At 37.6% G+C, this 142344-nt stretch overlaps 10 protein-coding genes across 16 annotated transcripts in view; 4 read left to right on the forward strand and 6 right to left on the reverse strand.

Annotated features, from left to right (window-relative positions):
• The window catches only part of tmprss13b (transmembrane serine protease 13b), a 12776-nt gene extending 4196 nt beyond the window's left edge, over positions 1-8580 (forward strand). Inside the window, exons 2-13 of the mRNA XM_084414352.1 lie at positions 590-743; positions 866-976; positions 1167-1292; positions 1422-1548; positions 1856-1951; positions 4270-4313; positions 4411-4573; positions 4749-4918; positions 5084-5182; positions 5297-5439; positions 7804-7956; positions 8133-8580. Coding sequence (XP_084270478.1) covers positions 590-743; positions 866-976; positions 1167-1292; positions 1422-1548; positions 1856-1951; positions 4270-4313; positions 4411-4573; positions 4749-4918; positions 5084-5182; positions 5297-5439; positions 7804-7956; positions 8133-8147 — 1401 coding nt within the window. The 3' untranslated portion in view covers positions 8148-8580. The remainder of the gene's footprint in view (positions 1-589; positions 744-865; positions 977-1166; positions 1293-1421; positions 1549-1855; positions 1952-4269; positions 4314-4410; positions 4574-4748; positions 4919-5083; positions 5183-5296; positions 5440-7803; positions 7957-8132) is intronic.
• Positions 8581-11516: 2936 nt separating this feature from the next.
• Positions 11517-25587, forward strand: arhgap35b (Rho GTPase activating protein 35b). Its single transcript, XM_084413375.1, has 7 exons — positions 11517-12230; positions 19415-23382; positions 23554-23695; positions 24090-24167; positions 24423-24554; positions 24744-24849; positions 24941-25587. The coding sequence occupies exons 2-7, from the start codon at positions 19654-19656 to the stop codon at positions 25305-25307; spliced, it is 4554 nt and encodes a 1517-aa protein (XP_084269501.1). The 5' UTR covers positions 11517-12230; positions 19415-19653; the 3' UTR covers positions 25308-25587.
• Positions 25588-38128: 12541 nt separating this feature from the next.
• On the reverse strand, positions 38129-39859 carry ins (preproinsulin). Its single transcript, XM_084412797.1, has 3 exons — positions 39745-39859; positions 39430-39614; positions 38129-38401 (listed from the first exon to the last, which is right to left on the reverse strand). Exons 2-3 carry the CDS (start codon positions 39605-39607, stop codon positions 38253-38255), a joined length of 327 nt encoding a protein of 108 aa, XP_084268923.1. The 5' UTR covers positions 39608-39614; positions 39745-39859; the 3' UTR covers positions 38129-38252.
• Positions 39860-40643: 784 nt separating this feature from the next.
• panx1b (pannexin 1b) lies at positions 40644-47952 on the reverse strand. Of its 3 annotated transcripts, XM_084414481.1 has the most exons (8): positions 47697-47929; positions 45855-45991; positions 45531-45730; positions 43245-43450; positions 43061-43102; positions 42792-42991; positions 42503-42653; positions 40644-42061 (listed from the first exon to the last, which is right to left on the reverse strand). In XM_084414481.1, exons 1-8 carry the CDS (start codon positions 47875-47877, stop codon positions 41988-41990), a joined length of 1191 nt encoding a protein of 396 aa, XP_084270607.1. In that variant the 5' UTR covers positions 47878-47929; the 3' UTR covers positions 40644-41987. The 3 variants fall into 3 exon arrangements, with proteins under 3 accessions (XP_084270607.1, XP_084270606.1, XP_084270608.1); XM_084414480.1 differs by having other exon boundaries at positions 40645-42061; positions 42792-43102; positions 47697-47952; XM_084414482.1 differs by having other exon boundaries at positions 40646-42061; positions 42792-43102; positions 47767-47871.
• Positions 47953-49679: 1727 nt separating this feature from the next.
• On the reverse strand, positions 49680-51980 carry epd (ependymin). Its single transcript, XM_084414486.1, has 6 exons — positions 51620-51980; positions 51442-51476; positions 50532-50666; positions 50221-50407; positions 50046-50130; positions 49680-49881 (listed from the first exon to the last, which is right to left on the reverse strand). The coding sequence occupies exons 1-6, from the start codon at positions 51702-51704 to the stop codon at positions 49758-49760; spliced, it is 651 nt and encodes a 216-aa protein (XP_084270612.1). The 5' UTR covers positions 51705-51980; the 3' UTR covers positions 49680-49757.
• A 9051-nt stretch (positions 51981-61031) lies between these two features.
• On the forward strand, positions 61032-63483 carry LOC311293918 (uncharacterized protein). Its single transcript, XM_084414485.1, has 5 exons — positions 61032-61218; positions 61737-61901; positions 62035-62136; positions 62219-62434; positions 62993-63483. Exons 1-5 carry the CDS (start codon positions 61198-61200, stop codon positions 63401-63403), a joined length of 915 nt encoding a protein of 304 aa, XP_084270611.1. The 5' UTR covers positions 61032-61197; the 3' UTR covers positions 63404-63483.
• Positions 63484-63617: 134 nt separating this feature from the next.
• Positions 63618-89163, reverse strand: myo1ca (myosin Ic, paralog a). Of its 2 annotated transcripts, none has more exons than XM_084414484.1 (32): positions 88740-89163; positions 78850-79008; positions 78099-78214; positions 77363-77561; positions 77203-77283; positions 76755-76937; positions 76496-76594; positions 76283-76396; positions 74644-74715; positions 74388-74507; positions 74125-74207; positions 73832-73937; positions 72873-72953; positions 72686-72777; positions 72479-72573; positions 72327-72373; positions 72174-72254; positions 71986-72091; positions 71772-71889; positions 71577-71690; positions 70943-71019; positions 70728-70796; positions 70556-70640; positions 70279-70438; positions 69583-69666; positions 69405-69498; positions 68226-68284; positions 66618-66753; positions 66311-66381; positions 66121-66218; positions 65061-65160; positions 63618-64847 (listed from the first exon to the last, which is right to left on the reverse strand). In XM_084414484.1, the coding sequence occupies exons 2-32, from the start codon at positions 78973-78975 to the stop codon at positions 64827-64829; spliced, it is 3087 nt and encodes a 1028-aa protein (XP_084270610.1). In that variant the 5' UTR covers positions 78976-79008; positions 88740-89163; the 3' UTR covers positions 63618-64826. The 2 variants fall into 2 exon arrangements, with proteins under 2 accessions (XP_084270610.1, XP_084270609.1); XM_084414483.1 differs by lacking the exon at positions 88740-89163 and adding an exon at positions 83178-84011.
• Positions 89164-94438: 5275 nt separating this feature from the next.
• On the forward strand, positions 94439-96028 carry chrm1b (cholinergic receptor, muscarinic 1b; the record flags this gene model as incomplete). The annotated part of the gene is made up of 1 exon (XM_084414994.1): positions 94439-96028. The coding sequence occupies one exon, from the start codon at positions 94439-94441 to the stop codon at positions 95915-95917; it is 1479 nt and encodes a 492-aa protein (XP_084271120.1). The 3' UTR covers positions 95918-96028.
• Positions 96029-96672: 644 nt separating this feature from the next.
• On the reverse strand, positions 96673-112842 carry dpf2 (double PHD fingers 2). 4 transcript variants are annotated; one of them, XM_084414995.1, is made up of 12 exons: positions 112350-112444; positions 108336-108496; positions 107047-107154; positions 106652-106830; positions 106449-106541; positions 105261-105345; positions 104735-104776; positions 101401-101538; positions 100861-100992; positions 100660-100772; positions 99890-99971; positions 98562-99468 (listed from the first exon to the last, which is right to left on the reverse strand). In XM_084414995.1, exons 1-12 carry the CDS (start codon positions 112379-112381, stop codon positions 99386-99388), a joined length of 1248 nt encoding a protein of 415 aa, XP_084271121.1. In that variant the 5' UTR covers positions 112382-112444; the 3' UTR covers positions 98562-99385. The 4 variants fall into 4 exon arrangements, with proteins under 4 accessions (XP_084271123.1, XP_084271121.1, XP_084271124.1 ...); XM_084414998.1 differs by lacking the exon at positions 104735-104776 and adding an exon at positions 108579-108821 and having other exon boundaries at positions 112350-112407; XM_084414996.1 differs by lacking the exon at positions 112350-112444 and adding an exon at positions 108579-108728.
• Positions 112843-127455: 14613 nt separating this feature from the next.
• Positions 127456-136851, reverse strand: cdc42ep2 (CDC42 effector protein (Rho GTPase binding) 2). The gene is made up of 2 exons (XM_084414353.1): positions 136503-136851; positions 127456-131499 (listed from the first exon to the last, which is right to left on the reverse strand). The coding sequence occupies exon 2, from the start codon at positions 131164-131166 to the stop codon at positions 130420-130422; it is 747 nt and encodes a 248-aa protein (XP_084270479.1). The 5' UTR covers positions 131167-131499; positions 136503-136851; the 3' UTR covers positions 127456-130419.
• Between the last annotated feature and the right edge of the window lie 5493 nt (positions 136852-142344).

A 142344-nucleotide genomic window follows, 5' to 3' on the forward strand; every position in this document is an offset into this window, starting at 1 on the left:
AATGTTTGAATAATGTTCAAACATTATTTGTGTGTGTGTGCTTGCGTCACGCATGCACGCAAGCACACACACACACACACACACACACATTCTAATTTACTAGAAATGAGGATTAAAATGTTTGAATGATGTTCTAAAATTGATTTGATAGATAGAATATCTATCAGTGATTGATATTGATTTCAATGATAGAATGGTTCAAATGACCAATAATTTGGTAATTTGAACATAAAATTATCTTAAAATATGTAAACTATGTTAGTTTACATAAACTACATAATACATAAATTATGACAATATAATGTTGAATACATTTACTAAACATATGACAAATAATTACTCCGTGACTGTTTTAAGGTGAAATCTGTCCTTGTTCAAAAGAAAAGCAATCCCACCGCATAAAGCAGGGCCTTGAATATGAGACTTATCATAAATGTATAAACAATTTCTTTGAAATCGGATTGGCAGTAAAGTTGTTTACAGTGAATTTAACTGGATGACAGATGAGAGCGAACAGTGTTTACAGAGATATTTATTACCTTAAAGGCTCCTTTGTAAATATCTTGCATTCATATTTTTATGAATACAGACTGAGGCTCCACCCTCATATGACTCAGTGGTGAATCAGAACACGGCTCCACCTTCATATACGAGTCTTCAGACATTGTCGGCCAACCAAATCCAGCCATACCACATACCCCAGCCAATACCTCAAACACCTGCTCCTCGTGTAGCAGAGACAAGTAACACTTAATAACACACACTAACTATACACATATAGGTCTTAAAACATGGTCATTAAAAAATAACTTAAGCAATAAATAATCTTAGACTGTCAATAGCCATTTTTGTTTGCTTTTTGCAGTCCCGTCACAGAGAAGGCAAGTTCTCTGCAAGAGCAAAAGGTGTTGCTATGGAGGGTCTAGTGGTGCTACTGTTGTTGTAGTGCTGGTTATAGTTGCCATCTGGCTGGGAGGTAAGCATATAGTTAATGTATGTAGGCTATGTAGTCATATACACAGTTGTGCCCAGAACATCAAATACTGTAGTTTGGGTTGTGTGAATTGTATTCACATAAAAGCTTAAACATTTACATAACTACAGTAACATCCATGAAGAGTAAATTTTCACAAGTCTTTTAAACTCATTTTTCAACACCTGCACAGTCCGTTATGGGCCAACACTGTGGACTCTCTCCAAGAGCACGAAGGAGACAGACACATGCCCCCCTTCATCAGTTGACTGTGATGGGAAGAGAGACTGTTCTCAAGGCAGTGATGAATCTCGCTGTGGTCAGTGTCAATCACACAGAAATATATGTCAATAACAGAGTCACTTTTTAAAATCTCTTTTCATTTGGAAATCATATATGGTTGATATTCTGAAAGCAGCACACTGATTTGCCTTTAATCTTTCTATAGTGCGGTTTGGGACAGCAAATGAATTGCAGGTCATGACCTTTAATTCCAGGGTCTTCCTTCCAGTCTGCGCACAGGGCTGGAATAAAAACATAGCAGACCAAACCTGCCAACAGCTTGGCTTCAGACAGTAAGTATAACACACACACACACACACACAAGCACAGCACACATTACACAACATTGACAATTAAAAAAAAGGGTTTTCTACAAAGTCAGTTCAGATTCAGTTATATAATTTTTTTGATCAAAGATAGATTTTTTCCCCAAATCTCTATCACTGTATGTTCGTTTATTACATTTAACCTGGTTTTCACAATGAAAATAGCCATGGAAGCTGGCATGGCGTTGAATCACAAGCAAACAAGCATTAGACAATATTGAGGATCTATGTATGAATTTGTATTCATGTGTGTTTTGGTTTATGTGCTCCACAGGAGTCATGAAGATGGTTTCTTGCTAACCAACTCATCCTCCTTTCAAAGTATTAACAGTCAGTTTACAAACACCATCCAGGGGAGCGTTAATAGAAGGTAAAACATTATAAATAAATAAAAGAAACTGGCATAATTTACTGCTGAAAAAAACAATGTAAGCAGAAAAGTTCAAGCAGAAAAAAACTAGTATAACCTACAGAGAACAAAAACAACAAAAAAGAGAGATAAAGTTATGGCAATCAGTGGATGTGTAGCTAATATGCTAATGCTAAATACCTAATTCTGTGGCCTTACAAAACTCAATTACAAAATTTGAATTTGCCATTGGGTAAATGTAGTCAATAGGAAGCATTTGCTGTCGTTTCTTTAAATACTGTCAAATAAATTGTATATTGACATATTAATTATTAATAGCCTGGATGTCATGCCAGCCGAACTTAGCCCCGCCCACAACATTTGAGGTCGGGAAGTTTGGTCTGGACTTGATCCGTTGTGGAGCAACTATGCTCGAACCAATCAAATTGTCAGGGCGGGCTTTATACGATGATGGACAGATGATCAACAGTAATGTAATCATCCACATCACCAAAGCGCTTGGGTTGAATTCGTTTACAACAAAGATGACTGCCGCTGGAGAATTGAGAATGTGTAGATTCCGCCATCGCGTCTGTTATAGAAGATATCAACAGTGCATTCATTTTAAAAGAGGAACAGATAACCGCGATCAAGGCATTTGTCGATCGGAAAGATGACTGAAGAACATACGTCACTTACTCCATTGCTCTGATTGGTTGTAGGTTTATCCAGTGGGGCAGGGTTTCATAAAATATTGAAGCTTCCCCGGACGCGATATTTTTTTTCACAGGATGGTAGGGGAAGACTCATGAATATTCATTAGGGAAGTCATCCCTGATTGGTCTGATGACCTACCCCTAACCCCACCCCTAAACCTACCCGCCACTGGGGGTCTGATGACCTACCCCTAACCCCGCCCTAAACCTACCCGTCACTGGGGTTAAGACCAATCAGGGATGACTTCCCTAATGAATATTCATGAGTCTTCCCCTACCATCCTGTGAAAAAAAATATCGCTCCCCGGGCGCCGCCACTGATTAGCGAACCATCACCTGCTGTTAGCATTCCATTGACTCCCATTCATTTTGGCGTCACTTTGACAGCGAATAACTTTACATCTGAGGCGTTTAAAGACTCCATTTGTCCATTATTTATTTCTAAAGAAACACGAAAATGTATAAAAGGCTCCATTACCTTGTATCTTACGTTATGGCCCCGTAGATGCAGTTTTTGTAAAAATAGGCTAACGATTGCATCATAACCACGCGACTCTCTGTCGCACAGTAGAGAAATTACCGTACAGACAGGAGGAGAAGCTCGCGGGCAATCGGGGGGACGTGGAGGCAAAATGACAAAGTAATTAATCAGAATACTTAGCAAAAGTTTCTCCTGCTGCTAGCTCATGGACACCTCCTACTCACACTCTCCGTCTCTGCAAGTTTCGGAAGGGAATGATTCAGATTTCTCTTGGCACAGCTACTATAGAAGACAGACGGGTTGCTCACGTCACATCTACGTCGTCAAGCTCAGTTTGAGTCTGCGCAGTACGCTCGACCATCAGGAAGTGAGAGCTTCTAATTGACTTCACTTTTCTCCGTTGAAACCTATGGGGTCGCTGTGTCCAGTTTATATACCGTCTATGGGTCTATCCAATTGAGTGCAGAGGCATTTTCTTTCCTGGTTCTGTTGAAACACGCCCCTTAATCACAGCCCAATGTAGCAGTATCAGACTCATATTCTGACTTTGATCTGAGTATGACGACGTCAGGCTAAATTATTAAGGCAAAAAGGCTGTTTTTAAACAGCCCTGAAAAAGCAACAGATTATACCTGATCTCATGACAAAACATACATATTTTAAGAGCTGTAAATTTCATAGAAATTCACAAAATGTGATTTGTATGACAACGTACGTTTTTTTGGAGAAAAAAAGGTAATCATGGAGGTCCACCCCTAACCTAACTCTGAGTCGTAAGCAAATCATATGAAATCATATGGCAATGCATAATAATAAAAGTATAAAATGTATGGTAACACTTTATTTTACAGTGTCTTTGTTACATTACATGCAGTCACTAGAGTAATTACTATAATGCAACTTTACCGGTACATGCAACTAACCTAAACCACACCCTAACCCTATAGTACATGTAGTTAATTATTATTACTCAGTACTTCAATGTATAATTACACTGTAGCATGGATACCTTAAAATAAAGTGTAACCAAATTTATAATTCAGTGTAATTAGAAGCAGAAAGGTGTAAAGAAATAATAATAAAAAAAACAGAAAATACTCTTGGTCTCAATTGTGTGTGTAACAATGTTGTTTTAATTGTAGTACGTCCTGTCCTGGTCAGCAGACTGTGTCCCTGCACTGCAGCAGTGAGTACCTATACGTTGCTACATGTTATTGCCACATGATAATGCTATCTAAGTATAAACACTCTCTTCCTTTCCCTCCTGTTCTTTTTCTGTTCAGAATGTGGAAAGCCACCCGTCTCCACGAGAATCATTGGGGGAAGTGTGGCTGCTGACGGTCAGTGGCCCTGGCAGGCCAGCCTGCATTTCCAAGGGTATCACACATGTGGAGGAACTCTGTTGGCTCCAGACTTCATCATTACCGCTGCTCACTGCTTCCCCAAGTCAGTATACATTACATTAGATGGATGGATAGAAGATTTGATGACTAGTCTACATGTTGGAAACAACTGTAGCTTGTAATTATAATTAAGATTAATGAATACATTAGCAAACAATTTCCCAAAAACATGGATGGATGAACAGATGAATGAATTCGCTTTTTTCCCCTTTTCTTAGAGAAACACGCGACTCTCAGTTGCCTAGTAACTGGAAAGTGTATATTGGTTTGGTGTCCCAGCTCCGGCTTCCCAGCCCATATTATGTAAAGCAAATAATTTTACATGAGAATTATGACCCAGCGACAAAAAACAATGACATTGCCTTGCTAAAACTCAATAAACCTGCCAGTGAGTTTGAACACAGACACAAACACACACAAAGTCACATTTATTACTCAAGTATTATATGATGCACGTCATAGCTTAAATTATATAATTCTGTAGCTAAATTTCCATAAATATAAGTCAAGAGGCATTTATGACCACTGACATGTTTTGTACATACTGTTAAAGGTAATATACAGCCTATCTGCCTGCCTGTGTTTGGCCAGACATTTTCTCCTGGCCAGCAGTGCTGGACTACTGGTTTTGGAGTTACCCGGCAAGAGTCTGGTATGTATGTTTAATTTAATATGTTTAATGTTTAAATTATGTATGTATTTTTTGTTGTCTGAGTTTGCATGTAGGCTATTAATAATGCTGGCCTCTCTCCACATGTGCTCGCAGATAGAGGTTCCACTTCTTTGATGGAGGTCAAAGTAGACCTGATAGACTCATCTGTGTGTAACTCACCTACTGTTTATTACGGAAGTATCACAGAGAACATGCAGTGTGCAGGGGATCTTAGGGGAGGGAGAGACTCCTGCCAGGTTAGATACATTCTCATGTTCAGAAGCTTGCTGTCTTTGCATGCAAATACTGCCACCTTTCGGTAAAATATGATATTGCAGTTTGAACTTTGTACTGCTCAATGCATAATGCTTTAGTTAATGTGCAAGGGTGTAATTTAGTCGGGACGCTAGGGACCTACCAATATCCAGCAGCTACTGAATTGTCCCTAGCAATAATTTTGATTAAACAATTAAAATATATGTTATATGCATGCAACCACTGTTGTTGTAATTTTGGACGCATCTAAAATGGGTCATATACCATTGACTTACCTGAGAAGTCAAATACATTAGAAAACTGCATGCTCTCTTTCAAGGACGTGCATTTAATGCATGAAATGAGACCATACGGTAAGTGTTTAACCCTCATGTGGTGTTCATGTCATTTTTGACTGGAGAAGATTTTCTTTTTCCTGAAAATACTAGTTAATGTTATCGCATTGAACTGAGAAAATTGAACTTTTTTTTTTTTTTTTTTTTTTACTTTTTTTGTGTTGTTTTTTTCACCTTGTTACACTTATGGTGTTCCCGGTCAAAAATGACAGGCCTACACAAAATAGCTTATAAATCCCTCGTTATGCTATATTATCCCCAAAAATTGGATTCAATCTTTTTATCAACTTGTTTCCTTTCAATTAGGAACGGTTTTGTATTCAATTTTCAAACAGTTTAATTGTAGGAGTCATTTATCCGAGCTTATGCACCTCAGTTTTTGAGTGAAAAAAGCATTATTTGTTAATAATTTTGGCAATATTGAGAAAAATGCCTACTATCAAATAAATGAGGCCTATGAATAATCAGATGCAAATATAAATATAAAACCAGTCCTAATTGAAAGAGAACAAGTGGACAAAAAGATTGAATCCAAGATTGGGTGAAAATATGGTATAATGCGTGATTTATAAGCTATTTTTTATAGGCCGGTCATTTTTGACCGGGAACACCACAAGTGTGACTATGTGCCATATTTTTTACAAAACAAAAGTTTCAAAACAAAATTCCTGGTGAAATATTAGAGTAGACTAGTGTGATCAACAGTAGCCATTTTTTTTCATTTTTTTTTTTTCATATTTCCAAATTTACTCATAAATTATTTGTTTTTTACTCAAAAAATGAGATGCCTACTCTCAGATAAATGAGGCCCATGATTAATCAGATGCAAACAGAAATATAAAACCAGTCCTAATTGAAAGAGAACAAGTTGACAAAAAGATTGAATCCAAGATTGGGTGAAAATATGGTATAATGAGTGATTTATAAGCTTTTTTTTATGGGCCTGTCATTTTTGACCGGGAACACCACAGGTGTTATAGGGTTTTGAACACCACATGAGGGTTAAATATATGTGAACAGTTCAGCTGAATGATAAAGTTTAGCCTCTTTAACTTTAACTTATGTTGTTAAACGGAATGTATGAAGCAAATTGTTCGCTGAAATATAGCTATACACAAAATTAAAAACAAGACTAAGCGCCGTATATCTGTCAAACAGATGCGCGTGAAATTTGTTTCCATTACTTTAGCAATAGTAGACTAGTGTCATTTAGAGTGCTCAGACCCCAGAAAAACTTCTCAGGTTACACATGTAACCATGGTTTCCTGAGAAGGGGAACAAGACACTGCATCCTTCAATGGGCCACCTGCTTAAGGCCCAAAACTCTGGGGGAGGCAGCCATAAATTCACGAGAAATAAGGGACCATTAGGGGGAGGCAGCTTCAACCTCAATACATTTTAAAAGGCTCATGAAGGAGCTGCCTGCTTAAAGACCCCACTCATGGGGAAGGCAGCTACAACTTCAAGACCTAAGAGAGCTGCCTGCCTAAGGAACCCACATCAGGGGGAGGCAGCTTAAAGTACATTGTAATGATTCGTGAAGGGACTGCCTGCTTATAGGGACCCAGCATCTGGGGAGGCAGCCACAATTTCATGAAAGCATAAGGGAGCTGCCTACTTAAGGAACCTGCCATTAGAGGGAGGCAACTTCAACCCTATACATAGAAATGCTGTTGAAGGAGGTGCCTGCTAAACCCTCCTGTAGGGGGTGCAGTTTTCTACCATAACGCACCAACACATAAAGCCCTTCCACCGAACCTTCAGAATGGCAGGGCATGTGGTCTTAAACACACACTCCGCCATAACATCACTGGTCCAGTTTCATAAGCTGTGTGTTGAAAAAACCTTTGCTAACCTTCGTTCGTTAAAATATGAGGTCGGGGTCTCTCTAATGTCAACATTAAACCCATGCCCTTGATGTGCCCATCAAGAGTAAACCCTTGATGTTTAGTTAAAGCTTTTTTTAGTATAATTTCTTCTTCTTCCTCACTTTTCGATCTCTCTCTCCAGGGCGACAGTGGGGGTCCATTGGTGTGTAAAGCTGATGATCAGTGGTATCTCACAGGTATAACAAGTTGGGGAGATGGCTGTGGAAAGCAGAACCGTCCAGGGGTCTACACTAACGTAGGGAGACTTTTAATGTGGCTATATGGCAAGATGCAGGTAAAAACACACTGCTTTTGCATTTTTAAGTGCACACACACATATACATTAAAATACAGCTGATATTAAATGTAAATGAAGATACTGACACAAAACGGTGTGAATTTATCATGAGTTTTACATACTTTTATTTCTTTTTCTCTTTTTTTATCCTTGACTCTGTTTCCTCATTACAGCAAGAGCGACCATGACCTTCTGTGACCTTGAAGAACAAATAGGCTACTAACTCTATCTGCTGCGTACACATCACAGATCTGACAACATTTTGCACAGAATTAATTGTATTTACTGAAAGACGTTTTCTCATTATTTAAGGTGAAACTGTACACGTGACGTACTTCTGCAGTAAATATATATTTCTGTAACATTTTTAAAGTATTATTTAAATTGTGAAGATCCAAAGAGTTTTAATACTTTTGTATTAAAAGTATTTATTTTATTCTGGAGATATGAAAGTTCTTGATTAAAACATAGACTACATTACTGTTTTAGGAGCAAAATACAAGAACGTTTAAGCAATACAGTTCTATCTGGATGCATTGTATATTGTGTATTATGTTCTGAGGAGGTCATCAACTACTGTTTCCTAAGAATAAATACTACAAAACCATTTTTGAACCATTGAAAAACATTTACTGCCTTTTTAATTGTACAGACAGTGGAGCTGCATATTGAACAGAAGTGTCCTCCACTCTGAGAGTAAACTGCAGGCTGCAATGGTTTTATTTGAGCTTTTCAGCCAACATTTGCAGAAAATTAAAATGACTGACCTTGAAGACAAATTCTTTCCTCTCTGAAAAGGTGAAAGTTTGCAGGGTCTTTTAACATAGTCATAATCATTAACTTTACGAGACTTAGTCCCTTTTTATACTCTGATAGATTTATCTTCCAGCTTATTAAAGTGAAAGAGAGTAAACTCACACTTGCTGTATGTGCACAGAAGAGAGGAGCGACTGAAGAGTCACTATTTTCCACTTGCAATTATGTAAAAAACAAGAGATAACTGCTGAAGCAATCTGTTGGTTTTATAAATACACCCACTGGAAACTAAAGTAATTAGTTATGTATTTGTTCTACACTTTTTTATTTGTTCTTTAGAAAATTGCAGATTAATTTTTAACTACCCACTGAAATAGAACTAACAGATAAACGGACTGTTTGGAGTCCATAATTTTCATTTTCAAGAACATAATTTTCATAGTGTATTTTACAAAATATAAATAATAATTTAAATAAATCATTTAAAAGAATAAATGTACATAATTTTTTGGAGTTAACATCATGAATTTATCTTATTTATGTTTTTATTTATCTTATAGCAGATTATTTGGCCTTCAGAGATTGAATCGGTCTCTCATGGTCTGCCTCTTTCTCAGTGAGCTTCAGTGACCTTGTCAGCCTATTGCAAGGGCACATTCACCACTGCTCAGTGGTTAGATATTAAGAAATGGCCCAAAGGCTTGTGTTTATGTCTGTGTTTTGAGGTTTATAAGACAGGTCAGAGCAAAGGGTTTGAAGGTCACACTTGCGAAGCACACGCACTCTCTCTCTCTCTCCTCCCTGTTTTACTGATTTGCATTCGCTCCAGAGTTTAAGCTCCCTGTAAACACCCAAACTCCTCTCTCACTTATTCTCTCACAAGTTGTGGAATTATCAACTCTGAAACTTTGAGATCCTGCACCACTGCTAACTATGGGAGTGGGTAAGTTTGTTTTAACTTTATGCACTATTTTGATAATCAGTATTTATCAGAACTAACTTTTTTAGAGGTGTATATCACACAAATTAAAAGGATAGTTGACTCATAAATGAATAGTCTGTCATAGTTTACTCACAATCATGTCGGTCCAAACCTGCATGACTTTCTTTTTTCATCCATTTAAAATATTTAGACATCTATTAGAGAATGTAAGAATAATATTTGGCCTAAGTTAACATGATACACTTTGTGTGTTCTCTCTCAAGAAAAAACTGAGTATTCAGATGCTGATTTCACCTATGGTAAGAATGTCTGATGGTTACTTATACTATTTTAAATTAAATTGACAGAACTGTGGAATAATCTTACAACACATTTTAAAGTTGACTTATGTGAGTATGAATGTTGCAAATTAGTATCTCTATTATCATATCTCAAGGGAACAGTCCTGCTCACATCAGCCAGTCAACAAAAAAATGTTAGCTGAAATGTTTTGTTGTTTTACAACTTTTCATGCAAAGCTTTCTTTAGGATCACTTTTGAGGATATCATGTTTGTAACAATCTATGTGTGCGCTTATGCCAGATTATGAGTTAATCAGAAGAGGTGGGCTGATCTTTGCAGCTGTTTTGTTCTGTTTGGGCATGGCTATCATATTCAGTGAGTATGTCTAGATTTATGCAATCTACAGCATGTCCTCTCTGCATACATTATAATAAAGATTACCATCAAACATACCATCCTTGTATAGTCAAATGTTATCTTTTCTGGCAGGCAAAAAGCTCAACTGTGGAAACAAGTCATCTGCTAAGTAAGGCACACACAATATTCAAACTGTAAAAAGATACAATAAAAGATAAAACCCACACACATTGGGTTTTCATGTTTTATAGGGACATTCCATAGACTGTACAAACTATATATTCTATCCCCTAACCCAAACCCATCACAAACTTTCTGCATTTTTACATTTTCAAAAAAACTCACTGTTACAATTACAAGCTGTTTTCCTCATGGGGACCTAAAATGTCCCCACAAGGTCAAGGATTTTATTTATTGCCATCTTTGTAGGGACATTTTTCCCCCATAACGTAGTTTACCTGTGCCACTCTCTCTCTCTCTCTCTCTCTCAGATATATATATTTATATATTTGAAGACAATGGTGATCTTTGACCTCCTGTTCATTAACTTTCACTGAGAGAGCATGCACATGCAATAACATGTTTTACTTTTAACAAGCATATTTATAGCAAGCATTACGTAAATGAATTTTAAATGGCTTTTAAAATGTCATTGTCTTTTATTACCTCCTCACACACATTCATCTCAGAAACTCTGAATGAAAACACAAATTCACAACAAATGTGTAGGCCTATATTCAATAATCAAAATCACACACCTGATGTTTTTTTGTTTGCTTTGTTTTTTTCAGGTAATGGGACACCTCAATATATTCACCAAGGATGACTGACCCTTTAATGATGACTTTTGATCTCAACAACTTTTTAATGAATATTGTTACTTTCCATTGACAAGAGCCTATGTGCACAATTACAAAAATGACATAAAAAATTTGTGGTCTGATTTGTGGAAATCACGTTATAAATTTGCACATAAAGTAACATTAAATGATATGTAATAAAGTGAGTATCGCCGATCTTCAAAAACCTTGGTAACTGAGTGTGAATTTTGACCATGAGTATTTATTCACATTGTTTGAGATACTGCGTCACGCAGTTATTTTTAGAATTTTATATACGATCACAATAATCTGCAACAACATCAATCACTCTCTGTCCATGAAAGGATGCTGCTTCTCCTTTAGGTCGGGCCTGCCTCCGCGTGCGCGCGCTCGAGCTCGGCTCTTGTAATTGGCTCAGCGCTGTGCTGTTGTCCATGCGCCACTGGGCGAGTCTCGGCTGTCTCAGTAACCCTCTTTTATCCTCAAAAAAGGAGAGCGAAAGAGGGCAGACTCAGAGTTGGGTTCGGGTGGATGGACCGCCATTATTGGGAGCCTTGGACAACCACTTTCACCCACACGCACATATATATTTTAACATTTAAAGACATGCGTGGCCCATATTGCTCGAGATTTGGCCACGAAAAACTGGATGTTGTGTCTCAGTGTTAAGGGCCAGGCATCGTTGCATGCTGTCTGCACACGATGGCATTTTATGACCACAACAAAGGGCATTATAATTGACCGAAAGCAACGTGCTTAGGCCGGAGGAAGACATTAAAACAAGCCTTTTTCCCGCACGGAAACGACTGGCCTCCAAGAAAGGACATTTCTTTGTTTGGATATGTTTAGCCGTCGGTGGATTTTCCCAGCCCTTTCCATACTAACGCGAGATCAGTAAGTTGCGTCTGACAAAAATATCCCTTGGAAACTGCAAGTCTGTCAAGCCACAATCACAGAGCCCCCAATGAATTTAATGTCCTCGGCTTTTTGCGTAGTCTTTTGTTTTCCTTTCTTTCTGGTTTCTAACAACATTGGCCGAGCCGGTTGTAAGCCTTCTCCCGCTGGCCTGGAAGAGGATTGAGAAGGGAAAGGGAGGACAGAGAAAGGCACTGGTATGTATGTATTCTCCCCGGTATTTCATTAAAATCAATATTAGCGAGCAAAGTAACGTTAGTCTGTGTCGCCGCTGAAGAAGCCTATAAATCGAGTATCTTTAAATAAGGAGTAACGTCAGAGTCGTACCGAAGGGAAATTGTACGTTTAAATAAAAGTGATTGCTGTCTGTTGTGCAGGCAGCGACTTGGTTGCTTTGAAAACGGATTTATCTTGCACTCTTACAATCTCAAAATGTTATAAGTTGGCAGACTATTTTCTCACGTGATGTGCACCTTGTTAGTTGCTATGTAACGCTGGACAGAATCACAGAGCATTTAATTGTAGAACACGCTAACGGAACGTAACGAGTCGCACTAATTTATTATAACCGCATACCCTGTTTTATATAAGTTACGTGGGGAAAATGTTACAGACAAGTGAGTGTAATTTCTGTTGCAGACTGCAGTATCAAACAGACAGCTGAGCCGCTCGTAGGAAGGCAGTTCTGAACCATGACGCATTACGTAGCTGGTATTTCTTGCTTAGGCTATGCTAGGCCTATAGGCTTTAAGGATGAAATCCTTTATCAGTTGCTTTCTTTAGGGTTCAGAACTTCAGATGTGTATTTTGCTTGAAGAGTGGGCCGTGATGTCTTTATTTTTTCTATACACATACAGCCAAAACAGTGTTTGATGTATGTTAAAGCCTAACAACACAACACAGTGGGCTGCAGCCAGGGCTGGACTGGGAAATCTCACACTCATCCAGGCCATCCCATTCACCCACAACAGTTTTGGAACCATGGACAACCCTATTTTTTTGTATGGCCATCACATAAAAAAGGTTAAAATCCTTAGACTGGCCCCATGCAAAATAATGAAAGGTTCTCTCTTGAAATGCACTTCTTCACTTCCATTTTCCTTTTCCTTCTCTTAATTTCCCCTGATACCTTTCTTCCATGTGCGTACTTTCTTTCTGTCACTTCTTCACCAGCAGGTGTATTGTTATAAACAGAACCTTGTTGCAAAACAACCACCTCATTGTGTTTGAACATAATCTAAATAAATTTTATTTTGAACTCCATTTGAAGTCCAAGCATATTAAATTTGATTAAAAAATAATGTGAGAATTGTTTACAGCATTTGAACCACCACATATCACCATTTTCCTATGTTCCCAGGCTTACATACTCCATTTTCATGATAAATACAATACTTACTGTATGTGATCAGTATTGATTATTATTCTCTCTAATGTATAATTGTTTTAAATGATTAAATTAAATTTAACAAATATAATACAATTTTTTAGCTTGTCACTTTGGAGGAAAAACAACTTGATAAAGTGAGTGAGATCCTCTATTAGTTTAATTGTCTATTTTTACACATTTTATCTTTCAAATTTGATGTGGTCAACCTTAATACATCACTGTTGGAATTATATTTTTAAAATCACAATTTAAAATTGTCCAGTGGCCATTTAGAGTGTACATAATTATTGTGAAAGTAATTTGTTTCAAGGTGTAGTAAATTCTTTGGTAACGTTTTACAGATTGTTTCCTATCAAAATCCAGCACAAATAAAAGTAATATTGTAATTGGTTGAATGTGAGAGATAGGAAATCATCAATCCTTCCATTCTGTATAACCACTTGTCAACCTTGTTATTATTTTGTTCCCCCTGTTATTAATTTGTCTACCCTGTTAAGCAGATATTTTTTTTCAATTTCATAAAATCTTTTTTTTTTACAATAATTTTACATAATTCAGTGTCAATGAAACTTTTTTGGATTATCAATAATGACAATGTAGTACTTTAAAAACTAAGGCATATGTATCTGAAAACGAAAAATGTAAAATCATTTGTTTGTGAGAAAGTAATTACAATTCTTACATAATATATGTATTTTCTGATACTTTTTAACTGATATGCTTTTAAAGGGACAAAGGAACACGAGTTGTCTAAGAAACACAATGCCCATAAATTAAAATCATAAGTATTTTAAACTGTTGTCCTTAATAGTGTGGGCATTTTTGATCTTCCATTTCATTTATTTGGTTTAATAAGTGGTTACATTTATTTACCCAAGCTTGACCAAAATAATTTTTCTAATGTTTTACATCACCTTATCATGATTACACAAAAAAATATTTTAAAAACTGAGATTTTCTAAATTTGATAGTCCAAAAGTCACAGAATACCAGCAATGATCCGTTGTTGTTGTTTTTTATCTTAAAATGACTTGAATACCCCAAATGTAACTATATTTCATACAAATATAATAAAACAAATTTCCTAAATGCTTAAAATAGTACAATAATAACTACATCATGACAATCTTTATAAAAAAATCTGTTGTTGTCTGCCCTAGCTCCCTCCAAACACTATAAATCGATGTGAATATTTGTCTCCTAAATTATTACTGTAACTTTACAATAGATAATAATGATGTTCTTTAGCATACAGTATTTTGAAAGACTATAGTAATGGGGTGTTACTGCTAACATTTGCTAGCAGTTTAATGCTTAGCTAAGTTAACAAAGACAAAACTACAACTACAATATTTATAAAACTGACCTGCACTTGAAGCCCTGAACAGGTCAGTAATTTTGCTAAATTTCGCTGCTGCTTCTTGGAGACCTTTCCCTCTCTGCTCCACCAGGATTCAGAAACTGTCTAAATATGTTCACCATGGTCCATTTCTGTATATAATAAAGAGTATAATAACTATCGCGTCTTAGTAAGATATGTCAACATTTGAACCGCTGTAAAGGGTTATTATTACATTTGTATTAGCTATTTGAGCAAGTTGAAACTCAATACTTGAGGTTAAAAGTGTAATTCGACAATTTCTCTAAAAAAAAACCTGTCGTCGCTGGCACGCAATGAATTCTGGGGTAGGCAAGGCCGCAAAGGATCCATCTGTTGTATCCTTCATTTCACGGGAAACGAAGGACACATTTGGAGGAGCCTTCAAATTGGGACAGCCTTTGTTGTGCCACTTTATAGCTTGGTTTGGAAATATTTTAGTTGGCAGAATAGAACAAAAACAGTAAAAATTTACTACGTTGTCCAAAAATATTTAAATCAAATAATCAACTTATTGTTTATTGAACTATGGTATTAAATATCAAATTTGTAATCAAGCACTCTTGTTCTCAAGGAAAACTGAACTGGTGTATATGGTCCGCATCATGCAAAGCCTGCCTTATGCTGGTGACCAGCAATGCAGGATTTTTAATTATGTTACAAACACAAAATACTAGAACTCATACAAGGGCAATTATTATCTTTGGGGCATTTTTGTTAATTTTGGTGGCATTTCCAACCTTGCACTACCTCCGACTAGCTTGCTTATTGTTAAGCTTAATGGAGGGCTATTGCCTAATAAGCTGGCTGTATTGAGATGCTTTGAATAGAGGTTGACCGATTAATGGGAACTGATAACCGATTCCTGGAACTATCGGTAAAAAAACATACTGATAATTTTACCGTGTTGCGCCCGTTGATTGAGTGCCAGAGAAGGGTCTGTTGTCATTATGCAGTACGAGAGTGGCCTTTAGAGGCAAAATCACTGACGCCTCGTGGAGTTTGTTTTGACACGTGACACTGTACGCTGCACAGAGCTGGACACTTCAGATGCAGATTTAAAACAGACAACAAAATGGTATGTATACAGGATATATACAGGTATATGTTTTTAATTCAAGTAATTAATTTGTTGACTAGATGCTGCATTAGTGGAGAACAGCAGTATGTTTTTCGACAAAGCTGAGAGGATGCTAACATTAGTACCTCAAGTAAAACAATGTGATTAAAAATACACTCATGTCCGACCCAAATGTTTAGTCACGATTGTTACCATCTATTTGCATTAGTTTATATCCAGTTGGTCACTTTTTTGCATTCGTTAGCCAGCGAAGTTGCATATTTAAAGCTAGTGACGTGAGAAAGCAAATTGATATGTTTATGCATCTGACAGAAACATAAACAAATCAGAAACGCATAAAATTTCAGTTCTTTAAATTTCAAACATTGTTTTGAGGGTACACACACCGACAATGCCCAGCTACAACTAAGCCGTTCAAAATCCTCCCGTGCCACGTAGAGCGCCAGTCACAGAGTTTCCATTAAATTACATGATATTTGTCGTTGTTAATGTGCATATTGACTTCACCCTTGGCTGGAATATTGTGCATTTTTCAGCAAAATATTTGTCTTTACATGGCTTTAAAGGGGACCTATAATGCAAAATTCACTTTTGCATGGTATTCGAACAAAAATGTGTGTTGGCAGTGTGTGTACATTTTACACAACCACCCTATAATGATAAAATTTCACCCAGTGCTTTTTTTTTTTTATCCCCATAAATCATAAGCACTGTCTCAGAACAGGCTGTTCGCAGATTCTGGGCAAAGTGACATCACTTTGCACAGGCCTCTCCCATGACTGTTGACTTACACTGCCGTTTTAGCATAAACCCGCCCTGAGTGAGCTGTACACAGTCCGCCATTGTCTTGATGCCGGACCAGGTGTAGACAAGAATGTCTCCTAAGCGATTTAGGTGTTCTGTTGTTGGATGTAAGAATGAACACAGCAGTCGTTATTTACTCCCGATATCTGAGGGGATGCGCCCCCCAATCTACCTAAATGCATTTGTTTGCACAAATCATTTTACACCAGACTGCTTTGTGAACGAGGGTCTGTATAAAGCAGGCTTTGCTAAAAAGTTGTTACTTGAGGATGGATCTGTACCAACTGTTCTTGATCCAGCTTATAGTCTACGGAGACATCTAGGCCTACTGGTCACGGCAGTAATGGAAGGGAGAGCGCACACTTTATTACAGTTCATAGGAGTTGTTTTACGGATATAAAGTTTATCAGTTTATTAAGCACCCCTGAAAAGGTCTGTATATATTTGTTTACTGTTAGTTGTAGCAAGTGTGTTTTTGTGTAATTCGCTGTGTATGTTGATGATAATGCAAGAGAGAGAGAGAGAGATTATGGATAAGACTTTAATACGCACTAATTGTACTGTTTTATTCAGCTCTTGCGGTGACTTTCTGGAGTGAAAACTGACGCTTCATCTTTTGTGTTAAGTCCAATAAACTTCATAAAACTCATTGGTAAATTTTTGCCGTCTTATGGATGGGGTTCGGTACAACAGGCTTGTACTAATAGTGGATAAAAGCAAGATGACAAATACGCTATAACCACAATTACTATACCTGTTCTATCTCCATACAGCATATATTTTCTGCCATTATTACTATGGGTCGAAATGAACACCGCTACTGACAGTTTCTGTTCTGACATAATCATTGCTTGAGAGGAGAAAGGGACACACACAAAAACAGTGCATTTTTTCTCACCCCCCCCCCCCCCAAAAATGGCAATTTTAACATGCTGTAAAAAAGGATCTGTGGGGTATTTTGATCTAAGACTTCGCATACACACTCTGGGGACATCAGAGACTAATTTTACAGAGATTAATATTTATATATTTATTTCATTTATAAAGTACAGTACTTTTTCATGTGTCAGTACTGTTTTTTTTTTTTTTTTTTTTTGTAATAAAGTTCAGCATATTTTACTTGAGCTGCTATGTTTGGTTTCATTCAGTATCCAATTAAAAAACTATCAGTTGAATAATCTGTTATCGGCCAGTGTGGTCCAACCTAGTTATCGTTATCTGTAAAATCCGCTATCAGCCGACCTCTATTTTTTAATAGTGGTTTAATTTCACAGCGGTGACAAACAGTGTTGAAGTTTAGGGCAAACACGATCGTTACCTGTCTGTCACCAATAAAAGCAGGTCTGGGATATGTCGGTGCTGCTCGCCTGCTCTGCAGAGCGTGTGGTCTCACAGAATTATTAAGAATAAGTTATCGGGCATACGCTAAGAATTGAATAAGAATTGATGCAATGGGCCAAATTTAAACACTAAGCTATAAAATGTCTTGCAAAAGGGAGCTTGAGCACCACTTGGGGATCTAAATATTATACAACTTGATGATCCATATCTAGAACCTGAATATAGAAATTTGGAATGAACAACCACTTAATTTGAACCACGATAATTTGATCAATAAAACGTATCGATGGTCGATTGAGCAAGGTCATCATAAGAGTGTTGCCCAACACTATTTTGCAAAATTTTGGTGTCTGTTCAAGCACAAGGAGAATCAAAAGAGGACTCAATTTTGTTTTCACACACTGTCTAAAACGTAGCTCTCTGTGTGCGCACAGAAAACAGTGCAAAACATAGAAACATGGAAATTATAAACTTTCATTCAATGGTTAAACTTTGCAACTAATCTTCGAATGGGATGCACGTTGAACTGTAGGGCCTGGCCTGTATGTATCACGAATCAACAACGATCTGTTACACCTCTAATTGTTAGATATGACTCTGCTGTGAATATGTCTTCTATTTTAATTTAGATCCTCCCAATGCCATTACGCCAAAACTTTAAATATTGTTGATGATAATAGTGATTTCGACTCCTACTTTCTATTCCTGTGTTCCTCTGTCAATCTCTTGATTGGTATCAGACAAAACCCTCTTGACTGATTTTGAATACCAGACAAAACAGGTGTAAAAATACTGGTTCCAACATTCCTGGTGTGTTGGAAGGATTTAACTTTTTTGGCATTGAAACAATCTGACATTTCTCTAAAAATGTCTAGATTTTAAAATTATATTATGCACACTGATTTTAAGTGGTATTTTGGGAATTGTGCAACAATAGCAAATCGTTAACTAAACACAAATATACGGAACATCATATACTTCATGAAGCCAAGTTTAAGTAGATTGTGAATTATGATTGTAGAGTGATTTTGAATTAAACTGTTGCTAAAAACTAGTTTTTAGTATTCACATAATGTTGTGTAGGTTTGCTAGCATAGGAATAGATTAATATAAGAAGCAATCTGATGATCCATAATCAGAAATTGATTTGTAATTATCAAAAATTAGCATTATTGAAGAAACAATATACATACATGTAGATTGTTATGCACTTTAAGGAGTTTGTTGTTTAATGTAGGATTACAGGGTTACTGTTAATTTAGTATTTTAATATCTGTAAGAATGATTAAAGTAGCTTACATTTTCTTAAAATGTTCCTTTTAGGTAACCAAAGCACATGATTTTGCTGATAATTGGTTTGTTCTTTCTCTCTCCCTTTCTCATTTAGGTTAGCCCCAATTCCTTCTTCACTTCTCCATGCCCCCCTGCTTATCTCTCATTAGTCCCCTCTAATATGGCCAAAAATGCAAGCCACTTTCTTGACCTGAAAGGATGATTGAAACATCAGAACTAAAGCCTCAATTGTAAATCAAATACAGGGCCCTGCTTTCAACATTTTATGGACACATTTTAAAGAGTCTGCCTCTGCCAACCTTTGGGGAATGGCAAGATGAATGCCTGTGTACGATGATGATGGCTAAAAAGCAAGAATCCCGAATGCCTATCTACAACCTTGTTGTTGTTGGCCTGTCGGGAACGGAGAAAGAGAAAGGGCAATGTGGAGTTGGCAAATCCTGCCTTTGTAACCGTTTTGTCCGCCCTAGTGCTGACGACTTCCATCTTGATCACACTTCTGTGCTAAGTACCAGTGACTTTGGTGGCCGGGTTGTCAACAATGACCATTTCCTGTTTTGGGGAGAGGTGGGGAGAGTTTTGGAAGATGGTGCAGACTGCAGGATGCATGTGGTTGAGCAGACAGAATTCATTGATGACCAGACTTTCCAGCCCCATCGCAGCACAGCATTACAGCCCTACATCAAAAGAGCTGCCTCCACCAAACTGGCTTCTGCTGAAAAACTCATGTACTTCTGCACTGATCAATTGGGACTGGAGCAAGATTTTGAACAGAAGCAAATGCCCGAAGGCAAGTTGCAGGTGGATGGCTTTCTGCTTTGTGTTGATGTCAGTCGTGGTATGAACCGAAACTTTGATGATCAAATGAAATTTGTCACCAACTTGTACAATCACTTAAGCAAGACAAAAAAGCCTATTGTGCTGGTTCTCACTAAGTGTGATGAGGGTGTGGAGCGATATATCAAGGATTCTCATACATTTGCCATTACAAAAAAGAACTTGCAAGTTGTTGAGACTTCGGCACGGTCCAATGTCAATGTTGACTTGGCTTTCCTTACCTTGATACAGCTCATTGATAAGGGAAGAGGTAAGCCCAAGATCATACCTTACTTTGAGGCACTGAAACACCAGAGTCAACTGATTGCCTCTGCAAAAGACCGCTATGAGTGGTTGGTGAACCACATTGTGAAGAATCACAATGAAACTTGGCCCAACATCAGCCGACGAATGCAGACTTCACCTGAATACAAGGAGTATGTATTTTTAGAAGGTACAGGTAAAGCTAAGAAGCTATTTCAACAACACATTCACCGGCTAAAACAGGAGCATATTGAAAAGCGTCGTAAAGCATACTTGAGCGCTCTTCCACTCGCCTTAAGTAGCTTGGTGTCCGAGTTGGATGAAATTGAGCATTTGAGCTGGTCTGGGGTCCAAAAGGTCCTTGAGTCTAAAAAAGACTTTGATCATTGGTTTGTGGTACTGGACGATGCGCCATGGGAGGACACGCCACATCTTGATAACATGGAGGATGAGCGCATCCCCTTTGATGTGCTAGACACGACGGCTGCTGAAATAATCTTTGATGCACACCTTGAACACTTGCGCAATGAATGCAAGCGTGCCCAGATGCGTCATGAGTTCAAAGCAAAATTAGCATCTTCCCCTTTCGTTACCCCTGGCAAACCCTGGGAAGAGGCCCGAAGCTTCATCATGAACGAAGACTTCTACCAGTGGCTTGAAGAGCCAGAATATTTGGACATTTATAACCGGCACCAGAAAGCAATCATAGACAGGGCAAAAGAAGATTTTCAGGAGCTTTTGCTAGAGTACTCTGAACTCTTCTATGAACTTGAGCTTGATGCCAAACCTAGTAAAGAGAAAATGGGAGCAATTCAAGAAGTGTTAGGTGAAGAACAACGCTTCAAGGCACTTCAGAAATTGCAAGCTGAAAGGGATGCTTTAGTGCTGAAACACATCCATTTTGTGTATCATCCTACAAAGGAAACATGCCCGAACTGCCCACACTGTGTCGACCATAAAATTGAGCAAATACTTGTTTCGTGCTTCCCAAAACAATACCCTTCCTTTGGAAAGACCCATTTGATTGATGGAAAAGTTGATAGAATCAATCTTGTTATACTGGGAAAAGACGGACTTGCTAGAGAATTAGCCAATGAGATTCGAGCACTGTGTACCAATGATGATCATTATGTGCTTGAAGGTAGAATGTATGAACTTGTCCTTCGGCCAATTGAGGGCAATGTTAGACTTCCTGTTAATTCATTTCATACATCCACATTTACTCCTCATGGATGCCTGTGTTTATACAATTCAAAAGAGTCCTTGTCATATGTTGTAGAAAGTATTGAGAAGTTGCGAGAGTCCACGCTTGGCAGAAGGGACAACCATATGGCTCAGCTTCCCCTGTCACTCTTATTAGTAACCAAAAGAGGTGTTGGAGGACTGGGTGACATTGGTGGCGAGACTGCTCAAGCATTAATCTCACAGGGTCAGCAGGTAGCCGTAAAACTGCATTGTAACTACCTGGAACCTGCCTCCCCAGGCACTGGCTATGGGAGAAATGTGAATGAAAAGCAGATCAACCAGGTTTTAAAGGTTCTACTTGAAACAAGGAGGACTTCTACATTTCGTAGCTGTTCTCCACCTGCACCTCCGCTGCCTCCTTGTATTCGAGACTTACAGCAGGACCAGAGCCCAGAGGCTGAATTACGTATTGTCTTGTGCCTAATGTGTGGAGACTCCTACGACATTGATCAACTTCTTGCTCCATTCCTGCTTCCTCAGCATTGCAAGCCGACCTCTCCCCAAACAAGTGGCACTTCAGTGCTGCTAGAACAAACAATTGGTGGACACAAGCATACAATTGAATTGTCCCTACTGTCATACCACTCTTCTTTTGCCACACGTAAGAGTCGGCTGGTCCATGGCTACATCGCTGTATACTCTGCTAGCCGCAAGGCTTCTTTTGAAACCCTGTGTGCCTTTTTGTGTGAGGTTCAGGACATCATACCAGTACAGCTGCTTGCAGTGGGAGAAACCCGGACTGAGCTGCTGGACTCTGAATCTGTGCATGAGATGTTAGTCCAAGGTGAAGAACTGGCCCATGAACTTGAGGGACGGTTTTGCAGTATTGTCTGTGGCCCTGGTGGAGTTGTTGGAGGACTTCACAAACTAGACCTATTGGAACAATTTTTCACAGAGGTATTAGAAAAGAGAACCATTGTTGAGGCCAGTCATATGTATGAAAACATTGCAGAAGCCAGTAGCACAAATGAGAATGTGTATTCACCACACTGTGGCTCACCAAGCCCTGTCACAATGCTGTTAGATTCTGAGGAAGACATGGAAGCTTCCCCGCCTTACCATGATGGTACACTCACCTCTCATGGTGGATTCAAACTGCCTGACCTGGACTCAGGTGACACATTCTCTGTGATCTCTGACCTTAGCACATTTGAAAACAAGCTAAATAATAAAGTTCCTCCACAAGTGAGACCCAAGCCTAGTGTCACATTTGACCTTAGAAAACCAAATTTCAACCCGTATGTAGATGCAGTCAGCCATCGGCGTTCACTTACATCCAATGTGACATGGCCTCTAGGAGGAGATTACGATCCTTCAGACTATGCTGAGCCAATGGATGCTGTCTCTAAGCCACGCCCCAGCTACGAGGACAGCATATATTCTGTGCCACATGACAGCACACAGGGCAAAATTATTACCATCCGCAATTCCAATCGGATCCATTCTAATGGAGGAGGCAATGGTTCAGACAGTGAAGGGGATGGCAGCTCGTTGGAGAGACGTCGCAAATTTTCAGCAGCAAGGGTAAAGCCACGGCTCTACCGTGATCGTTCCAAACGTCTGGGGAAGTTCAGCAGTTTCCGCACTAGTTTTTCCATTGGTAGTGATGATGAGATTGGCACACTCACAAGGTCAAAAGACGATGATGTTTCAGCACTGAAGACAGACATACTCAATGAAGAAGGAGAAGATCCTAAAAAGAGGAACATACTGAAAAGTCTTCGCCGACCAGGCAAAGTAAGATTTATTTATTTATTTTGCATGGCTTTTTAAAGTATGCTCGTCTGTTTTTAACATTGTGATATTTAAATTAAATGTTTGTTTTTTTAGCTTGGGAAGCTTTTAAGGCTTCATTAAAGGAGTCTTGTATAATTGTGAAATAATCTGTATTTGTCTTTCTGTTTGTAGAAAACTAGACCAAAGCCTCGCCATTCTATCTCTAAGCCTTTGGAGAGTAACTACTTCGGGGTGCCTCTGGTGAATGTGGTTTCCCTTGAACGACCTATTCCGGTTTTCATTGACAAGTGTATTCGTTATATTGAAGCCACAGGTACAGTTGCTGTTTCACCAACCTACTCACCCCATAACAGTTGTGCTTAGGGAACCATATAAGCTTATCATTATCGCAGTGTCCAGTTAAAATTAGATGCTTAATGGGCTGTAGCTGTCATAAATCACACCACAGCATAGTATTGCTCGTAGTTTTACTGTGTTTCAGCTATGGCCTTATAATAAAGATTGTAGAACCATGTTAATGTGAATTTAAGAACTTTTTAGCTTTTTTAATAGCTGCGGTATTAGACCTGTATGAAGTAGTTTGTAAAATAATTTTGGACACTTAAAGTAGAGTGACTAGCACTTAATGTCTTAAAATGTTTAAGAGTCCATTTTGAGGGAAGATGACTTGCCTCGAAATTGTCTTGTTAATCAAATCTCTCTCTCAGGTTTGACAACAGAGGGTATCTACAGGGTAAGTGGGAATAAGGCAGAGATAGAGAGCACGCAGAGACAGTTTGAACAAGGTAAGTTTGGAAGGATTTCAATACTTCATAATTGTTGTGGGTTACAGTTTTGTTAGTGGATTTACGTGGTTTTAAGGCACGCATGGCTAAATATAGTGTGTATGTGTGCAGGTTAACAGCATGTGAAAGCTTTTAATAAATTCATTCTATTTGTAATATTCCACACTAAAAATGATTGATGGATAAGTTCTGCTCTTGATCTTCCTTTCTTTCTATACCTCACTCTATCACTCTCACTTTGTTAATTTGTCTTAGACCACAATCTGGACCTTGTGGAGAAGGACTTCACTGTGAACACAGTTGCTGGGGCAATGAAAAGTTTCTTCTCTGAGCTGCCTGAACCTCTGGTTCCTTATAGCTCTCAGGAAGAACTGGTGGAAGCTTTCAGTAAGATTTCACTTAGCATTCTTTAAATGCATTTGTGAAGAATATAATAATGTAAATGCATCCACTTGAATTCTAAACTATTAAAATGTTGCATGCAAGTGTAGCAAAATTGGGTGTTATGTCATCCATAACACAGTGCCTGTCTAAGCCTGTGGAATAATCAAGTTTTTTTTTTTTTTTTTTGCATAGAAATTAATGATCGAGAACAGAGGCTTCACACAATGAAGGATGTGTTAAGACGATTTCCCAGGGAGAATTTTGATGTCTTTAAATATGTAATGAGCCATCTAAACAAGTGAGTGTCAGACCACCTGCAGTTACAAACTTTTAGAGATCAGTTAAAGTGGAGAGACTCTTAACCTTATCTTCCCGTTTCTTTCTCTCAGGGTTAGTCAGTGGAACAGAGTCAACTTAATGACCAGTGAGAATCTCTCCATCTGTTTCTGGCCGACACTAATGCGGCCAGACTTCACCTCTATGGATGCCCTGACAGCCACGCGCACCTACCAGACAATCATCGAGACATTCATCCATCAGTGTGCTTTCTTCTTTTACAACCAGCCTCCTGCTGAGTCACCCACTGGTCCCTTTGGACTCCCTGGACCACTGGTGCCCTCCGGATTGCCCCCATCCCCCACAGCCGCCCCTTCTTACTGCCCTCCGACCCCACATTTTACCCCCCTTTTGCAGTCTCCACCACATTCTCCCCCCCAGAGCCCTCACACAGCCCCTGCAGAACCACAAACGCTGTGAGAAAATGTGGCCTGTTATTTAGTCAACTATATACACACACACACAAACTTCAATGCATGCTTACACATCTGCATACACACTCTGCACACACACATCTAAATGCCTCTAAAACATGTAGCTTGTTTAGGTCAGTGTTGTATGTGGAAAAATTTGTGCTGATCTCTCAGTACTTGCATCAGGGATGCTCAGTCCTGCTCCTTGAAATCCACCTTCATGCAGAGTTTAGTTCCAGTCTGCTCTAATATATGTCTGTAATTTTTAATGTACCCCAAAACCTTGATTATCTGGTTCAGGTGTGTTTGATTTGGCTTGTATCTAAACTCTTTATAGGACTGATCTACAGTTATTAAGACCAGATGAAGGTCTGTGTGCTTATGAACATACTTTTTATTAGTGTGTAACCAAGACTTCAATTACCATGTCAGCACTGGCCTTCATGTAGTTTATTACAGAAGGGGATGGTGTTATTTTCCTGAGAGTGAATATAGATATTCTAATCAAGAAGGATATGAACCGTTTTGAAGGACTTTACAATATTCCTGTTTTCTTCCTCTCAGTAGAAGGCTTGCATTCATTTTACAACAGTACATGTTCTCTTTCTATTCTTTCTCTTTACATCTCTACATGGATCTGTGATATAGAGGACACTATAGTCATGAAAACCATGAAGCACTTTTTTTGTTGTTGAGAATAATAGATTTAACTTCATTTTTCTCTTACTCTATTTCAAGAAGAATGAAATCACTTTAGCTGCAACCATATTCACCACTTTGCCTGGCTGTTGTGTTCCACTCAACCATTGTTGGTTTCTATCCCATGCCTCTATTTTAAGTTATACGAACTTTAAACGTACCATGGATTTTGGAGGACATTTTTATTCCTTGCTTTCAAGACTTGAAGTTCTGACACCTGATAGCCTAGAAGGTGACCTAGAAGGAGGTGTCTCCTGTGGATCTTTGCTCATAAATTCACCTAATGGGAGTGTACGTGCCCTTTCTTTGAAGGCTCCGATTTAAATGGCAGAGATATCACATGGTTTTAAGGAATGCACTTCCAGTTCGAGCTAGTGAGGGGCTTGAGGTTACTGAGACTGTAGATTTACTCTGACACTTAAACTTTAGACTCTGAATCAGCAACTCAAAACCCTTATACCTTAATTTTGGACTCAAGTTAAAAAAAACAAAAAAAAAACATATTGAAGGCCTTTTAATGATGCCTAGTCTGACTGGTTTGAGAACTTCATCGTTTTTACTTAATCTAAAGCACTTTTTTTGTCTTTTTATATAGACCTGTATTGTGAACCGTGACAATGAATAATGATTGGTTTACATTTTTGCCACCATGTTTAAAAGATCAATGGACTTTTTCAAGGTGAATGTGGAATTGTCACACAGATTTAGCCCAATCCTGGACTAACATTCACTTTTGATGAATCTGCATTCATTAGTAATGTCTTTTGTCCACTATTATGGTTTTGGACCTCCTGTACAGCCTGAATTCTGACTAACGTGGACCTTAAATCACCTATTTTACATTGTCTTCTCCATTTAACTCAATTGGAATGACACAATTTGCCTCTTCTGCTTCTACCATCTTATGTTCTGTCTAAACTCTTATGGACAAATCCATGATGTATAAAGACACAATGATTCATCAAGTATAGATTGTATGTATATTACCATATTACCTTCTTTTTTTCTTCTCTTAAACCACAAATCTTCTAATGTGAAGGAAATTACTCCTGAACATATTTTGCTTGAAATGCCACTTCCTATTTCTATCCAGCCAAGGTAGAAAAGCTGAAGTACCAAAGTAGTGCAATATGGCTGACGAGGGTTGAAACAGCAGTTGTACATATTTTGATGATGGGGTTGGGGATGAGTATGTCAGATTCAACTAAAATACTTGACAAATAGCCCATATGGCAAATCTTTGATGATTTGAAAATGTTTTGATTCATAATCCTCTTCATTCTGTGTATCTGCTGCTTTTCTACCAGGCTGAACAAAACTGTAAGAATCCCAACTTTACTTGAAGTGTACTATTTTCCTTTCATATTGAGATTTTAAGCAAACTGCTTGAAAACTCTAGAATTAGCAGCTAGTCCAGGTGTTGATACAGCCATCTTGTATGTGTTATACTTGTAAGAGTGAAATTTCTCTTCAAGCTAATGTGATTAGTCAAGAAAATGATGGGTAACTGCGATGGTTATCATAATGGTTCAAGAATTGAGGCCCTTCAAGAGTGCCATGAAATGTTCTATTAAGTAGAAGTGTTTGTAGAAGTAGACATTATGATTTTTACTTTTGTTTTTTTATTTTTATTATCTCCTAAAAGTCTGAGTATGAGAACTTGTTTATTATTCTCTGTCTGCTGTTGCATTGTGTTGAAGCCACAATATGGAATACTGGCATAACCCTGATTAGGTGTGATGCTGCAGAATTAGGAGTCATTTAAACAATCAAAGTGTGCAAAGCTGCGCCTCACAATATCTGTCCTGCTGAGTTTACTTACCTTGAATAAATGAACTTGCCCTAGAAACTGCTAGATGAGCTTTAGTCAAAATTCTGGGATACAAGTGATGGTTTTGGAAATTCTGATCTGCCATTTTCTGATAAATTTCGATAATTCCTCTGACTTGTAATTAGGGGCCAAGCACTGAAGGTTCATAGGCACCCATAGTATCCATACTAGTCGTCTTCTTCGTCTTCTTCTTCTTCTTCTTCTCTTGAGTCTATAGCAGCCCATAGAACCGCTATGTTCTAAAAAATTCTCAAAAAATGGCTATTTTTGCTCATTTCTAAATGTTTTGGCAAAAAAAAAAAAAAAAATCACAAAACTGGTCTCTAGATTTGATGCACCATGTCAAATGACATTGCCCATTTTGGCCGTCGGCCATGTAGATTTTTGTTGTAAAAAGCTATATTTTACGAACGTATTGACATCGTTATGAAACTTGGTATGTTCCATTGTCACCATGCGCTGAAGTTTCTCAAAAGGTTTCGAGACAGTGCCACCTTGTGGCCAAATTATAATGAAATTTCAAAAAACTTCTACCAGCTTTTGATTAGCTTTGCCTATTATCTGTTGAAACTGGTCTTATTATATTCACTGGGTCATGCCGAGAACATAGATACCAAATTTGCCATAGTCAGATTTTGATTTTCTTTTAAAACATACTAATCCATTTGTCAGATTTTCATCAAAATCAAGTCTGATGATCATCTGACCATGCTTGCAAAAAGTTATGGTGTTCCTGGCAGTAGATGTTTTTGTTCCTTGCATCAATGAATTTGATGGCATAATGCCAAACTGCATCTGAGGCTGTATCTCTCCAAAGCTTTGACATATTGACCCCAAACATTATGTGTGTCATTTGTCACCTCACACTGACCACACATCAGTTTGGTAACAGCACCAACTATTGGTAAAATATGATTAGCCATTTAATCATATTACTAGTGATTGTATTTATGATGTTTTTAATAACGATTTTGACTAAATTCCTCTTAAAAAGTCATTAATTACTCATTGTTACAGTTGGTCTGATACTTCCAGCCATACTGGTGTGATTTATGCTTTTTCTTTGTGCTTGGCCCCTTAATTGCTACTTTCAGCTAAATTTTTTACTTGAATTTACCAGAATGATTGAGCCTCTTTTTAAGCCATTTAGCTATTTTAAGTTCACTAGTGTAATCGGAAAGAGTCTGACCCAGATCATCTGTATTGAATGCAAGTTATATCAAGGGTCAGTTCATAATAATTTAACAACCCTTGATCTTTGTAAATGAATGTTCTGCTACCCTCTTGTGGCTGTAAGGTGATCAGCAGGTATGTTTAATGAATATATGAGCAGTTTCAGAATTAAAAATTTAAATTAAAGAGAGAACCTGTTCATAGCTACTAGATTTTTGAATGTGGGCTAGTTTGTGAGAGAAGGGTCTAGACTCTTGACCACCTCGTTTCATCCTCTTCCTGGTGCCTTTAGTTTTTATTAATTAGCAGCTTTTTCTGCTATGAGTAGTTGGTTTATTTCCTTTCATGTTGCAGAGAAACACAGCCTTTGTGTTATGCTTAAAAAAATAAATAAACGTTTTGGGGAGGCGTGTGAGAAATTTAGCTGGCAGTGTGGCTATATCACAGGGCTAACCTAGTATCGTTTGTAAAACTCAATTGAAGGACTTTCCAGAATTACTGTAGTGGTGGCCTGGTTGTGTTAGAAGTGCAAAACACACCGGCTTTTTCGTTGAACGTAATTGAAAACGTTGTTTCTTTCATATATGAAGAAAAGAAAAAAGTCTTGGTGCTTAGTCTCTTGCTTCTTATTTAAGCTTTTTTTAATGGTGTTAGGCTAGTATAGGTAGCATGCATGACCGAGGGTCTATACAGGGAGTTTTTTGCTGGTTTCAGTATTTCAGAATTTCGAGTCTGATTAAAAAAAAAATAAAAAAAAATAATGTATTTAATTAAGTTGGGAAAAAAAATTATCCTGTGATGAAAGAGGGTCAGGAAAGGAGGACTTTAAATAAATGACAACAAACAATAAATAAATTTTGTTACATGTATAATGTTCTCAGTTTTTTTGTTTCTCATTGTTACCTTTAGATACTGATGGACTTGGTACATAATCATAGTTTAAATGTTATGCCAATACTGGTTATACAGTAGGCTAATGTTCAAAAGTTTGGGGTAAGATTTTTTTTTTTTATATATATATATATATTTTTGAATCTATTTAATCAAAAATACAGTAAGACAGTAATATTGTGAAATATTACTACAATTTAAAGCTATACTGTGTAGGATTTTCTCCCATCTAGTGGTGAAACTGTTTATGACTACCAACTGAATATTACTTTCTAGCCCCTCCCATTCCGAGGGCACTTTAACTCCTACGGTGGCCGTATTATTTCAAATCTGCCGGCAGTCTCGAGTAATCTCCCCCTCGCATTCGTCACAGTGCCACTGAGTGTCAAAACGCGAAAGGCGAAGCTTGAATTTCCAGGTATGTCCCTCTTTGGCTAATGTATTTTCAAGATGGAGGCGCAACGTGGCTGCCGCCATTTGAGCGACTTGCTCGTATGTGTTCTAAATGGCAGATTCTACGCTTACGAGAATACTTGATTAGTTGGTATAAGTAATTACACATTAATCATCTTGAAAGAACCAAGTGTTTTTTACAAAGAATCAACTTAAAAAATTACACAGTTGTAGCTTTAAGAATAACCAATAATGGAGTCCAAGTACCAATGGCGCATGTGAATGATTAGCGATCCAATATCTTATGATCTGGTTTTTACAGCAAAGTCCTTCTTGAATCTTCAGTAATAGTTAGGGTTTGATGAAACAGATTACACATAGGTGTGACAAGGGGCAACTGACTTTTAAAATAAATCACTCCCTCTTAAAGGTATAGCGGAGGATTTTCCCGAATTTTAGAAAAGAACCGCCCTCTCCACTTTTTGAAAAAATGCACATGCGCAACACTCTACCTGCTCCCGAGAGGGAACGCCTATTAAACGTGTGCACGAGAGAGCATGCACGAGCTAATCATAGCTTACATTTAACTTTTACTAGCAGTGATTTTAAATGGATTTCTCCAAATAGCATGCCAAACTTTACCTGTCAAGTAGAAACTTCGTGACTGAGGCATCAGTGGGAAGCCCAACCTGTGTTTTGAGCGCACGCCATCGTGTGAATCGTGTGCACGAGCACGTACGACGGCCTTACGTAAACATATCACCAGAATGATTGACACTTAGGAGGACCAATAGTCTTGATGATCCACCCGGAAAAAGAAAATCCTCCGCTATACCTTTAATATGAGTTTAAAAGAAAAGTAAAAAAAAAAAAAACTCTGTAAATAAAGTGACAGGAGTTGTTTGCTGATGTTTTCTTACTCCATGACCTGAAACCTGAATATATCAGCGATATTTGTCTAAATGCATTATATTTAGTGCAAATTTGACTTGGCAACAAGTTGATGGTGATTATATGACTGATGAACAAACAAAAAAAGAAAAAACATTTAGCTAAACTCAGTACCTTAAACCAGTCATGGAGATGATGCATCTCCAGAATGAGATCTCCAATCTTTTCTGTGGCTTAGGCTGCAGACAAGTGCAAATCATCTGGCAGCTTTCTGTGCAAAAAAAATGAGAGAGACATCTGATTATTAGGTTATTTTATTTTACACCTGCTCTCTTTGAAGCTGCAGGTCTTTTTTTTGTATGATTTACAACTCAAATTATCCTCCTTTGTTCATTGATGAAGATCTCACCCTGTGACAGGACTGCTTCAGATGTTTGCATAGATCGTGAGTAGGTTGTGAGCTGTGGGATAACCTCCCCACACCATTACGAATATGACGATCCCTAGTCGACTTTGCGTGGTACCTGCTGTTGAACTTTGGAGAACAGTACAGTACATGTTGACTATATATATAGGATGCATTTCTGTGAGCAAACTACCAAAGTGCTTCATAACACCACTTTGAAGGCAGATTTCTTCACCCAAAGTCAATTAATTTGACCCCTATGGTGTCCTTTTTCACCAGAAAATTACATACATACACACTATATTGGCAAAAGTTTTGGGACGTCTGCCTTTACATGCACATGAACTTAATCCGTATGGTTTAATATGGAGTTGGCTCACCCTTTGCAGCTACAACAGCTTCAACTCTTCTGGGAAGGCTTTCCACAAGGTTTAGGAGTGTGTTTATTTGTTTTTTTTCTATTCTTCTAGATACGCATTTGTGAGGTCAGGCACTGATGTTGGACGAGAAGGCCTGGCTCGCAGTCTCCGCTCTAATTCATCCCAAAGGTGTTCTATCAGGTTGAGGTCAGGACTCTGTGCAGGCCAGTCAAGTTCCTCCATACCAAACTCGCTCATCCATTGTCTTTATGGACCTTGCTTTGTGCACTGGTGCGCAGTCATGTTGGAACAGGAAGGGGCCATCCCAAAACTTTTCCCACAAAGTTGGGAGCATGAAATTGTCCAAAATGTCTTGGTATTCTGAAGCATTAAGAGTTCCTTTCACTGGAACTAAGGGGCCAAGCCCAACCACTGAAAAACAACCCCACACCATAATCCCCTTCCACCAAACTTTACACTTGGTACAATGCAGTCAGGCAAGTACTGTTCTTTTGGAAACCGCCAAACCCAAACTCATCCATCGGATTGCCAGACAGAGAAGCCTGATTCGTCACTCCAGAGAACACGTCTCCACTGCTCTAGAGTCCAGTGGCGGCGTGCTTTACACCACTGCATCCAATGCTTTGCATTGCATTTGGTGATGTAAGGCTTGGATGCAGCTGCTCGGCCATGAAAACCCATTCCATGAAGCTCTTTAGGCACTGTTCTTGAGCTAATATGAAGGCCACACGAAGGTTGGAGGTCTGTAGCTATTGACTCTGCAGAAAGTTGGCGACTTCTGTGCACGGTGCGCATCAGCATGTGCTGACCCCGCTCTGTGATTTTACGTGGCCTACCACTTCGTGGCTGAGTTGCTGTTGTTCCCAATTGATTCCACTTTGTTATAATACCACAAACAGTTGACCGTGGAATATTTATTAGTGAGGAAATTTCACGAATGGACTTATTGCACAGGTGGCAACCTATCACGGTACTACGCTTGAATTAACTGAGCTCCCGAGAGCGACTCATTCTTTTACAAATGTTTGTAGAAGCAGTCTGCATGCCTGGGTGCTTGATTTTATACAACTGTTGCCATGGAAGTGATTGGAACACCTGAATTCAATGATTTGGAAGGGTGTACCGTGTACCAATACTTTTGGCAATATAGTGTGTGACGGATTCGGGATGAACCGCACAGTTTAATTATACATATGTGTGTATAAAAATGCAAGAGCCAATCGGGAGAGAGGTGTGGAGGATCTTCAGAGGAAATAAACGAATAAAAGCGGAAGTGGAAGGAGCAGTGAGTGAGATATTAATGATGTGTTGTTGAGTGTGCGAAAACAATAAGTGGCTGCAGAGTCTAGTCGCGGGCAGATTTGAATCAAACAGGATTAGGCTATGCCGCCGGGCTGGCTTTCGGAACTTTCTAGCAGAGACTACAGAGCGCTTGTTTTTGTTGATGAGTTTAGAGTGTTGCCTGGCACGAACGACGAAAAATTGCCGGTTCACTTCCGAGACCATGTGCCGACTGAAGGCCTCATTAAGCCTGTTTTATGCTTCTGCGTCGAACTGCCGCCGTAGCTACGTCGTAGGCTGTGTGTAGCGCGCGTACCCTACGGCGTACCCTGACGTGCACCTCTCCAAAAATGTAACAACACGTCAATTCTACGCGGACACAAGCGCTGTGATTGGTCTGCCAGAACCCCTCCCTCGGGGTTTCACACGCTCCCTAGGTTACGAGTCAACGCGGACAACGACACAGAAGTATAAATTAAAACCAACACGTTGCCTACGGCGTATAGGCTCCGGCGTAGGTCCGACGCAGAAGTATAATGAGGCCTTTATACTTCTGCGTCGGACCTACGCCGGAGCCTATACGCCGTAGGCAACGTGTTGGTTTTAATTTATACTTCTGTGTCGTTGTCCGCGTTGACGCGTACCTAGGGAGCGTGTGAAACCCCGAGGGAGGGGTTCTGGCAGACCAATCACAGCGCTTGTGTCCGCGTAGAATTGACGCGTTGTTACATTTTTGGAGAGGTGCACGTCAGGGTACGCCGTAGGGTACGCGCGCTACACACAGCCTACGACGTAGCTACGGCGGCAGTTCGACGCAGAAGCATAAAACAGGCTTGAGCGTCTGTTCCTGCGTTACCGAAGCCGCCTGCAAAGTGTTGGTGGATCCACCCGTGGGTGTTTTACCTCGATGCGTGTTCAGGTTCAGTGGACAAAGAGGGATTATTCGTCTTCGGATCTCCTCTCCTCTCCCTGGTGATTCCTAGACCGCCGATTCACCGCAGGTAGGCTACTCACTAAAGACAAGCACTTCTCTGACTACAAACTCAAGCTCCCCTGCGCAGAGCCATTTGCGCCACACGCACAAAATATATTCACGTATAGCCTACTCACTGCAAAAGCGTGCTTTTATTTGTTTCCCTTTTTTGGGGGAGAAACTGATGGGTTTGAACTTGTTTTTTTTGTTGTTTTTTGTTTTTGATTATTGAAACTAAGTGTTCTTCTTTTTGAGTAATTAACGAACTCCCTTTTTGAACTAATAATCTCTTACAACGCACCGCAATGACCGCATCAAAATACTTTTGATTTGTGTGTTTGATTTGTGTATTTGCATTGATTCTCCGTGTGAAAATATGTCCTTTTTTCTGTTTTGATATTTGAATATTACAATTTTATTGAATCTATTGTGTGTGTGTGTGTGTGTGTGTGTGTGTGTGTGTGTGTTTTTTCTTTTTGTTTGTGTTTGTGTGTGTGTGTGAACGAATTTCATTACTTAATCTAATATTGTGTAATTGGTGGTTAGTATTCTGGGTTAATTTATTACATTGAATTATTTTGGTGGATTTAATTCCGCCTGGCGCCGAATTTGCTTAAGTTATTTTAGGGAATTAATTTTCACATAAAATTTAAGGTTGCCACCGTTACAAGTGCTGTCCCAAATATGCAGTCATTATTACACCAAACATTTTAGAGTGACGGTTTAAAAGGTCAGAAATGAAATTAAAGATTTTTAATCACAGCATGATCTGAGGATAGATTTATTAGGTGTCATTACCAAACCATAACTATGTGAGAATTTAAATTCAGAAACAAATCGGATAACATTGATTAGAGTCAAAGTCAAACGTGCCCCTAAATGAAGAATCACTCTAATTTAAGGGTGCAATATTTTATTCATAATATAGGCTATATTTGATTTAATATGTAGCTCCAATTTCTGAAGTCCTTCCTGTTGCTGAGGAACAGCTGGAGCAGGACATCCTGTACAAGGGTAAGAATAATCAATCAATGAGAATTAGAAAATACTTTTATACGTGTATCTTCTGTTATAAATTGTTGTAATTCTGTTATAAAAATGAAGAACAGAAGTTCCTGTAAGTGAAGAATCAGCCATTAATCAGTAGTTGTATCATCATGATAAGTTCATGTGATTTTTCCATCAGAAAGTTTCAGATATGTTCCTGCCTCACTCTGTTACTCCTCCTGGGCCTGAGTCAGGTCATATTTTGCAGTGAGGAAAGTGGAGAGGGAGAGGAAGTGTTTCTCTTCTCTCCCTCCATCAATCTCACCATTAACAACAGCCGATGAGGATGGTTCTCTAACGTGTTGGTAGTGTATTTGAGTAAAACACAGAGTTCATGTACATCAAACACTTTTTGTTGGGAACTTTGCTGTCCCATGATTAAACCGTTTGTCACTCTGATATCAGATACTCCAAAACGTCAACCTACAAAATGAGCAAGAGACTTTCACGCCTTAAAATACTGTAATTGGTGAGATGTTCTAATTGTCATAAAGATTTGTGATGTCATAAAGGCTCACACAGAGGATGAGAATGCAAATAAGAATACAAAAAACACACAAAAATGAGAATGTGTTTCCGAGTACATTGACGTAAACACAATCTGTTGTGTCTGCAGTGACGCTAAACAGTTGTAAGAGAAATCTCCTCAAACATTGTGAATTGGTCTTAAAGTGAGCCTAATATAACCTGCTGCTGTCTGTCCATAAGGGGGCCTATTATCTTTTTACAAGATGTTATATACGTAAGTCTCAGTTGTCCCTAGAATGTGTCTTTTGAAGTTTCAGCATTTTTGAGTGGAAGGAAAACCATGATGTTTTCCTGCATGTATCTTTAAATGCAAATGAGCTGCTGCTCATACCCATAGCCTGTAAAAAAAAAAAAAAACTGCTTTCCAGAAGAATACATTTCTTACTTGAAAGCTGCTGTTAAATGCTCTGGCGAGGAGATAAACAGTCGTGGTGGGGACTGTGCAATGTGACACATATGCTAGAATCTGCAAACTCTGAGACACTGCTTATGATTTATGGGGATAAAAAAAAAGAGGAGTGGGTAGATTTTTACATAATGTAAAAGTGAATTTTGCATAATAAGTCCTCAAACAACAAAATAAAATGTGAAAATCACTCACTTCTTTTTACTGAATAACTTTAGTAGCTTTAATATGAATCAGTGTATTTAATTCATACTGTGAATGTAAAGGCTATGCAGTGTTTTTTATATTTCATTATTCAATTTCTGTATTAGCCTATTGAATGCTACTGTTAAATAGACCTGTACTTAAAAAAACTTAAAGCCCAATTTCACTTGTAGCCTATCTTTCTTATATTGTATTTGTAACTTGCATTTTTGTTCTTTTTAATAACAAAGATTAAATAACAAAAATAACTATATTGTGATATTTATATGCCTACTGTTGTTATAATGAAATGAAATGACTGATACTGTGAAATAAAAATGTCTTAGTAATGGCCACCCCTAGTAATGTGTATGTTTTCTTCTTTCTGTTTTATAGGTCTATATAAGTTACAAATGTGGCCAAAATATATAACTAAAATATAATCCTTATAGATTTACACTAGCAATACTTTTCTAATAGGCCTATTGTGTGGTCATTTTAAAAGAAAAATATTTCACTATTCTTACTGTTAAAGTTGATCAAAATGACAGGCTAAGAAATGATTTTCCTACTTGCCTATTTGTGCTTTTTGACAGGAATGTCACGGATATTCAAACAGTTTTTTTGTAATTCATTATGTATGTTTCATTCAATGGAGGGAAAAACAAGATTGTTGCATGATATAATGAGCAAAATGTTACCTATGTGAACTATTCATAGGTAACAAAATATATAACTAATTGCTTCACAATTCAGTGTATTATTAGGGGCCAAGCACCACAAGGTTCGAGGCACCTCCTCTGTTAGTATTCATTTTTCTTCACTCTTGAGTCTATGACAGCCAATAGAACCGCTAGCAGGAAAGTTATGAAATTCTGCACACACACTGAAGACAGTCTCAACATTAATCACAGCAAATTGATGGAGTCTCTATCTCAAATCCTCTAGCACCACCAACTGCTCAAAGTTTCTAAACAAAATTCCTTTTATTCCTTTGCTCATGACGGTTCGATTGATATTACGAACAATAGATGGAATCAATGAGGAGAGGAAGAGTATCTGTAAGATGTAGTGGATGAGGAGGAAGAGGATGAGGACGAGAAAGGTGTGGAGAGTTTTGTCAAGGCTGGATCTGGAGATATTTTTTAACTTTTGTTACATTATAAATGTCTTTACTGTCACTTTTGGACAATTTTTTGCATCCTTGTTGAATAAAAGTATTAAGTTTTTTTCAAAACGAAATCCCCAAAATTGTGTATTTATAAACAGTTATCTTTCCAAATAATGATATTTTTTATTTTGAATTTTGACACCTACTGTACTAATATTTAACAAGAGGTCCTGAAAACATGCTTCTCTGATTATCTCCCCATGTCCTTATAGCAATACCTATATTTAATATTTATAATCATCACATAATTATGAGGCTTTATAGTCAGAATTAAGTGTGTGTCTTAAGAAGTGGCAAGTCTATAGTATAGGCAACTATTTGTAGTTGATACTTTTGACACCTTTTGAATTTCATAACGTACGTATTTTCCCAAAACGTAATAAAATAAACCTTGCATTCAGGAAATATGAAACATTGCAACCTACAATTTGGTGTCCACTTATAATACAAATTTTCCACTTAGAACGTTAGGGTGTTTTCACACTAGGTACGGTTGTCTTGTATCGTGCCTTAGCGTGATTACATACAGCACCTTTAAATGACTGGAATTTTAAATCAAAACAAAAACTCCTGCATTCATTTGATAAAATTTTATTTTCTATGAAAAACCAATCAAGAGCATTAAGGCTGATGCCTGTGTGCAAACAGGTGGTGAAGTCATTGACAGCTACAACCACAGTCACAGGACATGTAGGTTCTTTAATTACAGTAATTCTGCAGCTCAATGATGCTGCAGGGTTTGTGGCAGCACTGCTCCACAATGCCTCTCTTCCTTATCAGCTCGGCATGATCTTTAAATGCAAAGTCAGCCACCTCAGTTTCCTGGGCATATTTAGGAGGAAGGAAACCTGGGGAAAAATACAACAACAGGAAAAAACTTGACATTAGTCTAGCCTAATATTAGTGTACAACTGAGCCAATTCTTATTTTGAAGTTGATTCTTTGTAGTTCGCCATTCATTTGGATGAAGAAAAATTCAGACAATCAGATCAAACATGTATTCACTGACACTGGGGGTTAAAATAATTCTGAATTACCGCCATAATATGCCTAGCCTTGATGAGATACTGCGAAGCCTATTTTACACATTATACATATTTTATGCTTCACTATAATTTTGTTTAAGAAATGAATACTTTTATTCAGCAGCATGTATGCATATAATTGATAAAAAAACGACAGTAAAAACTATAATGTTACAAAGAATCCTGATAATAATTAATATTTTTTGAGCAGCAAATCAGCATATTAGAGTGATTTCGGAAGGATCATGAGACACTGAAGAAAAATTCAGCTTTGCCATGGGATAAATTACAGTTATTTTAATGTGATAATATTTCACAATATTTTGATCAAATAAATTCAGCCTATTTTCAAATACATAAAAAAAATCTTTCCAACCCCAACATTTTGAACAGTAGTGTACATTTCATTATTTGTCATTTTTTTGTCATTACTTTAGACATCACCCTCTGATATGAGGTCAAATTCATTTTCAGGTTCTCTGTCACCTTTCTGCAGGTCATTTAATTAAATAGCTTACATTATCATTATGAAAACTTATAGTCTTATTCATGCTATGTATTTGCATTTCAAAGGTGCATAATAGACTAATGGCATGATATACACTATTTCGGATAGGGCTGACAAGGAACCCGCAGTGTAGAGCCTATACATCTCGTGCCTACATTGGCCCCACCGTGCAACGTCGGCTGAGGTACACTTACAAAATTAAATACATTACTTACAGTATAGGTCGTATATCTTTGCAATATCCAGAGTATTATTACTTTCTTCTCATTTTATCATTCTTATCCAGAGTAGTGAACAGCACTACTTTTCAAAGCTCCTTTACTAGAAACATAGTCTTTCTTACCCATAAGAGAGTCAACATCTCTCTTGGGATTGTAGAAAAAGCCTGTTGGACCACAGACCAGGTAGAGGGCATCGACCAGATGAGATCCACACAGGTGCTGCGGCGCCCCTGCGTTAGCGTTCACACTGGAGACGGCCAACAGGAACAACAGAGCACCAGCCTGGAGCCACACTGCCATGGTCACGCTGACAGAAAAACAGATGTATGCTCTTTTACTGATAAAACAAACATACATCTACATGCACAAAGTAGCATCAACAGTACACCAGTTACAATAGCATTTTCTGTTGATTTACCATCCTGCTGGTCACTTACCTGTTCTTGAAGCAGAGGACAAGGAAAGGTAGAGATGGTAGAGGAGAGATTGCTTGGGACGAACAGCGTGCCCTTCTCACTTTTATACATGCGCTTAGACAGGTTATGCAGTCTTTGCCTGAATCAGCGGAAAACTAATCCTGTGCGCAAACACACTTTAACACTTTTAAGGGACTGTCCAATTACACGTGCAACATTAGCTGTGTTTGCCCAACCAATTCACATGTACTCCTGTGTGACATTACGCTCATGGAAGACAAACACATTCTGGTGCTCACGCAGGTCTAGTAGCCTGTGTTGTCAGTCTCAAGTGGGTATTGGTTAATTGTTAATAAGTGTTGCAGACAGAAGTTTACACAGAATGGCCTGATCATGGATCTGCTAAGGTGACAGATGGTGGCTTTTCTGTGTAAAGATCATTTGAGTGAAACAGCAGAATATCTCTAGGTATCTCATTCTCGAGAAAATGGGATCAGATGTCTCATTAGTCATTAGTAATGTTTGTGACATCCTCACTGTGACGTTTTTTAGCAATGAAGATGTGTGATTAGTCAATGGCCTGAGTTTTTGAAAGATTTTATAGGAAACCACCACAAACTTTCTTAATGATAAAAGACATTCCACTCAAGTTAAAAATTGTAGATAGCGTTTTCAGCCACAAAATGTACGAGGAAAAATCTACTATTTAGCAAAAACAGCTTTTTATGAGACTCCATCTACAGTACATGTGATGTGTCTGCTTCTTTTTTTTCCCCATAAAATTGCAACATTTTTAGAATGCGTTTTAGCATTTGTAACATATTTAGCATTAAATGAGAAAGTGAAGCTACTAAGCTAGTGTTAATATGACATTAGTGCTGTACTTCATGACTTTCGGCCCTTTTTAAGGTTATCTTATAATAAAGCTGTTTTTATAGTATAGTGATTGTCAACATGTAGTGAACGTGCCAAAGCTAAATGGATTCAAGCTAACAGAGAGGAAAATACAGTTTTATGGGGGTGCTTTTTATTTTACATTATGTATTCTACAACACGTTTCTGCAGTCCACCAAAAATCACCTTCTTACTGTTATGGCGATAAGCAAACACCAATGTTCATTTAAAGAGATTTATTTATTTACAACTTCTTTTTTTGACAGTGTTTGAAGTGCTCACCTCTGAAAACATACAAAAAAAATGCAATTTTAACATATCTGAAGGATTTAAGGTAAGGAGGCATGAAAACAATTACAATAAGAGCTACAAAATAACAAACACATCTGCACAATATATAAAACAATAAGTCCATATCAAATAAATGTATAAAACAGCAAAATATTTAAAATAGTGAAATATAATTTATATTACATATATCATACATTATAGTTTGTTTATTTGATTATTGCTTTTACGTAGGCAGTGGGTTATAACATGGCGCGTTATTACCTCTTGAAATAAAGGTGTTAAGTCCATCTCCCTAAATTAAACAGCCAAACCCTTGGTTAGCACGCATCATAAGACATAATTTATATATTAAATGAATACATCACTTCTAGCTTTTTTTATGATGTCGCCTCAGGGACACAAACCCATTTTCTTCACTTTGCAAGAACATGATTCATGTTAGATAGATAGCAATAACCAGTTTTAATAAAGAGATGGCTTTGATGGATTTTTAGTCACATTATACACTTGCAGTCATTTCAAAATTCTTTTTTTTTAAATGTATGATGCACAAATTTGCATGTTTGAGCAAACTTCACTTTAAAACATTCAGAGTTATACAAATGATTTGTATGAAAGGGGGAATTGCTTAAATGTGGCAACATTGGCAGAGGTTAGTTGTTAGTATTTTGACATCAGTAACATCTTTATTAATTTCGATTAATTATTTAATTGTTGCAACAATACCTACAAAAGATACCCGAGAATATATGTTGCAACATTGCTTACACAATGCATTCAACATGGGCTTAACATTTCATCAACTTAATAAATAATAACTTGATGAAGTAATAAAAAAACATTCATCCAATTTCTGTTCATGTAAAGCATAGAAAACATGCGGCTCAGTTTTGCAGTTGGTAAATTATCTCAGTGTAATATTCAAGCATTATATAATATTACCTTCACATTCAATTTAAATGTAAACTCATTTTTTGCACTGTGATTTTAACAGTTTTTGTCAGCAGTACAGCTTTTGAAAACAGATTTACCTGATGATTAAAGATGCTTACATACATGTGTACTATTAGTGTGATTTATTAGACCACCCTGTGTCTTACATCTTTCACACAGCTGCAGCTTACTCCATCATCCAGCAGAACAGAAGAGACATCTAGAGACAAAAAACACATTCAATCAAGCTGCTTTAGCAACAGTTGGTGTTTTACTTGGGTGCTTTATCTTTTTCTACTTTCCGACAAAGAGAACATAACATGGATAGAGGTGTTCATTCTCTTCAAATTCAATCTCATACTCAAGCTTTTGTTCAAAGCTGTTCAGTGGATTCCCATTTATCTCTTTTAATAAACCAACATCATATCATCAATAAATGATACAAAATGGCAGATTAGTTGAGAAGAAAACACAACACATTCTTTTCTAGCTCTTAGAGTGGTTTATGGTGTGTTGCTTTGTGATGAATCTACAGAATTGTGAGTTAATAAACAAACTGTGAATCATCGGTGGAGGAGTTGACCATTTATTAAAACCAGGACGTTACAGCAGGTAACTGTGACTTAAGTTACACCGTGTGTCATCCTGATGTCACACTCACCCTTTATTTCAGAGATTTCTTTCTCTGCGTTTCCGTTGACAGTTTGGGCTTGCTTTCTGTCCACCATGTCAGTCCTCACTTGTCCTAGAGTCCTGAGGAGACACATGGTGTCAAACGGGGCTTCCCCTCCTTCCGACAGCAGCTCTAAAACCTGTGTACACACATCACAAACAAATGTATTAAAGTCTTCACTCACTGGCACCAGCATCCAGATCTGAGAATGAGATATTAGTGCATTTTCACCAGACATAAAAAAAACTGACAAATTAAAATGCACAAATGTACAAACCTGCAAACATTTGTAGCTCTTAAGCTCACTCAAGTTTTCCTCCAAGAACAGCAGGTAGATGCTGAGGTCATCATAGCGCCGGGCGGTAGGCTGCAAATCCAGCACGTGTCCGAAAGCAGGCAGTAGGTGGTATGGACGGAGGAACTGAGCGCGCTGGTGCTGGCGAGCAGGTTGGAAGGCAGCGTAAACCACAGCCGGTACTAACAGTAAATACACCATCAGATTCATGCAACTTAGGAGACGAAAAACACCCACTGCCACCAGCTTACACTGAACTGCATCTGGCACCACACTCTCGTTTACTAGTATACCTGGAGACACACAAACACAATTCAGAGAACAAACATCATAAAATGATTAGAGACACACCATCACCCTCATATTTTTATATTCATTCTTGAAGTGTATCACGTGTGTGGAAATTTACACAAGCACACTATCTAGCACACACACCTCTGCGCAGGTTACAGGAGAACTGATCACTGGGTGAAACCCAAAGGATGTAGTAGGTCAGATAAGAGCAGGCCAGCAGTAAAGTGAGGAATGTTAAAACCCGACAAAGTAGATATTTTGCAGCCAAAGCCCATGATGAGAGTTTTGTCTTTAAGTACTGCTCTACCAGAGGGTACTTAAAGCAAGCTTCAGTCAATTCCAGACCACTGAGAGTGAGTGAGTGAGAAAGAGAGAGAGAGAGATTTTAAGATAAAGGTTAAGATCAGTAGAATCAGAATATTATAGATTTATAGGTTTGGGATATGATTGAGGAAGGAAAGGAAATAGAAAGGAAGTTTAAATAGCAAAGATGTCAGTTGTTCACAAGCATTAATACAAGAAATTAACTAAAATAATAAAAGGTAAGATGATTAGTGAATTTAATTGATGCCTCAAAATACTTTTTTTTTGTCACTGATTTTTAAAATACACTACACTAAAGGTACGGGGTCAGAAAAATTTAATGAAAAAATAATAATACTTTTAATCAGTAAGGATGCATTAAATTGATCAAAGATTTCTATTTCAAATAAATGCTGTTCTTTTGAAACTTTCTACTTTCTACAACAAAAAAAAGATCCCCCCTGAGGGTACCTGCAATTTTTAGACCACTGTTGTTGATAATAATAAAAAGAGATGTTTTTGGAGCACCAAATCAGAATATTAAAACTATTTCTGAAGGACCATGTGACTGTGAACACTGGAGTATCATGATCAGATGAAATCTCTAAATTACCCAAGTTGACAGAGTGTGTTAAATATATCAAATATTGGTTGACCTGTAATTTTCTTCTATTAAGTTCAGATAAGACTGAAGTATTACTTACTGGACCAAAACCTTGTACACAGAATCTCTTAGAATACAAGTTGCATTTAGAAAGATGTACTGTTACTTCACCCTCTACAGTAAAAGACTTGGGTGTTATTTTAGACAGCAACTTGTCTCTCGGAAAATAAATTCATATGTTACAAAAACAGCCTTCTTCCACCTCAAACATCGCTAAGCTACGGAACATGCTTTCTGTTTCTGATGCAGAAAAGTTAGTTTCATGCACTTCATGACCTCTAGACTGGAGTAATGCATTGGGTGATTGTCCTTCATCCTCAATAAACAAGATACAGTTAGTCCAAAATGCAGCTGCTATAGTTCTTACCAGGTAAAGAAAATGTGATCATCATGTTTTATCATCTCTACACTGGTTACCTTTAAAGTTCCATAAGTATTGCTACTAAGGCCCTAAATGGTTTAGCTCTTGTGTATTTAACCGAACTTCTATCGCCCTACAACCCTTTACATTATTTAAGGTCACACAACTCTGGACTTTTGGTAGTACCTAGAACATCTAAGTCCACTAAAAGACAGGGGGTTTTCGCATTTGGCTCCTAAACTCTGGAATAGGCTTCCTGATGATGTTCAGGGCTCAGGCACACTCTCCCAGTTTTAATCTAGACTAAAGACACATCTCTTTAGCCAAACATTCACATAATGCCCCTTATAACCTTGTACTCCAGTTATATCAGAACGAATGCACATGATTATCTTTACTTATTGTTATGAACAGCAGCTCCGCTAATTATTTTCCATTTGCTTTTCTGTTCTTCTGGGTAACTAGAGAGTACATCAGATCCAGTTTGGATCCAGCCTCTTATGAAGATTTCAGATGCCCCAACACCTGTGAACAGATGACGGCTACGCCTGCGAGGACTTCAGATGACGCCAACTCTGAATCAACATGTACCACTGCCACATCTCTATATATTGTAATCATTATGTTCACAACTTGTAATAATTACTTCAATGACCTCACTGTTTCTGCCTAAAATGAATACATATTAAATAACTGCATGATTTACTTATGTACATTTCTGAAATACAATACTTGGACACGGTCACCTCTGATAACAGATCCCTCTAAATTGTAATGTAGACAGATGCATTTTCTGTAAAGCTGCTTTGAAACGATATGTATTGTGAAAAGCGCTATACAAACAAATGAGAATTGAATTGAATTGAGAAATGGCTGCTGAAAACTCATCTTTGCCATCACATGAATAAATGACATTTTAAAATATATTAAGTCTTTGTTTTTTGAATGTACACTTGTGCAGTGTTGATAATGAATTAGGCCGTTTTAGAGGCAGCTCTCAGATACCAACCCTGGGAAAATCAAAAACTGTATTTGTCACAACTGGAAATGTAAACTTCAGGTAATAGCTGGAGTTTTGAAAATGTTCACTGCACTACACCTGTGTGGGTCTTCGGCAATGTCTTTGTCTTGTTTGATTGTGAGGCTCTTGGCCAGGCGGATGGCACGGTTGTAGCAACGGTCAAGTTCCTCCATGATAAAACTGAGGTCAGAGGATAGGGAAGGGGTAGCCGTGAAACGCCAGAAGAGAGTGGGAATATACAGGAGGACCGCGACCAGCAGAAGGATATAAGGAAAGAACTGAAGACAAAGACAGAGTATAAGACAAACACAAGCAACAAGGAACCTATTTTGATATGACATTGTTGCTCATGTTATGACCAAGTACATTGAATATACAGTAGACATACAGTATATACATTACCTTGTGTAGATGAAGGGGGGCGCTATCAGCCCCATTGTCTGTAGGGTGATGCTCTACTGCGGCCCAGCAAAAGGAGTCCACATACGCAGCCTGTCTCATTGTGAAGTTAGTGGGTGGAAAACATGTGATCTGAGTACCTAGAGGAATTACACACGAACATTTCATTTTCTTACCTGAAGTGACTGAAAGAGCTATATGATGGAAATTTGATTAATCTTATCTAAAAAAAAAAAATCCTCAAATATGCTACTTACATAGAATAGTGTTTTTGCATCTTTGTTATGAGCAAACAATATTTCTGATTAAACATGGTATTTAAGCAAGTGCATTATGTTGTCCTGCTTTGTGATAATTGTATCTATGCATAAATCTCTTTCAAAACAACCAACTTATGTTCATTACAGGTTACTAATGTATAATGTTTCTTAATGTCTGTGAAGTACTTCCAAAAGCAACCGTAGTCTTCCATCAACATTTTGGAATGATTCTTAAAGAGATGTAGCTTTTAATAATTCACCCAACAAAGAAAATTCTGTCATCATTTACAGAACACAAAAGATGATATTTTGAATAATGTTGGTAACCAAACAATATTGGAGGCCACTGACTTCCATTGTATGGAGAGAGAGAGAGCAAAAAGGGCGTTCCACAGTAGAAATAAAGTCACTTTTTTTTTTTTTTACTATCCCTTTGACAAGTCAAAGTATTACAATCATCCTCATTGTGGCAATTATACAACCTGGAATATTTTACATTTACATTTACATTTATTCATTTAGCTGACGCTTTTATCCAAAGCGACTTACAATTGCTATATATGTCAGAGGTCGCACGCCTCTGGAGCAACTAGGGGTTAAGTGTCTTGCTCAGGGACACATTGGTGTCTCACAGTGGATTTGAACCCGGGTCTCTCACACCAAAGGCATGTGTCTTATCCATTGCGCCACACCACCCCACATAATATAAATTATATGAATCCACTGCATATCAAAAAGAGCATAGCGTTTTACATCAAAAGTCTAAGGAGTAAAGTCTTGGAACTACTGATGGAATAATGATTGGTTTAAATGTCTTTTTCTTTTTTCTTAATAGTCTAAGACAATGACAACAATGAAATATTGTATGGCTACAAGTGTTGCAACAACCAACAACCAAGAGATAAAATAGATCAAACAGATATTAGTTTGATTGCTAGAGTTTATCTTAGGAAGACATAACTCTACTAAGCAGAATGGTTTGGTTGTGATTGTGTGACTGATGCTAGGCTACTTCTGCCCCCGCCTCTCTTTTACTGAGACAGATAACATGCCCTCGATAGCAGTGGCTGAAATAAGAAAATAAACAACGGTCACAATGTGAGTGGAAAACGACTGGCCCCAATAATTATTTAAAACTAATTAAGTGCATTTACACTACAAAATACGATGTTAACAGTTCGCATGCTTATAAATCGCTACATTCATCTCATGTTTTGTTAACGCGCATATCCAGCAGTGACGCGCCCATTCTGGATTTACACACAAAACCGCAATGGCAATGTCTTTGTTCAAGTAACGTAATCGACAATAAGTTGTGTGAAAATACGTCCTTCATTGTTTCTGGGGAATGTTTAATAATATTTCGTTAAAGCCTAAAGTTATTCTCGATTTAGCCAGTCTTTCAACAAGCAGCCATTCTGTACAAATCCGTAATTACAGGTAACGTTAAAGGCTTCATGTTTTTGAGTTTGAACCTGTTTATCTCCATAAGTTCAAACCACTCATCTCTATCGGACGTTTCAAAGTAAACCTTATTGACGTTTTACGCAAATCCCGGTAGCTGTGATAAAATGTTTTTACTGACCCACAGAGACTTCTTGCGCAAAGGCGAGTGAGATGAGTAACAAAGGAAGCCCAACCGCGATAAAACTGACCAGTTTGTCTGTGGCCAGTTCCAGCCGCACGCCTTTATACTTAGATTCACTCTGCTCTTTCAATAAAAAATCAGAAAACACATATTCAGTCGCAACGCGCGCTATAGCCATTGTTAAGATTAAATGAGGGCTATTTGTCAAGTCAAGTGCACCGCTAGTTCCGGTTCAGTGGGCAGGGTTACGCGCTCGGTTCACCGACCAATAACAACAACACCAGAGGGAATCAGAAACTGGATTGAGTAAGTAGTCCTACTAGAATTGTTCAATCTTTGACATAAATACCCTCTATTATAGTTACTAATTTTATGAGACAAAGAAAACCGACCTTATGAAAACTAGTCAAATAAAGGCAGCAATAAAGTAAGAGGGATTGTAGGCTATTTGTCTATAAAACAAAGATAATAATAATGAGAAAACCTTGAGAATATCACAATATTTTGATTATTGTTGTTCAATTCAAATGAGCTCTATTGGCAAATTGTACATTGTATTGCCAAAGCATTTATGTAAGCAGGAAAAATAAAAAATGAACAAAGGAGAATTAATGGTGAACAAGATAATATTAACCTATTCAAATATATATATATATAATTATATATGTACATATGTAGGCCTATTTGTTTGAGGGGAAAAAAGATATTTGAAGAAACAATGCAAATGCTTGCTAGTTCTGTTTAATTTGTTATGCAAGTTGCAACTGTTTTCTTTTGCCAAGAGGTCCCCATTTTCACCCAAAACCACTGCGTGTAAATGGCCAAATGGGCAAAGACCTTATTGGTCTTATTATTTGATAAAACTGCATGGAACTTGTTTGTTTGGTTATGCAGTTATTTAAAAAATCCTGTTTAAAATTAAAAGAACAATAATGTCCTTGTCATGGACAGAGGGGCGGATCTAGAAAAATATTTATGGGGTGGCGAGAGGGGGGCAGGAATTTTTGAGGGGTGGCAGACGTATATATACTGAATTTAATCACAGTAAAAATTGGCCATAACTTTTATTTTGTTGCTGCCAACTGGGGTGGAAGCAGGGGTGGCAACTGGCAAGGCTTTCTTTTAGGGTGGCATTTGCCACCCCGGTAGATCCGCCCCTGCATGGACATTACTTTAATAGAAATTTAGACTGTAAAGGAGTAATTCCACAGCTACAGGAAGTGACAGAGAGTTTTGAGTTGAAATGAAATAGAGGGAAATTATTAAGTATTGAACCATAAAGAAAAGAACATGAGTTAAATGTAAAGAACACAAAAAAATAAGAAATGGGGGAAATGAATTAGCAGTGGCTCTAACCACAAAAGTTGGGAATTTCTCCTGACTTTGCTACGAGGCAGAGATGTGCTGTTAGGTAAACCTCAGACTTTGAAGATAAGTCAGATAGAGGCTCCATGCAGCATTCACAAGATGGCAGCGTGGCTTCCCACAACTCTCTTTCTTACTGTCGGTGACATTGACCCCTCCACATTTACATGGCTTGTGCATAATTAAATACAGACGAACAAAGGAATTTGGGGGTATTCAGTAATTCTTATTGAAACAAACAAACAAGCCAGCAAAGAGATGCAGTTCGTTGTAAGAATTGCATTTACTCAGTCCTCCAGTGTTTATAGTTTTAGAAGCATAAACTGTTCAATAACGTGGTTGATGGTGCATGATATGGATGTATGAATTTTTTTGTCACTGCATTTTTCTGTGCAAGGATCATTAAGTCTTTACAGAATCTCCGCTTATCCACCGCTGTTGTCCACACAGCTTTATGATCATTTTTCAAACAGACATAAAAATGGATTTCAGTGAAAGCTCAGCTTTATTGACTTGATTAGAGTGAAGAAACAAGTTCCAAAAGACAAAAAAAAAAGAAAAAAGGTTAATGACACTGCAGGCATTTTCTGAAGAAAGAGAGATGGATACAGGATATATTTTGATTTAAATGCTCTTTTTATTATTGCGTGTAGCCATCTTTGGCAGTTTGTATATCATGTCATGTTTTTTTCTTCAGTCGTGGAAGAGGTCGAAGAAGCTGTGGTCGTCTGGGGCCTCCTCGAATGCCACGCCATCACAATAGGCCGGGGGCACAAAGGCTTGTGGGTCATCAACTTCTGGTTCAACACCAAAGAAACTGAAACAGAAAATAGCTCAGTTAATTGACGTATTCAAAACTGCAGGATACAGTAAAATGTAGTCATCCTCAAAAGATTTGAAACAAATGTGTTTCTGAGAAACTTGAATACTCTTGCAGTACTCTTAATAGTGTTCCTATAGTGCATTCAGTCTCTGCTTTACCTGAAGAGAAGGTCCTTCTTCTCACCATAGTATGATCCAGAGACCGGCAGACAGCCACAGGAAGTGGTTGACAGAGTGTATTGAGCTGAAAAGAAAATCAAAAGATGATTGTTTTTATTTTGAAAAGCAATAGAATAACTACATAAGTAAAAAAGAAGAAGAAAAAGGTAAGGACCATGAAGTTCGGGCAACTTTCCATGCCAGACCCGGACTCGCAGTCCCTGTTCTGTGACTGTGGGGCTGCCCATGTAAATCTCAGACTCGTGAGTGGCATCGGGTGGAATCTCCATCAGGTGTTTACGGAACTGCAGAGTCTCCTTCTTGCAACTCTCATTTTTACTGTCTATCTCATAAAGTGTACCCTGTGAGAAAAAAAGTGCTTTATTATATATTATAAGGTTCAACAAAAATTCAATCACAAGCTGAAAGAGGAAGAGGAAGAGGAATAGAAAGAGAGAGAGAGAGAGAATCGGTGACTAGGCCTACCTCTTCAAAATGTATGAGCACATCCATATACGAAGTTTTGTTCGCATGAGTAGTGTCTTCCACAAAACGAAATTTACTCGCTTTGGAGTCATAGCTGAACTCTCCAGATGCAAGGTCATGACCCCCCGTTGAAACCTGAATGTTTGTTTTGCATGTCAAACAAAAGAGAACCGTAAAAATGTTAAAGTTACTCAGTAAAAAATACTATTTATTTAGCTTTTAATAATTCGGATGTTTCAAATAGCTCTCAAGGTCTCTGGTAATGAAACTAAATACAAGGTTTTAAGATTGAAATACAACTGTCAAATCCTTTTTGCAAAGGCAAATATATGCGCTCCACCACATTGCTTTGTGTTAAGCAAATGTTGGTAACTATTGCCCTATATTAACTAATATTAACGAATGAGACCTTATTTTAAAGAGATTTTTTACTGTATTTGTTAATCTTTGTTAACGTCGTTCATTGTTAGTTCATGTTAGTTCACACTGCGTTAACTAATGTTAACAAATACAACATTTGATTTTAATAAGGTATCAGTAAATGTTGAAATTAACATGAACAAAGATTAATAAATGTTGTAGAAGTGCAGTTCATTAGTTCATGTCAACTAATGTGGTTAACTAATGAAACCTTAATGTAAAGTGTTACCCAAATGTTGTATAACAAAGGCTAGAATGAACAATATATATGGGAATACCATCACTAAACGCTTTGTTTTTGTATAGCTTAAAAAGCTGTCTGCCCATCACTGAATTAGAACGGTTCATAAATAGTGAAAAAAATGAGGGCTTGTGCTTGTATTCAGATGACGCAGCATTTTTTAAAGGTTCTCTCATTACTGAGCCAGATTGTACTGCCTAACAGCACGCTATAATTATTAAACATCCTATTGAAATTTTGTACACTCACCACTTTCATTGTTCCACTGGTCAAAGGTGGGGAATCTGAAAAAGAAATAAAAAAAGTTAATGTCTTCCACATAATCTGCAGCTTCTGAGAATGTTCAAATTCAAAATGTTCTCAATACAAAAAAACACTAATATTATTCTTTAACCACAAAGACAAGAAATGCATATAAAGTTCTTACGACACGGCTGGCGATGAGAAGAAGCCCATGCGACAGCACAGAGGCACGAGAACACCACACAGAGCAGCTTGACTGTATGCATCATTGCTCTCTAACTTTCTTCAGGTCCAGACACTTCCACCCTCATTCAGACTGTGCTTTTTATATATAGCCCCTGCACCCCATATAAATGCCCCCTCCCTTTTGGACATCCAGCAATGCAATAAACAAAAGATGTCGAAATCACCTTCTGTTGTAAGTGCAAATAAGAAAGCTGGCCAAAATTGGCACAAATGTCCATTTACAAGACAAATAGGGTCAAAAAGAAAAGCTTAATTCAAGCAAACAATCGCCCTTGTCCGCCTCTGATCGGCACTCAGGGGGTCTGGCTCCATACTGGTGGACCAAGTCCAGAGACAGTTGGTTTCACATCACATGGTTTTGGTTCATGTAAGGTGATGATTGTGCAGTCTCAATCAAGGAGAAACAAAACAAACAAAAAAAACAAAAGTGGGTTATACAGGTGTGAAAACAAAAGCCCATCTGGTACTTTGCTTGTCTTCTTCATTAAAAAATTGGTTCTTGTCTAGCTGTGATTTCTAAATAAATGTGAAGGAAACATTGGTAACACTTTATAATAACTTTCATTAATACATTTTAACTTTCATTAGCAGATAGTTAATATTCACATTGCTAGAAATATGAAAGAATGTGCTTGTTAATGTTAACTAATGAACTTATTAAATGTTACATAATGATTAACAGATCATTATTTAATGTAAAATGAAATGCTAACAAATTTCATTAAACTTTTAAGCACTTTTTAAAAATCTACAAATCATTCAAAAATCATTAACAAACATTATATAATGCTTAACTGATCATTAGTTAACATATATTCATATAGCTATGAGATAGTGTGCTTGTTAATGTTTAAATGAACTTACTACAGATTACATATTAATTAACAAATCATTATTTATTGTAAATAAAATGCTAACATTTTACCAAATGCACTTTTTTACATTTTTTAACAAATGTTGTGATTTAATTTCATTTTAAGCACTTCAATCACTATATGCATTTGAACAATTTAATATTTAACTCATTCATATTCTGTACAGGTCATAAATTTGCTCTTCGTTTGTTGTGGTGTGTATGCAGACTTCTGCTATTTACACATTTTTACAAATCATTTATTAATTATTTGTTCATGTTTTTGTAGCAATCTAAAGTTGAAACTATTTATCATATGTAAATGTTTATAAATGTTTACAATTAGTAATTTAGTGCCTTTATGGGCATGACAACGTTTGTGTAAAGGGTGGTTAGTTAAGTTTTGGTTAATTTGGTTATTTTTGTAATTATAATTTGGGTGCAAAACATGTTTTTATTGCTTCAACACTATCCTATACCCTTAAACAGGATTTTCCTTGAATCATACTTTAACATGAGAATATACAAATATGTAAAATAAAAGTTTGAAATGTGTTTCCTTATAGTAATCAAAATGACCCTTGTACACTGTTGACCTCTTAACTAACCCTTAAACCATACCACCAAACCCTTCCCTAACCACCCGTATCACAACTCAATAGCAGCAAAAGTATTTTGCGATGAACATGCATAATAAGTACATTGTACCTAACATTTTTTTGTGTGTGTTTTTATGGCATAAGTACAGACACCTAATATAAAGTGAATTGTCATTGTTATACAGTTGGACATCAGGCTCACTCAGAGCTACCACCTTTTTGCATTTGTACATTTGTAAATGTAAAAAAGTGCAGCAGGTTATATATGAACTGAAGTTTAATGCCATTTGTAAGCATTTTAATTTACATAAATAAAGATATGTTAATCATAATTTAATAGTTAACATTCTCACATTATCAAATTTTTGTAGCTATTTGAATATATATTAACTAATGATCCATTAAGAATTATATAATGTTTGTTAATTATTTATTAACGAAACAGAAACATTCTGGTCGGTTGATTTTTCGCCCATGCAATACATATTTCTGTACAATTGGTGGTCACACAAGACTCAAATGTTAAATTCAGCTGTTGTTGAATCTTCACACCTGAGACATGCACAAGCTCAACTGCATATCTAGAAACTTAAAAGAGATTTTAATATAATTGATTCTGTTTTCTTGTAAAGAGGACACAAGAAATCCCCCTATAAATGTTTGCAGGCCACTTTCACTACTGCTGTTTTATGGCAGGGATTGTCAGGAAATGGATCTGAAATTTGCTTTTAGATGGTAAAGATCCGGGTGTGGAAAATTGTTCTCAAATCAGTTTTAAAGAACTGCTTCGCATGCTAGCTAATGCATGTTGTGTAATCTGGATCTTTCAAAAAAACACATTAGGCACTTTTCTTACTCAGATTGTGAGAGTCAGACTAAGTACAGTTCCGATTCCTGTGCGGGTGTTTGGTACAAACATGGCCTGTGTAACTGTAAATAATGTACAAAAAACATGTTGTTATTTAAACTGGCTTGCATAAATGCTAAAGCCTTAAAGCAAGTGAAGGTTTTCATTATGAATTTAAGATGAAAGCATAATATATGTAATGAATACCAAAAGAGGAGTTGACCATCTATGTGTGGTGAGCCCAGATGTTCACCTTTGTGAGCTCCGTTCTGCTGGAGTCAATGCGGGATACTTGGTGAAATTTTGTTTATTTGCTTTCGCTGCTTGATGCGGTCTTGTTTTCTAGGCAAAAGGGAACATCAAACCAGAAGGAAAATCAAAATCACATTTTAAAGGCAAAGCTAAATCTTCATTTCGAAATGCAACCTCATCTCTACACCATTGATCGAGCACGCATTGCCTTTGTGATCTCTCTCCTCTCCGGACGTTCCAGTTACTGAATCGTTGTCTGCTGAATGAGAGATTTACCACCATGCTCAGAACATTTTCCACATATCAATATTTAATTATTACACTGTAAAAAAAAGTATTGTTGGCTTAACTTAAAAAAAGTAAGTTACCTGGTTGCCTTACAATTTTGAGTTAATTGAAATTAAACATTTGAGTTAATACAATGAATTGATCTGGTTTAATCAACAGAAACTCAAAAAATTATGTTATCTGAACCACATTAATTATCTAAGTTGATTTGACAAAAGAAAAAATAATGAAAATAATGAAATGAATTTTTTTTTTTACAGTGTATAATATAACTTTTTAATAACTGCTCACAATTTGTCCTTGAATGCATCTGAGGTACTTCAACTTAACCCGACAATTGGAAATAATTGTTTTCAGAAATGTTTTTCCTGTAACTTTGGTTAAGTGTGTCTCTTTTTTGCAACACTAACTGTACAAATAATATATATGCATGTTTATATTGTTATGTAAAGTGAATGAATGTAAAAGGTCTATCAAGAGGTCTGCAGCTGGCCCATGGAGAATCAGCCCAAAAACATATAAAATGAGGCCTTCTAATATTCTAATATCAGCGATAGCTTTAGGTTTTCATTGCCATCTTGTGGATCATTTGAAAGCAACAGCCCCTTTTCCCCTGATCGACTTCTAAATGTGTGCAGACTGGAGACTCAAGGGGTTTCGGCCTCGTTCATCAGGCACTGAGCATGCAGGACACTTTTCTCTGGGACTGAAGGTGCTTATCAACAACATCTCATAGTTTAGCTAAGGCATGTTTAGCAGTTTTGGGATCTGGGATCACTTTTAGGAATCCAGTATCAGATCAAAGATTACACAGGATCAAGTATTGTTATTTGCTCTCTCTCTCTCTCTATGATTTGTTATCGCAATTGTTTTCTTTTGTCAAATCAACTTAGATAATTCATGTGGTTCAGATAACATTATATATATTGGGTTTCTATTTATTAAACCAGTCTCCTTCATTGTATTAACTCAAATTTTTTATTTCAATGAAATTAAAGGCAACCTGTTAAGTTAAACCAACAATGATTTTTAAAGTGTAGTTGTGGAGATATGTTTTTTTTTTCTTGACCAATAAAATGTTTACTAATATTATTAATATTATTATCCGTAGTAGTGTTTAGCATTAATTAATAACTACATTTGATATCAGAGAGTTTGTCTGACTGTGTTTGTCTGAGTGTCTTTAGTTCACTTTCAGAGACAAGCCAGACGTTGTGATACCAGACAGAAGATGATATCGGAACCAGAATATATACTGACTGATCTCATTTGATGGCCATTAAACTCATTTAGTCCACTTGACAAAAAAAACTAAAACATAATGGCATTGGTTAAGGATTGGGTTGCTCATATAAATATTGCAGCACTGGATCGAATGTCCTGACAGCCCAACTTGGCAAAAATGCAGTTTAAAACATCCAAAAAAATGAGGATAAAGGTAAAAGAAGTTGAGTAATAAAAAGGGGGAGAAAGAAATTGAGAGAGAAAGAGAAAGAGAGAGAAGTGAGACCACATGTTTTAGCGGAGAAATGTAACAAAACTGATGTGTCATAAGGAAAATTAATATACAGTATTGGATGAGTCAGGACTTAGAATGACAGCAAGACAGAAGTAGACACACTACTGGAAAAAATAAATGAGGAAGAACTACCGGAAACATATCAGGAGGGAAGTTGAAATCAAAAGTGTGTTTATGTCTCATGTTGTTTATATTGTAACATGCTATGCAAACGCATGGCTTCGCCCGCATTAAATCCACTTAAAATAGTAACTGTGTGAGTATAACATGTGTATGTTCTGAATTACCTATTCATGCATGAACAGTCATGTGAGTCATAAGTGCCCGTAGACATCGTGACCCCCTGTGAAAACTGTGTGGGTGTCTGTGACTTGAGAACTACCCCCTCCCACGACTCACCACTATGCAACAAGAAATGACAAAATGTACATCACCGCTTTGCTCCGCCTCCACCCTTGTGGTTTCTGCCCTTTACTTCTCTGTTCTTGCCCCCCCACACACAGAGGATCAATCAAGGGATTACCAGGAAGAAACATGACATTGTCTGCTACACTTGCGTAGAGGAGGCATAAGGCCCAAAAAAATAAAAAAATACCAGTGCTATAGTACACATTGGGTTTCAGAAGTCTGAAACCATATGAATAATCTGGCACTCAAAATTTAGAAAACTTGGACAATTAAAAATCTTAAAATTTTTCAAACAAAGAAATGCAATGATGTAATAAATATTTAATAAATAATATTTCATCATAAATATTTCTGACTCTACACTATTTCTAGGCCACTAATCAAATTAAGTTCATTTCTAAAAATAATCATTTAATAAACATGCTGCATTACATGATCACCAGGTTTTACACAAAGTTCATGCAGCTCTAATACTGCTGCCAATGAAGCAAAAGATGGACAAACCAAATACTAAGACATTCTAAAAACCATGCATATTTTCAATGAGAATTATTTTATTTTTGTAACACTGTACAGTAAGGTCTCATTTGTTAACATGAACGAACAATAAGCAATATATTTTTTATATTTATTAATCTTTGTTAGTGACCTTTGTCGTGAGTTACTAAAACATTTCTAATCATGTTAGTTTACAGTGCATTAACCAATGTTAACAGATACAACTTTTGATTTTAATACCAGTTTCTCAGACAAGTAAAGGCCTAACCAAGGCCTAATCCTGGCTTTATCTTAGCCCTGTTCGGGCTCAACCGGGCCCCAATGCTGTAGTAAATGTTGAGAATAACATTAGCTGAGAATAATAAATGCTGTAGAAGTATTGTACTGTAAATGCTGTAGAAGTATACGTGACCCTGGATCACAAAACCAGTCACAAGTCGCACGGGTATATTTGTGGCAATAGCCAACAATACATTGTATGGGTCAAAATGATCCATTTTTCTTTTATGTGAAAAATCATTAGGATATTAAGTAAAGATCATGTTTTCATGACGATATTTAGTAAATTTCCTACCGTAAATATATAAAACATTTATTTTTGTGAGTGAATGCAGCACAATCGCAAACATAAATGGACAACTTTAAAGGCGATTGTCTCAATGTTTCGAATTTTTCATTTTCCAGATGTTCAAATAGTTGTATCTCGGCCAAATATTGCCCTGTCCTAACAAACCATAATTCAATGGAAAACTTATTTATTCAGCTTTCAGATGATGCATACATCTCAATTTTAGAAAATTGACCCATGTGACTGGTTTTGTGGTCCTTCCAGTCTTTACTCTCTCAAGTGAAGTTAATTGTCTGAGACAGAATGAAGAATGACAGAGAGAAGAATGACAGAGAGAAGAGTGACGGAGTGAGAGAGAGAGAGAGAGAGAGAGAGAGAGAGAGAGAACGAGAGCACTGGAGAAAGGAAGTGTTGCTCAACCCAAAACTACTGCTAATGGAGAAAAACATGAAGTGATACGCTCATGTGGTGCAACTGCGGATTTGCATCACCAAATAAACCTCAGCATTTCTACTCACACACTCACTGTAATCTATATATGTCATCTTGCATAACAGCAGTGATCAGAATGCGTGGCACCTTCTGTTAAACGATGGTCATGTGATTACCTAAACATCCAGTGACACCATGATGCATGTCTAACATTCTATGTTTTCACAGCAAATGAAATAATGAAATCGCTGTGTGTTGTTAGAATGGATATTCCCTCAAAAAAGAGAGAGAGCGAAAAAAAAAAAGTTTTGTAGTATAAGGATATCCCAGCTTAGACAGACTGAAAGAAAGTAAAGGGAATGTACAAGAACAGCCCAGAGGATTTTCTTTTAAAACTGCTGTTTTTTTTTTTTTTTTGGTATGTTAAATAGTTAAATTCAGTTGTTCCTCAAAACAAATTGTGATGCATGCGCTAAGACTGAATTGTACCAGTTTACCTACTGTTTCCTGATTTGCATGCAAGTCAAAAAATGTTTTGAAGAACTGTAAAAAGCAAACAAAGAAAAAACATCTACATTATGAATAAACCTCTTCTCATTTCCATAAGCAGCAGAAAATCCTGAAGAGAACAAAATTCTTCTAAAAGATTCTTCAGCAATCTAATGATTTCATTCATTTTTATAGCATATAGTACATAAGGTTTATAAATGTGCACAACATTTTAATTGCAGACAAATTACAAAATCAGATAGATCAGTTCTAAAGTGCTAGAATTATAAAAGACAAAAAAGGGGAGAAAAAAGATGTGCTATACTGCAGATACAGTACCAGTCAAAATTTTGGAAACATTACTATTTTTAATTTTTTTTGAAAGAAGTCTCTTATGCTCATCAAGCCTGCAGTTAAAAAAAAAAAAAAAAAAAAAAAAAAAAAACAGTAATATTATGAAATATTATTACAATTTAAAATAATGGTTCTCTTTTTTAATATATTTTAAAATGTAATTTATTTTTGTGATGCAAAGCTGAATTTTCATCAGCAAGTACTCCAGTCTTTGGTGTCTTATGATCCTTCAGAAATCATTCTAATATGATGATTTGATACTCAGTTATTATCAATGATGGAAACAGTTGTGCTGTTTAATATATTTTTTTGGAATACTTTTTTCAGGATTCATTGATGAGTAAAACGTTAACAGCATTTATTCATAAAAACAGCATTTATTCAAAATAAAAACATTTCTAACAATATAAATCGTTACCATCACCTTTTATCAATTTAACGCATCCTTGTTGAATTAAAGTACTAATTTCTTTAAAAAAAATAGTTATTGTTCCCAAACTTTTGAACGGTAGTGTATATTGTTACAAAAGATTTCTATTCTAAATAAATACAGTTCTTTTGAACTTTTTATTCATCAAATAATCCTGAAAAAAGTATCTCAGGTTATAAAAAAAATATTAAGCAGCACGACTGTTTCCAACATTGATCATAAATCATCATATTAGAATGATTTCTGAAGGATCATAAGACACCAAAGACTGGAGTACTTGCTGATGAAAATTCAGCTTTGCATCACAAAAATAAATTACATTTTAAAGTATATTAAAAAGAGAACCATTATTTTAAATTGTAATAATATTTCATAATATTACTGTTTTTTTTAAAAGCAGGCTTGATGAGCATAAGAGACTTCTTTCAAAAACATTAAAAATAGTAATGTTTCCAAACTTTTGACTGGTACTGTATGTACAGGCGATATAAGGGTGCAATGCATGTGAAGCCATGATGTTTAGGTGTGTTTTTTAATAAAGATGTTTCAAATTTACAGATATTGTGGTCTCCTTAAGAAGGTACTTTTTGTGAATGTACGGCCTAGCTGGTCATGGGGCAAAACAGAAATTTCATTCTCATGTAGAAAACAGCAGTTGAGTAACTCAGAAAGAGACAGAGACTAGCATGAGAGGGTCTTCCCCACAGGGACTGCCGTGTAAGTTTCCATGAAACAGACTTCATTGGTTGTAAAATGTAAAATATGATTTTATGTAACAGCACCCCACACATTTATGCATGCTTGTTGTTTTATTTTCACGTCAGCTGACCCATTTTCTGCAACATGTTTGAAATCACTCCATGATGTGAGATGTACAAGTCTATTTTGAGAGCGTATCAGTGAAATTTGTTTTGAATATATATAAATGAATATTTAACATCTTTAAACTGATGCTTTGAAATTTTATTTTGTATATATTATTAACTTATATTCTGTCAATTGCATCTATACACCCTAATTTAGGGCCACACTTTATAGGCGTCTTTACTAAATTGTTAAATGTAGGCTACTTATTGTGTGTATTGAGGTGGGATTCAAGTCAGGGACAGGTTTAGTGGTATGGTTAGGTTTATAGGTGGGTTAAGGGGTAAGACAGTGGTCAACAGTGCAATTATAGATGTAATTACAGAAATGAATTACAGATGCAGGTATTTTTAAAATATAAATTCAATGTGAAAACACTATCAAATAATTAATGTAATTATTAGTACATAAAGATTCTTTTTTTTTTTCTTCAATGTCTCTATATTGGTTTAATTTTTGTTTAGCTGTCATTTCAATGTAACACCATCAGTTTAACCAATAAGAAATGAGTTACAGTGGTGAAATCACAATCTGAGCACCATCACCCTGAGGGGACAGCAGAACATCTCCAAGTAAAATTTCACATCTAGATTATGATTTGGTTGGATTATGTTACTAGATGCTGAATGACAAAACTGATATCATCTGAACATGCAGATTGTCTTTCAGACTTTGGGTGACTAACATATCACACTCACACCCACACACAGAAAATGCTTTATCTAAATAAGGATATAACATAGACGTCTACTGTTTTTTATACAGATAATTGCAAACCCTTAAAGACTAACCCAAACCCATACACCAACAGAACATGTGTGTGTGTGTGTGGGTGTGGGTGTAATATAGGCTATATATATAGTAATATATATATATATATATATATATATATATATATATAGCTTTTAAAGGCTTACAATATACATTCAAACACTGTACCATCTTCAAGACTATACTGTATTTCTTGGAACGGCCGAAAAAGAAGAACAAACACTGGCATTCCCAAAAAAAAAAAAACGAAACCGAAACGACATACAGAGAGAATATATAAGATAAAATCTCTGGTGCATCATCATCTCAAATCACTGACGACGACTGAACAATCAAGGTCTAATATGTCAAATATTCAAACGGAGGTAAGAGCCGATATCTTTTTAACTTTTTTTACCAAAAACTAATTACCAGAAACTAAACATCAGGCGATTTATTTTAATTGTTAAAATGATAATAAGCAATTTAATGTTAAAATGTTTTTCATTTAAATAAGACGATCACTTATTTGATCACTATCGATCCTGGTTAATCATCAATATTGGGTAGGCAACTGGTTGTAAACGTGTTTGACAGCATCACTGACAACATAGACTGAAAACATTTTTGTGTGTTTATTGATATAGGCCTGTAAGGTCTGTTTAGCGCATGTAATTCAAAGTACCTTAACTCTAGACATAATATCCACATTAGTTATGCAGGACAGTAGGCTACTGCGGTTTTCTGACGTGAAACATGATTTGCAAATATGAAAAAAGCTGGCGAATTAGCCCAAACTGTGATATAACCATATTGTGTCTCATGAAACATAACTGAAGCCTATCTAATATACGAGATATCACAACTTTGAATGATTTAACGGTTTCACTCTCCATTCTCCCAGATGTTTGGGCGATGTCAGACTCTTTTTTGCATCCTCATCCTCATGTGTATGGTGTCTACAAATACGTCTTCGCCTCTCGGCCACAGAGGAGCGCTGTCCTTCTCCAATTCACTGCGCCTCACGCGCACTGTCCGCGCCAGCGTCCAACAACTGCTGTCCCGATACGTAAGAGAACTAATGCATATCTTCTATAGTAATTAACGCCAACATTCCGATTTGTACTGTTTTATTATTTTATTTTAGTGTTATGATGATTCAGTTTGTATCTAAAGTTCCACACCATGTGATTTATTGACAGAAACAGCAGGTGTTTGGTGGCGAGCTCTTTGAGCACGGAGACCTGAAGCTGAGTACACTACCCACGGTGACTGTCAGTTATCAGACCTGGCTACACATGCAGGTGTGCACGCATATCTTTATCACGTAGTATTTAAGTTGGTTTACTGCATGAGGAAATGTTTTAACAGTTTTGTTCGGTTCAGGACACTGAGCGTTTGCGTTTGGCCTCTCACTACCTCCAAACTTTCTGGACTCACCTGGAAAGACAACGGCAGCAGTTTGAGAGAGAAAGAGATGCGACGAAAGCAAGAAGAGAGCAGAGAAGAGGCAAACGAGGAAGGTCACAGCCCACCTTGAGCCAAAGTTTTGTCAGTCTGCAAATAGATCTGCGGGATCTAATGAGACAAGTCAACTCACAGGTACAAGTGCAGACTTGTTAGATACGCTACACCGTCCCAGCCATTGACACATCATTTCACAACTCTGATGATTTACTCATCGTGCTCCCGTTAAAGTTGCAAAACATAGGGGCTCTTACCAGAATATTTATGAAAATCCCAAGGGGATTTTTTTATAGGGTATATAGAAAATATTTGTGATATAATTAAATCTAAGAATAAGAACAATAATGTCAGTTTTAGTCATATTTGTCTGGTCTGCCTCGTGATATCCGTGTGATCATTTTCTGACTGGTAGACCTTATACAGTCCAATTCTTGATTCTAGGTTACTTTGAGATTATTATTACTAATATTGCAATATTCTAAATCCAGGGTCAGATATATATATAAATAAAAAAAAATAATAATAATAATAATTCTTTAAATCTTTATTTCTAACATTTATGATCTGTTAAGTATTTATAAGGTTATACGGTTTGCCAAACCGACTGAGTTATTATAGTGTTACCAAAAGAAATCTAGCCTTTTCGGACAAAACAACAGACTGACTCTTGTTTCTCTCTCTCTCTATCTGCAGTTGAAGAGTATCACACAGGTGTCTGCATCCACAAAATCGCCACTTCTCCATCCCCTACACTCAACTTCATCGTCCACTCCGTTTCCCAGCATGCATCATTCCACAGACAGCACCAGAAAGGTCCAGAGCCCAAGACCCACTGTTAACCCTCGGAGCTCCGCACACTTCACCGTACAATCACCTCAGACCTTGAACTCTGCCGACAGAGGATTGACTTCAGCGACAGAGAAGAGCACTGTTAGCCTCCTGCAACCCACCCGGGCATCGACGCTCACCTCGACCCAGCAGACCACAACAGCAGGGGAGTCACTTTGGATTCAGCATCTGAGAGGGTACGTGATACTGAGAGATCTAGAACGGTACTTGAGCAGATTGGCACGAGATTACACTGTGCTCCAAGCCAAATACTGAAAAACACATGAAGAAAAACCTTGAAGAAAGAAAAACCAAGTACTGGACAAAGAAGGAATTAAATTATAAAACACGACCAAGGAAATGCATGATTGAATACACTAACATTCATAAGAACTTCATGTCACAGTTGCGGTTTACCTTGGTCATTAACTGTTTTTTTATGAGAATAATTTATTATTTACCATTTGTTTACAAAAGACTAATGACAGTATTAATGTGTGAACATTTATTTTTTAAATCAAAATTTCAGTATTTTATATTTAATGAGTATTTTTCATGTATGGGATGAACAGGCAGCTATAGTGTGTAGGTTATCATGAGATTGCCTAAGCAGTATCATTTGACAAGCCAGTATTTTTAGATTATACAATTATTGTGTTATTTGTATTAACACAATGCCAGCATCATTTAAACAAGCACTTTAAACAAACAGTACATGTTTTGTTTATATTAGACTGAAACAAAAAAGGATTGTCAGCAATCTAGAAAATCAAAATTCCCCAAACACCCCACTTCCCTCCTTCACTGATAATCAGCAACTCAAAGGTCAGAAAGAGATTAACTAACTTACATCCGCTTTTCTTTGTCATTCCCCTGTACTTTCCACCTTGTCTTATTTATTAAGTTATTTATTTTATTTATGTGAAATGTGTGCAAAATCTTTTTCATACAATATTTATTTTTCATAAATAAGTGCAAAAGTGAAACATGTTTTGTGCAATCATGTGTACGGAATAAAATGACTGTGAAGCACTTCTAATGCATGTGTATTTATGTGACAATTATTTTTCCATACAACAGATGGTATGTGAAGTAATACTGAACACTTGGTGCAACCTAATGACACTGTTGTGACACTGGCTGAAAAAGCCGGGGATTTTTGGCATCTGTCTGAAGTGTTAGAAAAGATAATAGAGCAAACTAAAGATAACATGTTACCTATAAGCCATTGCATTCAAAACATTTTTTCAAATGATTTAACAATAATTGAGTTATATACTGTCTCTGCTGATAGGTAGGTAGTAGTGTTATTTGTTATTACATTTGAAAAGATTATGTAGTTAATGAGAATTCTCAAAAAATACTATTATATATATCTTATATACATATCTGTAGTATATCTTTTTAGTAAAGCTTGAACTACTAACATAATTGAAATAGCAAAGATTCATTTGATTGATTAGATGAGAGAAATGATCAAATTAAGTCATCAATTAACCCACAAAATCATAATTACATGTTATCTAAATTCAGTATTCAAAAAAGTGATTAAAAATCCTGTTTAATATACACTTGCTAATATGTGCTTTTGGAGTGAGACTAAAATAAAAATAAAAGTGTAGTCTGGCTCTGTGTAGTGATTGGCTAAAGCACTGCTGTGAAATGATCTGCCCACTGCTGGTCAGCTGTCATTGGCTGTTCATGAGATTTGTTGGGTGGTCTAGAAAAGAAAAAGCATGCAAACAGCATGTTAAACAAATCACACTTTGCTAAATAAAACATCTCATGTTCACCTCTCTGAACTCTCCTTCTGAAATTCTTTTTTTTAAAGCAATCTCTTATAAACTTTGTTGTCTCTATACCCTTCAAAAAAACATTTCATTCTTTAGCCTTGTATTTCCTAATCATAAGTGTGTGTGTGTGTGAGTCTCACCACAGACAGGTGTCCATTCTTGGTCTTGACCACTCGCAGGTCTGATCCACTAGTGAAGTCTATAACTCCCTCCTTTCCCTTTGCTATGGCAAACCTGATACTGGAGAGTAAAGCATACTCAGTTGGAAAAGTGTAAATGTGCATATACATATACTTGCTATAAACTAAACTTAAATACAATAACAACAATGACGAAACAAAGATAAAAAAAAAATGTATACACTACTGTTCAAAAGTTTTAGGTCTGTCATGTTTTTGAAAGAAGTCTTTTAAGCTCACCAAGGTTGCATTTATTTGATCAAAGATATAGCAGTGCAGGGCTTCTCAACTCTACAGGAAAGTGGATCTTGAGGACCAGATATTTGCACAAACACAATAGAACAAGCTAATCAATGTCTTCAGGGTTCCTAGAAAGTTATAGGCAGGTGAGTTTGATCAAGATTGGGAAAGTTGACCTCAAGGGCCCTGAACTACTGTATCTTTGATCTTTGTGATTTTCAGCATCATTAACTAACTCTAGACTTCAGTGTCACATGATCCTTCAGAAATCATACTAATATGCTGATTTGCTGTTCAAGAAACAACATTTATTGTTATTATAATTATTACCAATATTGAAATCTGCTTAATATTTTTGTGGAAACCATGAAATTATTTTTTCCGAATTCTTTGACAAATAGAAATCCAAAATAACAGCATTTATTTAAAATGTTTTGTAACATTATACATTCTTAACTGTCATTTTTCTAAAAAAAAGGAAATCTTACAGACAAAAAAATTTGAACGATAGTTCATTTGAAAAAAATCATCAGCTCAAGATTCAATCTTGTTGAATCAGATTTTTGCTGTGGATTGAAAACCCACAGATTAATGCAGCTTTTAACAAATCAAGTAAATTCCACATTGACAGTGAAGTAAGCTGTGTGCCCCTGTGGGATGGTGCCCTTGCCTCCCTAGAGCACATAGACACCACCAACAACTTTCATCTATGATTGCCAATGTGCTGACTTGCCAATGTGCGGACAGACGGACGGACGGATGGATGGACACACACACACACCTGTCCTGGCTGATGTTGACATTGTGTATCTTGTCTGCCATGATGGCCAGCTTGGTGACTGTCTCAATCACATGATCGCATTGCAGCACCAAGTCACCCTAGAGGACAGAAGGACAAAAGTCAAAGTGAGACAACAGAGCTCCAACTGCACAACCAAGACAATCACAGAGCATGATAGGACTTCTCTCACCTTCTGCTTACTGTCAGTGGTGGGAATATGCAAAACAAAGAATCCGTCACTGAGGGAACTGACAGAGATACCTGCAAAATAAAACGAAGTAATATTGTATAGAATTACAAAGTGTTACCCAGTGTGAGGTTAATGGTGTGCTGGTAGTTTGACACTGATGAGAAATTATGGGCTGAGTACTAGGGAAGAGTATGATTACCCAAGAATTAGATACGGTGAAAAACAGGAGTATGCAACTTTAATAAGCCTGGTTGTCGTACAGTATTGTTAGGCAACAATAGAGAGAGCTGTATTACAGTAACATTACCCAGCAATGTGCCGTATTCAATACGTTGTTTGATTTTTGCTTCCTGGACCAGCACAGCAGATGAAGCGGTCAACAGCAGCTGACGCACACGTGCACGAAAACCATGCCGATCGTACTTAGTGACCGCTATACCATACTGAAAAAGAAGAGGAGAATATACGATAAGATCCTCAACCCCTCCAATAATATCAACAACAAGAAAAAACAGAAGTATTAGATTCATTTTATTTTCAATATATTGACTGGCTCCTTTTAATAAATACTGATCATTTTGTTGTAAGTCTGTTCAGTGGGAGCCATTTATACATTTTTGTTCACATTGGCTGCGTTCAAAACAGCATACTTCCCTACTATATAGCAGGCAAAAAGCAGTAGGTGAATGAATAGTATCTCCGATATGCATTGCACGTTGCATTGAATACAATCCCCCTGGAGTAACCTGGAGTCAAATGCCTTGCTCAAATACACACTGGCGGTGGTGGCTGCGGAGATCGAACAAGTTCAGTGGTTTAGCCCACTACACCACAAAAGTAATAAAGCTATAACAGAAAAATGCATGTAATTGTAAATGTAATGCAAACAACGTTTTAACCTGTTTAAATGTTTTACAGGTATTCATGCTCATGGAGAGCAAGCACACGAATGTTTGGAGTAAACAGCGGCAGCCAGATTGACCCTCTACTCTTGCTTCAAGGTTGTGGGGTTCAGGGGGGGGGGCATCATCACGGTCTTCCTCATCCTCTAGCTCATCAATGTCCCCAATGAGAAGAGCGAGATTGTGAAGCACAGCGCAGCATGCAACAACCTCAAGCACGAAGGCAGGGCTTACCTCTAAGGCCTTGAAGAAAATAGATCCCCAGCATGTTTTCGGCTTGCTCTACTTTGCTTCAAGCATTCATCCTTTGTGCAGACATTGCAAACACTGAGGAAAACCGTACCAGGTAGGGTTGTCGAGTTACTGATGCAATCAGGTGTTAGTGCACATGTCGCTCATACCTTTTAAGTTTTTGCGCTTGTTATTACGTTGTAGGTCACAGGATAATGTCAACATGGCGGATGAATGTCTGGATCGCATTCATAATACACGCATTCAGGCTATATAGCACGTACTCTTTTAGCGCTCGCTAAGTAAGTACTTGATGAAATGAAGTACCTACTCAGTATGCGATTTCGGATGCAGCCATTGTCTAATGTTTGTTTTCTGGAGTCTGTGTGCACCCTCTACAGGGGAAACAACAGGACAAAGCCACAGGTGTTCAATAGGAGCACGAAGTATTATCTTATTTTATTTGGTCTTTTAAGTTGTCTTCTTTTCATTTACAGTTTAAAATTGCTTTGCAGTTTTTATTGTATTTTTCATCAGTTTATTTCAAATATTGTAACATTTGAAATGGATATACAAACTTCAACTCAACCTATTCATCATGGACTTTAATGAATACTACAATGGAACCCAATTACCAAACAAAGAAGCATCCAAAAATTCCCCAGTGGGTGAACTTCGCTATACTTCGCTATGTTTAATAGTCACCGCATAATACATTTATATGAAATACACACAAACATTCTACATTTTTTCCCCACACACAAGCATAAAAACACATTTACCTTCACCTTGTTGTCATTCCCAAGAGTTTGCAGCACTTTGAGATTGATATCTTCAGTCTCTGTGGTAAGAAAAATGTGTCACTGAGTGTCTGTATTTTGTTTGTGTGTTTTTTGGCATAAAGAAAAAAACTGTAGATGTTTTTAGCGCAATTTTCCACCGGACAAAATTGCGATTAACAACTCATGATTTCTGTTCTGTTCTGTCTGTGCGCACCAATCTTGCACTTCTATCTACTCCTCAACCAGACCACCTAGAGACTTCGGGTTTTCGGCATTATGTTGAGGAAGGTCTAATCTCGGGAACGCACAAAAAAAATCCAGGAAAAGATTTTGGATTTCCTGGAAATTCCAGAAAAAAATCAGTTTTTTGCAAATTTCTCGGCAACCATAATAGCTATCGAGTTGAAACAAATTGCAATCGATAGCTTCTAAAATGTACAATAATATTAGAAAAAAAGAATTGATCAAAAATATTTCCTTTATGCTTCAAAAATTAATTAAAACTTTATATGAAGGGAAATAAGAAAAATATTGCCTTTTCGCCTATAAAACTATTGTTCCACAGAAATACGTAAGGAAGGTATTCACAAGAGTCATGAGCACAATTAATTCCACTGAATTACGGCAAGAAATCAATGAAGGTATCGATCAAGATTTGGAGAAGGAGCAAGAATATATGAGAAAACGACAAGAGGTTGTTGCAAAATAAATGGAAGAACGTTCAGCAAAGCGACAAAAGATGGCAACATCCACACCAACGGCTTCCTCATCAGGCGTATCTGATTTCTACGATGACTCGTGGCTTTCAGAGGATGTTTTGGCAAATATCTCGAAAGCAGAAGAAGAGTTTACAAAGTCACAAGCAGAAAAGAAGGAAGAATCTGAAGAGGACAAAGCAGAAAAGGAAGCTGATACAGAGAAAATCGAGGATATTGAGTGAACACAAGAGCTAATAAAAAAAATGATGTTCAACTAGTCAAGTGATTGTGCCTTTTTTATTATCCATTGCTGATTTGATTTCAGAAAGTTCATTTGAATTTCAAGAGAAAGTTATATTCTCGAGCAACTTATTTTCTCTTTCATTTACTATCTCTTAGTGTTGTGATCCCATGACGTGAGAAAATTGCGCTAAAACACTCACTGAGTTTTTATTACTTGTTTCTTATGTGTAAATATTACCTAGCCTGGTGGCTACAAAGAGTTTGGGAACACTTCGAGGGTAGCAGTCCTTCTGACCACTAAAGATCGCACTGGCTACAACCTTCTGTTCCAACTGCAGACAGCGAGAAAAGAGAGTTATGTTTATCCATGTATGTGTGTGTTTGTGTGCAGATTTGCTCTTGCATGAATGCTGTACCTGCTTCTTCCACTCTGGCTGGATTCTCCTGCAATAGTCATTGACCAGGTTTCGTATGCATATTCTGTGCAGGTGCTCAGACGTCTGCAGGGGAAAACAAAGTTTTACATACACTACCATTCAAAAGTTTGGGGTCTGAAAGATTTTTTTATGTTTTTGAGAGAAATCCCTTATGCTCACTTATTCAATTAAAACTATTGTGAAATATTACTACAATTTAAAATAACTTTTATATTTTATATATATATTTAAAATGTAATGTATTTCTGTGATGGCAAAGCTGAATTTTCAGCAGTCATTACTCCAGTCTTCAAAGTCACATGATCCTTCATAAATCATTCTAATATTCTGATTTTCTGCTCAAACAACATTTCCTATTATTATTAATGTTGGTAAGAGATGTACAGTTGTGCTGCCATCATAATTTTTTTTTCAAAATGAATGATGATTAGAAAGTTGATGAAAAGAACAGCATTTATTTAAAATGGAAACTTTTATAACATTATAAATGCCTTTACCGTCACTTTTTATCTATTTAATACGCCCTTCCTAAATAAAATAAAACGTAATTTTGAACAGTAGTGTAGTCATGACTGTACATCCTCAAAACACAGATTTCTTAATTCTCCAGTTGGTCTGATCAAACAAAGCTCAGTGGTTACAATTATTATAATACCTATCATAGCTTTATCATACCTCAGTTAGTGAGGGCGGGGGTCTTGGCCAGCTCTTGTCAAGAACACTTTTTGGCAGATTCCGTTTCACTTTCATCAAGAAGGAGAATCGCACATGATCCAGGAAGTACTCATTTTCAGGGCAACGGGGCTCATTGCGCAGGATGAAGCCTTTGACAAACCTGTGGAGCGCAGAAAGACAAACAAGAAAACATTGTGATGGATTAACGAGAAAAAGAAAAAATCCGTGACAAAATCAATGCAAGTCATTCATTCACATAATACAAATACTCTCATACTTGCGTATAGTGTCAGCTGCTTGTCTACGATGCCTGGCTTTCCTGCGGCCTTTGACCCCTCTCCACCATGACTGGATAACAATTACTGCAAGATGAAACAGACAAACAGATTGGCTGTTGCCTTCCCTTGATATCCCTGTCTGTCTGTGCCCAGTCTATTTGTCCAGGTTACCTGCATGTCGGATCCTGTGGTACTTGGCTCGCTCCCTGTAGCCCCGCCAAGATGTCTGCAGAGTGACGGCTAAAAAACAATGCCGTTTTTTATTGTACTTTTAAAAAATATATAAATAATAACACTTATCAAAAAAGAGGTTTAAAAAAAGCAACTGATCACAACTTTACAAATAGGCGCTTACAGTAAAGGAATATCATTATCAGCAGTCTTACCGATGGTTTGTTTCTGAGCCTGAAGTGCATCCTCAGTCACAAACAGGGTCCTTGGGAAGCGGATAAAGATTTTGGACCTAAATGGAAAGCAAACTAAGATCAATTTTTGTATATCAATTATTAATCACCCCAGCTCTTGCACTGTCCCAGAGCCAGAAAAGAAAAACCGCCAGCCCCTCAGTAGTTTTTTTTTTTTTTTTGTCAATATTTTCAGGGTTTCTGGACAAAAAAACCCCATATACGTTAAATTGATTACAAAAGATTTCTATTTCAAATAAATGCTGTTCTTCTAAGTTCTAAATTCTATTAATTAAATCCTGAAAAACATGTAATTCATCACACTATCCACAAAAATATTAATCAATGTTTTGATTAATAGTTTTAATTTCTGAAGGGTCATGTGACACTGAAGACTGGAGGAATGATGCTAAAAATTCAGCTTTGTCATCCCAGGAATAAATTCCATTTTAAAATATATTTTAAATGATTTATCTTTTTAATTGTAATAATATTTACCAATATTACTGTTTTACTGTGTTTTTGAACAAACAAATTCGGCCTTGGTGTGAATAAGAGACTTCTTTCACTGACCCCAAACGGTAGCGTGTATGTCTGTTCTTTTCTCGCCTCTCACCTGCCCAGTTTGTATTCTTCAGGTTTGTAGTTGAGGTGTTTGACCAGAGTGTCGACCCCCTCTGGGAGTTTCCCATGCCAGTTTGGCCAGGTGTCTGGACACAGAGACTTATACCTGTTCAAGAAACAGTACAAAACAAAGTAAAGGAACGTGGCCATTTGGTTGTAAGAAAATCAGTGTTTCTGAGAGACTGACCTCTCTAAGAATGCCTCATAGTTTCGTCTGTAGGCAAATCCAGCTCTCCTTACTCTCAGATTCTCCATCAACCCCAAATACTTCACCTGATGCCTGACCAAAACCTCATCAAACCTACCTGAAGAAACAGGGGATAGCAGACGAAGGATGGAAAACAGCACACAAAATGACAATAATATCAAAATGGAAATATAAGCATAATCATTGGTCTTACTAGGCTGTTTGGCATCATTGGGTTTTATACAGCGGACATACGATGGTTCCTTAGACATCAGAATCTCCATCAGTTTAGCCAAACTGAGCTTGAACTGTGTGGCAGCCTGAGCAGAGACAAGGCTTAATTTCTTATCAAGCTTATGCACAGTATGTGTCTCTGTGTGTTTGCATTTGTGTTCATCTAACCGACTCTGGTCTTCTCTGATCCATCAACTCATCTGCATGGAAACACTGATTCACAATATGATTTCCTGATTGACACAGCACCTGCAATGAGATACAGTGGGTTTAAAAACACGTTTTCAGTCATAACATCATCCTACTGTAAATGCACTTTACCTCCTTCAGGTGTCTGTATAGCAGGTCATTATTTTTGTCCAGAAACCCTGAAAAAAGGAGAGAGGGGGGGGGGGGGGGGGGTACAATCATGACACCAGAAAAATTAACTGTGGATGGATAGATAGATGAATGAATGGATGTTTTCTCCTCACCGTTGACGTTGTAGTTGACCTCTCCAGCATAATGAACCAGTCTAAATTCCTCCCACCCAATTGCCTTGCGGACCTTCCCATTGGCCATTTTATGACTAGACCATGAAACGGACCACCAATCAGATACCAGACAACAACCAAGAAACATCTTAAACATCACTCATGCTGCTCCAACAATGGAAGCACAAAGCATGCTAGTGGTCCTACGTGACAAAATGAGCATGGCCTCCCAGTGTGTCCTCCAGCTTCTCCAGGAAGGTGATGTCACTGGCATCTCCTCGCCTTAGGCACTCCTCATCCTTATTACAATACATTAGATTCAAATTAGTTCATTTCAGCCCAACTTGGATGAACAGAAAAAGTGAATATTCCAAAGGTAAACGCATAGACGGACCAGAATGGCGATGATGCCTTTATGTTTCTCCTCCACCAGGTCACAGATGATTTTATTGTTGAAATATTCCACTCGCTCCCACTGGCCAGAACACAAGGAATGTCATTTTTAACCCAAATATAATGAAAGGGAAATGTAAAAGCAGTCTGTTATGCTGAGAAAAGCTGCAATTATTTGATCAAAAGGCACTAAAAGCAACTATATTGTGAAATATTATTACAATTTAAAATAACTTTTCTATTTGAATATACAGTACTGTGCAAAAGTCTTAGGCACTTTCACATTTTTTTTAACCAAGTTATTTATATCTTTTGCTGTAGTGTGTCAGTAGGAAATATCAGTTTACATGTCCAAACATTTCTTTTGCCATTAATTGTAATAATCCAGTGAGATTTTGTATGCACAAGGAGTCTGAGATCTGATCTCACCATCATTGAGTGATCCTTCAGAAATCATTCTAATATGCTGATTTGCTGCACAGCAAACATTTCTTAATATTAATACATTTTGCTGTCTGCTGTCCTGCTTAATATTTTAGGAGAGTCCTTTGTCATGAATCTTTGATTGATACAAAGCTTAAAAAGAACATCATGTATTTAAAAAAATAAAATAATTATAACATTATAAATGTCACTTTTGAACAATTTTATTTATCCTTGCTGAAGAAAAATATTAATTTCTTAAAAAATTCTTACTGACACCAAATATGTGAACTGTTTCACGTTCACAGAAATAAAACATTCTATTCATTTAGAGAAATTACTTAGACATTTTGCAGGATTGATAATAATAATAAAATAATAATATACAACTGAATAGAACATAAATCTAAACAAAGGTGTTAGCTGCCCATAACAGAAGACACCCCATGCGCTTGCTTAATTAATAAAAGTTACTAATAGAAATGTTAGAAATATTTTATCGCAATTTTTTGTATTATTTTCCTCCATCACACTCACCACGACCCCCTCTGCCTCGTACTCCTCCTGTTCACTTTTCAGTGTGAGCTCAATAAACAGCTGCTGCAGTTTTTCATTACAGTAATTGATGCAGAACTGCTCAAAACTACAGAGAGAAAAAGAGATGAATGTCCTGATTAATTATTTCTTTTTTTCACTCTCATTTCTTTTCACATTATCTTATGTGATATGTTTTGAATGATGCATAAAACTATACAAAAATTATCTTTTTCCTTTTTCTATTTTATAAGTTTTTCAGCAATGTTCTAAAAGTCAAAAAATGGGAAATACACCTGTTGTGTTGAAAGACCTCAAATCCATATATGTCCAGCAAACCAATAATAGAAGAACATTTACTGGAGTAGTAGACTTCATCCTGTAAAAAAAAACAAAAAAAAACTTCAAAATCACTCCACTAGAGGACACATAAAAAAACACACAAAAAAAGCACACTAAGCTCCAGTTCATATCCAGTACATGCAAGATGACATTCAGACAAATAAGCCCACTAAAGTAAAGCAAGGACAGTCCTCATCAACAGAAAGGAAGAACACACCTTAAAGGCCAGTGACTGGTTTAACTTCTGGACAAGCCAGGTAAAGGCACGACCATATATGGCTTTAGCCATTGAGTCCCGCGCAGAAAGCGCCTGTTCTAAACTCAAGGGACTAATCATCTGAAATCAAACACACAAAAACAACTGTGTACACACGGCATCTACTTATGGACCAAATGCATGTGGAGATTATCAAAGATCAAGTATTTTGAAAGCTGAAAGAGAGACAGAACAGACAGAGATATTGTGATATTACCTCCTCCCCTTTGGCAACAATTTTCTTGTGAGTAAGAGCTTCTTTCAGGACTGACCCGTCCACACCCAGCAGCTGTTGATACAAAAACACAGGAATGTGCCTTATTTTTTTTTCTATGTTTGTAGGACATCAAGCACATTACAAGCTTGAGCAAACCTGAGTAGGAGAGACAAGGGGGAATTGTCATATTGCCAACTAATACCTATTTTATCTCAAGGTTTCAGTCAGATGCTGTCACTCAAGCTGGTACAGCTGACATTCGAAATGTTATTGTCTGTGCGGTCAGGAGGAATTGTAATAATACTAGTATGTAGACTGAATAGAAAAATCGTATCTTTAAAATGTATTATGAATATTAATCAGTTTTTGACTCACCAATAATGTATTATTATAATTATTATATTATGCATTAAAACATTATTATTAGAACTTTAAAGGAGAACTCCGGTCAATTTTAACATTGAGCTAATTTTTTTGTAAATTTGGAGTTCTGTCAATACAGAGAACAACGACAAAAATCGGTGTTTCCTACACTGTGTTATCCTCTTTTTAAAATTTGCACCCTGTTGACTTCAATGGGGCAAGTTTTAAACCTGCTTTTAGCCTCTTAACATCTTTGATGTGTCATTACAAGTGCCCAGGTCATGTGAGTGATTCCTTCAGAGTGATCACGGGTGAATCTGACTGCAGTAGATGTGAAAGATATTAATAAAAACGATATTATTTCAGCCAGCGCACATACCTTTACATCCTGTTTTCGGTCGAAGTCCATAGTAATCGATTGTCGAGTTCACACGCATAGGTTTAGTTACCTATGATCACGCGCGTGAACTCGACAATCGATTACTATGGACTTCGACCGAAAACAGGATGTAAATACAGGTATGTGCGCTGGCTGAAATAACATCATATTTATTAATATCTTTCATGTCTACTGCAGTCAGATTCACCGCGTGTTGACTCTGAAGGAATCACTCACATGACCTGTGCACTTGTAATGACACATCAAGGATGTTAAGAGGCTAAAAGCAGGTTTAAAACTTGCCCCATTGAAGTCAACAGGGTGCAAATTTTAAAAAGAGGATAACATGGTGTAGGCAACACCGATTTTTGTCGTTGTTCTCTGTATTGACAGCACTCCAAATTTACAAAAAAATGAGCTCAATGTTAAAATTGACCGGAGTTCTCCTTTAAAGCATACTATTATTTCAAATACTGTGGATTTATATTATTTATTTTTCAGGTTTTACAATTACCTCCAACAACCATGTGTCATAATCTGGTCTTTCTAATTACATTTAGCAGTACTTTATGTTCATTCTATTACTGGTATAGTAGATTTGGCACATATAAACTTGCAGTAGTCTGTGAGTTATAACTGGTCCAGGTCTCCCCTAATTAACCTGACATCTGTATCTGAAATGGAGACCAAAATCGCATTTAAGCTTTGAAAAGTATACATCCCAACAACCCCAGGACACTGTTCTTCACACAATAGCACACAACCAACCTGAGACAAGTGACTTTAATGAGACTGGTATCTAATTCCCCAGAAACAGGTGTAAAGTTCAGACAGATATTGAGATATCACTTGAAGCAGGACATTAACTCACTTCAAGTATTAGTACTCCGAGCTCACCTGGGACAGATATTGCAGTTGTGGCTCAGTGGTAATGTGTGTTTCTCCTTCCTCATCCTCACCAAACTGTATGTTACCCAGATGTAAAACACAGGCCACAATCTCCATCAGCTCCTTCAGAGGAGAAGGACTTTGTGAGTGTGTGTCCTGACTGTGACAGAAGATCTTTAATGTCCAAAGGGTGTGTGTGTGTTTGTGTGGTGCTCTATTCACCTGTATCTCCTCCTCATGAAAGCCAATGATGGTGAGAGCATTTCTCACAACTTTCCAACTGTTCTTATCACTGATAGAGCTCACCCGTGGACAGTTACCCTGATAGAGAGAGAGAGAGAGAGAGAGAGAGAGAGAGTTTTTGTACACATACAAAAAACAAACACACCACAAACATGGGCCATGGGCCTGATAACGGTAAACAAATCTGCTCTCTTTCATTGACATACAGAGTATATACACACATTTAGCATAAACACACCTTAACTAGATAATGATAATGTTGTGGGTTGGTTTTCTCCAAACCAAGTCTCTTCAAAAGTGGGTCCTCTCCACCCTCCAGCAGCTGATAGAAGATGTGGAAGTTTCTCTCTCCATGGGTCTGATGGGCCACACGGGATTTCTCTAACAGGTAATTCAGAATGTGACCTCCGATTGGAGCGCCCTGAAAAGAGACAGAAACAGATCTTTTTTATAATGGTGCACAAAGGAGAAATAACTTTGTTTTGTGTATAAGCCTATGACAATAATCTGAAAATGCGCAAATATCTGCTGAAATATTAAATATATCGGTCTTTCACAAGTGTGAACGTAGCCAAAGTGTAGTCAAAGTAGTTTCAAAACACATGCATCCAAAATAAGACCAGTAGATTTGGGCTGGATTTCAGCAAACGGTTGTGGTCTTTAAGGTAAAAATGGGTTTCATTTACCTTATAGTCAAACTGAATGTCCATGTATTTCCCAAAACGGCTCGAGTTGTCATTCCGGAGAGTTTTAGCATTCCCAAAAGCCTGTTGTGACAGAGTGAGACTGACATTTAGCATGCTGTGTAGACTACAGAGGATCCTTACAGTGTTTGTGTGTGCTTACCTCCAGTACCGGGTTGGACTGCAACAGTCTCTCTCGGATAGTGTGTGTGTTGTTGCGAGTGGGACAGATGTGTGTGTAGTACTGAAGTATTTTTTTGGAGGCCTCAGTCTTTCCAGCGCCACTCTCTCCCGAAATGAGAATACACTGATCTCTTCTCTCAGTTCGCAGTGCACGGTATGAATTATCCGCCAGGGCAAAACTGAAGTCACACAGACAGATAAAGACCGTTTAATCACAGATAGCCTAATAAAACCAGTTACAGGTAAGAATTACGTGTTTCAAAGCCATAAACTATTATTCATGTGTGTAAAAACGTAATGCTTGTAAACACCATAAAATTGTTTGACGAGCAGAGTTTGTTTTCTTTATTGTATTGACATTTTCTGTTGAAACTGAAAATATATGTGGGACACATCATTGAACATCATTGAAAAAAAAAAGGAATTTTTAGGAGTACATTAGCATTAGTCTAAAAAAAGTGATCTTTTAAAATTTCCGATAACTGCCAACCTCTAAATATATCAAATAGCATGGGTGTGGGGAAGTATTTACGCTTTTTATAATGAGTCTGTGGGTGTGTGTGCGTGTGAATGTGTGTGGAAGTGGAAAGTTGTATGTATGGTCCAGTCTCCGGAATCTCCAGGAAAGTGAGTCATACTAAGAGAATTGGCGGAATGTTCTCAGGGATTCTCATGCCCATGACACACAAACACACACACACACACTTAACACTCACATGTGAGGTGAGATCTCATAGAAATTGACTCCTCTGTGGCGCTCCATATTCTGTTTGGAGTAAATCTCCAACTCTCTGTAAGGATTCACTGACACCAGCACTGACCCAATGTATGTCTTATAAAGAGAGAGAGACAAAGAAGCAGAAAGAGAAAAAGAAAGGTGGATGAAAGCAGAAAACCACATAGTTAATGTAAACTACTGTTCAAATGTTCAGTAAGATTTAAGTTTTAAAAACGAGTCTCTTTTGCTGACTAAGTCTGCATTTATTTGATCAAAAATACGTAATATTGTGAAATACTGTAACAAAATAACTGTTTTCTATTTAAATTTTCTATTTTAAAATGTAATTTATTCCAGTGATCGCAAATGTGAATTTTCAGCATCATTACTCCAGTCTTCAGTGTCACATGATCTTTCATAAATCGTCCTAATATGTTGTGATCAATGTTGAACATATTATCAATGTTGAAAACAGCTTTACTGCTTAATTTCTTTTTTGAAAAACATCACACGTTTTTTTTTTATAGGATTTTTTGATGAATAAAAAGTTCATGAGAACATAATTCATTTGAATTAGATGTTTCATTGCTGAATAAATAAATACATCTAAAAAATATTACTGACCATAAACTTTTAAATAGCATTATTATAATATATATATATAATATAATTATACTATACTATGTACATTGTCAAATTTAGCATATTCCGTGTAAGTGTAGTTAAGCTGGTGCTTGTGTATGTCTTACATAAATGAGGCCCTCTCTGTACCGTCGGCGCAGGTTTTCAATGAAAGCAGCTTCGCTGTTGTAGTTCTCCAAGAGCAGGAAGTCCTGGACACCGACCCGATCTCTTGCAGAAAGAGTGCTCTCCATCACTAACCGTACACCCCCCTCTACATTAATTGCCTAGAGAGAGAGAGAGAGAGAGAGAGAGAGAGAGACAGACAGACAGACAGAGAGAGAGAGAGACAGACAGAGAGAGACAGACAGAGAGAGAGAGTGAAAAAAACACAAAAAGAACACTGATACAAACACTTACACACGGCAGAGTCACAGTACAGGAACTGAGAGTGTGTATATATAGACTTTTAACCGGACCCACTTGGTTCCACAGATTTTCGCAGAATTGGAATGTACGTCAATCACAAAATTGTACACATCCCCGCCCCTTGTGTTTTTGTTTATTAAATGCTTTGGGTAATTAGTTAACCATTTAAACTAAGAATCTAGTACTACACATTTTATTTTTATATCTTAACCAATTTCACAGAATTCTGCAGATTTTCCTACAAAATCAGTGCAAAAATGCACACAAAAAAAGTGTGGAGATTCCCTATGGACCTGTTTATAAGTAAATACCACAGATATACACAGCAAATGTCAGAAATAAGCACAACACTCAACAAAAGACAAATCACACACATTCATGCAAGTACAAATTCCCTAAGTGAAACTATTTGGCATTGGTTCCTGACACACAAACACAGTTGTCTGTTTTTCAGAGTTAGTACTGTTACCTCTGCATGTGAATCCAGTGGAAAATCTGACAAGACTTTAAGTGTTTGAGGAAGTGTGTCTTTGGAGTGAGGAAAGAGAGAGTGTGTTTGTGTGTGTGTGTTTGCGAGAGAGGCAGGAAGGTCACCTGTGGAAGCTCATGCAAGAACAATAACCTGCTGGGAGTGTGAGTGGATGTTCACTTTCCTTGGCTCTGCTCCACTGTTGTTCCACAGATTCTTTTCCAATGAATTGGCGATAAAGGTCGCCTAAAATGCCTAACAAGATTTTAACGACTCACCAGATACCCCCCCTCTTAAGACACCTGCACTTTTTAAATCTTTCATTTTGCCATTCTTAAACCATTGTTCTCGTAGTCTTGTGTGTGTTTGTTGTTTGTGTTCTTATGTACACTTCACGCTGGGATGCAAACATACTGTACACACTCAAAAACAAGCTCCAGCAGATAATGATATCTGTCCCTAAAATGAATTCCTGTCCTCATTGTGTCCCTCATGATTTCTCTGTTCCAAAAATTGTGCTTCCTCATAAACTTTGAAACAGGAAGAAGCATAGAGAAGACTTATACCTCCTTCACATGCTATTGGAATTACCGTAAATACTAGTTTCCTATAGGTAAAAAATTGGACATTAACGCCCTCTCAAGTCAAAATTTGAATGCGATGAGCTTGTAATCACAACTTCAGAACTGGGAAGTAGGAAATTTCTGATAGCAAATGAAGGCAGCATCAACCCTCACACCTAATTCTCTCTTTTTTTTATAACAGATTGCACCAAAAAACCCTCAAAACCTACCTTTACACCTAAAAAACCCTTTCAATCGGAAACCTACGTACAACAAATCGGGTTTCCGGCTTCTGACGAAACACTTGGATGTGGACGGAGTTGGATGTCCACGGCAGAATGCAGCTAGCCCTACTTGCATTAGTTTAGAATGCAGATTAACTTACGTGTACATTCACCCGATCAATTTTGAGAATCCAGATGGTATATTCAAACATATCTTGTGGAGTGCTCTCGGAGTAACGTTATGCATTTATTTGTTATTTTAACTGTTGGAAGCGTAAAAGTTGACTTAAAAAAAAAAAGTATCCTGCTGCGCCCTCTATAGGCACCCAGAACTAGTCAACTGAATACCATCGATAATCATGGACAAAATACTGATATGCATGTTCGACATGAAAGAAATGTTGCAATAGATAAAAAATACAGATTCCAAGCTGCTGGAGTTTAAGGCTGCATGACTAAAAAGGGGCTCAGAGCAAGCTGTAGCTGAGACAAAAGTGAGGATTGCTCAAACAGCTCAGGGGTACAGGCTCTCAGATTTTGCCCGAATTAAGGATTTCTTCTAGGACCTCTCTAAAAAAACAGCATGGATATCACAACAAAGACTTCAAGTAGGCAGATACCACAAACTATTCAGCTGGAGGAATGTATTGAGCAGGTCTGCTCAAAGATGCAGAGCTGATGGGTGGCAGTGATTATTAGAGAAAGCAACTTTTTAATCGAGCAATATTAAGGAACCAACTGAAGATGGCAACACACATCTGAGCAGCAGATAAAAACGAATGACCACAAACAAAGTGTATTCTACATGCAGTTTCAGGATCTTTTTTGCCATTCTATTTATCTCTGGCCCCGTTTACACCCAGGTTCGGCTCCAGCTTAGCTGCAGAAAAACAGGGAGTGGGAGGTCTGGAAGGGAGGGCCAAGCTCACAATCACAGGCCTCCTTATGGATCTGAGGGCCTGTTTACACCTGGTATTAACATCCGTCCCGGTGATCGAATCACATGGTCAGCCAAGACACATTACTGTTTACACCCGTTTACATAGGTTTCATCAAGGGGAGGGTCTCTAAATTCATGACTGCATCCATCACTTTCTACAATAGAGTATCAATTAATGTAAAAATTCCAACTTCCATTTTCTATCAGACAAATGCTATTTTAAAGTTAACTTTTATGCCATTTATTATTAACCATGTAAAATACTAAACACTACACAGCAAGAACCTGCAATGTCATGTTTGGTGAGGCTATAAGCAAGCTCAATTTGCTCACTGGTGATGCACTTGAAAACTTATGGTTTTGGTCAAAGCATAAGGACTTCTAAGATAAATATTTGATATTCAGAATTGATAGATGTTTTAGCTCTATGTTATATTTTGTTTTAAAAGTTATGTTTAAGTGATCATTTTCTCTTCAGTGAAGTTTCTTCCATTTCAATGAGTTTAACAACTTGTAATGGTGTCGAAAGTAACTCTTGATACACAAGTTGGGCTGGCAAACTAAAAAAAGTTATACATATTTATGTAAAGTTAATGCTCATCTTAAGTTAAAATGCAAGCTTGCTGACCTTCCAGAAGTAAAAAACATTATTTTGAGTTTATAGAATTTATTATATTATGTTTGGTGAAAGTACAGACCAATTTTTTCATTTTTTTCATAAGTTGAGTGTATTCAAAGTCCTGAAGCTGGCTGCCTCAAATTTTTGACTTTTCTCAACTGCAGATTTTTTTTTTTTTTTTTTTTACAGTGGTCATATTAATAAACGTTACAAAAATTAATAAAAAAAAAAAATGTTGATTGATTGAGTAGATGGTCCTTAGCTGCTGCTTAGGATGCATCAGGACAGATTAGCATTACACTACAAATACAATATGGCCACATGCATTTTCGACTGCCTCCAACACTGTAAAAAATTTCTAACCTCCCCAACTCAAAATTTTCTAGTGACTGGTCACATCTAAATTTTTCAGTTGGCGCAAGTGAAATTCTGTAAATTATCAAATTAAATTTACAGAATTTCACTTGGGCCAATTGAAAAATTTAGATGTGATCAGTCACTAGAAAATTTTGAGTTGGGAAGGTTAGACATTTTTTACAGTGAAAGAAAGTTTGTGACTGGATCACAAAACATTTTAGACCCCTTTTACATCTGCAACAAAACGGAAGCACAGGATGCAAACCAGATCTCAAGTTTCTTGTGTGACTCAAATCACAAGTTCCTATGTTTGTGTCACACATTGTCTATCCAACAAAGAATTCTGATTAAGTTTGAGTGCTCTAGATTATATTTCAAAAGCAGCAGCCTGTGGACAGCATTCCTACAGCTGAGAATGTGGGTACTGTACTCCCTGAGGGAGGTGTACTACAGCTTTGCTGTATAATCTGGCACTGAGCCGTTTCACTGGGCTTTTGAGTTTATATGTCTCCAGCTCTTCCATATAAGGGCCGTTTTATGCTCTGCAGCCCATATGAGTGATCTCTAGCTAGGACAATAAGATAGGCAGACTGGCCTCGTAGGAAAGATATGTGTCACCATAGCTATGCATGACATGCTGTGCATAAAGGAGTGGCAAATCAACAACAAATCCTCTGCACTCACTCAAACAATCAGAAAAATATGTTTGTAATCCACCACTTATATACACCGAAAATACCAAGTGCGACATTGGTTTTCATCTTTATGAACTAAAACATCACTGTTTGAACACAGGAATAGAGACCTACACGACACACCCACATAGACAGATGTAATTAAAACAAGAAGTCTTACCCTGCGGCGGTACTTCATCCTTCTTCCTCTTTTTCTCTCTCTCTCTCTCTCTCTCTCGCTCTTTAAGGGAATCCCTCACTCCTGGTGTTTATGCACTAATAATCTTCAGGGTGTGTCTGACAAGTCTGTGTGTGCATCTTATCACATATGCAGGTAGTTCCTCTTGGTTCGTCATGTGACACTCCAAAATCTACCCTGTCATATACTGAAGCACACGCACATCCATTTTCATACATGCTCACGGTCCATCTGCACACTTGCACAGTACTAGAGCTCTCTTCTCCTCGCTCTCTAACTAAAACAAATGAATTCGTTCTCTTCTCTGTTGCTCTAGAAGTCGATGAAGGGGAAACTTTGATGACAATCTCCCACACCCAAAGCCCCACCCACAGATGATTAGTCAAAAGACCACTTTAAAAACTTCACAAACAAAATTCTCTCTCTCTCTCTCTCTCTCTCTCTCTCTCTCGCTCTCTTACTCTCTAACTCTCTAACTCTCACTCTCTCTCTCTTTCCTGTTATCAGACTTTTGTAAGTCAATCCATGTCAGACTCTCCCTCACTTTTTCCTATTTTCAGTAGGATCTCTTAGTTTCTATTTCCACCATCTGCCATCCTTCTCTTTCCCTTTGCACACAGAAAAAAAGCAGGGCTGAGTCATCCCTTACTAAGGAAGGGAAGAGAAAAAGGGTTTCCCATTTAACTCGAACTCGTGCTATGAAGCAAATAAACAGTGAGAGAGAGTCAGGAAAAATAGTCTAACCTCTGATTGCTGACACGACACGAAAACCTGACTATAGGCTATTAAAATGAACAAAAGAAACGTCACATATTCAACCTCAAAACTTTTTTTTTTCTCTGCCCTCCCTTTCGCTCTTTCCCTCTTCAGTCCCTCCCTCTTTTTCCTCACACGCTCAGGCACATTCGTAACAAATGATCACTGAATAGCTGTCAGTTGCACAAATATCATTCGTCAGACTATTTGTGTCTATTTTTTTGCCTGTTTTCTCTCTCTCTTAAAATGACAAACAGATGAAGCACAGAAACAATGCAAACACAAAAAGCCTTTCAAAAGCTCATTTTTTACCAGTTACATTGGACAAGCAGTGCTCACAGAGTGCTGATATAGACTACAACAGCACGGGGACTTTTCAGTGTTTTTAGTGCAAGTATCTGCAGAGTTTTCTCTGTTTTCTCACACTCCAGGTTCAGAGCGGGCAGAGAACAGGAAGGGGGAAACTAAAGTGGATTAAAGAGTAGGCTACTCAAAGAACATGTTTAGCAGGGAAGGGGAATTGCTGGAAATCCAGACCTAAATCTGAAAGATTAATGGTCTGGCATCGACTAATGAAAATCGGCCAGCTCGAGGGGCGGCACCAAGCATGCATTTGAAAATCTCACTGCACGCAACTGGATAACACTATGACCAATCACAACAAGCCCCATATGCTTAGCTACCAGCGGAGATAACTGGTAGACTCTTGCCGTATCCGGTCAGCAAAACAGCAAAAACGTCCTTCTTGCAAAGGAACGATTCGAGCGCTGTCTTCTGTTCCTCCTTTAGATAAAAAGCCAAGTCTAACTCGTTTATTGTAGCGGCAGAAGCCGTTTCAAACAACTGGTGTTCATCCATCGCCATCTTGCAATGTTTACGAATGACTTCGTGGTGCAGCTCGGATACAAGGGCATATTTAATGAGCATCATTACTCGACGCCAGAGTAAACTCGCTGAGCAAATTCAACTTGTGCTCTCGGAGAACTCTGGATTTCCAGGGTATACCCTGTACTCAATTCACAACTGTGTTCTATTCTAAGCAACATGCAAAGACTGATCATTCGTTTGGAACTGTTTTAATGGACTCTATGCAGACCTACTGCATACATGGTAACGCTAGAATCTTAGTATATATATATATATATATATAAAAAATATAAACAATGTGTTACTTTAATTTTATGCTTAATTTTTTAGAAAATTCCATGCATTTTTCTGCACTGGAAGTTGCGATGGCCACTGAGGCCAAAAGCGGAAGCAATCATGTAATCCAGTAGCAAAGAAAAACATGACATCTGGCTGTAAATGACTCAATATGAACTTATTTTCTTTGATATTTAATTGATATCACACTTTCATCACACAGTTGCTGTACTGTATGCAAAAGTATAGGTAACAGATGTTATTACCAGTGGTCAAATTGTAACAAGCAAGTGTAACATTGCTTAAAAACATGGGGAATAAAACAAGATCAGGTTTCAAGAATTCTCCCTCTGTTCTCCTTTTGTCTATTTTGAAAATCATTCCAGACTTGCTGACTGCCTGCGTTTAGCCAAACCATCATACAACTGGAAACACTTGGCTTGTAGAGGAGGCCTGATGTAGCCTACAATCTCATTTATTATGTTTATAGGCTTGTGGAAAGCAGGAGGGAAACAGGAAGGTCAGATTTTAATCAATCCAGCGTGCCACTTATAATAAGTATACAGAGGGTATGCACTTTCATAATGTCCTATTCAAATTTAAATGCAAACCTGCTCATGGATATCAATGAGCTGATCATGCATATTGCCATCTGAAGAGCTAAATGAATTATTCATTGCATCAGACATAGAAAACATGGAGCAGTGATGGACATGGTAACCATGGAAGCAGACAACAAACACACATAAACACGCCCACACACATCTAGTACATAATTAATCTGGTGATGAACACATGATAAAGACAAACTCATGCCAATCCCCTTCAGGCTCATGCAATGCCCTTTCAAACTCACACATAAACAAACAGTTTGTGTGTGCACTGTAGGTTCACTTCAGAACTGCTGTCTTGTTTTTGCTTCAGCATGGTTTGGCATTTCCCCTCTCTACATAATTGTGTCTTTCACTTAAAAGCAAACATGTACACATGCACAAACATCCTGTACTGACCACCTGAATCATCACGTCATTGATCACTTGAAAAACAGACCTCAACACGCTGACACACATAAAACACACACAAAAATATTCTAGAACTTATTTAAGTGTTCATCACACTTTTAACTGAAAGCATCTCTGAGCAGACATGGCATCTTTGTATGTTCGTTGAATCGATTTTAGATTCACTGTACGGATGACAGAAATACAGGCTAAACAAAATAAAGGCAAAGGTTGGGATCTGTCTTTATTTGAACTAAACACAAGACCACACAGAAGAAACGCTGTAATGGAAATAGTCAACTTGAGTAGATTTGTTTTTTCAAGAAATTGCAGTTTTTGTGGATGTTCTTAGAGGCACATGACTTTATTTAATAATTGCCAGTATATTATTTTAGTCCCCTTGCTATTTAAAGATACTATATGCTCTAGGAATAGTTCACCTCATGTCGTCCCAAACCTGCATGATACAAAAGAAGATATAATGAATATAATAATAATAATAATGAAAGTCAATGGGGTCCAAAAGATCGTTGTTTTGTATGGACCAAAAAAAACCCACTGAGACATCTCTGAGAGCCACAAGAAAGTCCTATAGGTTTGGAACAACATGAGGGTGAGTAAATGATGACAGAATTTTAATTTGGGTGAACTACACTGTTGAGCTGTTGGATTCTTGATCAAGTCTTTGTACAGATTGTTTCGACAAATTCCTTGCTCTAAATACTGTTATTTATCAAATCACTGCGGCTGATCATGATTGCAAGAAGAATTTCTCTAAAGCAAGAGAACAATATTTCATTTCTTCTTCTACTTGACCTATCACACATGGATAAGTATTAATGCTTTTTTACAAATGCTCCCTGCTTTGACTACTTCATGGAGCCAATTACAATGCATTCCACTCTGCCTCAACATGAGACTTCTGTTATTTGGGAATGAAGACATGACCCCTGGTAATATCATAGGCTTTGAACAGAGCAATGCAGAAATACTCTGTTGCAAGAGTTGCAAAAGTGCTTCATTCCATTAAACTGCACATGTTGAAGGAGAAACCTGCTTTCTCTGACAATAAAAGAAGGACATTGTTAATAATACTTCCCATGTTCGAATGCAATATTCATATTACATTTCAAAGTGCACACATTAGTTTGACTTATATATTTGACTCTGAAGAAGTTGATAGGGTTCTGCTTTTGTTATTAGGCAAATACTGTGAACTTGCTCAACAAACTATATGCAATCCCTTGTATCACACTTAGAATATTTAAAACAGTTGGAATTAGTTCTAGTTTTGAAGTTTTGATGAAAACTCCCATTCAGAGATGCTTTATGCAGTTACCAGGATGCAAATCAGAAAACAGCTGAAAAAGTGTCACACACCATTGGCATACCTACCGTTTCCATTGTCACGATAGTCAATGCTATAAGAATAATTTGGGATGTTCATTTAAAAATCATTAGACCAGTTATGATGGGGAAAAGAAATATGAGAGAAGTAGATTGAAACTGAGACAAGGACACATATGTGTAATGTAATCACTGAAGCTTAGTTTAGGCTGCAAACACATAATAATGCAACAGAGGTCACACTTTGAAACACTGAGATCTAGAAGACAGTTTTGTAACAGTTCACTAGAGGTAATGGGGTACATTATTGCTTGAAGCGATGTAAATTGGATGTACATTAACATGTAAATGATCATACTTTATAGATCACTATGAACATTTGTTTGTTCTGAAATGAGGTGGGAGGGTATGAATAGTCATATGGGTGTTTCTTCAAACATGTTTTTGAATTGTTAGACAATTCTAGAGGAAACTCTTAAAACACAATTCACATTATCACTAGCTTATTTAATTTACCAGCTAAAACATTTTAACAGTGGACATGCATGACGAGATTTCTGTCACTCTTTCTGATTTACACCACAATGTCAATTATCACCACATGACAAATAGCATGTTATGTATCCTAAATGCATTTTCTGTGCTAATACTGTTGCATCCTTGGTAAAAAAAAAAAAAAAAAAATGCCTACATTATTTTGAGAAAAAACTAAGAATATGGATGTAAAATTGTTCATTTTGTTGGAAATCCTGCCACAACTGTGGGATAGTCAATGTTTGAAAATAGGCTATATATAAATAAAATTATAAATATCTAAACAGTTTATGATTATTTCACTAAAGGGTTAAAGCAAAATAAATAATAAAAAGTTTGCACGACCGTTTAAATGTAACATTCAAAAAAACATTTTCAATCAGAATCAATCCCTAGGTAGGACATACAAATGCCTGAAGGTGAAGAAACGCATTACAGTTTAAAATATTAGGATTTTTATTTATTTATTCATAAGTAGCCTAACATTTCTTGAATGAAACAAGAGGCATTTGAGCATGCAAAGTGTTGGTGAAACATAATCTAACCTAATTCAATCGAGGTGTTGCCTAATTACTTTTAGTCTTAATAACTTTTGCCACAAGACTCTTAGAAATAAACTAACGGGCCGCAGAGACACAGTGAGAGACGTTAAACTGACAGCCGCCAAACTACAAGCTACTAAGTTTTGTTAAAAATGGTAGAATTAATCAAATTCAGCGAGCACTCAAAAAAAAAATCTAAAATTAGTAGGCATTTGTCTTACCTGTAAGAGTTCCGAACTGGATTCAATAGCACAGCAGCCTCAAGTCAAGTTTCCCAAAGGTCACGCTCGCGCTATGCAGAGAGGGCGCGCGCACGGTCCGCTTCGCTTCAGTGATGCTTCACGGGCATCACATGTCATTCCAGACAGGTGTAGAAAGCACAGCCCACCTGTGGCTCGAGCACATAACTGACTAAATAGATGAAAGGGGATAGAAGACAAGCAGAAACAAATTACCTTGTTAATGAGCCATTTCAATATACTACGAACACGACTAAGGACACCGTGGGCGGGAGCCGTTGTGAAATTCCTGTCCCGCATGTGAGCTGTTAAAAACAATGGGAAAATGCCGATGGTCGCGCACACACCCCACAAAATTGTTTTCTCAGATGGTTTTCCATTTTCGGTCCAGCCCCTCTGGCGCCCCAGAACATTTTAAGGACGCAAACGTTCCGTTAATGTTCAGAGAGAAATGGTTTATAAAAAAATTGTAGAAATGAAAATCCACATATTGAGTAATGCACTGCTTACTACAGTAGATAATAGGCTATAGCCTATATCGAGTTCAAAAGAGGACAGCAAAACAATTAAAAATTCATTTGGGAAGTCTCATCGTGTGGAGAAAGAGTCTAGCGCCCCCTGCTGTCTGTGGCTGGAGTTGCAGCGCAGTGTTTTAACCCCTTCAGATCCTGTGTGTGTGTGATGTGTGTACCTGTTTTTCTATCCCGGTGGGGACTTCAACTTGAATGCACACAGACTCATGGGGACTCGTGGCACAGTGGGGACCTAAATAGAGGTCCCCATGGGTAAACAAGCTTATAAATCATACAGAATGAGTTTTTCTGGAAATGTAAAAATGCAGAAAGTTTTCTGTGATGGGTAGGTTTAGGGGTAGGGTTAGTGTAAGGAGACAGAATATACAGTTTGTACAGTATAAAAACCATTAAGTCTATGGAGAGTCCCCACAAAGATAGCAAACCAGACATGTGTGTGTGTGTGTGTGTGTGTGTGTGTGTGTGTGTGTGTGTGTGATATGGCTTCTATAACTACTATACAGGAATAAGCCCTCTTTTTACAATTTATGTTTATGGTAGCCTCATCAACTTGCACCTATTCTTAATAGAATCAAGTGATACTATTCAAAGTTAATTTGAAGATCTTTTAAAGCTGTAAAACAGGAATCGCAATGGAAATCAGGTGTTGAATGACATCAGGAACCTCATAGTTGTGTGCCAGGTTGTGAAATAATTTTTTATTATTATGATTTTATATCTTAATATGATTATTATTTATCTGTCTTGACTGGCATTATTAACCAGTTATTAGAGTATCTGATTTCAACAGTAGCCTACTTAAATATTTTACTCGCACTGAATGTAGGTTCAAAGATGCACTAGTCCACAACACCTAAGAGACATGCCAGTCAAAAACAAGAAACATGTTAATATGACCATAAACTGCCATTCAGTTTTCCATTCAACAGTGAATGTGAAATGAGTGAATACACAGCAACACACACACACCGATGCCTTGATGCTATATACACACAATCATATATTTATCAAAACACACACCCACTGCAACAAACAAAATTTAACAAGAATTAAACAAGTTTGAGACTTCATTTTATCATCTTACCTTTTTTCTACATTATTATTGCATTGCTCATTATTACAGTATGTATATTCCAAAATTGTCAATGCTACTTCACATATGATTAAACTGTAGTATGGTTAAAATATAAGAATTATTATGTTCCTTCAGTCGTGGTGTCCAGTGGACACGTGAGTTGGCAAGGAGTTTTGCTCAGTGAAAAAAATGCAGGTCTGACAGGGTTTAATCATAATGGTTCATGGCGCCTCCCAAAAGCACTGCAATGAATAATCTGACGGCCTGAACATTTGCCAACACACAAAGATTGGTGGCGTGCTGCTTGGCTTGTAAGTTGTGTATGTGATGAATCAGAACAGGTAGCTATATACGCTATGCAAACTTTCTCATTTGATCATCATTATTCATTAAAATAGCAGTTTTTTGGGGGGGTAATATACAAGCATGAAGCACCAACCACACAAGTGAGAAAACACATGTAGTGACATCCATATCCCCCTCCAAAACAGTTTTTCTTACCCTTGTAGTTGTGACAACCTATTAAAAACTAATGGAAACACTGTACAATTTTTACCTTAGAGTTTGCGTGACCGGCCTCACAACTGTCGAGCCTGTTTTACGAGACAAAACACAGACATCCTAAGCATACGTTTATTTACATTTATTTTTACCTTTCCCTTTTGCTCTCATCTCTTCCTTGCAATGTTCTTATGGTCTTACACACTTCCAGCAGCAGACCTTTATTGTCATTTACCCAGACTACAAGTAGGCATCTTTTAGTCTTCATTGGAAATACATTAAATACACATTTCTTTAAAAGTTTCATTAATACATAGAGGAGAGTGAGATGAAACGGTGGTTAGTGGAGCAGTGCACAATTTTTAAGTTACCAGATAGCAGATTTGGTAAACATTTTCTGTGCTCTTTGCATGTCAAAGTAAAATTGAAGGTAAAATAGTGTGAACATAATAAAATACCTAATTAATAATTACCTAGAATCACTTAAAAAGGCACCTTTCCCAAAATCAGTGCCAGTGGTTCAGCTTTTAAAATGAATCTTTCTCGTATAATATTTTCATTTACCTTACAATGAAGAAAGAAAAAAGAAGTTGATGCTGGTTATAGTGAAAAACTACTTGCCAGGTAAAATGAGTCACTTTTTTCAAGGGAAAATATGCATTATTTTTTATGTTCCACAAATGTCAGTTGTTGCTAGTAAAAGACATAGCACACTTACAAAGCCAGGAAACTGCAAGGAGGAAGCAACACATCATACTTTCCTTCACTCCTGGTTGGAATGGTGAACAGATACATATGGATACCCATTACAAAAAGTTAAAGAAATTGATTTTTTTTTTATTCCTAAACCTTGCTCGCTTTTCCAAATTCTTCACTTAATCAAAATGTAAAAACATTAAACATGTTTCTTAATGGTTAATTGACAAAAAAATTAAATAAAACCTTATTATACTTAAGTTTTTTATTTATTTTTATTCAATTGACAACAGGTGGCTCAGTGTTATAAATGCGTCTTAGTTTTACCACTGTCTCATTTCTCCTCACCAAGAGCACCTTAATTAAATGTAAATCTTACCTCACTCTCCTCTAATCTGCAGAAGTGACTGGGGTGTGAGAAAGAGATGATTACTGATTAACTACAATGGTGTTTTGGTCTGTAAGGTCTATAATAAGGTCTATATAAAGTCTATAAAGGCAAACACACACACTTATACATGTACTGAATCACTCACAGAGCGTCACATTAAATGATAACAGAGGAAATTAAAAATTGTGAAAGCAAAAACTGTGAATTGCAAATTTGTTTTACATAAAACAAGCAGATAGACTGTTTGCTAAGTGTATAATGAACAGGCTTAATAAAGTAATTTCCTCTCACCTGTATTATCAGTTGAATTCTATCCAAATGAGTACACATTTATAAAACCCACAAACTAAATGTAAGGGTGAACTCTGAGATGACTGGGAAAAAGTTTCCCAAACAACCTATGGCAAAGTGTCCCTATCAACCTTAATTCACCCTATATAAAAGAAACGAAACATGTTTTTCGACTTACTGACTGATAAAGTATCCCTAAATTAAACCATCCTAGATTGTAGAACCCTGGGAAGTAAAGAAATCCAAACATTAAATGAAATGTGTATTGTTATCATTATTGTGTTGTTTTATTTCTCTTTAATTATGGTTGTGGATTGTACAGCTACCTCACCGACTCTAACTGTAAACCTCGTAGTGTACATATATTAAACCATCACTGAGATTTAACCCAGGTCATTTGTACATCAAGTATCATATATAGATGAGAGAGAGAGAAAACAGTGTGGCTCGCAATTGTTGTAATACACCATTTTCTTGTTTATAAATGAGGGTGAACGGTCACCATCCCATCTAGCTCATCAGCGTTCAGAGCTCATTTGAGGTAAACATGGAGAGAGGTGTCTGCACATCGTCACCGGCGCTTTGAGTATGAACAGTTGGCAGACTCTCATTCAGTATTTATACGTATTATGACAGTCGCCTATTTCCGCCGCTGCAGCAAGAGGACGACACATTGCCACCTCTAGCCAGAAGAGGTGGATGAGCCAGTGGGGTGTGATTATCCTCTATTACTAGGACATCTTACAAGTCAAACACTCCTGTGGATGTAGCTGTTTTTTGAGTATTGGTGATCATCAAATCCAATAGTGCAAAGTAGATTCCAAATGGTAGGTGTTAATGATCATCATCATGCAGTGGACACCTGGAGAAAACAGATAAATACACATCTTTCTTTAAAAGAAGTTTTAAAAGCTGTTTCCAAAAAGGTAAGTGCCCATTTATCATGAACTTGGTATGTTAATTATATTGTCAACTACATATATTACCATTTAATGGTCATTAGATTGAATTATCATATGCATAAAAACTTACTTTCTGGAGAGTTTCAGGTCAAACACAGGGAATTATTGCTGTATTTACATTCACTGGAAAGCCATGTAGACGACTGTATCCAGCTAATTAATATAATATGACGACGATGAGGGAATCCAAAAAGAAACTGAGGAACTGTATTTGTATACTCATTCGCCATTCATAAAGTTCAAATTTAACCTGTAAGTTTTATATGGCAAATAAATGTACCACCATGAAACAGCTGGAATCTTTTGAAGGCCTAATAAACATTTTAAACAACCAAACAGCCAATTCATTTGTGCTCTTTTGACTTCAAGGAGAAAGCAAACAATCAGTTTATGCATAGTTTTAATGAACATGACAAAGAAGTTTAAAAACTCTTTATAAATATCTGAAAACAAATAATGTAAAGACAGGAATTTAATACTTTATACAATAGAATCACTTAAACTCGAATCATTATCCATTTTATTTAAATACAAATATAGTGTTATACTCCGTGTCCTTAAATTCTTACTAAAGTAAACACGGCAGGCAGGAAGCAACATTACTGAGAGTTGAATTATTTTTTTCATTGTGCTTTGCTAAATTGTGTTAAATGAAATGATGTTCTGAAACCGATGGGCATAAAAGTAACAGGCATCTTATATAGCTCATAAGCCATACGTCATATACATACAGTACATTGTCAACTCAAATGTGTCTGCATAAGTCCAAACAACACATATTAGATATATAATACACTGAGAAAATAAAGTAAATGAGATTTTTTTTTTCTTCAAATAATGTGGTTTGAGGGCAAAAGACTTTTGGGCCTAATCATTTAACATATTTACCACAAAATGTTGGTACTAAAATGGAGGGATTCAGGTTTAAAACCTTCAATGGTGAATGAGGCTCACTGGTAAACAGTAAAACTAGTTATTAACTACATATTTAAGAGAAGGATTAAGTGAGAACCAATTAAAATTATAGTGCTACCAAAGTCAATCTCAACAGGTCTGAGAACTGACTGAAGGTGCTTTAAAAATTAAACATACCTTTCTGTCTTTCTTACCTGAAAACAGAGTCACAGAGTGCTGGTGTTCACTATCAGTAATGAAGGAGACACTTTCTGGTTTTCCCCCTGAAGAATTGATTTGGCCCTTCAAGGATCTGATGTTGTGTCTCCCCAGGGAACATGAACCACACTTGCAGCTCACCGGCAAAAAACCTTACCACGGACCCTCTCGGGGGTCATCAGGTGTGGGAGGTGGTTCTGATTGTGCTTGTGACTGGACCTCTTTCCTTAATTACCATCCTGGGCAACTCCCTGGTGGTCATCTCCATCCGAGTCAACAGTCAGCTACAGACTATCAGTAACTACTTTCTTCTGAGTCTAGCAGTGGCAGACTTGATCTTGGGTACGGTGTCAATGAACCTATATACTGTATACATAATCATGGGCCGTTGGACATTGGGACATTTAGCTTGTGATCTGTGGTTGACACTTGACTACGTAGTGAGCAACGCCTCAGTAATGAACCTGCTGGTCATAAGCTTTGACCGATATTTCTCAGTCACACGACCACTGACTTATCGAACAAAGCGAACTCCGAAGACAGCAGTGGTATTGATCGCTGCCGCATGGGTGGTATCATTTGTGCTATGGGGGCCAGCTATCTTGTTTTGGCCTCATGTGATGGGACGACCATCGGGGGCTGAAGCTCAGACCTGTTCCATCCCGTTCTTGAAGGTACCTCCACTAACATACGGTACGGCCATCGCTGCATTCTACCTACCCGTCAGCATCATGATCATTCTGTACTGGCAAATTTATTGGGAAATTGAGAACAGAGCGAAAGGACTCGCCAATTTAGTTGGGTCTGTGAAAAGCACTACAGGTGTTCTGGATGGGTTGGACAAACAATCAATGCACCAAACCAGTACCAAGAGCAACTTGAGTCGCTCAAAGGAAGAAAATTCCATAAAGGGACAAGGCTTGGCCAAAGGAATGTCAGTTGGGTGTTTCAATACAACGAGAAACAAAACCGCAGCAATTTTGCAGAAGTCAGCTCACGAGAGTTGCAACAGCAGCTGGAACATTGGAGATGAGGATGATAGCACCTTGTCTTCTTCCACAGACGAGGAACACGAGCAGAACAACAAGGCAAAAGCACCTTCCTCCAATCCAGCAGCAATTAAGTTGAAGGACCTGCAAAGTAGATCAGGGGATAACAAGGCTGTGCAAGAACAATTCAACTCATCAGCTGAGCATCCCACCAGACAGTTCCACTTAAAAACACCTAGGAAGTCAGAACAAAGTATTTGCCACCAGCTCAGAGCAAAACATCGCATCAGTGCGATCATTAAAGAAAAGAAAGCAGCCCGGACGCTAAGCGCCATCTTGTTGGCTTTCATCCTCACGTGGACGCCATACAACATCATGGTTTTAGCTTCCATTTCATACTGTGTTCCTGAAAAACTCTGGCAGCTGGGATACTGGCTGTGCTACGTAAACAGCACTGTCAACCCCATGTGCTATGCCCTCTGCAATGAGTCCTTCCGGGTCACCTTCAAGGCTCTGCTACTTTGTCGGCGTGGGGATAAACGAAAGTGGGACACAAACAGCTGGAATCGCCATGCCTCTGTGAGGCAGAATAAGTCTTGTACAGTGTAATTTTTCACTTTAAGGGTGCCTTTAATTGATCCAAGATCAGGATACAGTGCTTCAATTGGCAGACAATAGTTTTCTAAGGAACAACACAGGGTTTGTTTTTAACTCTGAATAGGCCTGAATCAACTTTTATAACTAAATTTGCGTGTGCCTCTGCTTTTACACAATATACTGTCATTGTGCAAAACTGCTTGAATTTGAATCTTGTCAGACACTAATGAGAAGTTATTACTTAACCTGGTGGTCCTAGCTCTTTGGCTACATCAAAAGCTGTAATTGTACTTTGTTCACATCAGATAAAAGACCAAAAGTAATTGTGTGTCACTTGGAATTGCATTATGTATAGATGGAATAAATAAAGAAAACCATCCAGCAGCCACTGAAAAATTATTTTGATGTCATTTTCAATGTGCTTATTAAATGGTACTTTTTAAAAATTTGCATGGAATATACATTTTGTAAATACACACAGAAATATGTTTAGAGCAATGGTTCTCAATCACGGGGCCTCGAGATGTCTTAAAGTGTTTCATTAAAAAACAAGACAAAATCTTTAAAATAAACTGAAATTCTAACTAATTAACCCCCAATCTTCTGGAATTATACAATTTAATTAAGTTTATTTTAGCTATGTATTTTTATCTATTGACAAAATCGATCAAAAAGGTGGTGTACCTATTGAACGTAAATGTCCACACAATACAGACACCAAACAAGTGAACAATAAGTGATGAACAGTATACTCTGAACAAAACATGTATGGTTTGTGAAGGTTTTATTTTTCTAAAAAAAAAAAAAAAAAAATTTGTACCATACACCAAAAACAAAATGAATGAATCCCCCAAAAGAAAACTAACAAACAACAAAGAAAAAGGGGTAAAAACAAAACAACAAATGGCCACTTTCTCTCTAGATAAACTGTGTAGTTTTTAGAAAGATTCAGGTAAACTGTTATATTTGTTATATTTTAATAATAGTTAGTTGGCTGATACCATAAAGCTAAATGATCAAATATCCCATAATCCTTTACTATGCCTGCACTGTGAAAGTACAACAGAGTGAGTTTAAGCTAAATGTTGTGCGTTATGTATAAACAACTATGTAAGGTAAACATGCAGTAACTAAATTGAGAATGAAAAATAAAACAATGATAAGATCCTGTACATGTTATGAATGAGCAATAATTAATGTATCAGCACCTGATATAAGCCTAAACCTTTATGGAGGTCTGCCGCTATATTGAAACTGAAGACTTACAGAGTACACAGAACTCATCTCAGGTCAATTCATTTCTTCATTCAGTATACATTTACAAAGAACAGGGTTGAAAGAGCCAGCTGCATACACTGCTCTAGATTTATTCTTTAAACAAAGGAAGTTTTGGCTGGATTGCGAAATGGCAATAGAAGACAGGAAAATAGGGGAACATTTGAAGCAGGCTGTATATCTGCCTCGGCTTGCTCTAGGAAGTTAAACTAAGCTCTGGCAAATTTAGCAAATACCATACTTGCACATCTGTGTTGTATTGAATTTAGCACTGGGTCACTTGAACAAACTTCCTTCACTCCTAGAAGTCAATCCTTTAAGTTAAAAGGACAGTTCAACCAATATAGTGTGTCATCATTTACTCACCCTCATGCGGCTCCAAGCCTGGCTTATGACTTAATTTCTTCAGTGGAACACAAAAGATATTTTGAAGAATGTTGGGAAATTGTGTGTTTTTTGGGTTTTTTTTTTGGTCCGCACAATGGAAGTCAATCATCCTCAAAACTGAGACATTTCTCAAAATATCTTCTGTTATGTTCTACAGAAGAAAAAGTCATACAGTTTTAAGAGTAATGACGATCATTTCATTTTTGCCATCCCTTTAAGGGACGACTATTTTATCCAGTTCTTAAAAAATGTAGATTAAATGGCACACATCTGATGCCATAAAGACGCCAATAAAGACCCCCAGATTAAAGGACTGAAAGTAAACTTTCAGCAAAACAATAGTGAAATCAATTTAACATAACCAAAGTCCTTCTGGCATCTCTATTCATCATTGGTGGTTTGTGGGTATAAACAATTTTCTAGAAAAATTATGTGTGTAAACGCATTAACAGTAGACATACAGAAGCAGAGCTTTTTTGTTTTTGAGTGCCAGAAGAACCTTTGCTCACTCCTACCAATTGGCAATTTAATTTTAATCCGATAAATGAATACAAATGCCTATGTAATATATGTATGGCTGTAATCAATGAAATGTAAATCACAGTAAACATGATAATTATGGCATGTACATTTTTTGTCCTCATATTTCCTTAAACTAGATGAATGTTCATGTTCTTACTCAACAGCAAGTCTTCCGGAATTACATGGAAAGAGATTTAACATTCTTGGTAGAATCTATCAAACTATAAACACTGACAAACTGATTTCAGCGTGGTCTGTAATATTGTTCTAACTACCCTCAATTAACTGCAAACAATTATTATATTTTCTGGACGTTCTTTTAAACTGGACTTTATCTTTTTCAGCCCTCTCTCCCTCATTGCTTTACCCGACAGCTTAAATAACCATCTTTCTCTAAATTTTAACTGCTTTCTGAACACCTTAAGGGCACCCTAAAAAAAGCAACAAAAAAATAACAACAACAATATAAAAATATAATTTAAAATCACTTCCTTTACCTGCACCATTAACCCATTAGTTAGTAAAGAGCTCACATACTCTGTGCTTCAGTGGCACATATGCAGACGCTATCATCACAGGGGGAAATATCCCCAAGCAACTCCCATCATAATAATAAACCATTTCTATAGTTTAAGATCTTAAATACAACACACCTTTATATGCTATACAAATATATAAATATACAAAAACACATTAGTTTCTTTTTCGCTTATTATGAACAAGCATTGGCATGCTGATTGGTTTCAACTATTCCTCTCCTTGATAAGCATATTTTGGATATGGCTGAGTATGCGATATTTATTTTGGCTGATATAAGCTGCATTTTATTATTTGTTTACTGTTAAACAGTGTCTGCAGAAACGGGTGGAAATATCAGGTCTAATATGAGCAGGAACTCCAAAACAGAGTCATAATATTCTCATAGTGACTTCCTCCAAGTATGTACTGCTGAAACGGGTCAGGAGAGTGTGTTTGGTATGGCGGTATTGTGTTCGTTGTGGGGGGCCAATAGTTGAAAACAAAGAGCAAGGGTAGTTTGAAACTTAGAACTGTGTAACAGTCATACTGAGATCAAACCTGCTGAGATGTAAATGAGGAATAAGAGAAGGAGGCCACTCTTTTTCTCACTTCCTCTCTCTTTCTCACCCGCTATTTGTGTCTGAGGGCCTGGGTGAGGTGGTAGTCCCTTTTCTGTTTCACTACAACTTCTGTTCGACCTATTTTGTTTGCTTAAATCAAACAAACAAATCTTGGAAGGAGCTATGTGATCGAGGATCTGTCTTTCCCAAAGGACCATCACGAGGGCGGAGCATTCTGATTCTGGTATATGGAGGCCTTCTCTTTCAGGAGGGCCAAACACAGATGACAGCTCCAACTTCCTGTAAAGCAAAGCACAAATCTGTGATTTAGCACTACTTAAGTCAATTCTATGTGCTTTGAGCATTCATCAAAAATGAGTGGCCGGTAAGGTTTTTTTAAAAAGTCCCTTATGCTGCATTTACACACCAAAATAGTATTATTGTAAAATACTAAATACAATTTTAAATAACTGTTTTTAACATCTAATGTATTCCTGTGATGATAAATCTGTATTTTCAGCAGCCATAACTTGTCTTGAGTGGCGCATGGTCCTTCAGAAATCATTCTAATATGCTGATTTGATGCTTGAGAAACGTTTATTATTATTGTTTATTTGAAATAGAAAATATAAATGTTTTACTGTTATTTTTGAAATCTCACAGACCCCAAACTTGAACGGCAGTGTATGCGTGCATGAGCCATTAGTGCATGTTGCTTTACCTTCAGGGGGTTCAGACATGGGGGGCGAGAGGCAGTACATGTGATAACCTCGGTCACAATCATCACAGAACAACAGCTGGTCCTGTGAAAAAGCATACTAAATTACAGAGAATCCAAATAGGCATCATAAACCGAGGGAGCGAATAATAGTTTAGAGCAAGACTAGTTTTCCTTAAAGCTGCACATTTTTGTGTTCAAAATTTACAAAATGTATATGAGCGAGTACATCATGAATACATTTTTCCAAACCGTGTTTTGTCTTATCCTGAATCACTGCAGTATAAGTGTTTATATTCTGACTATTTTAGACCACTGCGGAGTAGCCCAGTACCAGCGTGACTCATCATAGACACAAACAGAGAGAAGTAGCTTTGTTTAGTAACCGCTACAGTGCCAACAGTTAGATAGGAGGTTAAGTAAATTTATTTGTTAAATATGATCATATTTGTAACTCAAAAATGGTCACAAAACTCAAGGTTCAAATCTTATTACGGTTTTTGAGTCAACAAATAAAAAGCGTGTGTGTTACATTTCATTTTGCTTTCAATTTATTATTTACAGACCACTGAGTACTTGGATACCACAGCAAAAGTTACTAGCCTAACTTTTTTAATTAAAAAAAATTACGAGCATAGATAAATATACAATAGAACAAAGATAAGAATAAAATAAAAAGTGCTTGAAGTTTTTCAGGTAGGTCTAACAGTATTCAGGTACAGAAGTCAACTATGATCCGTTACACCCCTATACACAGTGGTAGGTAAACTCACATCATTTTCTGATGTTCCACATATGTTACAGCATTTGCATTCAATGCACTGCCAGCGATAGGTTTTCACAGCAGCCATCATCACTGGAGTGAACTGCAGACACGAAGGGTGACCTGAGAACGAAGAACAGATTAATAATCATTTGGTCAAGAAAATCAAAAGCAGCAAGCAGGAGAAAGTGTGAGTGTTTGTTTGTTTTACCAGAACGACCACAGTCTGAGCAGGACACAAGCTCTTCTGATTGGCCAGTTTTCTGGTTCAGGTTGGAATCTCCCAAACAGAAGTCACAGTAGTTGTTCGGCAGAGCCAAACCGTCTGGGCCCTTCTTTGTAGCTGCCCGAGAGAGAGAAAGAGAACAAAGTATACCCAACATTACTCCAACATTACGTCAAAACACACCAATCAGTGTTCGCTGAAAATAATACAATCCAACACAATCCCTAGAAGCTAAAACATCTATTCAAAACCTAGTTAGCTGCCTTGTAGAAGGGCCTATGAGATGCTGCCTATGTAGAGCTTTCCATTTAAGATGGCGTGCAAGGTACCCCACTAGGTTTTAAAATAAAGCCATTCTGTCAATACTTCAGTGTACCACACTGTGCCAACCAGTTAAGAGTTTAATCTATAATCAGTTTTATTGGCTCAAAATATTTCTGTGATAAGTGAGACAAAGTTAAATGGCCTCTGCTTATTTGGCTACCAGAGTCTGTGCAACAACAACAAGCATGATCAATTGCTTACTCTTTGGTTCGTCCTGTTGGGGTGGAGTTGGTTCGCGAATGTCCATCTCATCTTTCTCCTCCCCCTCCTCCTCGGCCAAGTGAGAGTGGGCGTAATGATAACTGAGACCAGGCCTGTTCTTATAGCGCTTCCCACAGACTACACACACAGAGATCAAAATGACAGTTATAAGTGCCCTCAGTGGTCATATGCACCGAAACATCATGTACTTCAGCACATGGGGCATGACTGCTTCACACCAAAAGCTCTCTCTCATGCATGCACCTATATTATCATGCCCACATGCTTGCTACTGGACAGTTGAGAGATCATTCCACCGCTCCTGGCTCTCCTGATCTTCAATAATTCTCATTCTTCAACACCATGGCAAATGTTAATATGTTTACTCAAAAGATCACTTAAACACAGGGTTCCTACACATTTTCCATTTCAAAAACCTTTCTGTAGATTTTTCAGACCATATTTAAAATAAATCAATCATGCAGCATTATTTTCAGCATTTCATTTGGTATAGTACAGTCATCTGTAAACATTCTTAATTTCCCTCTTTTTCCATTGGTTTTCTCAAAGTGATGTGCTTACATGGTGAGAAGAAACTGAAAACACTTTATAACCTGCATATATTCACCTCTGACACATCAGTTTGATGCTAGAATCGTGGTTTGATGTTGAATGATCACCAAACAGCAAAGTACAGATCGTGGCACGTGCACATTCGATTAGTGAAGTTCAAAAGAGACTCGCTTATGTTAAAAGACAGGCTTTGCAAAATGAAAATGTGTGCCTTGAATTTAATCAACTGTGTTCAACAATCACTAAACTTTTGCCATGAAAACAATGCATGTATGATACATTTTTTAGAAATTCTTAATTTTATATTTTAGAAAACTGAATCAGGCCAATAGTCAATAGTCTTTTTTCCATACTTTTCCAGACCTAGAAATGACTCAAATTCCATACTTTTCCTGCGTAGGAACCCTGTAAACAACAGCGATAGTTCACCACAAAATAATCATTCTGTTATTTATTTAGCCACGTCGTTCCAAAATGGTATGACTTATTTCCTTGCACACAACCAAGTAGCCTTTTTCCATACAGTGGACGCAAATAGTTAACAACCACGATTGGTCCCCAAATTCGATTTCATTGTATGAAGAGCAGCTTGGTCATTGTTAAGCCACGTTCACACTGTACGATTTAGGCCATGATTTTGCCATCGGAGACAAATTTAGCAAATCCTAAAAGATTCCTGATTGTAGTTTTCAATTAAATTCTGTCAGTGTCAGAAGTCAAGGCAGTCATGCAGCATGACTTCTCTGACGACCACTGTCAAATCAAAAACCAGTAGGAGCGCCGAACCTGATGATGCAATAAGTGCGACAACAAACCACCCCTTGCTCCACGGACACACACGCGTCTTAATTTTTGTCTTTTCAAGATTTTAGTTTTTCTTTGCTAGCCACCATTTCAATTCTGCATGTAATACAGCTCACAATCATCATCTGTAGACTGTACACCAGTCAAGTAAGCATTAAGGTACAAGAGGCTGTGCTGTATCGTGAATAAGTCACGGCTGAAGGGCGTTGCAGGCATTTATTTACTTATTGACGATACAGCACAGCCTCTCGTACCTTATTGCTTACTTAACTGGCGTACAGTCTGACATTAATGACATCTGAGATCCCATAGTGTGGCATGACTTATACTGGGATCATGTTCGTACAGTCTGACAAGCAATAATCGTAAATTGTACAGTGCGCACCGCAGCTTTAGACAACACCTTTACTGTTGCACACTAGAAAGTTATTTGGTCAGAACGACATGATGGTGAGTGCATGATGACAATTATCACTTTTGAGTGAACTATCCCTTTAAAACCGTAAGCATCACACATTCAGGGAAATTGGATTGATCAATCCTTTTAGCAACTTAAAAACAGAGGCACTATTTGAATCTAATCAGAAAAGGAATGAGAAAAAACGGAGCGACCTCAAGGTGAAGAGAAGGATGAGCATTACAAGCAGCAATGAAAAGAACTAAAAAACAGAGACAACACAGAACAAGTAATGAAGAATAAAGAGGTGAATAATAGAGGTTATATAAAAAGCAGCAAAAGTATTAACTGGGGATGGGATATTTCAAAGTATTGTGATTTTTTTGTGTGACAAAAACAGCCAATTTAGGTTTGTGGTTTCCCCGGTTCCCACAACTATTTTGGGTAAAAGGGAGATCAGAGAAAGTGTGTTAGAAGGAGAAATGTTCAGTAGAATCAATTTAATGCTGTTTTTTGTTGGCCAAAAATCAGAATGAACTAAGAATATAATTGTGCAAAGCACCAAAGCCTAATGCAGATAAAAGAAACGCAAGAGTAAAAGTTCGTAATGTATCACAGTTGATTAACTACACACTAAACAAACAAATTGCAATAATGTTCTATTGTGACCTAGATATGTATATACACTACAGTTCAAAAGCGAGTTACTTTTTTTGAAAGAATACTTTTATTCGGCAAGGATGCATTAAACTGATCAAAGTGAGACTTTTACATTACGAAATATTTCTTTTTGAAATAAAGGCTACATTGACATCAACATTGAAAATAACAAGAAATGTTTCTTAAGCATTAAATCAGCATATTACAATGATTTCTAAAGGATCATGTGACACTGAAGACGTGATGCAAAGCTGAATTTTCAGCATACTTTCTCCTAAGAATAAAATACATTTTTAGAATATATTAACTATTTTACAATTTTACTGTATTTTTGATCAAATAAATGCAGCCTTGGTGAGCATATAGATACTTCTATAAAAATAAAAATTTTGAACAGTAGTGTAATATTGTATCAGCAGGTCCCTACTGATGACGAATCATAAGATGCATGCAAGTAAATTGTTAGTAACAGAGAGTTGCTGTAAGTATAAAGTGCTTTTCAAACAGTTCACAATTTGAACTCCTCAGACTGGGAAGTTATATTGAGTCATGCTGCCGAGAAAACCCCGCTTGAACGTGTCTGAACATTTCACCTGGCCCGGAGGCAGTACAGCTTGTTTAGGGGGGAAAAAATAAATTAACTCAGTGGAAAAAGTCTTCATCTGAAGCTGCTGTCACACTTAACGCTGTCCAGTTTTTCTTAAAAAAGTAAATAACCCCTAATTTCAAATATAAAGTTCAGTACATTCTTGTCAGGCACAAATCATGTTTGCAATGCACACAAAATAAAGAGAAAGCGGAAAACCAAGACATGAGCGGTAGGGGAAGGAGAAGAAAAAGGCAGAATCAGGGAAGGAGAACTAGACGGAAAGAGAGAGAGAGAGAAAGAGAGCAATATACCTCTTTCGGAAGATTTTGAAATATGCTTTTGTTTGAAAGTGTCTGAAAGAGAGAGAAAAAGAAAGAAAAAAGAGAAAGAAGAGACAAAGACTCACAGACTGAAAACAAGAATCAGGAAATCAGGAGAAATAAACTCAAAGAACATTTGCATCACAGTATCATGACACATTTAAGAGACACAAATGCAGAGAATAGAGATCCAGAACTACGAAAGTACAACATGAAATTGGAAATCAAATATAAATTGTCCTCTGGTTTACAAGATAAAGATAACTAGTTTAATCAGGATAGATGTGTGATTGGTAAACCAAAGCATACAGAATAGTAGGCTTTTTGAGATGTTTTCAATAAAATTTTCATGAATAGACAAGAGCTAGCTGATTGTGAAATGATTCTCAAGTTTAGTATGTCAGATACAGTACAGCTCAGCCTTTTTATAGCAAAGAGAAGTCGATCTCCAGATGAGATCACCGAGAGGTCAGCGGGCTGAGTCATGTGGTTCCCCTGAATGCCATATATGACTCACTGTCACAGGCGTACGGTCTGTCCCGATCTTCCAAAGCTGCTGCTGCTTCCAACTTCTTCCGAGCGCTGCTGACACCACCACGACCCTGTGTAACCATTATCATCATCATAACTATAACCTTTTAGAGGTGTTTTGCCTAACATAGACCAGGGGATGGGGAACGTTGGTCCTGGAGTGCCGCTGTCCTGCAGAGTTTAGTTACAACCCTAATCAAACACACCTGAACAAGGTAATCAATGTCTTCAGGATCACTAATGCCGAGTTGACACTGAATGATTTTAGGCCCGGTTTTGTGAGATCGCCGACAAATGCCCGAAATCATAGGCAAATCGGTGCTTGTTCAAGCGAGTGACAATCACGCAGTGTGAATTATCAAAGACCAGATCTGAGAGAGTCGCAGACGCCCGTGAGATATTTGGCATGCTAAATATCTGATTCAAAATCTGTGTTCTGAAAACTACATCCAATGAGAGAGCAAGAAACAGGAGAGCGGGATGTTCGGGTAGGAGTTATAGACCAGAATATCAGTATTTTAATAGATATATTTTCAATTATATCAAACAGAAACAAAGCACAAACATTTGCTTGACCAGCAGCAACAGCAGCACATTGCCAAATTATTTATTTACCCCCAACTCTCTTTGCAGAACACACAATCCTTGCTCTCCTCGTCTCCCCAGCCATTTCCTCCTGCATAATCTGTTTTTTTTCTCCTTTTCACTGCAAATCAGCGCACAGACAATTAGGATCACAAATCTCCTTGCAGGCTATTTAATTTTTAATACAAATTTCAGTCTCACGCGTGATCTTGCGTTATTTCCTTATCACTTCTCGTCTGTGTTTGGTTGTGAACGTAGTTTGCGGACCAGCCAGAAGTTGTCAGCGATTCTTTCTTTTGTAAAGTCATGCAGTGTGAAACCTCCTGTCACCGATCCATCGTGCAGTGTGAACACATCAGCAACTGAATGTTACCCCAGATAGTCGTGCAGTGTGAAAAGAACAGTGACCGACTACTTTGAAAATCTTGCAGTGTGAACTTGGCAGGTGAGGTTTTTTTTTTTTTTAAAGCTGAACTCTACAGGACAGCAGCCCTCCAGGACAGAAGTTCTCCATCCCTGACAGACCATGTATGTGTACATGATATTTACAAGAATTTACAAGCACAAGTTTAGAAGATCAAGATCTCACCTTTCCCTTGCCTTTTCCCCTTCTCTTCGGAGTATCTTCCTCATAATCTTCATCGTCAAGATCATCTAGAAAATCATCTGGCTCCAAAATTCTCTACACACACACAATGGTGAAAATAAATCAGACAGAATAACCAAGCAAGGTGAGATTTCAACAAAAACAGTGTGACACCCTAAATCCAAATCATCACTTGTTCTCAGTACCTTTCGGACCCTGCTGCTGGAGTTTAGTGCCCCGGTGGAGAGCTCTGTAGAGCTGGGCTCATCCTCCCCTGTGCGGAGCTCCAACCCTGCCCTTTTATCCAGTGGCTCTCCTTTCAAAAGAGCCTCTAAGCTGCTTCCATCACTGGAGAAAACGTCCTTCTTAAGCCCCAGATCCAGCTCTGAAACATACACACGCACATACACATCCATAGGCAACTGCACAGAGATGGATAGAAATATCACCAAAACATACAGAAATCTAAAATGACAAGAAAGTGAAACACATAAATACCTAGACACAAATCTATGAACGGGCTACACACAGGGAATTACAAAGAACATATCTCTTCACTGTTATTAACAGTCTCTCACAGAGGAAGAGAGTAGCTGCATACCGGGCTTTAGAGATGGGAAGGCTAGACGAAGGTCCTCTGGAGGGAGAGCTCTCCTCTTCTTTCTCCAGCGACGCGCTGGATAAGTGTACAACTGACCTGGGGCAACACCTTTGGTGAGAGTGAGATGAAAAAGATACATGCAATCAATCATGTCTTATGTTTAATTTAATTTAATTTTTAAATTGGTACCCCTCAGATATGCATCACACACTTACAATTAGTTCAAAATGCTGCAGCACGGCTTCTCAAAGAGAAGCGTAAAAGTGAACACATTACACCGGTTTTTATCTCGTTTCATTGGCTACTGGTTAAATACAGAATTGATTTTAAAGTTTTGTTATTTGTTTTTAAGTCTTTGCAGAACCAGGCTCCATAATACCCATCTGAACTACTACATCTGCCCGGAGTCAAGATCACTCAGATCGGGGGACTCTGATCTACTATCTGTTCCTAGAACTAGATTTAAAAATAGGGGTGATCGTGCTTTTGCGGTCATCGGCCCTAAGTTATGGAATAGCCTACCGGCTTACATCAGATCCGCCCAAACTTTGTCAATTTTTAAATCCACTTTGAAAATGTATCTTTTTTTCAATTGCTTTCAATATATCGAATTTCTTTTTTTCTTTTTTTTTTAACCTTAGTTCATAGGTTTTCCATTTTTATTTTTATTTAATTTGCTTTACTGTTTTATATGTTTTCTATCTTGTTGTTTGTTTCCTTGGCTTTCGTAAAGCACTTAGGTCAACACCAGTTGTTTTTAAACGTGCTATACAAATAAAATTGGATTGGATTGGATGTTTAATCCTCATCCTTCCCTTGGGTCATTTTGACAGATAATCATTTTTGAAAAGAATGTAGGCTAAAAATTGAGTTAATTAAAGAGAGAGAGGGGCACGTTTCAGATAGCTCTAAAACACTGAATTGATTCCTCTTTCGTGTTTCCTTGCCCTTGAACAAACACACAAAATTATGTCAAAATAACTGTTCAAATACCAGCCTCGGCAAGTATTCTCTCGGTTATGTCATAAGTGAACAGTTGAGAAAGAAACCGGATGTTTGTCCGTTTTTTCAGTCCATATATATATATATATATAGTAGGTCAAAAATATATTTATACAACATTTAAATGTGGTTTGTTAAAATTAATATTTAGGCCTATATCCACACTTATGACATTTCACTGGTTTTGGTTTCAATTCATTTTGGTATTTTAACAACTCTTGAAAATGCAGAGAAAAGAAAAGAAAACCTGTTCTGTAAACTGATCACTGTGACTGAGTGTGTCCCACCTGGTCCTCTGTGTCGTTTCTCCATCCAGAAGTAGCAGTTGCTCTGGGCGACACCTGTCTGAGAGTCGAGGAAAGGCATCCTCACGCTCCTCTCTGCGCACAGACGGGCATTATAGTTGTGACACTGCTCCATAGCGTCCCTGTAATACTGCTCACCCAGCCTTCAGACAGAGCAAGAGAGACAATAAATGCAACAGCTTGGATCAAAACTAAGATTAACCAGAGGTGCTTTCTGAAACTCACACAGAGTCTAGAGAAGCCATCTTCTGTTGGGCAAAAGCGATAGCGTGTCACTGCCACCCTGAAACCAGCTCAACCTTGTTCAGCTTACCCGCCCGTGAGTGTTTGTATGCAGCGGGAGGTCTTGCAGGCATGCAGCCCAGTCATTGTAACTCTCTCACTCCAGCCACTTAGCAGGTGCCGATCCCGCCCGTCACCCCGGCAACCGCTAAGAGCCCCGGAGAGAGAGCACAGGCTAGCTAAAGCCTATGAGATTAGAGCACAGACGGGCGTTGATTTCACAGAGGATGAAACAAAAGCTTAAAGCTTTGCTGTGTTAGAACCAAGAGCTCTGAGGGGTTTAGAGCCCAGACAACGAAACAGCCCTGGGATGATTGCCTGCCTCCAAGACGCCAAAACACAGAGCTACAGCTTCAAAAGGCACTTGCTCAAAGGGGATTCACATTCCACAAACCAGCAACTCGGATACCCGCTATTAAGATCCACCTTGTGGACAGCACTAAATACAGGTGTAAATGGGGTTTACTGTTTTGTGAACCAATGAATCAGAAATGTGACCACACTGAATTGGTAGAGTAAACATGAACGCTTCATCCTAGATAACAGCAAATGACTGGCTATTCACCTATCAACCTGCTAAAATGTTAAGATTTAATCAGAATCGTGCAGCTCTTGCATGTGCTTTTCCAATTTTCTAAGTTATCACCCGAGGCAGATCTTAACACCAAGTGTAAACAGGGTCAAAGTCAGACACCAGACCTTAAAAAAAAGAAGACTGCATTCATGAGGCTAACACAATTACTACCCCTAAATGCTAAAGCACTCATAGCAATGTTGTTTTTGTAAACTAAAACTAGACTAAAAATTGGTTTAGTTTCCTGAAATAATCTGGAAATAAAATAAATATTAGATGAAAAAACTTATACCTTAACTGAAATGAAAAAAAGAAATGTTGCCTTGGCAACTAACTGAAATAAAATAAGTTGAAGTACTAAAATGACTAAAACTGACATAAAAGAAATTAAAGCAAAATAAAAAAACATAACAAAAAGCACAACAACTAAAATAAAAAAAGCCAATTCATAATAAGAAACACTATAATAGTACATGAATAATACTTAAATAAGAGTGCCTGATAGATCAGAGTAAGTGTTTGATACTGCAAACTTAACTCTACTAGTGGACACTAGTTAAGTTAAGTTAAGTTAAGTTAAGTTAAGTTAAGTTAAGTTAAGTTAAGTTAAGTCAGACGTGTAGGTTATTGCTTGGTGTTCGCAAGATCACAGACAATTTAAAAGAAACTAGGGATGGGCACTTTTGTCAATTTCTCATTTCGATCATTGATAGGTCTCAATATAGGCTACTCGGGGCGGGGCGTGTCCGTCATGGAGATAATGAAAATATTTTAAGACTGTTACAAAAATGTATGTTGACAAATAAAAATATGACATGAAAACAAACATATGACTAGAAAAAAATAACTGATAGATTATGATGCATCAATGTTTTTCCCAGTCAATAATATCGGGCATTGTATTTGAGCTGAAACTGTGAATACACACCACCCTGGAGAGATTTGCTAGAGGGTTAATAAACTCAACCAAACGCATCCTATATTAGATTATTCAGATTTATACCCATTACAACTTAGGCTACATCTCCAATCTCCATCTCCATCTCGGAATAGCACTTGGGAGCACTTCGATTCGGCGCAGTAAAAAGTCACGTTGGTTCTAATGACAGAAGTGAGAGGGAGAGGGGGAGAGGATTTTTCAGGCGTGACTTTTTACTGCGCCGAGTCGAAGTGCTCCCAAGTGCTATTCCGCCATACATTATAGTTATCCTTTTTACCCGCTTAGAAAAGCGCCACGTTTTATTTTGTGTCACCATACTTGGTCATGTAACTACTCGTGTAACTGTATTTAAATAGGGAAAACGTGGAGGTGTTTGGTCGCTTCTAACTTCATCTCTGTTTGGTCCCTAATGAATGAACTGGGCTAAGCGCTATCAAAGTGCATCAAAGTATATGGCATGTATGTGGCGCTGCACATCTTGCACTTAATTTTATTTATGATCAAAGTGATCACAGTTATCACTGCGTGTTTTCGAAGCCATATCGAGAGACAACTTTAGATAAAACATGTCTACCGTTAAAACAAAATAACACTGTCAAAATCATTTATGAAAATAATAATGCAGCAAAGAAATAGCCTGCCTATCTAAAAAGAAAATGACAGTCTCAAATAACCCGTAGTCAATGTCGGACATTGCATTTAAGCTGAAACTGAAGAGTGAATGAACACCAGTCGGTAAACTGCCAGCGGTTTGCTAGCTGGTTAATATAGGCCTACTCAACCAACGACGTCCCATATGAGATTAATCAAATATAGACAACATAAAAGTAATCTTACAACTTACATCTGCACAAAAGGACGTGAATGGCGCACATGTGCTAGTCTGATGTGTAACTCTTGTTGTGGATTCCCAACAGCGCACTGATACATGGGCAACTAAAGTACAAAGAATCTATTGCAATCGTGTTCTCATTATAATGCTTTGTATATGACATATTGGCGCTGCACATCTTGCACTTAACTGTATTTCATGATCAAAGTGCTTCCAGGCATCACTGCCTTTCAAATCCAGTTTCACTTTATTTCGCCGGTCTGTAGGGCGTGCTGGCCAATCAGACCTCCGGTAGCGCCCAAAATGCCGCAATAACCAATCAGAAAATAGACTATATATTTTTTTAAGTCAGGGCGATCATCGCTTCATGATCGATCGTCGCTGTCAAGTCTGAGTACTTGTGTCCTTAAAGATTGAACACATTGACAGATCTCAACACCTTTACTGAGGCTACCAAATCAAGTTTAATTCAATTCAATAATTTAGGAAATATTATTTTATCAGTAGGCTAAGAGATGAGTGTCAAAGTAATGTCCATATGGCAGTAATATACAGCTATAAGATAATACAGGTTGTGTACGTACTCAGTTAAGCGTACACAACGAACGTGTTAGGCAGCAGTTACAACTTGTATACAATTTAAGGATAATATTCAAATAAAAGGATAATATTTGATAGTTTTTTTAATTTTTTATGTCGATCCAAAGTTGGTGTCATCTGAATTCTTCGCAATTATCGGCATCGCCTGAAACCATCACAAATAACTCACTTAACGTACCATTTCAACTTCCCTTCATCTAAAAAGCTCCTTATTAAAAATACATTTCAGTCAGAGCAATATATTTGGTTATTAACAACAGTATTATATGAATTGGACAGATAGATGTAACCTGCTTCAAAATAAGTGGCATAAATCAGTCTTTTATGTTCAGATCCACATATGACAAGTGAAATCAAATAAAACAGCTGGTGCTTCCACAACTGAAGACCAGAATAACCAACCACAGCACTGACAAACAACTGAAACAAACAACTGAGCGCTTAACATAGTTCCCGCGAAACTTTATGACACAATGTCATTAGCACACTCATTAGAGGAACAGAAAAAGCCTCCTACATGCGTTGCTCCCTGATCATGCTGAAAGACGGAAGCTAGCAGTAAATGAAGCATTCACACCAGCGGGACACAGCAGCTGCTAGTACAGCTAACTTAACCAGAGCTCGGATAACCTTGTCAAACACGTGTATCTAAGCTCTCTTTCAGCAAATAATGGAAATGCCCATCACGTTGCATTTTTACTTCAGCTACATATCAAATTTCAACATGAAAAGCTCATATGTAGTCAAATAAGTATGAAAAATACTCACAGCTTGACAACATTCTCCACCACCGCCGCCATCTTGGCTCTACTGATCTGCTTGCAGCGGGTGATCTGCGCTTGCGCAGAATGAAGGACCTTAGAGGAAGGTCACGGGTCACGGGCGTTCAGGAGGCGTGCGCGTGAAGGCAGAGATGAAGGTTCTTTTCATGTTCAAATATAGACAGTAGGCTACAACCTACAATACAATGATCTGTCTATTCATTCAAACAAAATATCGGTTGTCTTTCAAAACCCGTACGACTGTATAGGAGAACGTTTAAATACTGTTCAAAGGGAGACAAAAAAAGTATCATAAAAGTTACGTGGTTCATACAACTCGTGCGCTATAATACAAGTCTTTTGAAGCTCGTTTGAGAAAGAGAATGAAATTTAAATAATTATTCCCTTTACAGCAAATCGAGCAAGTGCGTTGAATTCGCAAATGGTGCTGCTTGCTGCCAGGGTTGCCAGGTGCAACAGTTCAATCAACCCACTGCAACATTTTAAAAGTAGCGAGAGGATGCCCACTACAGAACAAATGGGTGGAGCTTAGGTCTAGCGAATGTAGTTTGGGCCTAATGGGTGGAGCAGAGCTAGAATATCCAACCACACCCAAACCCTATCTAAAACTCTATGGGTGTTTCTGCGTCCATTCTAGTCCAGTCCTTGAGGCTTGTGGGCTAATGTCCTGCTCAGCAATTAAACGCTATGATGAGACAGTCTAATAAGTGCGCATGGCTATGTCACACATGTTTCTGCCCCCACCTCAATCACAACACGAAAATACTATTAAAACTTAATTTTGGAAAAATACTTTGCATTACAAATCTTTATATTAACTAGCTTTTTATTAATTATGCGATACAGTGAATGACAGCCATCTGAGGTCTCCCAGTGGCATACATTATTGGCAGTTTAGTGTTAAAGGTCCCATTCCATGGATTATTTTTATTATTTTATAATGTTTCCAGGGGTGCCCTTATAATGTTAGTATGTTTTTTAGATCAAAAATTGTTATAATTTAGAAATAAAAGGCATATTTCCTAGCCTGATTTCATTCCCTGGTTTGAACACTCTGTTTGAAGGGGCGTGTCTGCTGTGAGACTTCAGTGTAAACGCCCTCTGCTGTGATTGGCTGACATGCTTGCATATGAAATATCTGGCATTAAATGTGGAACTATCTGGAAAACTTTTACTATTACAGCTATTATACGTTTTTACTATTACAGCTATCTGGATTAACGAATCATGATAAGTTTTTTAAGTATTTAGATCTATTACCATCACATAGGGGTGTAAATCGGAGCCTACATGACGATTCGATACGATACCGATTTCTTAAGCCAACGATTCGATTATTTTCGATACTTCAGAATTCCCCGCGATACGATTCGATTCGATTCGATACGATTCAATACTAGATTTTTACATGATATCTAAGTTTCATATAAATCAACAAAAATAATAAATAATTTGCCTTTTATTGAGAATGCAGAATATAATTGCATGTCGCAAAGAAATTGTTTTTCCACCTCCACGAATGAGACAAGTGTTGTTCATTATGTCGCCTTGTTCAGGTAAATTGTAGTTTTCCTTACTTTACCCCGGTCTTAAAGTAAAAAAGATGACTGTGAAAAATAGTACAATTAAATTAAATACATTTATGGTGAGATTACTACAATTTATTTAATTAAACGCATTTATGGTGAAATTACTACATTTTCATGTCAATCTGTGTTCATTTTGACCACGAAACATGCGCTGTCACTTTAATTCAGCGCGTGCAGCACAGCACAAATAGACTCGGTGCGGAAACGATCTCTGCACTGCTGTATAGCCTATGCACCGCAACTGGAACGGATAAACGGACCGCAACCGCGTGCAGTGTGAAAACTCTGACCTGTTAACATGGGTACGGAAAAAAATACGCACTACAAACGGAGTATGTGCGAAACGGGCGCAATCAGACAAACCGCAACTCTTACCACAGCTCCGTCTGTTTTCCTGAAGCCAAAATACATCCACACCCATGACGACGCCGACTGGAGTGTGTAACATTTCACTGTCATTGCCAGCTCGCTCTGACGGTTCCATCGCTCTTGAAAGTCAGACTCAACAATGTGTGTGTGAACATAGATAGACTGTGAAACGTAAGTAACGCGTGTGAAGTAGAAGACAATAATGAGGTTAGCGCCACCCGCAGCTTAGTAGATTGTACGCATATGTCGGAGCAGATGCTGAAAATAGACAGGCGGCAAAATAAACACATTAATCGATACTCTTGCGGACGCATCGATGCATCGAATCGTCGGCTGTATAATCGATGCATCGATACGAATCGATTAATATTTACACCCCTACCATCACATAAAAGGTTGCAGTGATGAGCACTGAGCAGATGACAGTCTGTTGATCGCGTGAAAGATCTTATCATTGCAACGCAGTTTCTGCACTATCACTAATGATTTCACCAATGCAAACATGAGGCATATAAATACAGTAAGAGCTTCGTTGTGCAGTGTAACAGCGTCATTGATTTCATAACGAGTTTTGGCAAGTGTCCAGATAAACTCGCGCTGTGTGATTGATAGCTTGGGCGATTGGAAAGGGATTGTTCTTTGATCGCTTTCTGTATATTAATCACAGTTTAAGTAAGATTATTTTCATCCTACTAAGAGAAACGAACGATGTGAAGAGTGATCGCTACTTCCATATTAAATCACTACTTACAGCTTGCTGGAATATAGTTGAAATAGTCCCCTTCGTCAGTATGAAACGCTGAGAGAAGTCTGCTTGATATTATTCCAGGTTAGAAAAACAGTCCGTGGTGAAATGGACAGAGCAAACTAACAACTTCGAATTAAACTTTTGCGGTATCCGATTATAGATAAACATCAACCACGTCTGTTGACATTTCGCCATCAATACGCCCAGTGGTGTAGTCTAGTTTTTTGTAGTGAGTATACTCTAATATAACACCCCCCCCCCCCCCCCCCCCCCCCCCCCCCTACTTTTAGAAATGGTGTTTTTGAAAAAAATGTTATTTTAAAATACATTTTACTGTGCAATTTCTTTCTAATTAATTTGAGTTCGACCGAACTTTATTTTGGTGGGTTGTAGACATTTCATTTGAGTTTCTGTGTGTTTTAATAAACTATTATTATTATTATTATAATTATTATTATTAGGCCTGAAGTATACTCCGTGCAATAGTAATATATTTCTGTTATAATTTCTTCAAGTTATACAGAACTTTTATTTTGACAGGTTGTCGTAAAGACATAACAGTTTCTGTGTGTATATGAAACGAATGAATGACGATAGTTTTATCAAATGAAATGGTGAAATTCTCATCAAGTGACTCTCATAGCAGCTCTGCGATAAAATGCACATGTGTAGCTTACATCATGTCTCAATACAGTGAAACGCTGAAAACCCCACGAGCGTGAGTCACGCGTGCTTCTGTGTGTGTGTGTGTGTGTGTGTGTGTGTGTGTGTGTGTGTGGTGGAGGAGCACACACTGAGCGCTCATTCCCAGAGACGCGTAGAACAATTGCAGTCTCTTTTAGCTTTAATATTCATAGACACTAGTCCATATCGAGATTTCATTCATTGTACAGCAGCTACTTTTGATTTATTCATTCAAAAATAGCAAATTCCGTGACGTTCTGCTTTATATAGCAAGTTCCATTTGTGACTGGATTCCGCGATTCGATCCGTCGCTTCGCAAACACAGACGGGGTGAATTTATGAATGAAAGTGTGAAAGTTCTGACACAAACCGAAGTTGATACGGATCCTCACGCTTTTTTTAAGTGGGTATACGCAAATCCTTGGCCTTTTCTAGTGGGTATACGGCGTATACCTGCGTATCACGTAGACTACACCACTGAATACGCCTGTGTTCCTGTGGGCGGAGGTTACGGTTCTAGTGACATCATTAAAGCAGGATGTAGAGGGGTGTAGTCCAATCCAGCCGTTTTTTGTAGTAAACTTCTGTTAAATAAAATATCTCGCTTGGCATTGAACTTTGAGCTTTATAATTTTACAGATATTATTTATACTCTAACAACAACATTACACACTAACTAAAGTTTGAAACATGGGATCACATAGAACGGGACCTTTAAATGATTCATTTACAGCAAAACAAAAGATAACATCAACATATTCATGTCCGAAAACATTATTTTTGTCTTACATTTAATAATAAACTCAGACAAGCTCAGTACCGACTCATTTTCCGTCTATTTATTTTCGTGAATTTGAATGTGTGCAAAGGATTGTGGGTGATTTAAGGCCACGAAGGATACATCCGATGCATCCTTCAAGAGCTGAATGAAGGATGTGAAACGAACGCTGCCTTCCAAGGATCCTTCAAATTGAGATGGCCCTTATCGACGTTTGATGACGTGGCAGCCGAGATATGCAGCCTTCATAGGGTGCAGCCTTCCGTTTGAGAAACACCATAGCTGTGTCCCAATGTGAAGGCTGCATCCTCCGAAGTCCGTATTTGAAGGCCGATTGCGTCACAGCGGCGCGACTAAACGTCACAGCGGCACGACGAAGGACGTCCCAATTCAAAGGCTGCACACTTCGGAGGTCGCATTTGAAGGCCGATTGCGTCACCGCGGCTCGATGAAGGTTGTCCCAATTCAATTCTGCATCCTCCGAAGTCCGTATTCGAAGGCCAGTTGCGTCATCGCTGCGCGACGAAGGCTAAAGCGACGCCAAATGCATCCTTCGTTTCCCCGTGAAAGGAAGGATACATAAATGGACACTTAGCGGACTATTCTACCCCATAAGTCATCGCGCGCCGGTGATTTTTATTTTTTTTAAATGACGGCCGAGAGTTCGGTGGCGGACGGCAAATTCACATTTAAATGTAAGTTTTAGGCTATGTTTTCATTTACTCTATAGCTAGTGAAACCTGAGTTAAAAGCCACAAGTTTTTCTTTCTTATGAACTTCATCTTAAAGGAGAACTCCGGTCAATTTTAACATTGAGCTAATTCTTTTGTATATTTGGAGTGCTGTCAGTACAGAGAACAACGACAAAAATCGGTCTTTCCTACACCGTGTTATCCTCTTTTTAAAATTTGCACCCTGTTGACTTCAATGGGGCAAGTTTTAAACCTGCTTTTAGGCTCTTAACATCCTTGATGTGTCATTACAAGTGCACAGGTCATGTGAGTGATTCCTTCGGAGTGAACGCGGCTGAATCTGACTGCAGTAGATGTGAAAGATATTAATAAAAATGATGTTTATTCAGCCAGCGCACATACCTGTATTTACATCCTGTTTTCGGTCAAAGTCCACATAGTCGATTGTCGAGTTCACGCGCATAGGTTTAGTACCTAAACTGGCAACACCAGCATCAGCACCAGCACCAGCATCAGGAGAGTAGGGAGAGAATGGACAGGCTGTTTTCTCTTCTTGAAAGAATGATTGAGAAATATATATATACAGTATATATTCTTGTTTAACTTTTTTTCACTTATATTTTTTTAAAAGGAAAAAATTAATTCTGTACATTTATTTATTTTTATGCAACTTTAAATGTGTAAATAAAAGAGAATTCATTGCTCTGGACATTGTTTATTTTTGTAATGACAGTCATAATTTCTGCATGAAACAAATTCTTCCATACCTTTTTTCCCCCAACTATTTACAACATACGTTAAACATCTCAAAATCAACATAAACATTTAAATTTACAGTACATAAAATAAGAAAAAATGATGTAGACTTTTATTCAGCTGAGTGGGAGACCCTGGTGTGCTGCTGGACCGGGATGGGTTCCACAATAGAGACATTTTTGCTTTTATATTACTGCATATGTTGCATTTTACTTTGAATATTTTCAAGGTTGATACATTTAAACTATATACTTTTGTGTAGTTTAATGTAAAACAATGCATCATATTGTAAAATAACAATTTTGTAGTGTTGTTGTCCTGTGTGGGAAAATTACTTCGAGTAGCCTTAACGAAGTATGTAGTAACTTACATATCACCACTGGTTATTTTGAAAATTAAAGTAACAAAATGTAGGCCTATTGTCACAAAATTAACAAATTGTTGCTAACTACAGCTCCGTCCCATTTCAAAGGGCGCATCTGAAGCGCTCGGACAGGTCTAGCCTACGGACGATTGTTCTTGTCGCCTAGCAACAGTGACTGACAGCTGCCGATGAAGAGCGGGAGTAACATTCGCACTAAAAAAAAAAAAAAAAAAAAGAGTAACATTCGCACTGGACTTTTTATATTCAACTGGGTTTTATATTCAAATAGGGTTGAAAACCTGTGTAAATATATTTACCATGGTTTATTTATGTGCATAATAAAAATAATACACTAGCCTACAAAATCACATCAAAGTAAGATATAAATGACCATTTGAATCTTCGGCTAAGCCGAAAGTACATGGCCTGAAACATCCCATGTCCTCCAGTAAAATATAAAACATAAAAATGACAATAGCCAAATCTGGCTCCATAGCTGTTTACTCAATTATATAAAATGAATTATCAGGATAGCAGCATACTCTCGCACCGTTGCTTGGCGCCTGGAGCGGTAATCGGGAACACCTGGCTGCGCAATTAGAAAATCCTACGGAGGCTACATGGTGCGTCGTTCGGAGCAGAGCTATGGCTCTGGTTCGGAGGACGCATAGGCTGCATCATTTGAAGTCCGCGGCCTTCGAAGGATGCAGCCTTTACATTGGGACACAGCTCATATCTCTCCACTCCATTAGACGTCCAGAGAGGAGGAGCTGGATCATGTCATTTGATTCTGCAGTGAGCAGGGAAAACCGCAGACTTCAACCTCTGCAGTGAATTCGATAACCAGATCTGACCGATTCGTGTCCGAAGTTCCGAACTACCTATTTATATGGGTTTTGTGAAATAGATCATTTTGACAAGATCCAAATCGAAAGAACGCTTCGTTCATGAATTAGCCAAGGGGTGTTTTTCACTGAATAATGAATAACTAATAAAAAGCATATATTAAGAACATACGTGTGTAGGCTACTACATGTGTAAACAGGTGAAATTAACTTCAATAAGAAAGAACCAAACCCGTTATATTATTCCAACTCTTAAGGTGATGATACACAGGGCAACTTTTTGGGCAATGTTGCTGGGCAATGTTGCCGTCAACGGGCAACCAGATGAGACACAGGGCCCACGACCGATCTAAATGATCCATATATATATTTATTGCCCATTTTCAATGGGAAAGTGCCCAAGCAACAATCGCTAGGCAAGATTGCCCAGCAACATTGCTCAAAAAGTTGCTCTGTGTATCATCACCTTTAGTGTTGTAGTGTTCACGAATGGACACGAGGTGGCACTAGTGGTCAATCTGACGAGACCGAGACCAGGGCTGCAGTCGAAAACTGAGGTGGAGCTGGACGTTATTTGACTGCAGTGCAGTGACGTGACCACTTCAAAACTTGTTGCCTCGCTGCCCTATCAGGCAATGACTGTTCAGACAGACTTCTGAGGCAGCGCAAAGGTTTAATGATCTACAGCAAAAATAGAGCGAGCTTTGGTGATAACTATAGCCTAAACAAATAATTAATTACTACAATAATAATTTATGGCTAAAAATGACATCAGAAGTAGAAAACGTTCATTTACACAAACAACTGACAACCAACCGCATCTTTATTTTTCTAGCTCAACTGAACTGACAGGATTGTGGGATATCAAAGGCAGCGAAGGAGGATACTTCTATACTGCCTTCAACAATCGATCAGATGACTTCATATAAACATTATTTAAACTTCATATACATACCTTCAGGTAGGCTATATCAGGAGACAGGAGGCGAAGACGTGTCATGATGAATTCAGCATTTTGGACGCAGCTAGCCAATGACGTCTCAGCTGCTTTGTGCTCAGTGGATATGGTCAGAAAGGATGTCAGAATTAGTTCAGTTCACTATAGGCATTTGTAAATCACGTTTGTAATTCTGAATTAAGTACCAATTATAGGAAATCCTGACCCCCCAGGCCTCGGACTGAATAGGGAGAATTGTGGCACGGTGACTGATTTTTTAAAAATAGGCCTACATTATCATTATTTTATATTTTTGCCAGCCCAATGTGCCAAAGTGATCATTTACGAATTCGGCATTCGATAATAAATAATGCATCTGTTAGTCTTGACTGGCAAAGCTCCGCGTGGCGCGCCTCCACCAAACAGTTTCGAGGAAAGCCGAGAGGGAACGGGCATGCTAACGAATGCTCTCCAAGAAGAACCATCGAAATGTAGGAAAATTGCTGACCTGTTTAGGGTATCAAGTGCGGGTCAGTTTCATCTTTAAATATTGGCTACTGTAGTTTTGTTTTCGTTAACTTGGCTAAGTATGAATGAAACGACTAGCAAGGCCTAGCCTACTATCGTCACTCAAAATAGGCCTACTGTAGGCCTATGTTTAAGGACAAACGTTCACATCGATTTATAGGTTTGGAGCGAGGGTAGAGTAGACAATAACACAAATCATGTCATGACTGAGTCATGTCAGTTCAGTATTACAATTTTTTTTATTTTTTTTTTAAGATATTGTCATGATCTAGTTGTTGTTCTAAGCTTGACATTTAGGCAATTTAGAAAATGTGTTTTACTACCCAGATAGCAATTACATGTGGGCCACATGTGGGTATTATCTGGCACATATGGCCTAGATGTGGCATGGCTGAACAGATATGGGCCAAATCGTAGCCATATTTGTTTTGCCATAACTTTAAAATCTGCGGGAAATGCTCTCTTGGTTCACAACTGATTTTGAGGTATATGGCCCAGATAACAACGAACACATGAGGACCATATGTGGTTGAGCTATGGCACACAGTGAGAAACACCGACTTGTGGTAAACATTTGGCTTATACGTGGAAAAACACAGGAATCCTGAAATCAAGTGCGGCAAACATCCGCCGTTCCACACCTCAGGTTGCTCTGCATCTTCCCTCCTATTGGTGGAGTGAGACTACAGCGCGAGTTTAACTGCGACGCTGGCCAGCTGACGCCTTTTACTCTGCTTTCCTCACGACTGTGTACATTCAGGTAAGTGATGTTTTGGCATTTTAAAGTCATATAAATGAAATATGCAGCATTATGTGTCAATATTGCATGTTATTATGCGTTTAGTTATTCGTTCCATCGAGGAAGGGGTTGAACTAGCTAATATTTTCCTCAGTTTACTGCTATAACTTACAATAAAGTTTAATGTAACTTAACCGTTAACTTAGGCTAGTTCGCTGGTTTGCCGTTTTAAATTAAGATGTTTTTGTTTATAAATCAACAGCTCACTGTCGTACACAATAAAATAGTATAGTTTGTCATTGTGTAGTAGCCTATTTGTGAATTAAGGCGACGCGGTCCAATGTCGGTGTTAACGTTACTGTTTGTCAGAAAACCTAACGTTAAATCCTAATTTGTGTTCACAATCATTCAACTAATCATAATAATATAAAAATGCCAAGAATAAACACATTAATACGTGTGCATTATTGTATCTTTATTTAACTCTGAAATGATATTCAACAAAGACTTTTTCTCATGACCTTTCCCTCTTTAAAATTAAAGTTGTAGGCTAATGTTAATGTAGGCTATTAGTGTCAAGTCACAATACCAAAATTATGACTTTCGATACAATACCTGAACATTAACATGAACTAATAATGAACTGCACTTCTACTGCATATATTAATATGTGTTAATGTTAATTTCAACATTTACTAACACATTCAATATAAAAAATTGTACTTGTTAACTTTAGTATGCACTGTGAACTAACATGAACAAACAATGAATTGCTGTATTTCTGTTAACTATCAATTAATTGAGCAGCCATTCACTGCCATTATAAAGCTTGGAAGAGGCAGGACATTTTTATAATTACTCTAATTTCTCACGATATAGTTTATATACCATGCTATGGTATACTGTCATACCACCCAGCCCTAATGTGTGGTATGGGTGGGACAATGACAATAATTTCCATATTAAAAACCTAGAAAATATGGTTTCAGATGGAGTAAATAATAGTTTATAGTTCATTTTTGAATATAAAAGCACTTTCATTTTAGGGTGGTCTATTTAAATGCATATTTCAACCACTTACACAATGTTTTTTTTCCTATCAGATTACCTATGTGGGTTTGGTTGGTGGCTTTGACCTGGATAACACCGTGTGGAGAGTGCTGAAAGGCACTTTTACAACTGCTGTGGCACGTTATGAATCGGAGAGAAGTCAATGGGAAGATTGGTGTCCAACGCCTGGTCGTAAAGGAAGTTGTCATTGGTGAGACCTTTTTTAGAAGTCACTTTTATTTGTATTGCACTTTGCACAATTCACAACTTTTCAAAACCGCTTTACAGAACATTGTATTTTTATTTCTGTTATCTCAGTATCGAACCAAACAACTTTTTTTGTCATTACCTGATCACATCCGTGGCTCACTTAAGTGACTGCATTTTTTTATTTAGAAGTTTTATGTTTTGTTTTTAAAGAAAGTTATTTTTTATATTTTGCGAATCATATTGTTTCAATCATACATTTTAAAGCTGTAATCACAATATAAGATTATCATTCTGTCAAAGTCTCATACCAGCGCATGCCTACAACTATCTGTATTTAGTTCATTATCACTGTGTATTTAAAAGGTTAGTTTGCCCAAAAATGAAAATTCTGTCAGTAATTACTCACCCATGTTGTTCCAACCCCCGTAAGACCTTCGTTCATCTTCGGAACACAAATTAAGATATTTATGATGAAATCTGAGAGCTGTCTCACTCCTCCATAGGCTTCTCTGTTATTGAAACTTGCCAGCCCAGAAAGTTAGTAAAGACATTGTTAAAATAGTCCAAGAATACAGTGGCTGAACCTTAAGTTTATCAAGTGTCGAAAATACTTTTTGTGCGCAAAACAAGCTAAAATAAAGACTTTATTCAACGTAGTGTAACAGCACAGCGCTTCTGTGTTGTACGTCAGAACGTAGGCTCACGACTGGCCAGCATCCCACACATGACCAGCGTCGGCCAATAGTGAGTCTACGCTCTGACGTACAACCCAGAAGTTGGAAAAACTTGAGGGTAATTACAGATAGAATTTTCATTTTTGGGCAAACTAACCCTTTATGTTCCTCCTTGCATTCAGTACTTGGCCCATTATTGTTTGTGTGTTTCTGCTTCCAAATTGTCTCGCATCATTGCAGATTATCTTGAGTTTATTTTTTGTTAGTAAAAACACTTATTTTTGTAGACTCTGTCTTTGGACTAAAACATGACATTAATGCTATCTGTGTTGGTGTGTTTTTACATTAGAGTGTGCATGTCTTTTTTTTAAAAAAGAAGCAGAATACATGCAGTGCTGTAAATTTTAACCGGTTGTTGGTGCAAAAGTATTCTAAAAATCGAAATAATTTGTCATAAGGAATTACGGTATAATTCTGGCCCACATATTGAAAAATACAATTTGCAATTCCTTTTGAAAATTTACTGGAAAAAAACTTTCATACACTGGTAATTCAGAGGTGTTTAATTTGTTAATAATTGCAATTAAAATATTAAAGGATATTTACATTAATGATTTTTTTCACTCTCCTGCAGCTCTAGCTTCCAGGTTGTATTGCTGCTAACATTATTTAAATTCTTCTTTATTGCAGGTGCAGTCAGGCAGAATCCCCTTACTGGAAAAGGCCAACACATTGCCGACCCTCATTGGAGACTTCTCTGCACATCAACACACTTCTCAACTCTTTACCTTTCAAGTTTGCTTTAACTTTCTCAATTTCTCTTTAAAGTTCTCTTTACCAACTGTGATTTATTTGTATTACTCTCATTGGACTAATTAAACATAACATTAATACAAGCTTTGATCGAGTGTTTTGAACTTTGGAGTAAAAAATTAGCTTTGAATGCTATTTATATTATTAATTTGTATTCTTGAATGTTTTCAACTGAATTCTACTTAAAATAAGTACAACTGAGTAGCTGTAATTATGTTTTCTTAAATGTTTTCAACTGAATACTACTGTAATTATTAAATTCAACTCTGTTGCTGTAATTATATTTATTTTGATAAATGTTTTCAACTGAATACTACTGTTATTATTCAACTCTTGCTGTAATTATATTTATTTTTATGAAATGTTTTCAACTGAATACTGCTGTAATTAAGTACAACACTTTAGCTGTAATTATTTAAATGCTTGTCAAAATAAATAGTTTTGAGTACATTTGTTGTTGAGTGTTTAATTTACCTGTGAGTTAAGACTTTAAATACTGTCAGCTGCATGTGGGCCACATAAGGGCCGTTAGATTTTAACAGAACTCAACCATACTAAAGTTGCATACCAGGCCCACATATGGGCCACATGAATTTGTTCTATTTGGCTCATGCTTGGTGGAGTTATGGCAGTCCTTTGGTTCAGTTCTGGCAAAGGAGATGTGGGCCATATCTGGGCCGGCAAACACAAACTAATCTGGGCCACAGCTCAGCTGTTTATCTGGCCCACATCTGTGCCAAAGGTAATTTGCTGACTGGGTATATTTCTATGAAATATAGCTTTGTTAAATCTTGGATATTCAAGTCATTCTAAGTTTAAAATAACATTGCACAATGCAATACTTTGATTTTAACTCGTATAAATAGATTCTGTGCAAACAAATTATAAAGAGGTGGTTGTTTTACAACAAGGTTGAGACAGTTCTGTTCAAAACAGCACACCTGCAAGTGAAAAAGTGACAGGTACAAGCTGCATACAAAAAGTGCACACACTATAGGGAGAGACAAGAGAGATTTCAGGGAAAACAAGAGAAGAAAAAGGAAAATGGAAGTGAAGGTGCAGTTCAAAAGAGATTATTTTGCACGACAGAATTTTCATTTTTGGGTGAATTATCCCTTTAAAGTTATTCAAGAAGATCAACTCTGGACATTTTCTCTCAGGACAGGAGACAAAATGACCGTTGGCAAACCGATCCAGTTTTGAATTTCAAACTAGCAGTGATTTACTATATGATCCAGCAGGCTGGGGAGTTTGTGAGGAGGTGCATCATTTCTACCATCAGTGAAACGTGTAACCCAGCAGTGGGTTACACAAAACTACCCAACACTTTGAAAATAACCCAACAAACAGGCAGAACCCAGAAGTCTGGGTAAAAAAAAAGAACACAGCCACTTTTAGGTATATAGGCCATAACATGCAACAAACATCTTTCATTCCACCTCTCCAAACCTCTTCTTATGTTCTCTTCTTTTGCCTTTGCTTTCCCTCCTTTATTCGTCTTGCTCAATAACAACTGACAGGTTGTGAATAGTAGCCACACACAGAGCAAAGCCTTTGACACGTTCACAAAGGCTGCACTGAAGTAACAGAGCACATGGTGAATACTTTTCAGTATCCTCCCTTCCTCAGAGCACTTTCAGAATATTCCATGGAAATGTTTTTTTTATGCTTGTGCGTGTTTGCAGAAGCTGCCTGGGTGGTTATTATCTGTTACATTCTGTTAGTATGGGAGTGAGGACAGAGAAAGGAACACATTAGAGCAAGCCCTTGATATAAGGGCTGTAATTCCCTCCTAGGTTAGAGAGAGATCACAAAAAGATGCACATACACACCCTGTACATTGAAAACTATGGGGTGAAAACAGTATCAAAACCTCCCACAAAAGGGAAGGTCGTTCACAAATGTGCACAAGCTCATCTGTCCCCTACATTACCTGCAAAATTACTTTTTGAGATAACTGAACTCTAATCATTTAATATTTCACTAAATATAATATATATAAATCAAGCCTGATTTTTGCTGCTTTTTATACAACACATTTACCGTTGTGAATTTTGATACTGCTTGGTTTGTTGGTCCGTTGAGTCAAATTGCTTTCTCACCTCAAATGAACTGCCCCAGAGTTCATTTTCATTAGGGCCGAGGCCACCTTGTTCAGGCTATCTGCGGATCTGAGCGCGATTGCCGTGTTCATACACCTAAATTAACCGAACTAAGGGAGAAAACGCACCAGGTTCCAAAACAAATGCTCCAAACGAGCCAGGTGTGAAAACGCCTTTAAACTGAAGGAATAGAGGAACAGAGCTAAAATAGGCAGAATTTGTGGGATGGGCAACTTTGTCCTGGAGGGCTACTATCCTGCAGAGTTAAAAACTCAACTGCCTGTATAGCTTTCTAGTGATCCTGAAGACATTGATTAGCTGGTTCATTCAGCTTCAGTCTGCCAAGCGTGGCCCAATACTGTGCTGCTGTGAAACATTAGGTCCTATAGATTTATAACAATCAGAATGCAGATCCACTGGTTATGAGATGTTTCCTCTGAGTTGATTGTAGGAGCCTCACCCTCTTTTTCTTTAATGTAATGTGTATGAAAGTGCAACCATGTGTTTTGTCAAATGAATGAATCATGGATTGTGATCTATGGTCTCCTTTCTGATACCAAATATATCTGCTCTTCTGCAATTCTTCACTTCCTCTTTTCCTTCATCCTGGCCCTTGTTCACCTTCCCTCAACCCTTTTCCTTATACTCCCTTCCTCCTACTCTCTCCAACTGCTCCCCTCTTTCTAGCTGGTGTTCCCATGGTATTGTGATCGTAAGGTCAGGGACTCGGGCTGCTCTGTGTTAATAAAGCCAGTTGGAAGGATTCCCAGGGCCTGTGCAAAAAATAGAGGAGCTACTGCAAATAAACAGAGTACACAGACACACACTCTCAAACTCTTAAAGTGCCTTGAACACACACACAAAACCACAAGGCTGGCTCCCAGCCACAAAATAGGCTCAAGATTGCAAATTCAAGACATTGCTTGTATTCAAAACAGATTCAAGTAATAGAGGCATGCATGCTAAGACTTGCGATGAAAAAAGTGTCTCACAGGTAGTGCAGTAACACCAGAGTCGTTCATGCACTGACCTGCAATTCTGCTCATTCTTTCACCCATAATAAATTCTAGTCTTAGCTAAAGAGTTCTGTTGCAATAAAATAGGGCAGGGTAAGTCAGTACAAATCCATATATTTACACATATAATCCACATAAAGCATCCATTGTTTGACTGCCTTTGTGCTTACCTATGGAGAAGAAAAAAACAAACACAGCCAGACTTATATCAGCATTTATTCACCATTATGTTTCTGTCTCTATATCTTATCCTGTAAGTCTATTGTAGTGTGTACAGCAGCAGCAGCAGCAGCAGCAACAGCAGCAAAGATCCACTTAACATCCACAGTATAGTATCTGACAAAGCCCAATAAGACGTGCAAGAATGTCCTCTGGTGCAAATCTGAACAGGTGTTAGAGGCATATGATGCACGGTCAAGATGTGTTGAAAAAGTTATTAATGATTCACTTTTACTGAAAGGCAGAAACGTTACGCTACAACATAGAGATAACATATGCAGCTGTTTCCCCTTCAGACTAAAAACATGATGCATTTTTATGGTAAAATGTCTTTGTCAGGAATGTCATATATTTATGCAATTTTTGAGTTTAATCGTCAAAATCCGAGTAATAATTCAAGTTTATATTTTTCATGAACTAAAAATAGCATCAATATTAGTCAACATCACAGTATTTTGCTGTGGTGGAGTAGAAAGTATTTTGGAGATATTTATTAAGGCACGTGTGGTTTTTAGCAATACATCATTTAAATTTACATCTACCCATCTATATTTACCCAATTGCTTGTTAAATGGTCTGACCTTTAAAATTCTATTGTACTTTTACTTAAATTTTTTTCTCATTTTAATTGTGCTTCAGTGAAGCAAAATCATAAGATCGTCTGTCTTAAATACAACTGCATGAGTTATACATGTGGTCTTAAACTAACACACATTGATGTAATCAATAAAAATGACATATGTGAAGATATTTTCATATTGTCTCTTTCAAATCCTTTTTAGTAAAGTGGCTATGAGAACTACTTAATTCACAAATGTCTGGTTAGTGTAGTGGTAAGTTTTAGTACTGTAAATCCTAAAGAGTTTTGATCAATAATTCTATGTCTAATATTCGGGTCCCTGTTCAGTATGATGATAATAAATGTAATGAAATTAGTCTTTCAAAAATGAATACTGAAATTAGAAAGGTACACCATAGGATTTAATCTGTTTGTCGATTTAATTGATCTTTAGATCAGATGTACGTCAACAAAGTTAAGTGCATGGAACTATGACTTTGTAAATAGATTCAGCTTTGGAAATGTGCTTTCCACAGCTTTGTGGAATTCACAATGTAAGGATACAATTGTAAGACAATTCCCTAGCAATGAAAAAAGGAACCAAGAATCCTAAAGAAAGAACCACTACATATGACACCGTGTCTACATCAGACACGAGTGGCACGATGCGACAAAAGCAAGTAGAACCCATCAGTAATGCTAATGACACTGGATACAGTGTGACGAGACAACAAATTTCCAACAGAAAATTGCTGCCCTTTAATATTTCTGACGTACTCCAAGTGCTCACACTACTTCTGCTACAAAGGACAAATGGATTTGCAACGGTCGCTTTGTTGCGTCCACTGTGGACAGTTTCTAGCGGTCCGGTATAGACACGGTGTCAGAAACAATGGCTACTTAGAACAAAACTTTTCAGACAAGAAAAAAAAAATATACTTATTTGGATTCTGTACATTTTCAAATCTCGAACAGATTTTTTTAAAGGTACACTACGTAACTTTTTTGTTCAAAATGTATATAATGAGCGAGTATGGTACGGTACGCCTACAATAAGTGTTTATATTTGGACTATTTCAAACTGAGCGGGGCGACAACAGCTGCAGACATATACATAAACAGAGAAGTAGCTCTGGACGCCTCAAGACGCATGCAGTTTTGTTTATTAGCCGCTAGAGCATCAAAAGTTACATAGTGTATACATAGTGTACCTTTAAATATGAGAACTGATGAGTTTAAATGAACGCAGTAGGTTTTCTTAGTGCTGTTACAGCGCAAAGGTAGCATCACAAAACGCTGATTGCAATATGACTGTTTCTGTTATTATTTGTTCTTTTAAGCCCACCTCGTTGACAGTTTGATGCACTTTTTCAAGGTAAGTAAAAAAAATAAGTAAAGTTATTTATTTTAATTCATAATCTGACAAGAAAATAATACTAGAGTCTAAATCTGTGAACGGAAAGCAAAGAGCATTTTCAACCCCTGTGGGGTGGGTTACATGGGGGATACCAAGGTAACACAAGCCCTTCTTTTGGCCCCATCGCTCATGCTCAATCGGAGAAAGGAAAAACTACTGCTGCATGAAAAATGATCATCTGTCAATGCCTGAGGGATCGCAGACACCTCAACAACAACCAAACACAGAAAAAAAATGAGTATTTTATGAAAGGAAAACATTCCTAATCCCTGCTCAGTGAAAAGCCAGCCTTTGGGTTTCTGTTTCTGAACAATGAAGACTACTCCCAAAAAAAAGAAGAGAGAACGTTAAAATCCCAGGGTGTAGACGCACAGGCCTCCTGGCGCGTGTGCGTGTCCAGATCATTAGGGAGGAGCTGCGCATTTTTACCCGATTACACAAATTGCAACAACACAGAGGGGGGAGATGATGTCATCGCTGCTCTGAAAGAGGAAAATGTCAAGTTTTTCTTTTCCTGTAGTGAATCCAGGAGGCATGTAGGATGTTGCTCTGTAATAATACATAATGTACACTCAATGCAGGTAGTTTGAGATGTGCTTGCTAAAATGCTTTCAGATCAAATGTTTCAAAATGTATCTAAGAGTAGATTTCAAGCCAGAATTGTTGCATTGCTTGTAGTCCAAAAATAGCAGAGATTAATTAAAACAATCCATTTGAACAACAGAGAAATCCAATGATGAAACAGATTCAATTTTGATCAATTTGGTTCAAATCCTGTAGTTTCCAAAGGTCTTTTCCAAAGATGAAATGCATAATGAGCAAAAAAAGGACAAAGTCTCCAGGAAATGCCATTGTACAGCAGGTAAATGAGTTCTATCAGATGGAAAAATGTTTTGATGCATTAAGAAAAAAGTGATTAGCTCATTTATGTATCATCAAGCTTTGACTCACATTTCTTTGTTCACTTTCAGGTATATATCTCTTGTCGTCCACTGGGTGTAAGTCGCCCACTGAACGTCCCTGTTCTCTCATTGTCCATGATCTGAAGCACATCCTCTAGGATGGATGGCCCCAAGTCCAGATGGAGGGAAAGCATAGAGCCGGCGTTGGACAAATACGACCTTTCTCCCCCATCCCCATCTTTCACAAATTTCTCATCTTCCTCTGGACTCTGCCCAAATGTGTGCAAATTAAGTGGACAGCGGTTTGGAGATGCAGGAAGCGATGTATGCCGTGACAAGTTCCTCTCTTCCAGGTGCAGTCTGGGAGGTTTGGGAGGTGGAGCGAGAGACGGAGATGTTGGGGGCGATTGGTTTGTTATCAGTGCTGTTGGGATCTCAGCAGTCACCGTTGCTGCTGAAGTCACAGCCGGAAGTGTGAGCGCCTGCACCCCTCCAATGATAGGCAGCGACAGGGCATTTTTCAGCAGAGGCGAGCTCTCGCTGGCTGGCGGGTGACTGCTTACACTTGCTGTGCGACTTAGTTGGAAGGACCCTTGATGACTTTGTTGCCCCGGTAACAGGTGAAATTTACCTTGTAGGAAAGACAGGTCACCGAAAAGATCGTCGGCACCTCCTCCACTTCCAATGTGGATGGTGTGTCTGAAGTCTCCCAGCGGAGGACTGATCATGTCGGATGAAAGAAGGTCACGCAGCTTTTCCTTCTTTCCTTTACGGCTTCGTCGCTTAAGGTATATGGGAGCCTTGGTCGACATGTCTGACCCAGTGCGTCCTCCAGCACAACAGAGAGACAGGCCTTGCAGCAGGGTGAATGGACAAGAGCAAAGGTGAAGAGAATAAACGGACTGAAGAAGAAGAAAAAAAGAAAAAAAAAAGAAAAAAAAAATCACAATGCACTTAGCATTCAAATTCAATCCAACTGGACAGTCAGGATGCTTTTTTGATTCTTTCTCATGAAAAATTCTTCAGTGGTTCAGAGTGTCTCTTCATATATAAAGCCCAGAATCCACATCGGCAGGCCACATGGAGAAAGACAGTATCAGGACAACAATTCTGACATCCGCATAGACACTGCCAGTCCAGTCTGCCTGCAGTTTTGGAGAGAAAGAGAGAGAGTGTTTAGCACATTTACTGTAGTACATGCTAACTGAACACAAAGTAGCATTGTAGAAATCTATTAAAGTTTTTAATGTTGTTTATGTCTATGTGGTGTTTTTAATATGCTTTAAACAATCATGTGCAAATTCATAAGTCAACACCACTGCTGAGTATTTTCTCTTTAAAACTGCAGTAAACCAAAGACAGTCTCAAAAATTGGCGGGCTTTAGCATATCATCATTACTATGTGAAGCAGGGGAGTCTCCAGTTATCCCGCAATAACATTTAGCAATATAGCAGGTGAATTATGTATATGATGCATATTACGATGTTATGATGAACTATATGCCTTTCTCCACTGATGTTTTAAGTTGTTTCTAATAGTTTCTAAGAATTCAGATTTTACGAAGGCAGTCTGACTCTGAGATGGCGAATTATTGACTACATGGGGACTTTAAAACAAAAAACAGTTATTCTAAATTGTAATCATATTTCAAAATATTTAAGCAATAAGCCCTGCGAAGCCATGTTTTACAGTGGATTTAGAACAGCTAAGGGGCGTTGTTAGGCACGACGCGGAGCGGAGTAACGGTTACTCCATAAAAAATATTCATTTTAATCATAAAATAAACACCAGCAACAAAAAATATAACGTTATAACACATTTATTCCTCCGCCAAGCAATGTAGTTCCAAAGAGGTTGCTAAGCAACACATGCAGCAACAAAGAATCACAAACGGCAGTTGCGGTCACAGGTGTGTGTTTGTTACAACGGATTCGAACGCGGCTCAACCAATCAGAATCAAGGACTGGAACTATCCGTTTTATAATAGTGATTTTACTGCATTTTTGATCAAATAAATGCAGCTTTGGTAAACATAAGATACTTCTTTCAAAGACATTTAAAAATCTGATCTTTTTGCTTGCTTGTTTTTATTAACAACTGAACTGAGACTTACATCAAAGTAAAAAACAACAACAAAACAAATATAGCAAATTACAAAAAGATGAAACCCATCCAAATTCAGAGCGAGCGTGCCGGCACATCTTATATAACACATGTTCTTTAGGTCAAAGTTAAAAGTGAGATTTACTTAGACGACAGATTGTTTTTTTTACAAAATTTAATAAGAAGTGAGAGATGATAAACAAACTATAATGTGGAAAAGAGTCAGAGCAAATAATTCGAGTTTGTTGTTAGTCTTGGCATGTTTGACTTGCACACATACTGTAGGTCTAATAGGCTATCATATCTCCATGTGTCTGGTGATAGTGGACTCAGCTGTCAAAACTTATAAAGGTACAGCAGCGGTATAATGGGAACATTTGAGTGCATGTGTTAGTGTGTTTCATTGTGTGCTGAAAGGTTTAACAGACCGTAAGACCTGTATGTGTGTGACAATACGTCAGGGGCTCTAGAGCATGACTCGTAACGCATACCTTTAGCATTAAATCATACTTATGCAGTTGAATCAGTTAACTATATCCTGGTGTGTGTGTGTGTGTATTTCCTTCAACCTTGACTTTTATCAAGGTTAGCTCAACTGGCACACACTCCGACCAAAAACAAAGGCCAGTGTTTCCATCTCAAGTGTGGGAAAAGCCACCTCGCTGTTGCATAAGTGACCCAGCTAAAGTCAGAGAGGCTCTGAAATGTTGTGTGTTTACAGATCGTTTCCCTCAAATAATACTGATCCTAGATGTGTCAATTGAGTGTTATGTGTCTTGCCTAACAGATTTAATCAACATAGTGCTGTATGTGGGTCATTCAAACATGTGGCTATTCCAGTTTGATCATGTGAATTGTAAAGCTTTTAAAAATTCTATTAGACAAGTAATGTTTTAAAATGGTAATAAGACACTATTTTTATACAAAATCTTGGTAACGGTTAACATTTTCCGATCACTACTACTGACAAATGTAGCAAAACAAAATTAAGTGATAAAAACAAAAAAGTAAGTTCACTAAAAAGGTTTATCATATAAATAAGTTATATTCATTCATTACGTCAAGGAATAGTCATCAGTCATTTCAAACCTTTATTACTTAAAGGAACATATTTTCTCAGTCCCAGTGTTTTGTTAGTTTGTTTAGTTTTTTACATACAATGTGAGCCAATGGTAACCAATGTTTTTTGATTCCAAATGTTCTTCAAAATATCTTCTTTTGTGTTCTATAGGACAAAGAAAGTCACAGGTTTGGAAAGACATGAGTGAGTAGCCTAAGTAATGACAGAATTATCATATTTGGGTGAATTATCTCCACAGGGGGAACATAAGTAATTTCAATAATGCATTATGCCACCTAACATCTAAAAATATTCAATAGAAGGTATAAAGACAAAATGCTATCTCATGAGGTACCATGTGACTTGATTTATTTAGAAAAAATTACTTTTTTTTTCTTTTTTTTTTAAACAGTAAAAGTTAGCATCAGCAATTCATTGTTCAAGTTATTTTATATGCACATGAAAGACACAAATGGAAGCACATGAATGTTGAGTGTGCATGGTAAACGTGCACATGTGTGTGCACTCACTAAACTGAGCAAGATAATGAACCATGGGAGTCAGAGAGCAATTAGCACATCAGTTCTAGCCCTGACCAAACCAACCAATTGAGTGATTCATTAAATTACATTGCAACCTGCACATTTTGTTTCATTAAAAGCACCAAGTAACTTTTTAGGTGAGATCATTTACAAGTGATTTATTTGCATATGAGGTAAAAAAGTGAAATTAATGTTAAACTACAAATCAGCATAAGCTCTATCAGCAGCATCACCTTTATAATATAACAGAGTGAATACAGCATTAAGCGAAAGCGGGTCAACACAAGCAAGACTGCTCTTTGAATAACAATGTTGGATCTCAGAAAGGCTCTAATCAAACAACAACTGAATAACTGAAATTTCCAGAGAAGGAATCAGGCGAGTCCTGTTCAGACTCGCAGAGAAGTGTCAGGAAGTGCGAATGGTTTTTCTTTTATGGTATCTCGATATCTCTGTGTTTACAACAGTCCAATCATAGATATTAAAAAATTCAGTGGAACTCTGAGTCCGGAGAATATAATGCATCCCATAATTTTACTCAATAAAAAAAATACGACATTTTACAATGTGAAAATGAACCATGCCACTCCTCTGAAGGCCTGAGGTTATTTATTAGTTTCAGAGCAGAAGTGAACAATGTTGCTAAAAAGCATAAATGAGGCACTCTGCTCAGGCAAGCCCTTCAACAGACCGTTCTGTTTGTTAGACAATGGAGAGAACACACTGACACAAAAACACAACAGCTTTTGGATTTTTTTTAACAGAGAGAGTTATTGTCAGTGACTACAAACTATCAAAACATCAACGTCATGATCTTTGAAAAACGGCCCAGATCTCACACATTTTTATTATCAAACAGAAACACAATAAGTTACTTAATCAACCTTGGTCTAAAAATCAGAACAATGGGCCATTTTTCTTTGGCTAGAATCTGGCTCCAGTTATTCAAAACATTCATCAAACCAACTGCAGTTAATGGCGGTGAGGTATACCTATAGAATTTGCATTTATAACAGAAATGACTAGGTAAAACATTCTCAGGACAACCACATACTCAATATTCTGTCCAAAATATCATTAGACAAACATCAGTATGAATTGGAACGTAACAACCCAAAATAAGAATAAACCAGAAGACTATCTGACAGTGTGAACAGAGTTCCCAGGGGCCCTTCAAGACTATAAAAATGTGTAATTCAGAAGCTGTTCTGTTTGAATGGAGGTCAATGGAGGAGAAAAAACTGAATACACTGCTCTTGTGTGGAAACAGCTTGTCACATAATAAATAGACTGCTTGTCTGCTAATTGTCGAACACATGTGGAATGACATTCATTTTGGAATGAGCTATAATTGGAATCTAATATCCAAAAAGAGCTGTTTTATAAGTTAGCTTACAAGTGTGATTCATTTTCTGGAACTCTATGGGATCCTCAAACACAATAAAACTATAAATTCAGTAACGTCGCGGCCATTAGCTTACAAGGCACATGTGATCACAGTTACACTTCTTTTACAGTACCTTTCCCTTACCAAGGTACGTTTCCTTAGCCTTTCCTCACAGAAAAATTTGTAATAACTAAAAACCCAAATGATTCACAAAATAAACAAACATTAACATTTTTATAAATAAATAAATAAATAAATAAATAAATGTACAATTCCAAATTCCAAACAAAATGATGCTTTATGTTCCTATCTAACCATATAATTGTAAAGCCTATTAATCCTCAAACTTCAAGACACTTCAAAACATGTCATGGAAACATTCAAAGCTTGTCTTGAACTTTTTTAGTTCAAAATTATACTTGCAACAATAGGAATTTCAATTCATTTTAATTCCACTTGTTAAAATGAATTAAAAATGTAATTCTGTTTGCTGTAATGTCATTTAAAAAAAGGCAGCTCTGTTGTGGAGGCAGTGGTCTGTCTGTCATTACCTCTGTTCAAAGCTGTTATGTGCGCGCGCACTCACGCTCCAAAACGATACAATTTACTCCGGGCGCGTTTTAAAGTCATTACACCCCTTTACAGATCACATTTAATTTATTTGCAACTTTTTCAAAAATACACGATATTTTTGTTATTGAAGCAGAGTCAGGTAACAGAAAAATGTAACTCCGTATATCACATGGCAGCAGCCCAATGTCATCATGTCAGTGTGCGCGCACCACCCCGCGCTCCCCTGGCCATCAGAGAGACCCTCCACATTATATTCATCACTGGCGGACACAATAGGCATTTTCCTGTATGCTCGAGAGAATATAAATCTATGATTTATGTTCTAAAACTATAGTTTGTACTTAAAAAAAATACACTGATGTGAAGAAACAGGCAACTCTGCGTAACTTCTGCGTGAAAACGCTCCCATACGATTACTTCACATTTTGTGTTCAATAGGTTTGCGATTTTAACTCCACATGCAAATATTATAGTTTGCCTACCATTGAGATTCCCGTGTGATCAAGTCCTTTCCAGAACGCATCTATGCGCAGGTCTTTCAGGTCAAAATGAATCAATACCAATTCTGCTCGGTCACATATAGGCTACTTCTTCCAGCGCGAAAACCAGCAGAACTGACAGAAGTACAAAAATAACCCCCACACTTGATACCGCATACAGAGAGTATTTGCTGATCCGGTAGAAATAGAGCCGCGCTATAGAGCGCTGTAAGCCCACCTCACATCACTGCTGAAGCTCAGCGCACAGGACTGGACTCTGTGGATCTGGATCGCTGTTATCTACAATTGTGTTATCCAGACCATTACTTGGCATTTACCGCTGCGTTGTCCCGCTTCTTCCGTGTTTGCTGAAGATTTCAGCAGGACAGCAGAGGGAGTCTGTAGCGCATCAAGCACGCGCACGCACGCCGCTGTCAGCAGCACACGTTGCGGTGACTCAATTTGAAGTTCTCACACCCTCCACACACTCCTCTAAACCATATCAAAACAAACGTATGTCTCACTCTCGAAACCTCTAATCTCTTATAGCTAGTAGCCTACTCACCTTTCCTAATTCACATTAGGCCTAGACTTGTATTTTCTTGAATAAAAAAATATATAATTCGAATCAGTTCAAGACAAGTTCAGGAAATGAATTTGAATTTGAAGTCGTGATACGGTCAAAGCCACTGGAAGGAAAGCCTGCTACCTTTAGACAAAAAAGCCTAACACAGGGAAGGAGACAATGTGACCGTTTTTGTTGTTGTTTTTAAATCAAAATGGATATCAATGGAGGAGAGGCTAAAGATAAATTTGAATGAATGAATTATCAAGAGAGAGAGATTCGTACCTGTGACGTTTCAGAGTATCTCTCTTTATTAACAATGAAGCTGTGAGTTTAATTACCTCAAAATAGCAATGTAACCCTTGTGTTGCAGAGAAAAATAATGTAGCGATTCAGTAGAGAAGCTATTGTATTGCTAAAAGTCATGGGGCAGCGTTGATAAGTTTCTATGCTGCTGAATGTTTGTGTTCAAGTTATGTGAATGTGCGCTTCAATGAAAACAGCGCATTAATATAGAACGGTAATAAAACTTGGACTTGGAACTACCTGTGCATTAAACTGTTTTATTGCACACCTTCCAGCCAATCAGAATAGAGTATTCAGATAGACTATGGTATAACACTTTTTAATGAATGAAGGTAAAGAAACTATAAAGATTTTAGCAAATAAATGTAGGCTATTCTTTTAATGGCTTCCAGATTTCAACAATGAATGTCACTGCTTTGATATGCACGTACCGCAAAACAACGTGGAGGCTATAATAACCACGTTTTTCAAAGTGGAGGCTGACCTGACCGCAGTGCCTTGAGGATCTTAGCCTTGTTGTTTCCATCACTCTTAAAATGAAAGGTTCCAAAACAGTGTTTTCACATCATTGCCATAGAAGAACCATGGGTTCCCCAAAGAACCTTTCAGTAAACAGATCTTAAAAGAACACTTTTATGATTCTTAGTGTGAAGAACATTTTAATAATCTAAAGACCCCTTTTCCAAAGAAAACCTTTTGTGTAATGAAAAAAGGTTCCATGTTGTTCATGGAACCATAGATGCCAAAAAAGAACCTTTATTTTTAAGAGTGTGCTGTTAATACTGTGCATATTGTATCCTTTTAATAGCTGATGATAAGTGTCTTGTCTTTAGCAATAAGAAGTTGTGATGTTCCTACTGCTTGTGCTCCGAAGTTCATCATGCAGTGACAATGACAGGATGTCCAAAGGAAGTTTACGTCATGCAGATTGTAGCGACAAAAGATAAGTAGTCCAGACTGGACTATTGTAATGCTCTCCTGGCTGGTCTTCCAGCTTGCGCTATCAAACCTCTGCAACTGATCCAGAATGCTGCAGCTAGAGTGGTCTTTAACGAGCCGAAGAGAGCACACGTCACTCCTCTCCTCACAAAACTGCACTGGGGTGCGTTTCCCGAAAGCATCGTTAGCCAACTATGGTCGCAAGTTCATCGCAATGTCCATTGAACTCTATTGGTAACGACGGAACTTGCGACCATAGTTGGCCAACGATGCTTTCGGGAAACGCACCCCTGGTTGCCAGTTGCCGCTCGCATCAAATTCAAGTCACTGACTTTTGCCAACAGAACAACCACTGGCTCTGCTCCCTTTAAACTCATTACTTCAGACTTGAAGCTTCAGATCCAGAAACTTGCGCTCTGCAAGTGAACGTCGCCTTGTGGTGCCATCTCAAAGAGGCACTAAATCTCTTTCTCTGACCTTTACACCATGACTGTTCCCTGCTGGTGGAATGATCTGCCTAACTCAAGCAGAGCGGCTGAGTCCATGGCCATTTTCAAGAAACGGCTGATCACCTGATCCATTAATACTAACACTTTATCTTCTATTCTATATCTATTATCTTAAAAGTACATGTACAGCGCTAGATTAAACTGGGAAGGGTCATAGCACTGCGTCTGCTAAATGAATAAATGTAAATAAATGTAAACTATGCATATTCTAGATCTACGGATTGCCCTATACTTCTAATTAACAATATACATATTGGACAAAAATGTCCAACTCTAGCTCAGAGTTGCTGAGGTTATGACACTCTCAGGAGCTTGAACAGACAGGCTTTATGAAACACACCATACCCACTTGCAAATCACTTTCATTTTTCTTATCTCCCCATTTCAGAGCTCTCTGTGCTCCGTTGTTGCTTTACATGCGGGAATTTCTCTAATCCACAATGTGGGTCCAGAGACAGACCAACTTAATGCAAGTCTTCACCATAATCATGTTCTAGTCTAACTTCAAATTTAATATCCATTAAAGGTTATATCCTTTATTCTTCCAAAAAAACAATGATTATAGTAAAAATGTTCATCGCTCTGATAATCAGACCCTGAAATGTTAATGTTTGGATTCTGCCAGTAGATGCTTTTTATTACATTAACACATTCAATGGCTTGACTTAAAGGGATAGTTCACCCAAAAATGAAAATGCTGTCCTCATTTACTCTCCCTCATGTTGTTCTAAACCTGTATGATTTCCTTTCTTCTGCTGAACACAAAAGAAGATATTTTAAAGAAGGTTGGTAATTAAACAGTTGCTGGTCCCCATTGACTTCCATAGTATTTTATTTTTTTCCTACTATGGAAGTCAATGGGGTCCATCAGTCGTTTGGTTACCGACTTTCTTCAAAATATCTTCTTGTGTGTTCAGCAGAAGAAAGAAAGTCATACAGGTTTGGAACAACATGAGGGTGAGTAAATGAGGACAGCATTTTCATTTTTGGGTGAACTAACCCTTTAACATTCTAAAACTGTCTCTCTCATGTTTCTCTTCTTCTATACTAATTACAGCATCATTTTATGGTTCTGTTCAACATATGGAGACCAGAGTGAAGCTAAATTATCATTCATTTGGCATTCCTCCCAGTCTGAATCCCTGCTCCGAACGCTTTTCACATTTTTCTTGCATTGTCGATCTGCCCTCATGACCTTATCTGCTCTTATGAACCACAAGCACTCAGCATCACATATTTGCCTGTAGAACAATCTGGGGTCATAATGGTGTGTGTGTTTGTTCTCCAAATCCACTCCAGATGTGATGTGCATTTTATAGAGCAGACCTGATTCTTGAACACATACTTGTATAGAAACACATACACAGCAGAAACACAGGACACATTTTGCACAAGATGCTTTCGGAATCTAAATAACTAAGTGAGTTATTTGCAAATTCAGCAGTCAAAAGGCAAAACAAGTTCACAAGTAAGTTGGGTTCACGTGTAGAAACCCTCACAAGTCAGGCATTTTTTTCTCTCTCTGTCTTACTTTACCGTGATTTAGAATTACTATAATATTCTCAAGAAAAGAAAACAAACTGCAGTGGTTAGCTGCAAACTATTTCATCGGCACCTGCTAAACTTCATTCTATAAGATGTCCCTGTTCCATGAGTTGGCTGGACCAAGGTCATCAATTGACCATGTTTAGTCACTATAGTGTCATGATACATTTGTTGCCGCCTTCTCAAAGTGTCAGACACTGATTTGGATAAAATTTCTGATACTTGGAAAAAACCTTCTTGAGAAAACAACTTAAATGTCAAAATCACATAAAAACACATTTCTGATCATGACTAAATACATACTACATATAGGCTACATAAATATGCATATGCTGCATGCTCATATGATATGAGGGCCTAAAAGTGTTCAATAAATAGCAAATCCTCCACCAATACCATTTTAGTAATCATTTTAAGAGCCACTCGCCCGTGTATGTTTTTTTCAGGTCATTCCTTCATAGTCTGTTTCTCTTACTCCTTGAAAACTCATACAGTATGTAACTTGATTACGCTAATGATTAAACTCATGCAAGCTTCTCCCAGTGGAGCTGACTGCGCTCGGTCACGCGCACTGCAGTATGCTGACTCCACATTCAGACTCTTGCCGTGAACACGCACAGCCCCAATTCACAAAACAGCTATAAAATGAAATATAGTATGCGCATTTGTTTATCTGCACTGAAATCGAGTTTTATCGGCAGTTCTGAATGACAAGAAAGAGACACGCCAGTTTCTCACAACAACTATGATAAGTAGCCTATATAGCTACAGAACATTCACGCCTTTCCTCGAAATTATTGCGCAAACACTTAGCCCATTACATGGTTAACAAGTTAAATTTACCTAAATAATCGAGATTTCCCACACAGCCAAAATGCAGTTTTGTTTGACTGAAATTCTAGAACACACACGACTAACACCACAGAACAGTCACGAACTTAATACCCCCCAATACGTTATACAGTTAATAATACGTAAAAAACGTAATAAAAAAAAAAAAAAAAAAAAAAAAGAAGCTATTATTTCATATAGGCTAAGCCCACACTGTTGGCTATCACCTATTCAAATTCAAATATCTAACTTACATAGTAATGTAGGCTATACAAACACGTATTTTATGAAAGTTACTGAGTTTACTTACAATAAATCTGTTGATATCCAATTTCAGATTCTGTGAAAATCCGTAACGATATTCTTTACAACTTATATCAGTCCGTTGAGGGCTCAAAGATAATTTGGCAACAGTTTGAAGTAAGGGTCCAGCAGCCCCTCGCTGTGCTCAGGCGGTTTTAACGGTCGCTGGGGAACGCGCCATTGTGAATGAACACAAAGCGGGGGCCCGCGAGGGCTGGAGGTGAGGCCGCCGTCGCGCTTTTAAATCGGTTTTAACATATTGCTGTTGCCAAGCGATTCTGAACACTTGATAGACTTGATAGATGGCACTCACCAGGCCTGAAATTTTAAAACATAATACGCACAGGAGGTGGAAGCACCATCAGTCTATCTATATTACAAACTAAATGGGGTATTTGCTTATTGAGCATCTGAACGTGTGGCAAGTAGCCTATAGAACAGTATAAAGGGATAAAGGGACATTCTACAGGGGGGTTTCCTGCAGGCTTTGTTAATAGTTGGAGGTCTGTAGGCAGTTGAAAGCTTTCTGGTTGAGTTTCAAGGTCAGATTCAGAACAACTTGTTCTCTGCATGGCGCAGAAGTGGCCAAGATAATGAACATAGCTCATTAATTTGCTATAGTGCATTTTCATAATTATTTCTGCTCATTATAACATCAAAGTCAGCTCTAAAAGCACTGTGTCTAGCGGAGGAACAGGAGGGAGGAGGAGAGATTTGCATTTGAGGCAAGCTGATTCTTGTTAAGATGGTAAACTTCATATGGATGGGTTAAGGTCAAAGTTCATGACCTGTCAATGTCTTAGCTGGGAGAGCAGACAGAGAAAGAGGACTGCTTTGTGCTTCGACA

This window comes from Rutilus rutilus (assembly GCF_951802725.1).
Source record: "Rutilus rutilus genome assembly, chromosome: 7".
NCBI lineage: Eukaryota > Metazoa > Chordata > Actinopteri > Cypriniformes > Leuciscidae > Rutilus > Rutilus rutilus.

Bases quoted from the DNA above. Each gene is read 5' to 3' on its own strand.
- arhgap35b (XM_084413375.1), top strand. From the start codon at position 19,654: ATGATGATGGCTAAAAAGCAAGAATCCCGAATGCCTATCTACAACCTT. The intron at 23,696-24,089 runs GTACAGTTGCTG...TCTCTCTCTCAG, and splicing joins TCGTTATATTGAAGCCACAG to GTTTGACAACAGAGGGTATC. The intron at 24,168-24,422 runs GTAAGTTTGGAA...AATTTGTCTTAG, and splicing joins GCAGAGACAGTTTGAACAAG to ACCACAATCTGGACCTTGTG.
- ins (XM_084412797.1), bottom strand. From the start codon at position 39,607: ATGGCAGTGTGGCTCCAGGCTGGTGCTCTGTTGTTCCTGTTGGCCGTC. The intron at 38,402-39,429 runs GTAAGAAAGACT...ATTTTTCCCCAG, and splicing joins AGATGTTGACTCTCTTATGG to GTTTCCTTCCTCCTAAATAT.
- panx1b (XM_084414480.1), bottom strand. From the start codon at position 47,877: ATGGCTATAGCGCGCGTTGCGACTGAATATGTGTTTTCTGATTTTTTA. The intron at 45,992-47,696 runs GTCAGTAAAAAC...TAATTCCTCTAG, and splicing joins TGCGCAAGAAGTCTCTGTGG to GTACTCAGATCACATGTTTT. The intron at 42,654-42,791 runs GTTTGTACATTT...GTGTGTACACAG, and splicing joins AGAGCTACAAATGTTTGCAG to GTTTTAGAGCTGCTGTCGGA.
- epd (XM_084414486.1), bottom strand. From the start codon at position 51,704: ATGATGCATACAGTCAAGCTGCTCTGTGTGGTGTTCTCGTGCCTCTGT. The intron at 51,477-51,619 runs GTAAGAACTTTA...TTTCTTTTTCAG, and splicing joins TTCTCATCGCCAGCCGTGTC to ATTCCCCACCTTTGACCAGT. The intron at 49,882-50,045 runs GTAAAGCAGAGA...TTTCTGTTTCAG, and splicing joins AAGAAGGACCTTCTCTTCAG to TTTCTTTGGTGTTGAACCAG.
- LOC311293918 (XM_084414485.1), top strand. From the start codon at position 61,198: ATGTCAAATATTCAAACGGAG. The intron at 62,137-62,218 runs GTGTGCACGCAT...TGTTCGGTTCAG, and splicing joins AGACCTGGCTACACATGCAG to GACACTGAGCGTTTGCGTTT. The intron at 62,435-62,992 runs GTACAAGTGCAG...CTCTATCTGCAG, and splicing joins TGAGACAAGTCAACTCACAG to TTGAAGAGTATCACACAGGT.
- myo1ca (XM_084414483.1), bottom strand. The intron at 74,508-74,643 runs GTAATATCACAA...GTTTGATTTCAG, and splicing joins TTGTTGCCAAAGGGGAGGAG to ATGATTAGTCCCTTGAGTTT. The intron at 69,499-69,582 runs GTACAGCATTCA...CGCTGTCTGCAG, and splicing joins AGCCAGAGTGGAAGAAGCAG to TTGGAACAGAAGGTTGTAGC.
- dpf2 (XM_084414995.1), bottom strand. From the start codon at position 112,381: ATGGCGGCGGTGGTGGAGAATGTTGTCAAGCT. The intron at 101,539-104,734 runs GTATATTGCTCT...CTGTGTGTGTAG, and splicing joins TTCAAAATCTTCCGAAAGAG to TCTGTGGGAAGCGCTATAAG. The intron at 100,773-100,860 runs GTAAAACAAACA...CTTCGTTCTCAG, and splicing joins CTCAGACTGTGGTCGTTCTG to GTCACCCTTCGTGTCTGCAG.
- cdc42ep2 (XM_084414353.1), bottom strand. From the start codon at position 131,166: ATGTCGACCAAGGCTCCCATATACCTTAAGCGACGAAGCCGTAAAGGA.